Here is a 144,179-nt window from a genome sequence, read left to right as displayed (position 1 = left end):
TCCAGTGTACCACTTTAACGGAAGTTGCTCCCAGACTAATCTCCCAATTTCGCTTGGCATAATCACCAGGGCCAAGTCGGATACCAAGAATTTTAATCTCCTTGGGGAATCCTGATTGATTCTCAAACCTGAGGCCTCAGAATATGTACAGATATCAACTATCACGATCGTGACATCATCTGCATCAGGCACCACTTTCAATGGCTTTCCCGGGCTCAGTTGCACCCCTCTCACTGTGTCGCCTTCCACCCTCCTGATAAAGGGATCGATTGCAAACACGTAAAAGAGGGGGGTCAGGGGACAACACTGTCTGACTCCCGAGCTCACAGAGAAAGAAGGACCTACCCAACCATTCACAAGCTTGACCACCCACTCTGGGAGCCCATACCTGCCAAGTAGACACCAGAGGTATTTATGATTGACCCAATCAAAAGCCTTCGACTGGTCCAGTGTCAGCAAATACTTTCCCCACTTCTCAGCACGACACCGCTCAACGGCCTCCCGGACACCAAGGACAGCACTAAAGCTGCTACGACCCTTCACGGTGCAATGCTAAGAAGGAACAAGTACCAGGTCTGTAATCTGAATCAACCTGTTAAACAGCACTTTTGCCATAATATTGTGATCCACATTAAGAAGGACGATGGGGCACTAGTTCTCAATCTTGGATTGGTCCGATCCCTTGGACGACACTATAAGGGCAGATATCCTCATGGAAGGAGGGAGTAAACCCTCGCCCAGGCACTCATTGAACACTTCCATAAGGCGACGGGCCAAGATGTCGACCAAGGTCTTATAAAACTCGGTTGTCAGGCCATCTGGTCCTGGGGACTTCTTCATAGACAGACTGCATATAACAGTCTTGACCTTATCTACCATTATATCACCATCCAGGGTGTCAAGCGCAGCATACAGGTTATTCACACAAGGAGTTTCCTTCAGAAATTGCTCCATCTTCCCTCTGTCAAGTGATTTCTCAGAGAGGAGGCCAGAGTAGAAAGAGCCAATGATGCCAAGAATGCCCTCCCGAGACTCTTGAAAGACACTCCGCTTATCACACAGCCCTCTCACCTCCTTAGCATTGATCGAGTTCTTACAGCTCTGGTAGGGGTCTGGCGAGTGGTATTGACCATAATTCCTCTCCAGAACTAAGGAAGCATACCGATCATACTGACACTCCTTCAACCGAGCCTTCACCCGGGAGATCCCCCCAACGTCTGCCTCTTCAGAGATCAGGAAAGCAAGTTTCCGCCTCAAAGCTGAGTAGGTATTAATTTTTAAGTTTCTGTGACTTAGGAGGCGGTGGAAGAAGCTCCGAATTCGCTTCTTGCAAACCTCCCACCACTCTGACCTACTCCAACCTGCCTCCAAAAGTGATTCCTGGGTTTCAAAGAAGTCCATAAAGGACTGTCTAATCTCATCCTCCTTTAGGAGCTCAGGGCTCAGGCGCCACAGGCCCCTGCCTTTCTGAGGAATTTCTGAGGCTTTTAAGCTGACACACAGACAAACGTGATCGGAGAACTCCACAGGCCTCAACACAGGGGCCGAAGTCGCAGAGCCTTCCTTAACAAAAAACCTGTCTATCCTAGACCTACCCCTACCTCTAAAAATAGTGAAACCCGTGAGGTCTGGGGAATGGCGAATGTGCACATACACCAGAGCTGCCTGTCTAACCATGCTAACTAGAAAAAGGTAATCGTAGCCCAACGTTGAATTGGATCCTCCCGTGTCTTTGGGCCTAAAAATGGTGTTGAAAACACCTCCCAAAACAACCTGCCGGGCTGTAAAAAAGTAAGGCTTTATCTCTCTGAAAAGGCACTTCCTGTCCCACTTAGATTGCGGACTGGCATAGATGTTAATTAACCTGAGGTCGCACCCCTTCAGAGTGCCATTAAGGATCATACATCTACCTACTTCAAGTTCTATAACCCGCTGAATGGTTACCATGCCGGTAAAAAGTACCGCCACCCCACCGTACGGCTTGTACGCAAGAGAATAAAAGGAGGGACCCCGCCTCCACTCATGCTTGTCTTTGTGGAGGTCCAACAATCGACCTACCCTAGTCTCTTGCAAAAATAAAAAATCTACCTCAAGTGTGTCGAAAAAACTATAGGCCATGTAGCGAGCTCGTTCGGACATTATAGATTCCACATTAATGGTGGCAAATCTAGTGGAATGGGGAGCCATCATTATAGGTTATAGAAGTAGGCCCACTTAGTTCCACTTTAATTATTTTGGCTGTGTCCCACAGAGGAGACCAGCTCTTTCCTCGACTCCTTTGAAGGAGGCATTAAAACCTGAGTCCTCCCTCCAACACTATTTTTAGAAATGTCAACCACACCTGGCCCACCATCACACTGTGCCTTATAAGGGGGGATGGATTTAGCTATGACTACCTCTTCAGTGGAGCCCTTAAGGGGCTTTGGAACAGCAATTGTACCAAAGGAAATGCCTGAATGAGTACTAACCTCTGGAGTCTCTATGTCACTCACCGGAACCGCGGCCGTCCGCCATCCTGTCGCACTGGGCATGCGCAGGTCCCTTTAACAACTACACCTGACCACTAATGTGATTGATGGATCAATCACCCCTCCCTACTTAAGGCACCTGCAGCCTTAGGTAGTGGCCTGATCTTGAAGTCTCACTCCCAGTGAACTACTATAGGTGTGTGCAGTTTCCAAACTGCTTCCAGCTCTACTCCTGTGTGCAGTTTCCAAACTGCTTCCAGCTCTACTCCTGTGTGCAGTTTCCAAACTGCTTCCAGCTCTACTCCTGTGTGCAGTTTCCAAACTGCTTCCAGCTCTACTCCTGTGTGCAGTTTCCAAACTGCTTCCAACTCTACTCCTGTGTGCAGTTTCCAAACTGCTTCCAGCTCTACTCCTGTGTGCAGTTTCCAAACTGTTTCCAGCTCTACTCGTGCTTCAGCTTCCACGCTGTTCCCTGCTCAACTCAGCGGTGGTTCCCATACCGCTACAACGCTTCACTTCTCAGCTAATTCCGGATCTACACAACTGGGTATGCTCTACTGACTATTGACTATTGCCTATTGCTCGCATACCAGTTTTATCCATTGTTGTTTGCTGCACAGGGTACAAGTACCCATATAGACTGTGTTACTGCATTGCTTCATTTAGGACAAGCTTTCACTCAAGCTACGATATCTCCTCACGCTACTACTTAGCGTTATTGTGCATATCTGCTGTGACCAGCTTCTCCTCACTGCAAGGCATCTACTCCATACAGACTATTCATTGTGCCTTCCATCTCTGCCTCACAAGACATTGCTCTACTCGCGCTGTTTCCATTCATCCACAGTTTGCCTTTCAACTTCACTCTCCGGCACCTGGACAAGTCCTCATTCCTTCTCACAGCAGTGGTACAACTTGCTGCACGCAGACCACTGACTCTCCTATTACCTACCTACACCTGGACCAGACTCCTCACCATAGCGGTGGTACAACTTGCTGAACGCAGAACACCGAATACCCTGCTACCTACCTGCACCAGTACTATTCTTCCCATCACTACAGTGGTACAACTTGCTGTACGCAGACCACTGACTCCTCCTCTACCTACCATCACCTATCCACGTCCACTCCTCGTGTCTACATTATCTTCAGCCTCCAGTTTACTGCTCCAAGTCGCGAACTTTCCTCTAACCATAGCTGCAAGTCGCTGACTTCCTCAGACTATCTCTACGCTCCTGCTGTTGTGTCACTCCAATCATTCACCTGCCTGCTTTGAGGTGCGTGCCATAACCCCGCCTCTCTAGCAGAGTTCCATCTGTTGAAACTCGGGTAAGCAACTCCTAGTGCCCGTGACAGTAAGATCAGGCCATGACAGACCCAGGATTGGAACCAACAGTTAAGGAGATGATGCAGCATCTGGTCACTCGGGTAGAACAACAGGATGTTCGGCAGCAACATCTGTTCCAGTGTTTCCAGACTCTGGCCATCCGAGGAGTTCCTCTACAAAATGTTTCAGCGACTGTTGAATCTCCAGCGCCTTCTCCTTCCCCAGTGACATCCCAGGTGTCTACTGCTTCCACGCTACACCTGCCTACTCCCTCAAAATATGATGGAGATCCCAAGACGTGTAGAGGTTTTTTGAATCAGTGCTCTCTCCATTTCGAGCTTCAACCTCACCATTTTGCCACTCACCGTGCCAAGATTGCCTACCTCATTTCTCTGTTTTCCGGACAGGCTCTTGCGTTGGCCTCCCCTCTGTGGGAGAGAAATGACCCCCTATTGGAGGATAGTGCACTCTTCATTTCCACGTTCCGCAAAATTTTAGATGAACCTGGCCGCGTTGTCTCTGCGGCTTCCAGCATTCTCCGACTACGCCAAGGATCACACTCTGTGGCCCAGTACGTCATTCAGTTTCGGATACTCGCCTCTGAACTACAGTGGAACACCGAGGCCCTGATAGCTGCCTTCTGGCAGGGTCTGACGGATAAGATCAAAGACGCACTGACCACACAAGAGTAACCCTCCTCCTTGGACGATCTAATTTCCCTATGTCATAGGGTAGACATGAGATTCCGTGAGAGGGAGTCTGAAAGAACAAGCACCTCTAAGGGGTTCACTTGCCCATCACCTCAAGTTCGTCATCTTTCCCCTCCAGTGGAACCCATGGAGGTAGGACTTTCTAAGTTAACATCTAGAGAGAGGGATCGACGAATACAAAATAGACTCTGCATCTATTGTGCTGACCCTACTCACAGCCTGAACTCATGTCCTAAGAAGTCGGGAAATGCCAGGCCCTAACCAGTTCTGGAGAGGTAAGGTTAGGGTCCCTGGACTCCTCTCCATCTTCTATGGATTCCAAAGTGTGTGCATTTGATGTTACCATCTTCTCAGCCACCAAATCTTTTATCTCTCAAGCACTTTTGGATTCCGGCGCTGCCGGCAACTTTATCTCCAGTGCTCTTGTTAACCAGTGGTCCCTACCAGTTGCCCCGTTAAAAACCGCCATAGCGGTCACCGCTATAGACGGCTCTCGCATCATTAATGGACTTATCACCCACTGTACGACTCCTTTGACCCTTCAAATTGGAGCCTTACACCGAGAGAAAATCTCTTTGCTGGTCCTTCCTGCTACTACTAGTCCCATCGTTCTTGGCCTTCCATGGCTTCAGCTTCATTCACCACAAGTTGATTGGAGTACTCCCCAAGTCACATCCTGGGGCCCGGATTGTCATCATAGAAGCCTAACCCGAGTGGTACCACTCAAAATTAACAGATCATCTATAACACCTGGTCCTCCGGGCCTTCCTCCACAGTATGCCCCGTTCGCTGACGTGTTCGATAAGGCGCAATCTGAACGCCTGCCACCTCATCGGGCATGAGATTGTCCCATAGATTTACTACCTGGCAAAAACCCTCCTAGGTGCCGTGTATACCCTCTCTCGCTACCAGAGACACAGGCTATGTCAGAGTATATCAAGGACAACCTTCATCGCGGATTCATTCGACCTTCCAGCTCTCCCGCTGGAGCGGACTTCTTTTTCGTGAAAAAGAAAGATGGGACCTTAAGACCCTGCATTGATTATCGGGGGCTCAATGCCATAACCGTAAAAAATCGGTACCCGATTCCTCTTATCACCGAACTCTCTGATCGTATAAAAGGTGCTCGGATTTTTACCAAACTTGATCTCCGTGGCGCTTACAACCTAATCCGGATCAAGTCAGGCGATGAATGGAAGACAGCATTGAACACCAGGGATGGGCATTACGAATACCTAGTTATGCCTTTTGGACTGTGTAATGCCCCAGCTGTCTTCCAAGGATTCGTGAACGAGATCTTCCGGGACCTATTATACGTGTGCGTTGTAGTCTATCTGGACGACTTTTTAATCTTCTCTCAAGATCTTGTCTCCCACCATCAACATGTGGCAAAAGTTCTCTCCAGACTGCGGAAGAACCTCCTATTCTGCAAATTAGAAAAATGCTCCTTAGAATTATCCCAAATTCCATTCTTGGGATACATCGTGTCCGGAGTAGGTCTGGAGATGGACCCAGACAAAGTTAATGCCGTTCTTTTTTGGCCCCAGCCAACTACCCTCAGGGCTATACAACGCTTCCTGGGGTTTGCGAATTATTACAGACGTTTTATCCTGAAATTTTCATCTATTGCTTCTCCTATTGTGGCCCTGACCAAGAAGGGCGCCAATACTAAACACTGGTCCTCCGAGGCCCTTCACGCTTTCCAAAGCCTTAAAGAAGCATTTTCTACCGCCCCTGTTCTTCGGCAACCTTCCCTTCTTTCTCGAGGTGGACGCCTCCAATGTCGGACTAGGAGCTATTCTTTCCCAAAGATCTGAGCAACAGAAATTCCATCCTTGTGCCTTCTACTCCCGGGGTCTTCTACCCGCGGAAAAGAACTACACCATCGGTGACAAAGAACTGTTGGCAATAAAAGTCGCATTGGAGGAGTGGAGATATCTACTGGAGGGGGCTCATTATCCGGTAACCATATTCACCGACCACAAAAATCTCCTCTATTTACAAACAGCCCAAAGTCTAAACCCTCGACAGGCGAGGTGGTCACTTTTATTTTCTCGCTTCGAACTCATTATAACGTTCAAACCTGCTGCACAGAACAGGAAAGCAGATGCTTTATCCCGGGCATTTGCTCCTCCTTCTGACATCTTGGATTCTTCCGATCATCCTGTACTGGATCCCAAATGTGTGACTTTGGCCACTTCATCCACCAATGTGCTACCGTTTGGGAGAACTCTTGTTCCGCCATCTCTACGCAAGAGAATATTGTCATGGTACCATTCTTCACGCTTCTCTGGACATTCAGGTGAACGAAAGACTTTTGAGATCCTTTCCCGGAGTTATTGGTGGCCTTCTATCAGAAAGGATGTCAGAGAATTTGTGGCCGCTTGTGAGATCTGCTCTCAATTTAAGTCTTCCCGCAGAACACCAGCGGGATTGCTCCAACCACTACCTATCCCTACCAAACCTTGGACCCACATAAGTATGGACTTTGTCACCGAACTTCCTCTTAGCAAGAGATGTAATACCATCTGCGTAGTGGTGGATAGATTCTCCAAGATGGTTCACTTCGTCCCTCTCACCGGATTACCATCTTCTTCTACCTTGGATGACCATTTTATTAAAGAGATTTTTCGAATTCACGGCTGTCAGTCCGAGATTGTGTCCGATAGAGGAGTGCAGTTCATCTCCAGATTCTGGCGAGCCCTTTGTAAGAACTTGGGTATCCGACTGTCTCTATCATCGTCTTACCATCCCCAATCAAACGGCCGGACCGAAAGGGTCAATCAAGATCTCGAGACCTTCATAAGAATTTTTTCCTCAGCCAATCAAGATAATTGGGTAGATTTACTCCCGTGGGCTGAGTTTGCCCACAATAACATGTACCATGAGTCTTCAACAAAAACTCCTTTTTTTGTGGTTTACGGTCACCATCCATCTCTCCCAGAGTTTCCTGCCCTCCCTCCCACCCAAGTCCCAGCGGTGGAGAGACTTTGTCAAAACTTTAAAACCATCTGGACTCAGGTGAGATCATCCCTGAGGAAAGCATCAGCCAGATACAAATTCTTCGCAGATAAAAAGAGGCGAGCCATTCCACCACTCAAGCTTGGAGACCGTGTATGGCTTTCTACAAAAAACATCCGCTTGAAGGTTCCGTCCATGAAGTTTTCGCCACGCTTCATCGGACCATACAAGATCACTCAAGTCATAAATCCAGTATGCTTCAAGCTACTATTACCAAAGAACCTCCGGATCTCCAATGCCTTCTATGTCTCTCTGCTCAAACCTCTTGTTATCAATCGTTTTTCTGCTCCTCCTTCTGTACCTAAACCAGTACAGATTCATCAAGAAGAGGAGTTCGAGATCTCTCAGATCCTGAATGCTAAAATTTCGCGAGGAACTCTCCGATTCCTCGTTCATTGGAAGGGCTTCGGTCCAGAAGAACGCTCCTGGATTCGTGCTAAGGACCTCAACGCTCCAGCCCTGCTTAAAAAATTCTACCAAAAATTTCCGGGCAAACCCGGTTCCAAGTGTTCTGTGCCCACCTTTAAAAGGGGGGGTACTGTCACTCACCGGAGTGTGAGTGCCTCCACTCTGGTACCTGGTTCTCCATCTTTCCCGCTCACACCTGTGTGGAACCGCGGCCGTCCGCCATCCTGTCGCACTGGGCATGCGCAGGTCCCTTTAACAAGTACACCTGACCACTAATGTGATTGATGGATCAATCACCCCTCCCTACTTAAGGCACCTGCAGCCTTAGGTAGTGGCCTGATCTTGAAGTCTCACTCCCAGTGAACTACTATAGGTGTGTGCAGTTTCCAAACTGCTTCCAGCTCTACTCCTGTGTGCAGTTTCCAAACTGCTTCCAGCTCTACTCCTGTGTGCAGTTTGCAAACTGCTTCCAGCTCTACTCCTGTGTGCAGTTTCCAAACTGCTTCCAGCTCTACTCCTGTGTGCAGTTTCCAAACTGCTTCCAGCTCTGCTCCTGTGTGCAGTTTCCAAACTGCTTCCAGCTCTACTCCTGTGTGCAGTTTCCAAACTGCTTCCAGCTCTACTCGTGTGTACAGTTTCCAAACTGCCTCCAGCTCTACTCGTGCTTCAGCTTCCACGCTGCTCCCTGCTCAACTCAGCGGCGGTTTCCATACTGCTACAACGCTTCACTTCTCAGCTAATTCCGGATCTACACAACTGGGTATGCTCTACTGACTATTGACTATTGCCTATTGCTCGCATACCAGTTGTATCCATTGTTGTTTGCTGCACAGGGTACAAGTACCCATATAGACTGTGTTACTGCATTGCTTCATTTAGGACAAGCTTTCACTCAAGCTACGATATCTCCTCACGCTACTACTTAGCGTTATTGTGCATATCTGCTGTGACCAGCTTCTCCTCACTGCAAGGCATCTACTCCATACAGACTATTCATTGTGCCTTCCATCTCTGCCTCACAAGACATTGCTCTACTCGCGCTGTTTCCATACAGCCACAGTTTTCCTTTCAACTTCACTCTCCTGCACCTGGACAAGTCCTCATTCCTTCTCACAGCAGTGGTACAACTTGCTGCACGCAGAACACTGACTTCCCTGCTACCTACCCGCACCTGGACAAGTCCTCCTATCACAGCGGTGGTACAACTTGCTATACGCAGACCACTGACTCTCCTATTAGCTACCTACACCTGGACCAGACTACTCACCATAGCGGTGGTACAACTTGCTGAACGCAGACCACCGACTACCCTGCTACCTACCTGCACCAGTACTATTCTTCCCATCACTACAGTGGTACAACTTGCTGTACGCAGACCACTGACTCCTCCTCTACCTACCATCACCTATCCACGTCCACTCCTCGTGTCTACATTATCTTCAGCCTCCAGTTTACTGCTCCAAGTCGCTGACTTTCCTCTAACCATAGCTGCAAGTCGCTGACTTCCTCAGACTATCTCTACGCTCCTGCTGTTGTGTCGCTCCAATCATTCACCTGCCTGCTTTGAGGTGCGTGCCATAACCCCGCCTCTCTAGCAGAGTTCCATCTGGTGAAACTCGGGTAAGCAACTCCTAGTGCCCGTGACACTCTACATGAGTGGGTACTTCCCCTGGCATTATAGTGTTAAGGGTCAAGGGAACTGGAGCAACTCCAAGAACAGGATCCATCCTAGATGTCGAAGGGACCACTGAGTATTCTGGCTGCCTCTTCCCCCTACACTTCCCCTTGCTTCCTCCTACCACTAACCCAATCCCCACACCAACAGGGAGTTCCTCCACCTGTAACTGAGGGAGGGTTCCTAGGTAACTTCTTCACCTTCTTCCTCTGATATTTAGGCCTAAGTTTCAAATCACCTTCTATGTCCCTTACCACTTCTCCCTCTTCCTCCTCTTCACTGGAAATAACCAGAAACCGATTTACAACCACAATGTCCTCTGATTTGCTGGACACCTGCATTCCTCTTTCTCCATCTCCATTTCGGACTCTGAGAAGTGATTGGGAGCGGCATGTGCCTTATACTTAGATCTGCCTTGCACAGTCTCCTCCCTTATATGCTCCAGAGTACTCTCCATGCTTGTTGCAAGACTATGTCCTCTTCAACCACAGGGCTCACTACTGACGGGGTGTCACACTTCTGGTATTACAAACGAAACCCAATAGCCAGGTAGTTCTGTAGTAAACAGGATTTATTTTGATACAGAAATAAATCTTAAATGTCCAGCAAGCAAGTCCAAAGTATCAACAAGATAAATATCTTGTAGAGGTATCAAATAATTGTATTCCAAATCATAAGAAAGCAAGGTTCTGTGGAAGCATCTGGTTCAGACACAAACACAATACTCGAGCAAAGGCTGCATAACAGGAAGTGCTTTTTCTAGGCCCAAACAGGAAATGAGATCCAAGATGGAATCTTCCTGAGACAGTTTTGGCCATCTTGGATAAGGGTTATTGTAAGGACAAGTTCAAATCAGAGATCCAAGATGGAAACTTCACGAGGCAATCACGGCCATCTTGAATGAGGGCAAATCTAAGGGCAAGAACATACCATGGGGTCACAGTGGGAACTACAACTGAAGAAACTTTATTATGCTCCGCCAGTGGGCATCTGCTATATGGGTGGACATCTTTACCACAAAGGTTGCACTTAATTGCAGTACAATCCCTTGCGGTGTGCCCTAGCACCTGACACAGAGAACACTTCAATTACATACAATTATTGGTGCCGAAAAGATCCACACCGGTGGCATAAACGAGGCTGCCCGGGTAGAAACACTGGATCCTATCCCTATCCTATGTACGTTGCAGATGGAAGATGCAGAGTACGCCCCTCACTCTGCTGCAGCTGTACAGTCGTGGACCAGGCCACACCCCAGACATGGGGTACTTAAGGGTGTAAGTAGGTCTGCATAATGCCTAACAAAGGACAGATCTGCCACTGATAAAGACTCGTTACGTACTAGTATTGTCATCCTAACCTGCTCTTGTCTAGTAACTGCGTAGGCCCTATATCTTAGCCAGGGACTCTGCCCTTTAACAAAACCCCATATTTTCCAGAATGCCTGAAGACCCCCATAGGTGGAAAAACTAATGTCATACTCAGGGGAGCCTACCGGGTGTATGCAAGCAAACAGATCACTAGCTACAAAGCCCAGTGTAAAAAATTTATTAAGAAAAATCAGGCCTAGAGGGAGGGAGGGTCTCTTTACTTATCCATTTTAATTGAACAACATTTCGCTGTTTTGGTGGCACTCCTCCTAACACAGGCTGTGAAGTCATCACTCGCTTCCCTGTTAATACCCCAGCATATGACACAAGGGCTGACCTACCAACAGCACCTGAAGTCCCATGTGGAGGCTCTAAAGAAGTAACTGGAGGATCAGGGATCTCCCCACCCCCACCCCTAGGCATAGCAGAAGCCAAAACAGATTCAGCCACACTATTTGCAATATATTTTACACACTGAGCTCCACTGGGTAATTTTTCAATACTAACAGGCCCAAAGACTGATTGCACAGACACAGTACCAGCACTAGGTGAACTAGCAAATGCAGGTCTCTCACCACTTATCTCGGTGTATAAAGCACTTGTTGCCTCAGTCTCTGAACTCAGTTTATTTACACCTGCGGTAATACTGGCTGCTGCAGACATTAGTCCTCCAAGAAACTCACTCATTGCAATATCAACCTGAGCCTCATCCTGCTGCACAACACAATTAGCTGCTGACACAGATGCGACAGAGTCCACTACAGACTGCGCCATACTTCCGGTCGCACCAAAGCCGTCATCTTGGGTTTTGAATTTTACCACCGGACCACCAGGGAGAGGAGTGACTCCTGACTGAGGTACAACAGGGCCAACTACAGATCCTTCAGTGCTCCCAGCCGCCGCTGACAAACCACCATCTTGGACTTTAGGTGACTCTTTTACTTTATACACTGTAAGGCCCACTACAGACCCTATTGCACTCACGGCCACACTCTGCGATGTCACACCTTCTTCCAATGCCCTTATAGATGAATAAAGGGCATTTTCTCCTTCCATATTTTCCATCTCTGACACAGGGATATTAGCAGGCAGAGGGACTGAGGCAGATTGTGAGGTTGTATTAACAGAGACAGGATCCACACATTTTATAGCTTCACATGCAGACCCACAGTCAGCTGTATCATACCTTGGGACGGATCAGTAGTACAAGTATCAGCAGATGTTAATAGCTGATTACTCTCCCTCCGATTGCTGGTATGTTGCTGGCAAGATGCCATTCTCTTATGCAACTCCTCTAGGTGAGATTCTTTATACTTTAGGTCATCCGCCAATTCATCAAAAGCCCTCTGCATTTCCACTCTGTCACAGATAAACAACTTATTTTTTCTTTAGCTTCTTTTTAGCAATTCTCTGTTACAATCTAGCAACTGAGGTCTCTGCCCTTTGCACTTCTTGCTGCAGATCCTCTATTTCCACTCTGTCTCCCCAGGATAGATACTCTCTGGAGTCAGGCACTGACCGGGCATCCCCCAAGGCTTCAGCCTCCTGACCACCCTGACTGGATGAAACAGGCGCTTCCACCCCAGGATCCAGCCCATCCCCTGAACCACTCTCTCCCTCTTATGTGGTAAGTTGAAAACAGGGGATTACCTTTACTGCAGGTTTCTTTTCTTTCACAGGCTGCACTGAGCCAGGAGCTTTAACTTCAGCTTTATCCTGATCACAGTCTGTTGTTTTGTCACCCGGAGATGTTGAAGCCAGGGCCTTTCCTGCATTTTCACCAGCATTAGCACCACTCATCCTGGGAAGCTGATTATCAGGGATTCTGGATGAATCTGGGCCTAGGCCCAGAACAGGCCCAGTAGGCAGGGGACTTTCCTGGAATGCTGCCCGAGGAGGCTCCATCAAGGCTGGGTTAGGCAAAAAACTCAACCCTGCAGGCTTCTGGAAGTCAGAGCTGAAACAAACACCTCCTCTCTTCACAGCTGCTAATGTTTTTTTATTTAAAACTTGAAACATAACATTACATATGAAACAATAAAACCAATAAACTTTACTAAAGGTGGCACCAACCTATATTAAAAAAGACCAACTGAAAACAAAGGCTGATTTGCCTAACTTAACCGAAAGTCCAGAAGGGCTATTTGCCCAATTCATAAGTCCAGTAAATATAAAAGGATAAAATCACATAAAACAAGAAGGTGCCACCATACAAACAACAAACCCAACTCATATACATCACCGTATCCCACTAAGAAGCAAGTTGTAGGTGCATGTAAGCCATACTTGAAAAAATTTTCCACCACACAAAATCTAATGGGGTGAAAGGACAGCAAGAGAAGCCACTTAGTAAGGAGAGGCACCAGACTTTGACCCCCTAAGGAGGTCTCAGACTCCGCCACAGCCTGAGCCAGTTAGCATTGGACATCCGGCGACCCTCCATGCCCCTCAATTTCCACACCTCGTGAAGAATATCTTCCACCACTACCTCACAGGGAAGGACTTTCTGCCGGATGGTGACCTGACACCGTGCGTTCCACGTGAAATACCTGACCACTAAACTGACTAAAAAAAGTGTACAGAAATCAAAAGCCCTCCACCTTGCCTTGAATGCCCCGTAGACCCATTCAGGGTAACTAAGCCCCGAAAGGCAGGGGATCCCCAGTGACCTGGAGACTCTTTTATAAACCTTTACATTAAAGGGACACTCGAGCAAGAAATGGTCCATAGTCTCCTCCACCCCTAGACACTCCTCCCGTGGGCAACCACGATCATCAGCATTTCTGTGCTTGAGGTTCCCTCTTACATAAAGTCTCCCGTGAAAGGAGAGCCAGGCAATGTCCTGAAGCTTCAACGGGATTCTCCTCGAGTTAATCAAGGAAAGCCCCACTGAACTCACATCACCTGGGCAGTCTCTCAGTGACAGCGGAACCCAAAAGTGGGAGTGCAGGACTCTCTTCTCCAACTCCCTTCTAGAAGAGCTCCCAACTTCCCCCGCCCCTAAGCCCCAACGCCTTGTCACCTTCAATCCCAAGGAAACGTAGGTCGGGAGATACCCATGCCGGACCCGAAAACTCTTAACGGTGCCTCCCACATACCATGCACTGAGATCCACCCATACCCTGAAGCCTCCCACCCACTGAGGAGGGGTCTCAACTAGGAGACTACTAAGGTGCAACTTCAGAAAGGTTGACATAAAGAACAGCACAGGGTTAATCATACCCAGGCCCCCATCCTTCCTCAGTCGGTAGGTCACAGCCCGCTTGACCAGATTCAGCCTATTCCCCCAGAGTAACTGGAAGAAAACTGCATAAACCCTAGACCATAAAGACTCCGGCAAAAGGCACACATAGCTGATGTACAGGAATACCGGGATCAGGAAGGTCTTGATCAGGTCCACCCTTTCCCGGAGAGAGTGTTTCCACCTCTTCCAGCTCACTACCTTCCGGGAAGCTTCCTCCAGCCTTAACTCCCAATTTTGCTTGGCATAATCACCAGGGCCGAAATGAATCCCTAAAATTTTGATCTTCTCACTCGCCCGGGGAAGACTGTCTGGAAGGTTGAATTCACAACCCTCCTCCCCCATCCAGAAAACTTTACTCTTTTCCTGGTTTACTAATGAGCCACTGGCCTCAGAATACCCATGGACCAGAGTCGTTACCTCCTCAGCTTCCGCGGAACTCGACAAGACAACAGTAACATCATCAGCGTAGGCCACTACCTTCAAGGGGCACTCCGGACCCAACAGCACACCTCCCAACAAGCTACCACAAACCCTTCTGACGAAGGGATCTATGGCAAACACATACAGGAGGGGGCTCAGGGGAACACCTTGTCTTACTCCAGAGCTGACCTCAAAGGACTGACCCACCCAACCATTCACAAGAGGGAAGCTCTTGGCTTGTCTATAAATGGTACGGAGCCAATTCACCACCCGCACTGGAAGACCATACCACAGAAGTAGAGCCCAAAGGTACTCATGATTTACCCTATCAAAAGCCTTCGACTGATCTAAGGCTAAAAGGTACTTCCCCCACTTCTCCGCACGGCACCGCTCAAAGGCCTCCCGCACCGTCAGGACAGCACTGAAAGTGCTTCGGCCCTTCACAGTGCAGTGCTGAGAAGGAGAGAGCAACTGGCCGGAAACCTGCATCACTCTATTAAAAAGCACCTTCGCCAGAATCTTCCTGTCAGTATTGAGAAGAGCGATGGGGCGCCAGTTCTCAATACATGACTGATCTTTCCCCTTGGACAGTAAGATAAGGGCAGAGACCCTCATGGAGGGAGGCAATAAACCTCTGCCCAGGCTCTCATTAAAAACCTCCACAAGACGCGGAGCCAGGATGTCCCCAAAGATTTTAAAGAACTCAGATGTAAGACCATCTGGGCCTGGGGCTTTCTTGACAGATAAACCATCTATCGCCATCCTGACCGCGTCCACCGTTATTTCATCGCCCAAGGACTCAAGCAGGCCGCTAAAATCACCAAGGCCAGGAGTTTCCCTCAAAAACTGGTCCATCCTCTCTTTGTCAAGTGACTTCTCCGATAAGAGATCGGAATAGAAGGACCGCACAACACCAAGAATGCCCTCCTTCTCCTCCCTAAGGACACCCTCAGCATCGCGCAAGCCCCTCACCTCCTTAGCGTCTACCGAGTTCCTACAGCTCTGGAAAGGATCGGGCGAATGGTACCTCCCATAATCCCTCTCCAGAACCAAGGATGCATACCGGTCATACTGTATCTCTCTCATCTGAGCCTTCACCCGGGGGATCTCCCCACTATCCCCCTGGCCAGAGATCAAGAACCCAAGTTTTTTCCTCAGTGCCATGTAGGTGCTCTCTTTTAACAAGTTATTTCTGGCTACAAGGCCCCGAAAAAAGCTCCGGGTCCTTTTCTTCAGCATCTCCCACCATTCAGACCTACTCCAACCTGCCTCCAAAAGTGATTCCTGGGATTCAAAGAAGTCCCTAAAAGACTGTCTTATCAACTCCTCCTCTAGGAGCTTAGAGTTCAGGCGCCAAAGACCCCTACCCTTCCGAAGAGTCTCCGAAGCATTCAAGGACATAGATAGGTAAACGTGGTCGGAGAACTCTACCGGCCTCAGCTCTGGAGCCAAGGTTTTCGAGCACTCCTTAACAAAAAACCTATCTATCCTAGACCTACAACTACCTCTATAAAAAGTGAAACCCGTGTGGTCTGGAAAATGACGAATGTGTGCATCCACCAGACCAGCCTGTCTGACCATACTTACTAAAAAAAGGGAATCATAGCCCAGAGAAGTCCTTGAACCTCCCCTATCTTTTGTCCTAGTGACGGTGTTAAAATCACCACCAAAGACTATCTGCCTGGACTGTAAAAAGGTATGGCTTTATGGCGCTGAAGAGGCATTTCCGACCCCACTTTGTTTGGGGTCCATAAATATTAATCAGCCTTAAGTCATGCCCCCTCAGTTTGACATCTATCACCATGCACCTACCTACCTCAAGCTCAATGACTCGCTGGATGGTTATCATGCCGGCAAAAAGCACCGCCACCCCACCGTACGGCTCGGCCGCAAGAGACCAGTAGGAGGGCCCACGCCTCCACTCTCTTTTGGCTTTATGTAGGTCGGCTAGTTGACCTAATCTGGTCTCCTGCAAAAATAAAAAATCAGCCTCAACCGTGCTGAAAAAAATCAAAGGCCAGATAACGAGCTCGTTCGGAAAGAATAGATGCCACGTTATTAGTGGCAAATCTAATGGGCTGGGAAGCCATCCTTCAGAGCTTTAGACAGTAGTAACAACTCACTTCTTTTTTATTTTCCTCCCTGAATCCTCATCAGAGGAGCCAAACCTTTTATAACTAAGGCCTGCCTGCAGAGACTCCTCCCCCCTGAGGACAACTTCTTCCCCCAAGGGAGGGACTCCGCCTGACCCTAGCATCCTACCCGTTGACCCACCAGGATCACCGCCACCCAGGGGCCCTGCTCCCAACAACTTAACCGGATCATGAGGCAAACCAGAGGGTTTGCTATGGGGGACCTCAAGGGGTTTCTGATTAGGAGGTACAGGACACACGGGAGGATCCTGACTCTGAGGAACAAGGACCGGGTCACTCCCTGAAGACCGATCTCTCACCACCGGGGACTCTGACACCCCACTAGGGGGGCCGGCTTCTATGGGATGGCCAGGGGGGGGATCCTGTATCAAGGGGGGAACTAGGTCTTCTACGGAAGGAGGCCCAGATGGGGTTGTCACCTTATCCTTCAAATAGAGCCTAGCAGTTTTCCTGACACTGGTCTTTCTCATTATTTTTGCTATCTCCCCTAAAGGCAGGTCCCTTGACTTTTGTGATTTCCTATTTTGCCTGGTTACTTGGACTAAAGCACCTTCCCTATTCACCCTAATCTCCCCCTCCTCCATACTTTCTTCCTTGCTTGACAAGAACCGGAACCTGTTTGATAGAACTAACCCTTCCTTCCCCGTACCCTTCTTCTTGCTTTTGCTCTTTTGCCTGGACCATTCATTTGTCTGAACTTTGGCCATCGAAGGTACTGATAACTTAGTTACAAGGGGCGGGGGATTTGGCGGAGGAGCAGAACTTTCCATGGGTTCTGCTGGTTTCTCCACTGGTTCCACATTTTCTACCACCTCGACTGCCCTCACTATTTCTTCATCTGTAACCGCGGCGTTATGAGCCGCATGGGGGCACTTACTGAAGGGGTGGCCTATTGTGCCACATAAATTGCACCTGATTTGGTTGCATGTCCTGGTTTCGTGGCCCATGCCCCCACAATGCCCACACTTTTGTTGGGGACAGTTGGCACTGAGGTGGCGGAAGTCCCCACATCTGTGGCACATCCTCGGCTGGCCCGGGTAGAAACATTGGATCCTATCGCGACCAATGAAAGCCGTGGACGGCAAGTGTACTAGGCCAGCCTCCATGCATTTTAGATCTACTGTGGTGGACCATCCGCCACCCCAGACGCCATGACTTGGGTCTGGCACTTTGACCAGAGGCGAAACCATCTTTGCAAATCTCCCCACCCAAAACCCAAGGTCCGCTGCTGGTATAGACTCGTTTCTTACCAATATAGTAAGTTTAACTCGCTCCTGGCGAGTTATGGCGATAGCCTTATAATTAACCCATGGATCTCTTGACCTGCACCCACCCCACCTGCTCCAGAAAGTCTGCAGGCCCTGATATGACACGAAGCTTACATCATACTCCGCAGTGTTAACAGGGTGGATGCAGGCAAAGAGATCCGCTGGGACAAACTTAAATGACTCTAGGAAAACTTTTAAAAAATCTGGTCTGTTAGGGGGGTCTTTCCCCATATATTTTAGTTGTACAACGTTGCGACACCTGAAAGGCTGAGCCGCCATTGGGCCAGGCCCTATATTCTGGGTATTCATACTGGGCCTTAAACCTAAGTTAGATACTGCACCCGCATATGACATCAGCCCTGGGTGAATACTTGGCCCCGGGAGAGGACTCTTAGGACTTGTATTTGGCTCTGGTAGGGAATTTGGATCTACCTGGCCTGACCCCGGGAGAGAACTTGTACTTGGCCCCGGGAGAGGATCTTTTGACCTCATAATCGAGCCCTGGACAACAATATCTCCCTGTACCCTAAGACTGCTACCCCCCCACAAGTTTTGACGCGATGAAGGGCCTGCCTCTTCTGAGGCTGTCATACAGACTCCAGAACTGCTCACTAGTAAATCACCACCAACCAACATGTTAGGCATAGTCTTAGACGCACTTTCTATTAAAGCAGCCGCTTTCCTGGCTCTGTCTGTTATGCATAAGGGACCATATGTAGTATCAATGATTTTGGCCTGAGTTGGGCTGAGTTCACTCCTCAAATTACCCCCCCGCTCCTTATGCTCAATCGAAACCACCCTCTCATCTGTACACACCGAGACAGCATTTTTAACTACTCCAACCGTATCAGTAGCATTAGCATTATCGGTAACATTAACATTATCTGCGACATTAGCATTATCAGCAATATTAGCATTGTCAGTAACATTAATAGCTACGTTAGCATTATCAGTAACATCAACATTATCTGCGACATTAGCATTATCAGCAATTTTAGCATTGTCAGTAACATTGATAACTACGCCAGCATTGTCAATAATATTAGCATTATCAGTAACGCAAGCATTACCAGTGACATTAGCATTGTCAGTAATATTAGCATTATCAGCTACATTAGCACAATCAATAATATTAGCATTATCAGTAGCATTAGCATTGTTAGCAACGGATGTCCTGATCGGGATCGCTGGGTCAGGCCGACAGCGAGACTGCGCCACGGAGGACAGCACAGCTGCTGTGTCACAGGCTACCACCCTGGTACTCCCTGGATCAGACCCCGCCTCAGCTGCTGCCACATTACCGCTAGGTATTGCTTTTATTACATTAATCTTAACATTCTTTGAGTCCGAAGGGATCATGGAGCTTACCGATCTCTGGGCCGATTCGTCACTTCCGGTATCTTCCGGAAAAGCCGCGGGCGGCTGGGAATACAATACATTCCCCCTACAGAAGCCCGCACTGTACACCCACCGGGGACACCTTCGGTTCCTACCTGGCCCTTCACCGACCTTTACTCACCCTCCAACACACGGATCTCGCTGTAGAGACCACCATCTTCGGTTACCTCCTGCGACCCGGCCGCCATGTTTGGAGGCAGCGGCGCTGAGTCTTCTAGGAGCGTTGCCTGTTTAATCACTTTTAATTTAACCAGCAATTCTTCCTTTTCTTTCAGGGTTTCGGCTAGCTCTTCAATCTCCGTCGAGTACATCGCTCTGTCGCGGCTAAAAGCGCGATTCCTTTTCTTTCTCTTTTTAGTGATAAGTCTGTCAAGACCGCTGATTTCCAGTTCCAGCGTCTTGATCTGAGCACCAATCTCCATCTCATCTGGCTCACTGTCCTCCGAATCGGGCAGACACACTGTTGCCGGATCCACCGCCATATTAGGCCCGTCCTCCACCTCACCCGATCCCGACTCCTGTTGCATCACAGAGTCAGATGCCTGGATCTCCCGGGCCCCTCCAGACCCCATCCTGGGTCCCATATGGGAGGATCCTCCCCTAGCCTGTTGTATCAGCACAGGCTGCAGGGTTTCCAGGTCCACACGCGGCTGCATGTTCAACCCCGCTGACAGTTTCACCCCGGGCCCTAGTTGCCTCACTGGAGTCAGGGTACACATCTCCACCTCCTGCCCCCCCGTATTAGACTTCATACGGGATAGCTTAAGCCTGGTAAGTTCACTAGGCCCTGGGTGTACGTCCATCTCCTCCATCATACTTAGGGAAAACACATCCACAGATCCCGGGGAAACCCCTTCAGTTGGAGGGACCAGATCCGTGGCCCGGTTGATTTCAGGCCAGCTGGTAGTATTATTCTCCATACATAACTCCATAGGCCCAGAAGCCTGGGGGCTCTCCTCCACTCCTCCCCCAGGATCCTCCATCAAGGCTGGGTTAGGCAAAAAACTCAACCCTGCAGGCTTCTGGAAGTCAGAGCTGAAACAAACACCTCCTCTCTTCACAGCTGCTGGCACCAGACATGACGATATTAATCCCTCTACATAATCTGCTAAAGCCTATATTCAAGTGCATAGTGTTTTAAGTCACGGAAACAAAAATGTAAAAAAAAAGCTTTTACCTTTTTAAAGAAAAATACACAATTATAGGCGTTTTTTGGGCAATTCTTTTAGACCTGACCAAATGTAAAAATGTTGTGCTGACTCATCTGCATCGATAAAGATTTCCGTAATTGAAACGCTTCGGAACAGGGCGGTTACAAGGAAGATACATACACACACCGTAGTGTTTGGACCTATTCCCGATTTTAGAAGTGTGTGGATGTAATCAGCCAGCTACCCGATCAAGTGAGAGGGATCAGAGATTACTGCTACATGCTTGTATCCATCTTAAATGGGGTAAGGGTCCTACCTCATAGATGGTGTTTGTTTTTCTACGTGGGGAAAGAGATATAAGAATTTTTTTTGCTTATTTTATTTATTATTATTGGTTGTTATTAAACATCTTTTTTATTGGGATAATTCACCATTGTTTGTATTTGTTTTTTTCGGTATATGCTGCAAGGATTTATGCACCAGAAAGACGGATTACATCAAATAGGAGAAGTGCTTTATTGTGTCCTTAAGCATCCAAGGCGGTTTTGAGATTACCCTTTTGTAAGTTTGAAACCAAAGGGGACGTACTTCGCTCACGTGGTGTTTTCTATTATAAGGCCACACACATTGGTGTTCATCGGTTTTAAACAATTATTCACTTAATATGCATGTTACACTATGATGTGATTTTTGTGGTTTATTTTTAATGTATGGAAATCTGCGGAAGAGATTTGCTGAAATACCACATTTACTGAACTCATTGATCATTTGGAGAACGTGACTTTTTACCTTTTTAAGGTTCCAGCATTTGTGATCTCACAGGAGGACATTTTATCTTTCCGGGACATATGGAAATTATATTGTGATATAGCTTCATAGTGCTCTAATTGTATGATTTGGAAGTAGGTGGCGGAAACCCTTTCTAGGGAGTTTACCTTGGACGTCTGCGCTTGATTTGTGTGTCTTGAGGGTTGTTACTGCCGTTACGGATGATCCGGGCGTTCCGGTTCCAGAGCTTTTTGTTAGTTGATTCGTTGTTTCTGCCGTGGCGCAACCTGGGGTGGAAATAGAGAGGAGTGTGGGAGAGGGAGAAGCATGGGGGAGTGAGAGAAAACAGTATAAATGGTACAGACTTTATATGTTTTTAATTTGAGAGCAGTGTCTGCCCAGATTGTTGTCTTTTGAATCAAGGGGTGGGGTAGAGGCTTGATTGGGGGGCTATGTGTGATATATAGGTATTAGTATTCTATGTGTATTGGTGAGTATATAAATAGATGGGTGTTGGGTCTAAATGTGGTGTGTAGTAATAGAGGTGCGCTGATGTTTAAAATGCTCTGTTGCTCTTATAAAAGCAGTTTGTTTAAAATGGTATCCTTCCTTAACGCAGGGTCTGGGTGGCCTCAACGGTGGTGGGTGGTGAGATGCTGATGGCCGGGTGGTTCTCGAAGCTTTGGCCGAGCAGTCAGTGTAGCTGTGGTCGGGCGGCATCCTTCCACGGCACTTGGGACGCATATGCGTTCCAAATGCCGAACTTCCGGTTTTGAGGTGGAACGCACAGACGCCTTTGCGTTCCACTGCAGAGTGGATTTCTCTGTGTAACCGCTTCCTCGTTTAAGATATTCTGGCTCCTGGAGTGGTGTGTGTGATGTCCGGATGTTGGTCTTGCTGTTGGAGCTAGTTGAGTTCTTTTAGGCTCTTGTTTGCAGTGTATGCAACGCGCTTCATCCGTGGACTTCATCAGGGATATGGCTGATTTGTGAGTCTGCTGTTCTTCTTATTCCTGATTTTCTGTGCTTCATCCAATTGGAATGCGGGAGAGGAGGGGGAATAGGAAAGGGGCGGGGGAGATGGACATTTATTGGTATTCGGGTTATGTTTATATTTATGTTACATATGTGGAGAAAGGATATTTATTTGTGGAATATTTTTGTTAAGGGGGGGCTATGAGGGATATCTTATGAGTGGGGGGACCTGCTTGGGATTTTGCCAATTAGTTTAAGGTAATTTGTTGGTTAATGTGGTGATATTAAATCTCGTTTTGCCTGCTTGATATTTTTGTGCATGTTAGATTATGTTTCTGATGGTTGCTGATGGTGAAATTTTAGCCTGGTCTGAAAGGTTTATGTTATAGTAGCGTGTGTTAGCCAGTTGAGAGGGGAGTTACTGGTGTTGAAATACCTCTATTGTTGGAGAAGGGGATACGTTGGTATGATTTGCTAAACATAGAGCTATAAACAATCCTGCACGCAATAACCCCCAGGGCTATAAACCACTAACAGTAGCAAATAACGGTACTACCACCACAAACAATATACACTACATTAGAGCTATAATCAAAGCAAAAGAGCTATAACGTCAAAAACTGCAAAATAAGCTATGATCATATGCTAAATTCAATAGCATCTAAGTATATTGTCTGTACCGTTTATACTGTTTTCTTCCACTCCCCCACTCTTCTCCCTCTCCCACACCCCTCTCTATTTCCACCCCAGGTTGCGCCACGGCAAAAACAACTAATTGTATGATTATTTGCTAAAGTGGAAATTGATATTTTTTATATAATTTTTAGGTTGTAAGCACCATACCTGCTTACCATATTTTAGATTATCATCTGCATCACCACTGGGTGTCTTAGGAAAGCTAAGTTTTTACCTAGCAGCAGTTGCCAAAGGAACTGAGGTAGAAGACAATGTTGTGTCATGTATCACTTGAGCTGTCAAGCTGTCAGCTTGCTGACCAGTAGCTCATTGCATCTCTTGAAATCTGGGTCACTTGAAAAAGAAAGAGAAGACATAGCTCTTAAACCTAGGATCATGTACAGTTGCCAAAATGTAGTGATCTGATTTCAAATAGTTGATAACAAGAAGCCAATAAAGTACTTGGTCTACAAGTCCGACATACTTAGCGTAATTGCTTTGTTTTTGCTTTTGTTCTTGTCAGTGGCAATTGTCATGTCTGGGCCTAAGACCAAAAAAGTCAACTCTTATATGTGGAATTATTTTTACCCAATAATGAAAACAGTTGTCTAGCCATTTGTAGCCTTAGTAAAGCCACACCGACAACACCTTCCACATCAATATCCTCACTAGTGACCGTAGATAGTCCTGCTTCCAAGTTGATAAGGCTAGATGACTTCCCCCTGATCCAGTATTCCTCTAAACAATTCTTGAGCGTTAGTCCCACTGCTGCTGCTGGGGGTGGATCTTCAACCCAGAAGTAGACCAAGAAGAAGACTAATAGTAGGTTACAACAATTGACTGTTAAACAAATTTTTGCAAGAGGAAGCAAGTATGAAAGCTGTCACCCAGTCGTAAAGCGGATCACAGACACCATGGTGACTTTGCTAGCATTAGATCTGCGTCCAATATCCACAATTAAACCTCCTCCCCCTGCCCTCTCCCTGTAGGAGTCCCGCAGGGCTCTGTCCTCGGCCCTCTTCTCTTCTCGCTCTACACTTCCTCCCTTGATGCTCTCATCTCCTCCTTCGGTCTTCAATATCACCTGTATGCTGACGACATTCAACTCTACACCTCTTCTCCTGATCTTTCTTCTACCCTCCTCTCTCGTATATCTGACTGCCTCTCCGCCATCTCCTCCTGGATGTCCGAGCGTTTTCTCAAAATTAATATCTCTAAGACGGAACTCATTGTCTTTCCTCCGTCCAGACTCCCATCCCACCCATCTCTATTGTCGTCAACAACACCACCATCTCCTCTGTCACCCAACTCCGCTGCCTTGGTGTCACCCTCGACTCCTCTCTCTCTTTTGCCCCCCATATTCATGCCCTTGCCCAAGCCTGTCGTTTCCAACTACGCAACATCGCCCGCATCCATCCCTTTCTCTCTCAGGATGCCACTAAGACTATCATCCACGCGCTCATCATCTCCCGCCTGGATTACTGCAACCTCCTCCTCACCAGCCTCCCCCACTCCCATCTCTCCCCCCTCCGCTCTATACTCAATGCAGCCGCAAGACTCATCTCCCTCTCACGCCGCTCCTCCTCAGCCTCCCCTCTCTGCCTTGCCTTACACTGGCTCCCCTTCCCCTACAGAATCCTTTTCAAACTCCTCACCACCACTTACAAGGCTCTCTCCAACTCTACTGCCCCTTATATCTCTAGCCTCCTCTCCATTCACACTCCTGCCCGCTCCCTGGCTCGGCCAATGATCGACGCCTCTCCTCAACTCTTATCACCTCTTCCCACTCCAGAATCCAAGACTTTTCCCGCGCTGCCCCCCTTCACTGGAATGAACTCCCTCGTTCCATCCGTCTCTCTCCTACTCTGTGCTCCTTCAAACGTGCGCTGAAAACCCACCTCTTCCTCAAAGCATACCAACCATCCACATAACCCCGCCACTCACTCTCAACTCGCTCTCCCCCTTACCTTTCTGGCTCTCCCTGTGCCTGTTCTGTTCTCCCTCCCTTAGGATGTAAGCTCACTTGAGCAGGGCCCTCTTCCCTCATGTCTCCCTATCTGTTCTTCTGCTCCGTTTTTTGCATCAGCCTGCCTGGAGTTTCTGAAGTATTGGTATTTTTGTTTATTGTTTTGTACTGTTTCACCCTGTATAGTCGACTGTTTTGTACTGTGTACGGCGCCGTGGAAACCTTGTGGTGCCTAACAAATAAAGGATAATAAGAATAATAATAATGCAGCTGTTTTTCATCATCATCATCAACATTTATTTATATAGTGCCAGCAGGTTTTGTAGCGCTTTATAATTGGGAACAAACAGTAATAAAACAATACAAGGTAATACATATTGTAACAAAGGGAGGCATTTTTCTGACAAGAGGCAGATAAAGTATACAAACAGAATAAAACATTGGCTCAGTTATGCACCTAGGTGGAGATTAAACCAGGTAAAAACATATGTGTAGTTTGGAGTGTGTTAACTTACATGATTTAAAAGCTGCTTCCTCTCAACAAACAGACAGGGTGTGTCTTAGTCTAAACAGAGCCAGGGATGGGTGTTTCCTTTTAAAGGGAAGGTGGGTGTGTCACCTGCCCATCAAGCTAGGCCTGTGGGAGGAGTGTCAGGTATAAAACCCTGCTTGTTTCATTGTTCAGGGAGATCAATGCTGGGCTAGCTGGCTGATCTGGACAGAGAGCTGGACTATGTATAGTAAGCGTATAGGGTCTCAATAATTGCTGTGCAAGTATTCCATATCATAATATTATTACCATCCTGACAATAAAGAACCATAAAAAGGAAGAAGTTGTTCGCTGGTGCTTCACCAGTAGCGGGCTCTTGCCACAATATATATGCGTAGAGGTAAGAAGGCCCTGCTTGCAAGATTGATTTTAGTCAGTTAATTGAGTTCCTGTGTCCCCATTACCAAATTCCATCATGACACCATTTTGCTAGAAAAGCAATTCCTCACCTCTACCAGAAAGTTCCATAAAATGTAATTATTGGGCTACAAAATGACATTTTACCTTCTGTACACTTAACCACAGATATATGGAGAAGTGAAACTGGGCAAACTAATGATTATATGACTGTGATAGCCCACTGGGTTAGTGAATCGCCTTCAGCAGTTGGAACAGCAGCAGCATGTTCCCAACAATGACAGATTTTTCAGAGGCAGGCTACTCTCTGTGTCACCGGGTTCACTAAGAGACATACCGCTGACAACTTGAATTGGTAAGGGATGTCATTGCAATATGGCTTATTCTATTTGGACTGTCCTGAGGATATGTCATTTCTGATAATGCCAACAATATTGTGAGAGCATTACAGCTGGGTGAATTCCATCACATTCTCTCTTTTGTTCACACAAACAACCTGGTGATACACAGCTTTTTGAAAAATGACAGGGATGTGCAGGAGATCCTGTCTGTGTCCTGAAAAATTGTGGGACATTTTCGACATTTTGCAACAGCATGTAGGAAATTCCAGCAGCTGCAAGAACAATTTATTTTCCCTTGTCACCAACTGAAGCAAGAAGTGGTAACAAGGTGGAATTGTACACTTTATATGCTTGTGAGGATGGAGGAACAGCGAAAAGCCATCCAAGCTTACTCCACAAGCCATGACATTGAGAAAGGAGGGGGAATGTATTTTAGACCAGCACAGTGGAGAATATTTTCCGTGTTGTGCATGGTGCTGAAACGATTCGAAGTAGTCACCTGTGAAGTGAGTTCAGACACTGCTAGCTTGAGTCAAGTAATTCTCTTAATTAGACTTTTGGAAAAGCAGCTTGAGAAATTGAAAGAGGAGATGAAACAAAGCAATTACGCTAGGTATGTCAGACTTGTATATTAAGGACTTTATTTGCTTCATCAAGATCTAAGAGTTATAAACATCTTGAAATCGGATTACTACATTTTGCTGACTATGATTGATCCTAGGTTTAAGAGCTATGTGTTTTCTTTCTTTCCAACTGCCCCAGATCAAAAGAGATGCAATGAGTTCCTGGTGAGCAAGTTGACAGCTCAAGTAGTTTGTGACACAATGGCGTCCACTCTTTCAGTTTCTCAGGCTATGCTACTTCTGCTAGGAAAAAACGTAGCTTTTCCAAGAGACCCAGAGATGATGCAGATGAGTCAGCAGAACATTTTTTAAATCTGGTCTCGTCTAAAAGAATTGCTCCAAAATAGTGGCACATCTGCCGTAACTACACCTGATCCTACTATCAACATCCATAGAATGGTGCAGGATTATTTTAACAACAGCATAAAAATAGACACGTCAGACAGTCTGACAGGAAAAAAGGCAATTTGGAGACTCAAGTAAGCACAGCCGGGAACCTTGTCAGCGATCGGCATAGGAGGTTACTTCCTAAATATGAGGAAAAGATGTTGTTCATCAAAATGAACTATAAATTTCATGAGGAAGGCCTTTACCAGCAAATGCATCAGAGACTTCTGTTATGGTGGATTCCAGCGGGGATGAATTAGTATTGTGTGAGGATGATGTACACACTGATGAGGGCGAGGATGAGGGTGAGGATGATTAGAGTGCAGATTGCAGGTGATGGGATCTAGCTGAGAGAAGAACGCTAGCTGATGCTAGAATGCTTATTAATATTTTGGGTATAATGGCATGTTGGCAATTTTATGTTTTTTTACAGTAAAGTTTCACCTTTATTAGAGAAGGCTTTTTTCTTTAAAAAGGTAAAAGTTTTTTTTTTCTACATTTTTGCTTTTTATAGTTTTGTTACAGAGACTTCTGTAATGGTGGATTCCAACGGAGATGAATTAATATTGTGTGAGAATGATGAAGACAACAAGATCTTGCCACTGTAGAGTTTGATAACATTGTTAACTTAGCTGCTTTATGCACATTGTGGGTGGCCCAAACAAAGCAAGCACTTTGGCCACAAAAGTGGCACTCCTTGTCGCTGAAGTGCTTGGTTTGTTAAACTGTGTATGTCCTTTTAAAGAGCCAACATAAGTGTGGGTGGGAGGGCCCAAGGGCAATTCTATCTTGTACCACTTTTCTTTCCTGACACTGCTGTGTGGCACTGGCAAAGACGAAATGCATAAAAGGTTTGGAGGAGGAGTTCTGATTGTGAGGTCTGCTTCGAATTGCTGTATTATTTCTATTTTACATGCTTGCTAAGGATTTCTGGTACATGCAAACTTTGTATATGATTTTAACAATAAAATGGGGATAATGCACCATGGAGGTGCCCCGGTCTGATATTTTAGAGAACTTGATACATCCATGGAGATCGGGTTGAAAAGGGGAAGATGTGCGGCTCACAGGCTGCTAGTGCTATAAGGAATCCGTGGGAAGAGTTCACTAAAGATCACAGACATTGCTGAGTACCGTTTTTTAACATTGAAGGCACTACACCTACCCAGTGGACTGCTATGGTCATGTAATCTTTTGTTTTGCCAGTACTGCTTGTCCACATATCGGTCGGTAGTAGATAGTTGGAACAATGACATTTTCTAGGAACTGAAGTTAACTTTCTTTAACCTCTCGGTACAGCTGAGGAGTTGCTGTTCGAAATAAATGAATTTGAGATTGAATTTGGTAGAGTGGACACTTAATCTCAACTAATCTGCTAAAACCTGATGCATTGACAGTGGAAATTGTATACACATCCAATGCTAACATAGGTGTCATGGCTTTAGTAATCTGCTGTGCAACAGGATGCTGGTTACTACCTGCAAACACTTGCTTCACAGACAATTGTTTAAAAATATGCTTACTCTTCCTGGTCCCCTTCTGTATAGAAGATTCATCCCCAGAAGCAGAAACCATAGTGTGCAAGGATGCTTCTTGGGAATAATGAATTAGTTTAGGGGAATCAGTTTGCATGCTAATAATGAGGTTGATGATGAAGTTGTTCATGGTGAAGATTGCATGAAGTCTCTATCCATTTGGCTGCTAGCTGATGCTGGACTGCTTGTTACTCTAAATGATTTTCCATCTTTTGATAAATTAAATGAATGAACTCACTGCAGATAACATAACAGGGAGATTGTAAGCTTGCGCACAGGGCCTTTTTACCACTCTGTCAGTCTGTTTTACCCAGTTTTGTTTTATTACTGTGTTTGTTTCTAATTGTAAAGCTCGACAGAATATGGTGGCACTATATAAATAAATGATGATGGTGATGATGAAGGGAATAGGTGCTTTTCTTTGCTTATTGTGGCATCGCAAAGGCTACAGATACCTTGACAAATATTGTCCGGGTTTAGATAAAAATATTTCCAAATGCAAGAGGTGGAATATTTTGTCGTTTGTCCATGCACAATAATGCACTTATCATGGGCCAGAGGTGGTATCATTGGTGACTGACTTGCGTGGACACATTTATCATTCTCCTTATTATCTTGTTCAAGTACAACAGATTGTAACATTTTCATATCCACAATTATCCCCCTCATCCTATTACACATTAGCAATTTCCAAAGTAGCATCCTCAATCTCTTTACCTAAATCGTCATCATTACTACTTATCCTCACATTTTCAAAGATATTCTGTCATAACAGTTGAACATATGTATCATACCACCAAATATGCGGTTGACGACTAGACATTGATTTGGTTGAAATTCAGAAAGTCAACAACATTAGGTCGACAATTCAAATGTCGACAGTATTATTAGGTCTACAATTCAAATGTAGATAGTATTAAATGGTTAGGGATAGGAATAGGGTTATGGATACTATTGTCAACCTAAAAATACCATCTACATTTAAATTGCTGAAGAAATGATTTTGTTGATGTCAGGAGCCGCGGCGGCCTCGGGCACCGCCGTGACTCGCTTCCGACCGGGGCGTAACTTCCGGTTCCTCAGGCCCGACCGTTGCCTAGGCAACAGCCGGACGCTGAGTGCAGCAAGCAATGCGCCCCGGCAAGTGAGGCAGCCGGGCGCATGCGTTAAGATAGGATACTTACATTAATTAGCCCGTGATGTATTTCAGGGCTGAGCCCTGATTGGCCAAAGTTTGTATTGGCCTCCCTGCCGGTTATAGCGTCAGTTGCTGTCAGCTAGCCTGCTCCTCTGCCTTCTTGGTGATTAACCTCTGGATTTAACTACCCGTGTATGACCCCTGCCTGGACTTTGATCTTGCCTGTTTACCAGTGACCCTTGACAATTATTAAAGTAATTCTATCGTTTTCAAATAAGCATTGCCCAAGAGATTGTATTGTGTTTTTAAAGCACAAAGTGATTTATTTTAGCAGATGTAAATAGTTTAACAGTTCAATACATTATTATATTAAGATACAGTACAGTACAGCCAATACCAAAAGATACATACATACCGCTGCACTTTGCATGAGCTTCGCTGCGCTTCCACGGGTCCCAGTGCACAGTATATCTGCTTAGAATACTGTTGTCAGAACATGACTGAGACTGGTGGGGGTGCAGCTATGAGTATATATACACATTCAGTGTTATAGAGAACAATGCAAATGACGTGGCTTGCTTCCATAGGTCCAGACCTCGGGCAGGTCAAGGGTAATCAGGTCATAGGCTAGTTCAGACTAAGGAATCCAAAGGTGGGGGTCGTCTCTCCAGGGGATGTGCTCCAGTTATAATGAGTTCATTACCATTTCACATTCTGATGTCAATCTGGCAATTTATTCCCTAACATCAATAACTAGAGTATGCAATATGCGATCTCTTCGGCGATGGAACCGGACAGCTGCTGATGAATAGGGGATTAGTATAATATCAGACATGTCACATTTCCTATAACCTGAACCTTAAATAACACTAAATCATAATCATAATATATAAACTAATAATAAAACAAATACTGTCTGCTCATAAATCACTTTGGTATGTAATCTATAAATATATATGTGAAACTAAATATTATAGTGCGTGTGCGTGCATGCGCATTTTACCGTGCGATCGCACCAAGCCACGCATTACGTGGCGTACGGATCGCAATCGTACGGCAAAACAATATTAACCAATATACTTTTGTTCATCCAATTATACGACTTCGACAGTTCACCCTTTGATAGTATAATAAACTATCACCTTAAAGATGTTATATGCAGGATCTCAGTACCACGTTTCATTGCTATGTAATGCAAGTCCCCCTTGGTGTATGACCATGCTGTTTGTAACTCTAAACAAGTTATCATAAGAGAGAGTCTTAATCCTCAAAACGATTTCTTCTTTTACTATAGACTGTACACTTCTGGAGCTTGGAGATAACCTTTTATATTCCCATCAAGGGTGCAGTAAAACACGCAATACATTATTTGGAAAGGTACAGAGTACAATAGAACATGTATCAGTTATACAGAATACTCTACTACAGTTCTTCAAATTTAACAGGTTCATCTGTCCAACGCATGTCTTTAAGTTTAGAATACATTTAAACACTTCATGTTCATCAATAGCATCATCCTATGTCTATCAATAAATGCCGTTTACAATTTCCTTCAGTTTGCGTTAATATACACTCTCCTAATAATGTCATCAGTTCTTTTCATCAACACTTGTGGGCGGGCTATTGTCTGTTCGTTCTTCCCAGTCTCAAAATACTCAGATTTAACAGTGATCAGCTTGCAAAGCATTGGGAGACTTCAGACTAAGGGACCTGGGTGTTGTACTTTTCCCCTAGTGACCTCCCACCAATAATTCGGGTACCTCAGGAATACTTAGTGGAAAGAGAACTAGTCCTACTTGATATAATCACTGAGGCACGTGAGAGCACGCCCAGCACTTTGGTCTAAAACCTTACCCTCCCAAGAATGATAATCATTCTCAAGGATGCCTGCTCAAGTCCGAATATTACTGGACTGGCATCGCTGGGTGTACCTCTTTTTTTCTTTTACTATGGGGTCAACGTACTTACGAATGTAATGCTACTCAGACAATAGCCCCTCGCACTTTCTCCAAGCTCCAGGGTTTCCAAATTTTCCTTTACCCCTGAATTGAATAGAGTAATTGGCTAGACCGATTATGATACTAACTTCTCCTTCATCCCCAATACCTCATTATCATTACCTGAACCAGTCTCTGTCACCTGCCAATAATTAAAAGAATTGACCGTCCTGAGAAGAGAATGAAATGAGAGAACACAAAACAGGAAAAACTACAACATCATGATGGACAGCTGTCTTAGCCTTTGGCTCAGGTGCTACTAACTGCATTTGAGGCCTTCCAGAACACATTCATGAGTACCCTTGGACCCTTCTTTGAGTGTTGGCTCTTCTGCAGTGGGTGGAATGGGTACCAGTGTCTCTGCTACTTTTGGTGCTGGTAGCTTACACCTGGTACCTGTCTGTCAAATAACCTGAGCCTAAGAACTTACTGTTCCACAACTTACTCTCCTGGTCCAACATCCTGACAGTTAGTGTAACTTTTCAGGAAACAGTGTTTTCAACGTTCTCGGTTGCTGTCTCACTATTTACCTTCCCTCTCAAGGTCTAAACTAGCCTCTCAGTTACAAATTCATCCCAGAGGGGTCAAGAACATTTCAAAAGCCAACAGGTTAAGAGTCTGCCCAGGAGTGATCTTTTGGTAGCGGGGAAGGACTAGTAGCCGAAGCTATCAGTCACTTCAATCAAGTTCCAACTCTTATTCTATTCAATTCGTTCTACCGAGTACCGTTACTTTATGTTCACACGGGTTTGTGGCTAATCGAAAGCATGTAATTTGTTACCATTACTCATACGTTATACATTTATTATCAATAACAGGAATACCCCTATCACCTATTATAACTCTAGGGCTATCACCTTGGATAACAAAAGCTTTGAGTATGACATAGTAATACATTATTAGACACATTTCAATACACCTTTACCTAGACATATTTTATCGGTACACCAGTGTCTGTCACATAAAACCCTGCTGTCTATTTGACAGCTATGTTCGCCCTAGTGTGACAGCCATGTATGGTCGTGTGTGTAAGTGTGGACTTTACTAGCAGCTACTTCAGTTGGTAACTGTGTCACTGTATAAAGTCCTCGATGTAGTGTCCTACTCATGTGCTGGTGTTGCTATAAAAAGATTTCTCAGTCACCTCAACATCGCCCCCTAGACTAGAAAAAAATGCTGAAGATCAATGTATATCAATCTATTTTCCCTCTGCCAACTCACATGCCATTCTCAGTACCTCACATTCAGCTACTTGACTAAGTTAGAAAGACAAAGGGGTCTATTTCTATAACACTTTCTTCAAATATAACAGTACCCAGTACATGTCTAACAGTAAAAAATATAAAACACGAAAATTCTACATTTTCTAGGGTTTCACATTATGTCGTATCTTGTGGTAAAAATCCTACTCCAATGTTCTACACAGAGATACATATCTGTTTCTATACACATGAAAACAAAACCCCTGACTGTTTCTGTAACTCATGTCAATCTAGTGTGTGTATCTCTGAATTTGTCTTATAAAAAAAATAAAAATAAAATAAAAAAATATGTCTTAGCCCCATTGATGAGACTGTGTCTGTTTTTATCTCTACCAGAGCAGAGAGAGATAGAGAGAGAGAGAGAGAGAGAGACTAGCATAGATGTAAAAAAATGAGAAATAAGAAAGCAATGAATAATAGAAATACAAAGCTTTGAATACAAAGATTTGAATAAAAACATACATGCAGAAAGGGAGATTTTTCAGGAAAAATGACAGCTGGATTGGACTCTATGGAAAAATGGCTGAATTCATTCCCCTAATCCCCTTAGCTATTTGCTAAACTATGACCCCTCCCCATACTTGACTAGGGGGTCTTAAATCAACCGTGCAATCCAGTGTCATCCGTCATTTGTTCATTAAGAACTCTGTATCACATTATCTACATACCTTTTCAACGGACTTTCCTAACTTATGATAGAGAAATGAAATTTTTTTTTTTATTGACTCATATTTTCTCTGAAATGCATAAAACGATATTTTGGAGCAAAGTATGTACATACTTCATTTTTGGATAATGATTCTCAGCCAAACAAATTATCATGAGTCACTGCAGCCTAAAACAAAGATTGTTCCAATGATCCATTGTTAATTAGTCTTTCAAGAGTGATTTTTCTATTTCTCTATCCCACCCTTCTAAACACTAAGGGCTAGATTTACTAAGCTGCGGGTTTGAAAAAGTAAGGATGTTGCCTATAGCAACCAATCAGAGTCTAGCTGTCATTTTGCAGAAGGTACTAAATAAATGAAAGCTAGAATCTGATTGATTGCTATAGGCAACATCCCCACTTTTTCAAACCCGCAGGTTAGTTAATCTAGCCCTAAGTCTATACCCTTATCTGTGAGAAGGAAAAAAACAAGATAATTATCTTTAAACAACAAACGAAACAAACATTCTCATTCTTTACCATTGGACAGCGATTAGGAAAGCAAGCATGTGACAACATAAAATAAACAAGCAACATCAACAAAGTATACCTTTTAAATCAGTAACCTGTACATTAATACTTACCACAGTTTAATATTTACCACGCCTGATTGTAGGACTACAGGTCTGACCTGTACTCTAGAGTTGGCTATAGTTCTCCCCCAAAGTATTAGTTAATACAGGGTGTGCAATCAATTGTTTGGGAATCTCTGAGACTTCTGTATGCCTTCTTTGTGGGTGTCTATGTGATTTCCAACCCAGGTATCCCTTTTTCTCTCTACACAGTTCCTACTCATGTGTCCCTTCTTAAGGCAGTAAAAACACGTCCTTGTCATGTCTGCACAATCTTTTGCTAGGTGTCCTATTTTATTGCATTGAAAACACTTCCTCAACTCATGTTATTTCTTTTCCTTAACACAGGTGTTATTACACTGTGGTCGTGTGTGCAGTCCCTCTAATGCTGGGATACTTACCATCATTACCCTATCACTTAGTGTCTCTCTCTGTTTATTTATATTCTTATCATGTCCTATGGCTGACTCCCTGAGAACATTTACAGTGATTCCTTTCCAGTGTGGTATTTGAAGTTTGTACTCTGTTTTTCAAATTTTCCCTGAGGCCATCTATTAGAACTGAAACAGCAACCTCCCTGTAGTGTACATTATCCTTTATGTCTGATACCCCAGTATATTTGGCCATCGCTATCAGAGCCCTGCAAAAATAGTCTGTTGCATTTTCACTGTCCTTTTGTTTGATGGTAAAAATTTTACTCCAGTCCACTATCACTGGAAAATATATACCCAACTGCGTGATTATATGTCTAATATTGTCCTGATTATCATCCTCAGTTAAGGATTCATCCTCCTCCAACATACAATCCTTCATGAACTTTTGTATATCAGTATTGAGAGGAAGACAGGTCTTCAATAATACTCGCCAATCGTTATTAGTTGGCTCGTACACATTACCATAATATCTAATAAACTTCTGACATTTGGTCAAATCTTTCCTAGGATCAGGGAAATCAGACAAAATTGAAAATATTTCAGACCTAGTCCATGGATCATGCTCTGCTACATGTTTTAAGGGAACGTCACCATCACTGTCCGCTTTCCCATTGGGAACTGCTGTTGTGCAGACAGGATGTAAGTCTACCAAATCACTATGTTCTGAACTAGTTGCTGAAATTGCTGCTGCAGTACAATGGATATCTCCCACTGTGTTAACCTTTACATTATTCTCACCACTTTCAGCCGCTGCCCCTGCTGGTGGGATCGTTCCTTTTCTTTGTCCTGAAGCATTACTTTTAACATTACTTAAAACAACATATAAAGTTACTAGTTACAGTTTTTACATTTTTGTTATTGGCTGTACTTTCCGCCCCGACCGAATTTGTCAGGGACGTGCTTGCGCTCGGTTCTCCACGCTTTGCAACGCACACTTCCGGTGCGCTCATTTCCGCTGTGCGCGCACTTTGCACAACGCCTACTTCCGCTGAGCACGCGCTCCCTTGCCACGTGTACCCTTCTTGTTGCCACAATTTTAAACAGTCATCATGTTCAATTCTCGTTTTTTGTTGATTTAATCAACCGCACTTTATCTCTAACATTATTTAACACCTCTGAGTCAAGACTACCTATGTTTGGGAAAGGTTTCACACACTCCCGGGTCATATTGACCCATTTGTCGCAGTATGCCATTGCATACGCACGTATTTATTATATATAACATGCTTTGCCGACCCAACCAGCCATTCATTAGGCAGCACACAACTCTCCATGACTTCTTGGCCCTGGACGATTTCAACAGGTACGTCCCCTTAAAAATATCAATGCCTTTCCTAGTTTGAGTACTTTACCACTGTTAGCAACCGATATCAATCAAGAATATCAGTGGTTGCAGCGTATTTCCTCCCACATCTCCCAAGTCGCAATCACGGCTGCACTAAATCAACCATGCTGTCCGATCGCACCGCTTACGGATACTAACTATCAGTAAGCTTTGCGATTAATATTTGGGAATGCTGTGAAAACCTGTTATTTTCGCTTCGAGTATACCTGCCATGTATACTCTGTGGTGTCTCTTTATCACCTGCTCTTTCTTAGAACAGAACACCACTTTACACAAAGGCTTCTTTATATCCTGTTCACACCGAGAACAGAACTTTTGTTGTCAGGTCCTCTTTTTAACATGCCCCGTCAGACACATCTGAACCAAAGCGCTATCAATTTTCAACAGTTCCACGCTGCCCTCCCAATACTCAATCACGGCCTTATCATGCGGTCCAATCGCACCGCTCAATGAACTTTATGCGGACCACAGATAACACCGCAATGCTCTGTCCCTTCCAGCAAACAATACCCTTTATCAATAAACGTCATGATTAGTATTGGGCGCACGTGCAAAACAAAACCTATATTCCATTACCAGTATACTTTTGTCTTTATGTATAACATTCACATACACACACACAACCTTTCCAAACAACGGCACTATCTTTTCAGAGATTTTACCAAGTGATTTCACTATGCATAGATAACATACTGTTTATACACGTGGCAACAATACCGGATGTACACATGCTTAATGCAGGAAGTACACATACCTTATGCAATGCTATACCCTTTTAAAATGCAAAACGACAATAAAAAGAAACATTTTTCTTTCTTGTCCCTAGATTCTAGTTAGTGTTCCTTCAGACTATGCAACAACGGACATTCAGTTTTGCAACACAAAGTGAATCACAGATCTTAAACACATTGCATTCTTTCCCATATGAGACGCGTCCGTCAATCCACCCTTTGTTGAGGAACCGAAAATCGTAAGCGTTGCATACCTGCCGATAACATAACTTCCAATTCAGTGCCCCCAAATTAGTAAAGTAATTCTATCGTTTTCAAATAAGCATTGCCCAAGAGATTGTATTGTGTTTCTAACGCACAAAGTGATTTATTTTAGCATATGTAAATAGTTTAACAGTTCAATACATTATTATATTAAGATACAGTACAGTACAGCCATTACCAAAAGATACATACATACCGCTGCGCTTTGCATGAGCTTCGCTGTGCTTCCGCGGGTCCCAGTGGACAGTATATCTGCTTAGAATACTGTGGTCAGAACATGACTGAGACTGTTGGGGGTGCAACTATGATTATATATACACATTCAGTGTTACAGAGAACAATGCAAATGACGTAGCTTGCTTCCATAGGTCCAGACCTCGGGCGGTTCAAGGGTAATCAGGTCATAGGTTAGTTCAGACTAAGGAATTCAAAGGTGGGGGTCGTCTCTCCAGGGGATGTGCTCCAGTTATAATGAGTTCATTACCATTTCACATTCTGATGTCAATCTGGCAATTTATTCCCTAACATCAATAACTAGAGTATGCAATATGCGATCTCTTCGGCGATGGAACCGGACAGCTGCTGATGAATAGGGGATTAGTATGATATCAGACATGTCACATTTCCTATAACCTGAACCTTAAATAACACTAAATCATAATCATAATATATAAACTAATAATAAACCAAACAATATCACAATACAAGATATAAATATGGCGCTTGAAGCATATGCCAGTATACAGATTTTTGTCCAACATAAAAGTCTATATTCTTCTCAAAAGTACACTCCCCATGTACAGGTGGCTGCCAATCCTCCTTTCGCCAAGTGGTGTAGCATGGAAATACCTGTAGAAAAAAGATGGAGGAGGAGGCGCACAATAGTGTAGTACAATAATATAAATGGAATCATACACAAATCCAAAGTGGGACTTTAGCACAAGTGATGAGGAAACCAGAGACCATAATATATCACCCAAGTGCAGTTATACGGGTGTAAGTGTATCAAACATGAATACTTCACAGCATAGAATAAGGGTATACTAAGTAACAAGCCCTTCAGCATAAATTAAGGGTCACCCAATCCACATGTGTACGGGTGTATGCGTACCAGAAATAAAAACTTTTCCGCTTTCTGTAATAATGTTCCATAAACAGCACGATCAGGTCACATTCTCTTCATTGCTCAATCATAAGGCAAAAAAGTCCTCTGTGCATAAGCTAGATCAGTGTTCTTAAACCTGGTCCTCAGGATCCCTAACAGTGCATGTTTCCCAATAATAAACCAAATACTGTCTGCTCATAAATCACTTTGGTATGTAATCTATAAATATATATGTGAAACGAAATATTATAGTGCGTGTGCGTGCGTGCGCATTTTACCGTGCGATCGCACCAAGCCACGCAATGGTACGGCAAAACAATATTAACCAATATACTTTTGTTCATCCAATTATACGACTTCGACACCTTTCAGTCTGTAACTTGGATCTTGCTACCGTGCCTGTGACCCCGACCTTCGGTCTGTTTACTGGATCTGCTATCTGCTGCCGGCCCTTGACCCCTGCTTGGACTCCACTACGCTTACATGGGTTCTCCCCAGCCTGTACACACTTCATGACCCTCTGTCAGTCTGTGGCCCAGTCTGTCCCCACCACTAGGGGCTCCAGTGAACACCTGACTGGCAGAGCAGACTCCGGGTTGTGTTATATCGGCTGGAGGGGTTCCTAACAGTTGATATCATTATTGCCAACGCTTTCTATATTATGGTGTTGATCAAATAAATGTTGATCATGTAATTGTCTAACATATGTATCACACTCTTAACACATGGTTGTGACATTTTGGAAGGAAGCTGTCCTATAATTACAGTACTAGTGTCAGGATCTGCCTGCAGCCCTTTGCATTACATGCTGCTAGCATTGGCAGCTCCTGCCTCCTCTTTGGACTTGTGTTTCATGTATTATTTGCAGTGCCTCTGTTCACCAGAGATGATGCTATTGTGCCTTTCCTTTCATCACCAGGGGTTAACTTGTTGCACTAATTATCCCTTGCACCTGGGTGTCTACTTATACCTGTCACTGCCAGCATACCTTGCTGGTTATTGTTGTTGCTGTTGCTGTCCATGTTGCTGTGCTGTTCCCTGTTGTTCCCTGCTGTGCTCCTGGTTCACCTGTTCTGTGGGATTTCTTCATACTACCTTTTTATCTGCATCAGCCGTGTTCCTAGTATTTGCTTTCTGCATCTCCCTGCAATCCTCATTCCTATACCATCTGGTTTGTACCTTCCAGTAATAAAACATTGTGTGTTTCACCATATTCTGCGCTCCTCAGCTGTAAATTCTGCATTAAAACATTACAGCTAGAATCTGAGATGTCAGACTCACATATAGCACTCATGGACACCCTTAGACTCTGCTCAGGAATCTGTGAATGCCCTCCATTTGTTCTTCAGCCTCAATGTTCTTTTCATGCACCAATGTGGCTGTTTTGGAGTTGACAGACCTTGACAGAGAGAGAAAGTGGTGTACGTGAAGTAACAGAAGATGCATTACCATGTTGGGTACTCATTTTTGTAATGAGCATTTTATTATGTGTAATAGCAGTAGCAGGACCACTACTAGCAAAAGATGGGCATGGACTGAGCCTTTTCTTGCCACTGTATGTCATGTATGGATAGTTAGTTTTTTTTTTGTTTGTTTTAGACAAATCACCACTTTCATCAGTAACTTTTGCCTTACTACTTACATGAAGAGCTGATGCACAATTGGAGCTAGCGAGCTGTGGGCCGCGGTGCAGGGAGGCAGGGAGGAGGGAACCTCTATGGGCCCTGCTGCACTGTTCCTGCCGCACCAATGGTATTTCTGCCACTGAGCTGATGTTTTCTTTGATATTGACAAACGCTGCTTGGATTTGGAGTGCCCTTTCTTGCACTTTCATCCAACATAACCTTTATTACTCATAGAGGCTGAAAAAGTATTACTACTTACAGTACTAGTACTGTGATGCTTTTGATCTATAGACTGTTGGCAATCCATGATTGCCAACAGCAGTAAAACTACCTGAAGTTGGAGCTACTTGTAGCTGCTACCAGACCAAGTGAATGCCCAATGAGATAGGAAAAGAAGGGACTATTACCATGCAATGTACAATCATGCCCAAAAGATTTTGAGAATTACACAAATATTGGTTTTCACAAAGTTTGCTGCTTCAGTGTTGTTAGACCTTTTTGTGAGGTGTTGCTATTTTATACTGAATTAAAATTACAAGCATTACATAAGTGTCAAAGGCTTTTATTGACAATTACATTACGTTTATGCAAAGAGTCAATATTTTCAGTGTTGACCCATCTTATTGAAGACCTCTGCAATTCGCCCTGGCATGCTGTCAATCATCTTCTGGACCACATACTGACTAATGGCCGCCCATTCTTGCCTAAACAATGCTTGGAGTGAGGCTTGAGAATTGACCACTAGTTTTCAATGGGATTAAGGTCTGGGAAGTTACCTGGCCATGGATTTTTATGGACCCAAAATTTTAATGTTTTCTTCCCCAAGCCACTTAGTTATCACTTTTGCCTTATGGCAAGGTGCTCCATCAGTCTGGAGAAGGCATTGTTTGTCACCAAAGTGTTGTTAGATGGTTGGGAGAAGTTGCTCTTGGAGGATGATTTGGTACAATTCTTTATTCATTGCTGTGTTCTTAGGCAAAATTGTGAGTGAGCCCACTCCCTAGACTGTGAAGCAACCCCACACATGAATGGTCTCAGGATGCTTTACTGCTTAGCATTTACTGTTTACTATTTAGCATTTTTCCAGATCCCCCAAACAGTCTGAAAGGTGATTCATCAGAAAAAATGACTTTACCCCAGTCCCCAGCAGTCCAATCCCTGTACCTTTTGCAGTTTATCAGTCTGTCCCTGATGCTTTTCCTGGAGAGAAGTTGCTTCTTTGCTGGCCTTCTTGACACCAGGCCATCCTCCAAAAATCTTCACCTCACTGTGCATGCAGATGCAATCCAACCTGCCTGCTGCCAATCCTGAGTAAGCACTGCACTGGTGGTGCCCCAATCAGGCAGTTGAATCATCTTTAGGAGACGGTCCTAGTGCTTGCTGGACGTTCTTGGGCACCCCGTAGTCTTCTTTAGAACTATAGAACCTCTCTCCTTGAAGTTCCTGATGATTCGATAAATGGTTGATTTAGGTGCAATCTTACTAGCGGCAATATCCTTGCCTGTGAAGCCCTTTTTGTGCTAAGCATTGCTGACTGCACGTGTTTCCTTGCAGAGAACCATGGTTAACAGAGGAAGAACAATTATTAAAAGTACCACCCTCCTTTTAAAGCTTTCAGTCTGTTATTCTAACTCAATCAGCATGACAGAGTGATCTCCAGCCTTGTCCTCTCAACACTCTCACCTGTGTTAACGAGAGAATCACTGACCTGATGTCAGCTGGTCCTTGTGTGGCAGAGCTAAAATGAAGTGGAAATGTTGTTTTGGGGATAAAGTTCATTGTCATGGCAAAGAGGTACTTTGAAATTAATTGCAAACCATCTGATCACTCTTCGTGACATTCTGGAGTATATGCAAATTGCTATCATAAAAACTGAGGTAGCAGACTTTGTGAAAATTAATATTTGTGTCATTCTCAAAACTTTTGGCCATGACTGTAGACACTACTCCACAATATCATTCAAACTAATGCAATTTTTTCATTAAAGAAAATGTTTGTTTAATTTGGGTTGTGCTGTCAAAGACAGGACCCTGTCTTTTGGCTGCTTTCTATTACAAATGTCATACTACCCCTCACACAATTGTTTTCACAGTCAAACACTTGGATTTTAAAATCAACAAATTATTTTTGGGGGGTGTACTGTTTAAAATAAAATATAGGCAAGCTACTCTCTGTTTCGGTGGTTTCACTAAGAAGCATACCAGTGTCAATCTGTTGGAAAAACTCAGGAATGTCATAGCAAAATGGCTTACCCCGCTTAGACTCTTCATAGGTTTCCTCTTTGCCTATAATGGAGCGAACATAGCTTGTGCATTTTGAATGGGCGAATTTCATGTACCATGCTTTGCACACAAAATTTGGTTGTTTGGAATGTTTTTAAAATTAGAGATCAGTACAAGAGATGCTATCTGTGGCTCATATAATTTCTTGCATTTTTGCCATTTAGCTAATGCATGTAGATTGTTGCAGCAGCTACAAAAAAAATTACCTGCCATGCCCCCAACTGAAGCAAGAGGGTAGGTGGTCGCTAGACATTCATTTGGTAGACATTGAGAATTTTGATTAGTTTGACAATTCACAGGCTCGACAGTGTTATTAGGTTAACAATTCAAATGTTGACAGTATCATTAGGTCGATAATTCAAATGTAGACAGTATCATATGGTTAGTGTTAGGTTTAGAGATAGGGTTAGGAATAGGTTTAGGGATATTATTGTCAACCTAAAAAAAAAGTCTACATTTAAATTGTTGACCTAATAATACTGTTTACATTTCAATTGTCGACTTAACAATACTGTCTACATTTCAATTGTCAACCTAATAATACTGTTAATGTCATTATTATTGACTTTCCAACCCTGTCTACATTTTGTTGTCGACCATATAAATGTTGATCATGTAACTCCTGAACATAGGTAGCATGGGACAGCAAGTGGTTAGCACTTCTGCCTCACAGCGCTGGGGTCATGAGTTCAATTCCTGACCATGGCCTTATCTGTGTGGTGTTTGTATGTTCTCCCTGTGTTTGTATGGGTTTCCTCCGGGAGCTTCAGATTCCTCCCACACTCCAAAAACATACTAGTAGTTTAATTGGCTGCTTTCAAAATTTGACCTGTATGCTCCAATGGGTCAGGGACTGATATGAATGAGTTCTCTGTACAGTGCTGCGGAATCAGTGGCGCTATATAAATAAATGATGATGATGATATGTATCACACCCAGTAAGTGGTAGTACCAAAATGAAATTTCTCACTTTACAAGCGTCAGCGATTTTCTCAAACCATTTCAGTAGTGAGGGGGCTTACCCTGGGATATCTTCTTTTCTAAAATGACCATCCTATCAGTCATTGCCCTGCCTATATGTTATATAAGTGTCTATTACTTTATCAAACTGCCATCTTGTTTGATACTGCTGTGCCACAATGTTTCATAGGGATTGTATCTTTTATTAAACTGCCCTGTCACTAATTTTAGCCAGCCAGCTCGCTGCAATTTTGAAAGTTGTGTAGAGATCATTATAAAATAGACTGTTAATGATTGTAAACAAATGTGAATGCTATAAACACTAATGCACAAACAAAATGAGCTCAAAATCACATGACCTTACATGTTTTTCACAATTTTTAATGAAAGCCAGATTCAAAACCAAAACCAAAACACATGAGGATTTTTAGCCAAAACCAAAATACAAAGATGGTTTTAGAACCAAAACACGAGGGTATGCGCACATCTCTAGATAGGATCATATTCCTAGACATTCTCGGTCAGTGACCATACAGACATCATGCATTTATTTACTGAAGTCCAAATGTCAGTTTCTAACAGACGAGTTAACATTTTTGCAAGAGGTATAAAGGTGCTGTTTAGGTGTCACTGACTCACCAGTCACTACTCCACTGCCAAGTGAGTAAATGAAAATAGGCAGGACCCAAGTTACGATTGCAGAGGCTAGTAGTCAGAATTTGTTCTAGGGACTTTCTGACATATACTAGATCTGCAAATAAAATGTATAATGGGCACTGGTGGAGAGTCTGTTTTGGGGCATTTGTGAGTCAAGGACATTGTTGTACACACAATATAAGTTTTGCTTGCAGAACTTACACTACATTTACTTAATGTGTGCATCATTAATTATACAAAATCCTTGTTAATTGGAAATAATGTACCATTTCACAAATATTTTCTAGATTCACAGCAGTAACTAATATTACATGCCTCTTCCCTTAGCTTCCATTACTGAGCCACTCTTTATTGTAATATAATAATCCCTGGCACAACTCACATGTACGTCTTATTCATCCATATTTCTTAGACGTATGTGGGTTAAAATTTCTCAATCTATGTGCACTGAAATGAATGGGCCGCTTTTTCACTCATGTGCAAGAGGCCAAAATGTTTTCATAACTATTGGTGGTAATGTCCGAAGTTTCAACTGCTTTGTATGATCACTCTTTAAATCTTTGTTAGCTGTAAGAGTATTATGCTCTAAACAACGTATAGTCAGGGAGTATGAAATTTGCATTCCCAAGCTATTAAAACCTTTTCCAAGGTAGTAACACATTAAAAGAATAAATAAACTAAATGGGGTGTTAGGCTACAACCTCTTCAATGTGTCAGCACAGATATTGTAAGGGTCTGAAGTCTATTTGGAGGGGTGCAGCACCTTGCCACCATGAGAACATTCATTGGCTGGTTTGATAAAGCTGTCTCAGACAATGGTCTCAGAAATATCGTTATTGTACAGTGAGCTGTAGATATAGACATTTTTAAGGCTTCCATGAAAACATGACTGATTCTTTGAACAATTCCAGTAAGTTGTGAAGTCTTTATCACTGTCATGTATTCTCCAACAGTCACCCGTCTATTATAATCACTGCATTGTCTTCATCTTAATGTTATGTACAAAATGTTGTGTAATAGGACCTGCCCAACATTTTTATGCATGGTTCGAGACATTGAGTTGTTAATTGTTTAATTAACTCAGGGACCATACAGGTATAGGAGGATTTGCTTTCAATATGTTTTGCATCTCTTCTGTATCCCAGTGTTTCATTTATTTCAGTTGATAACTTTGCATGTTTTATTTTTTCTTTGCAATATGTTCTTTGGAATATGATATCATATTGTGGAGTTTGATCTCATTGTTTAACGCATTATACTATTGTCACATATAACAGTGAAATAGTTTGTCTTCGTTACACAGTTCCATCTAACGATAGTATCGGCATGTGTTTCTTCCTCCATAAGATGACAATACCCAAAGGCAGTAGCACCAAGAAAAACATTACTAGCGCAGTGAGCAAGATGAGAAATACAATAGCCCATGGTTCCAAAACAGCTGACACCATATTCTCTTGAGGTGGACAAACCTGTAAAAATAAATAACAGTATCACTATTATACTTTATTCAATCAATATAGCTCAATATTTGACACTGGATTTATTCTGTTTTTTTACCCATAAAGTATGTATAGTGGAAATCTGGTGCACTTCTTCAACTACATAATATACTTTATTAAGAAAAGGTGTAAATTAAGCTTGAGAATCAATTATTATCCAGCTGTAGTCACTTTTTGGGTGATACAGTTTAACAATAAACCAATGCAGCTACTTACTCATATTTGTTAAAACTTATTATAAACATGAAGAATAAAAAAACTTGAAAATAGTATATAGTCTTGCATAGTATATAATAAGATGTATCTATCAGGTTCAAAGGCGTATACAAGATAACATTGGTGTCATGTACTAGACTTGCTGAGATGGCTCCCAGCACACTTCTCTGGTAGTTCTTTGTGGCACCACCGCAGCAACCTCTCCAAAGCCATCCCCTTAGATGTGCATACCAATCTCATATAGATGTGATCACATGACCGTTCACGTCTCCTGCCCACCCCCAGTGTTTTTTTTGCCACTTTACTTATACATGTTCTGCGCTCTGTGATACTTAAGGGATATTTACATATACATAAAATTTGTCTAGTTTTTCTCCTTGCTGTATTTCCCTGACAGTTTGAGAGATTGTATCCATCTCCTGAACTCCTCCAGGAAATCTGCCTAATCATGTTGGGAACTTTATTCCGCTTCAGTGTTCTTGCCTAGATATCCAGTATTATATTGTTCTCTTTATTGCAGTGGTTCCTGTTCTAGCATGTGTTGCCAATCCTTTCACCCTCATACTCAGACTACGCTTAGAAATACGCCAGTGGCCGTGATCTGTGTGGCGCACATCACAAAGCAGATACCTCCTTGCGCGGATCCCTGGTGAACACTGGCTTCATATTAAATTCTGCGCCCTGGACATGGGAGTACCAACTTAAGCTAGTCACAGAATTCCTACTTCCAGTGTATAGCTGATAATTGGAACTTAACTGTAATGATTTTAAAGACACTGGGCCTGATTCATTAAGGAAAGTTAAGCAAATGTAAGCAAGTAGGACAAAACCATATTGCATTGGAGGGGGAGGTAAGTTTTATTTAAAAAAATGTGATGGCAGATTTATATTTGTGGTAGGACTTGTCCTAGATCAACTTTAAATTTCAGTGTACAAATAAGCTATCAAGTATTTGTGTGCTACATGAAAAAACACCCAGTATTTTTCTTATGTGCAAAATAATAAACTCATTTGCACCCCTTGCATTGCAGCATGGTTTTGTCCAGAAAATTTGAGCAAGAAAAGTTACTCAGTTTTTTTCTTAACTTTCCTTAATGAACCAGGCCCATTGTTTCCTGAATTCATGAACAACCACAATTCTGATTTTAAGCATAATTATTGAATTAGGACTGGGTTAGGACTGTGTATATAGGCAAGCATTTCCTCAGACTATTTCTGTTAATGAATGTAGAACATGTCTTGATTTAGTCGACCTTTCATGTGCCACAGTGTCATTCACTAAGGCCACTCATTTATTAAAACCTCTCCTGCCATCCACATTATTGCAATGATGAACTTAGCCAAGGCCATCATATTAATTACATATTGAGATACTGGCTTACTTAGGAATGTCCAAATATACATATCATAGTAGTGATATGAAGATTATCCACTCCTGTTTCAGAGATGCATACACCCACAGCTAACCAAAATGTTTGAACTTCAGGGCAATCCTACAATAAATGCGAAAAGGAACCCAATATTTTTCCACATATAGTTACAACTGTTTCTTCTTTCCATTTTCTTTAATCAGAGGGGTCATAAATACACTTTGTGCAGTATGTACAATTTTTTTTGCTAAATCTAACAGAGGATATAACTATTTTAGCACAGCCCAACTTAAAGCCACATTCCTCATCCGTTAGCTATTCAATGTCCTACCATTTTTGTCTCAAGCACAATATGAGGGAGAACATTTCATTCTCACATCAAGAAAGTTTGATTTTATCTGTCAGTTTATTTCCCTGCAGCATAAACTCTGTTTACTCTGACTGCTGTACTACTTGCTCAGTCACTACCTCCCCCTGCAACAGCTGTTTCAGTCTTCTATCTAATAATAATTCAGAAATAGAATAGAAAGGGGACAGACCACGCTTCCCATATATTAGATGCAGCCTCTAGGTAATAGTGATAAGGGGAGGGATCCTACCCCTAATAGAAGTATACAAAAAGGCTGGAATTACCTGGCGCAAAGATGACAGAGTGTAGGTTCAGTGCAAAAAACATTTATTAATGTAACATGTAGGGAAAAGAACTAATGCTAAAAATGTTAATAAGTATGTCCAGAGTGAAGAGCACACAAAATAGCAGAAGGGAAACCAAAAAACAAGAAGAAATACAAAACAAAAACAAAAACAAAAAAGAGAGTCCAATACAAAGTCCAATACAAATGTCCAGAAATCGCAGAAAACATAAGTCCAAAATACAAAAAGAGGGAAGGGAAAAAGGAGGCAAAGAAAAAAAATCACTCACTGTTGGTGAAAATCCTGGTTCCAGGCAGAAAAACGTAGGGTCCGAGTGCGGTAGTGTGGGGGAGGAGAAGGAGTACGTCTACTCCGTCCTCTGAAAACAACTTGATGTAACAGATGCAGACAGGTACCTGTGCCGGGTCTTCTACGTCCTAGTGGTGTTCGCGCATGCACCCCACTTTCCAGAGTCCGATGTGCGGCAGGAACAGCGGGAGAAAGTCAAAAGGTAGAATAAAATGTAAGGAGTGGCAGTGTGGGAGTAGACAAGTAACCAACGTGTTTCTCCCAAAGATGGGCTTCCTCAGGGATATCAATGGGGTCAAACCTTAGCTATAGTGAAACTTATAGCAAAGGCGGTCAGTCTTAGGTCCAATCAGAGCTTGTTTAGAAGGTCATGTCTTGATTGACCAATTGGAGAGCTCAAATCACCATAGGCAGCTCTATCAAAGGCTCAAGTAAAAAACACAAGAGGTGTAGGAATCATATTGTTGCCTTGTCTTCTTTGTAGACTTGGCCGCAGGCCGACAGAGGGTCGAGAAACTTATACTGGCTTAACTTCAAATTCATCCTCTCCTCTTTCTGCTCTGCCCTGTCCCTCGCTAAACAATCCTTCTTTAAGTCCCTTATCTCTTCTCAGTCCTCTAATCCCCGCCGCCTCTTTGCCACATTCAACTCACTCCTCTCCCCCCCTCCCACTGTCCAACCTTCCCTCTCTGCTTCTGACTTCGCCTCCTTTTTTCTCTTCCAAAATTTAAGCCATCAGACAGAACATCTCCTCCTCCCACTGCTCTCCCGCCCCCCTCTCCACTTCACCTCCCGCCATTAACCAGCTGTGGTCCTCCTTCATCCCCACTTCAGGTGAAGAAGTTCGATCCCCTATTCTTTCCTCTCCACCCTCTACCTGTCCTCTTGATCCCATCCCCTCCCACCTTCTTCGCTCTCTCTCTCCCACTGCCTGCTCCTACCTCGCTCACCTCTTCAACCTATCACTCTTCTCTGGCGTTGTCCCATCCTCATTCAAACACGCTCTTTTCTCCCCTATCCTCAAGGAACCCAATCTTGACCCCACCTCTCTTACTAACTACCGCCCTATCTCTCTTCTCCCATATGCCTCCAAATTACTTGAGCGGATTGTCTGCAGCCGCCTCACCAAACACCTCTCTGACAACTCCCTCCTTGACCCTCTCCAATTCAGCTACCACCCCCTCCACTCCACCGAAACAGCCCTGGCTAAAGTTACTAATGATCTCCTATCAGCCAAATCCAAGGGTCACTACTCCATACTCATCCTCCTCGACCTCTCCACGGCCTTCGACACCGTGGACCACCCCCTCCTGTTGCAAACTCTACTCTCTCTCGGCCTCTCTGGCTCTGTCCATGCCTGGTTCACCTCCTACCTTGCTAACCACTCCTTCTCTGTATTCACGTCTGGTTCTTCCTCCACCCCCACCCCTCTCCCTGTTGGAGTCCCTCAGGGCTCTGTTCTTGGCCCTTTACTCTTTTTGCTCTATACCTCCTCCCTTGGAGCTCTCATCTCTTCATTCGGTCTTCAGTATCACCTATATGCTAATGATATTAAACTCTACATCTCTTCTCCTGATCTTTCCTCCTCCATCCTCTCTCGTGTAACTGACTGCCTCTCAGCCATCTCATCCTGGATGTCTTCACGCTTTCTTAAAATTAACATCTCCAAAACTGAACTCATTGTCTTTCCCCCACCCAGACTCCCTTCCCATCATGACCTCTCTATAATCGTTAACAACTCCACTATCTCCTCTGTCACCCAACTCCGCTGCCTAGGAGTCACTCTTGACTCCTCTCTCTCTTTTGCCCCCCACATTCAATCCCTTACCCAAGCCTGTCGCTTTCAACTCCGTAACATTGCCCACATCCGTCCCTTCCTCTCTCAAGATGCCACCAAAACTGTCATCCATGCTCTCATCATTTCCCGCCTCGACTACTGCAACCTCCTCCTTACTGGCCTCCCCTGCTCCCACCTCGCCCCCCTCCGCTCTATACTTAATGCGGCTGCGAGACTCATCTTCCTCTCACGCCGCTCCTCCTCTGCCTACCCTCTCTGTCTTGCCTTACACTGGCTCCCCTTCCCCTACAGAATCCTTTTCAAACTCCTCACCACCACTTACAAGGCTCTTTCCCAGTCTACTGCCCCTTATATTTCTAACCTCCTCTCCATTCACACTCCCGCCCGCTCCCTGCGCTCGGCCAATGATCGCCACCTCTCCTCCACTCTGATCACCTCTTCCCACTCTAGAATACAAGACTTCTCCCGAGCTGCCCCCCTTCACTGGAACGACCTCCCTCGCTCCATCCGTCTCTCACTCAATCTGTGCTCCTTCAAGCAGGCACTAAAAACTCACCTGTTCCTTAAGGCCTACCAACCATCCACTTAACCTCTCACCTCTTCTGTTTCTCCCCTGGCTCCTCTTCTCTCCCCTTTGCTTCACTGGCTCCCTCTTGTGCCTGATTTTGTTTGCCCTCCCTTAGGATGTAAGCTCGTATGAGCAGGGCCCCTCTCCCCTCCTGTCTCCACACCTGTTCTTCCGCTCCGTCTTTACAGTATTTGCCTGCCTGGAGTTTCTGAAGTTCTGGTACTTTGTGTTTATTGTTCTGTATTGTTATACCCTGTATAGTGTACTGTTTGTGCCGTGTACGGCGCTGCGGAAACCTTGTGGCGCCTAACAAATAAACTATAATAATAATAATAATAATAATAATAATAATAATAGAGCCATTTTATAAAAGTCCAAATATAGTACAGGTAAACTACGGGTAAAAGACCTATAAGAAACCTGTAGAAAATAATTATCAATATATATATATATATATATATATATATATATATATAGCACTAGAAGGAGGCTTAAATTATAGGTGTATGGGAGAGTATGAATAAAGATGGGGTCTACCTAATAAATTCTAAAGGGAATGAAAATAAAGTGCCTAAAGAAAGGTGTTTAAGTCAAAATCAACATTGAGACCATTAGGAGTCAAAGTTTTAAGGTAGTAGATCCATTTAGTTTCTTCTTGGGAGATGAGTTTAATATAATCCCCTCCCCGCCATGGTTTCTTTATATTATGGATCCCAATAAATTTCAGTTTAGAGGGTCATGTTGATGGCATTGAAGAAAATGATCAGGGACATTATGTGAAGTCATTTGGTCCCTAATATTCCTCTGATGTTCTTGGATCCTAGTGCTCAATTTTGTAATCGTCCTCCCGACATATTGTTTTTCCGCAGGGACATTCCAACAAGTAGATGATCGCAGGACATTTTTTCTTTAATGTCATATCTGACACCCTTGGTATTTGACTTGAAATCAGTCACAGGCTTAGTGTCTCTATGTCCATAGGTCTTACAGGCCGCACATCGATTGCAATAGTAAAAGTCATGTTTATTCGCATTGAGCCAGGTATTTTTGGTGTCCTTTCTCTCCGGAGGGATTGTGCTTTTTACTAGTTGATTCCTCAAGTTTCCCACTTTCTTGTAAATGAAGCTGGGTCTCGGGGGAAGGATACTTTTAAGGGTATCGTCGCCTAGAAGAACCCCCCAGTGTTTCTTTATGATTTTTTCAATCTTAAAAGCATTTGCACTATACTTAGTGATGAACGGAATTTTTTCTATGATCATTCCTTTGTTTTTCCTTTGTTTTTGTTTTGTACTTTTGTATTTTTTCTTGTTTTTTGGTTTCCCATCTGCTGTTTTGTGTGCTCTTCACTCTGGACATACTTATTAACATTTTTAGCATTAGTTCTTTTCCCTATTGGGTCTGTGAACTACCTTTTTGACCTTTTTTCTGCTGGTTCCAACTAAAGTTGGATCTCATGTTACATTAATAAATGTTTTTTGCACTGAACCTACACTCTGTCATCTTTGCGCCAGATAATTCCAGCCTTTCTATCTAATAATTGCATTTTCAAGGCTACTGAAGCCTTTGCCTGCCATCACAAGTATAAAGCATTGAAACTGAGTTTGAATTGGATTTGGACCAGACATTGGCCCACTCCCATTTCATGACTCTGCAAAATCTCAATTACCATATTTATTAAACACTTCTACCCACTCCACCAGATGGCTCCCCACATCATCACTCCATACTACATGTCCAAGTCTAGTCCCTCTATCCACTGTCACTCACCCCTCCACCACATATCACCTTGTTTCTCCTGGACACACACCTTCACCTGCCCTGCACACTATGGAATGAAAGATCTGTCTGCAATATCTCACTCCCATTCATGACCTTTTCCTCTCCCATTCCTTTGGCTTCCTGGCCCTTACTGAAATATGGATCTCCCCCTCTAATATTGCTTCCCCTGCTGCACTCTCCCATGTGGATCTCTCCTTCTCCCACATTCCCCTACCTGGAGACCGCTAAGGAGGTGGTGTAGGTATCCCACTGTCTCCCAGCTACACCTTCAGTGTTATCACTCCTGAACCCTACCTCATCGTCTGCTGCTATGAAGTTCACTCCATCCGCCTCTTCTCCCCTCTCCACCTTCATGGTGCTGTCATCTGTCATCCACCTGGCGCTTCCTCACAATTTTGTGATAACTTTGCTGCATGGCTTTCCCATTTCCGATCTTCCCACTACTATTATCGGTGTTTTTAACATCCCTACTGACTCTCCTATTACTACCGCTGCCTCCAAACTCCTAACTCTCACTTCCTCCTATGGCCTCTCCCAATGGACAACTTCTACCACCCACCTTGACAACTTCTACCACTCCCTGGACCTAGTTTTCTCCCATCTCTGTGACATCTCCAACTTCTCCAATTCTGTCTTCCTCCTCTCTGACCACAATCTCTTGTCCTTTCCCCCTTTTTTACCTCTTGAACCCCCCTCCCACCCAAAGTCACCTGCATAAGCGTCTCTTCAACAGCATTGTCTCCATCATCTTTGTGTCCTCCCTCAAACCCCTCCTCACTACCATTTCTTCCCTATTGGTCCCCAACACTGCTGTCTTTCTTTATAACTACAAACTCTGTTGTCCTTGATAATGCAGCACCAGCCACCCCACTTCATGTCTGCCAACGTAAACCCAACCCTGGCACTCCCCTTTTTTTTGTCTCCTCTGAACGCCCCAATGGAAGAAATCATGCTCCCTTGCTGACTTCATCCACTTTAAATTCATCCTTTCCTCCTACTATTCAGCACTCTTTTTTGCCAAACATACATACTTCACATACCTCATCTCCTCTCTGTCCAATAAACCTGACACCTCTTTGCTACATTAATTCTATACTGTGTGCTCCCCTAACTCCATCTACCTCATCCATCACTGCTCTTGACTTACACCTACTTCAAAGATAAAATTGACTATCCACAATGATATCTGTTCTCGACAGACTCGCCTCCCCTCACCTGTCCTCTTTATAACTCACTCTGCCACCCTTGGCTCCTACCCTCCTTTAATTGTGCCTGAGATCCTCTCTCTTCTCTCCTATTCTTCTTCTACAACCTATCCTCTTTTCCCAGTCTCCTCCATTTTAATTTGCTTCCTCTATTCCAATACCTGTTGTCACTCTGCTCACTTCTTTAACCTCTCTCTCTCCATTGATATCTTCCCCTTTTCCTTCAAGCATGCTCTCCTCTCCCCTATTCTCAAGAAATCCTCCCTTGACCCATCCGCTCCTATAACTATCACCACATATCTCTGCTTCTAAAATTGTCTTCAATTGTCTGACCCACTTTCTCTCTTCCCACTCTCTTCTTGACCCTCTCCGGTCTGACTTCGTTTACTTCACTCATCTGAAACCGCCCTCACTAAAGTAACAAACGACTTACTCTCAATTAGGTCTAAAGGGCACTTCTCCCTTCTCGTACTCCTCAAACTCTCTGCTCCTTTGACACTGTTGATCATGCTTCTCTCCTCTCTACCCTTCACTCCCTAGGTCTTCATGAAATATCTCTCTCCTTGTTTGCCTTGTTCCTCTCTGGCTACTCTTTTAGTGTCTCTGCTTCTGACCCCCCCTTTTCCTCTTCCTCTTTCTATTGAAATCCCCCAAGTCTCTGTCCTTGGCTCTCTGCTCTTCTCTCTCTACACCCCCTCTGTCGGTGAACTTATTAAATAATTTGGCCTCCAATACCTATCTCTATCTCTATGCTGATGACATGCAAATCTATTGTTCATCCCCTGACTTCTGTCCCACCTTTCTAACCCAAGTATCTAGCTGTCTCTTGGCTGTAGCTACCTGGATGCCACAGCGCTTCTTCAAACTCAAAATCTCCAAATCCGAGCTCATAATCTTTCCTCCTCAAAATATCTCCTTCTTGGTTGACAACATAACTCTCTCTCCTGTCACCCAAGCCCACTGCCATGAGAATCACCCATGACTCTGCCCTCAACTTTACCACTCATATCCAGTCCTTAACCAAATCCTGCCACCTCCACCTCCATAACATCACGCAAATTTAATGCCTTTCTCTCTCAGGATGCATCCAAAATTCTCGTCTATTTACTCATAATTTTTTGTCTCAACTATTACCTGGTTTGTGTTCTCGCAGCAATAAATACTTTTATGTTTTCATTTTACTTCTGGCTTCATGCTGTCATTCAATTAATTAATAAAATGTAAGTTTTATTTTCGATGTATTTCCTGCTGAAACTATTGTAAAAGGAGTATTGACAACCAACTTCTTTCTTCTCTTTATTGCTTGTATTAAGTTTAAGGTTGCACCCCCAAAATATATAAAGATCATTATATATATTATAATGGCATATAATTATACTGATATATCTTGATAGGGGTTTTCAACTCCAAGCTATTTTTGTGCAACGTTTTCTTCTCTCTCTTTTTTGAATTTCATGCTGTCATTGCAAGAATCTAGTTTTGGAACAGAATAGCAACAAAATGAACACCTAATATTAGTGGTGGTGGCTAAATCCTGTCTGGTCTGGGTAAAATATCTGAGCTATATTTTTATTTAGCCAAAGCACCGGACTTTAGCTAATATTTTGATGTGTGTAGTTAATAGTGAAATAGGGCATTATGATTCTGGATGAAGTATTTCACAATTTTTGGAATGACAATAATCAATGCTTAGACATAGAGGAGGGAAGTGTTTCATTGGCCAATAAGGTGTCAACATTTTCAAGCTTTTGAGTTTGGAAATATAAAGGATTTGAACTTGTTCTATAATTTTAATCTAATCCCATCTAAAGATGGTGCTTTGTTGCTGGTGAAAAAAGTGACTACTCTGCCTATTTAAGTGTAATAGGGGTATCTAGGTATTCCATAGACTTTGAGGATAACATGTGAAGATTTATTTGCCACATAGTCCATTAAGTGTTGATGCTAGCAACTCACCCTGGTATTATAAAAATGTTTACAATAATTGTAAAATACTTAAGAGATGAGGGGGGCAATTTTATTACTCAAAAAACGCTTGTTGCCTCATACTTTTTACATTGTATTTCAAGCAGCACTCTTAGGGGGGGTATTCAATTGACGGCGGGATCGCCGAAAATCCCCGCGCTTGAAAATATCACCTTTAATGCAGTAATATCTCACTGGATTTCAGCTCGCAGCTCCTGAAATCCAGCGAGTAAATTACCGTATTAACGGTTTTCCCGCGCAGGATTACTGTAATAATGGTAATATTTTTCGAGCGCGGGATTTTTGGCGATCCCGCCGTCAATTGAATACCGCCCTTAGTGTTGTCATATTTATATATAAGTTGTAGTGCTGCTTTTAAATGTTGCCATTATTTTTTGTGACAAGGCTTGACTGCAAAGCAAAGGATAAATGTGCAGCAATTAAAAATGGTATTGTATCGTGCTAGTGAAATGCCAGCATGATGCCAATGGGACGATGTTGCCTGTTGTAAAGAGTAAATATAATTTGTACAACAAATGTATAATAATCTGATCATCAAATAAAGAATCGACAGCTCCATGCAGCAGCAGTGTACCTCTCACAGGTATTCTGTTGAGTGTTAACTTAGAGAGAAAAAGAGAACATCAATAAGGACTGTATAACAAGCCATAATCATCCCACACACTGTCATGCGGGTTTTTCTTGACAAGGAGTACCATTACATCACCAGCTGACGTGAAACCCACAGTCGGGTTTAAATAAACGTTTTTAATAAGTGAAATCAGGATTTAATTATTCCTCAGATGCTGCAATTACTTTTTCGCAATATCTCCTTTTTATCACATTGATGCACCATGAGACAATCCTATCAATTACATTCTGAATTAATTGGACTAATAAAAACAGTAATACAACTATATATCCTGATCCCTGAAGTATATTGTGCACATAATTGCCTATACTAAATTATACTAAATTGTAGTGCAAGTTACATTTCAGTTCAGCATTTGAGTTCAGATACTCTACATAGCAGCCATTACACCACATAATTAACAAGCTATTAATTTAGATTATACTAATATTCTCATCCATTCAATTACCTATGATTAACACCAACTATGTGGGACTTTTCACCAGTCCATTATATAAACACTATGGTATATCAAACATATTATATTGAGGGCTGGGAATTGAATTGAACTGCATTATCACATTGTTTGTCTGCACATAGTAGGAAGTGTAAATGTCAAGTCCCTTGCACAATAGCTCTAATAAGCTCTATTGGCAGCTTTGTGTGACTGGAAATCAGTGTCTGCAATGCCTGTTGTGTGTGAATGCCAAGTATAATAGACTTACACACACAGCACCTGTGTGATGCAACCTTAAATGGGCCACTTGATGTTTAATCCTAAAAACAATATAAACAGTATTTTTTTTTCTTGAATGTCATCAGCTTAGATACATAAGATGCACACTGACATATTTTGTGTTAAGTCTGTCTGACAGATGACCTGCATCAATGAACAATTTGTTCTTTTCGTATGTTTACCTTTGTTATTTAAAAATCATAGTGAAAAATCAAGCAATAGCATATAGACAGAAAAGCCTGATACTGTTGAATTGATGTAAACCAGTATGTATTGCACAGTTTTAACCTCTATGATATAGAGATTTTAAATTAATTACATTTTAATATTTTGAGGTTTAGCTTAAAAGAAAATTATAGACATGGCTAAAGCTTATAACATGACCAATTTGTTTTGGCTGAAAATGTAGAGTTTCGTTTTCAGTATGATATAATTATTTTTACAATATCATGGACATTAGGTAGGAAAAGTAGATCACTGTTAGTGAGTTATTAATAAAAAAACACCTGTTCAGACTCTAGTTAGAAAATCTGGAACAAGGGTAATGAGGGGTTAGAAAACAATTACTTTAAATGTTTATACTGCATGTAGAAACAATGTGCTTACTGACAGTTGACACAAAGACATTTACTAATATAAAATGAGTTCAAATAGATTTCAAACACATCTAAACTATTTACTCAACATATTTATTAATTTTCATAGAAATATATTTTTTCTTGTGTATGAAGTACCAAGTTTGGCATTATACCATATCTCCCAATTTAGGACAGTCCCGATTCTAGAAGACTGTTCTAACAGCCAGAACTTTTTCCTGATTGACGGTAATTTTGGGAGGTGTGAATAATATATAGAAATCAGGATATGCAATGTCAAAAATGGGGCATGAACATGTCAGGATTAGGGTGTGGTACATCACATTGGGGTATGCTCTCTTTTGGTGTGGCTACAGCTTCATAATTGTTAGGTTGCAATCAGCTCTCCTCCCCTCTTCCCCTGTATAGAGGCAACAATGGAAATTTACTATAGTGCCATTTTGTCAAACGGATTATATTATATTATTATGTTTGCTGAAGATTCTAGGATAGTGATATATCTATCAAAAATGTAGATGCCTTATTTTATTCTTGTGCGAATGTTTTCAAATTATTTGAGACATTTTTAATGTAGTCATGTGTGAACATTACCATTGCTTGTCCATTTTAAAATGTTATGTGTGTGTTGTATAGTGCCTAGGTGCTAGCCTTTTTGTGATGTCTGATTCTGAGGTGGTCTATCGCTATAGCCTACACGGTGATGTGTGCATATTAGGTATTATTTTCAATCACATCATTATTTACAAGTGACCCTTTGCTGGCCTAAATATATTGGTATATATTGTAGTTGTAAATGGTAGGTCTAGCAGGTTGCAAAATATCATCATTCTTTGCATTATGGTGTGCTTATCAACTAATTGTCAAGTATTGTAGCATTACAAAAGCGCCATATCATGTTAACATTTCTCCCTAATTGTTTGCATTCTTAGTTACTTATTCTTTTTTTTTTTCTTGTTAGTGTTTTTAGGAGACAACACCTATCCTTTCTGTCTTTGGCTCCTTACTCCCATTTAAAATTCCCACACGGAACAAGAATTTACATACAATTCGGCACATATGGAGTAGACTTTTAGACTTTTAAAAGTCAGATTCCGCTGCCTTGACATTGTATGCAACATAATTTCTCTGTGTGTTACTCCATGACATCACTATCAGGAGTGGGGTTCCATGGGTAGAAGAGCAGATGTTGCTGACCAGGTGGTGGATAGTACTCCAGATTTTACCAAGACTATTCTGGGTATAAAGAATAGGTGATTTTTTCATTCTTTACATGTAAGTGCCTTTTGGTATTTGCTTCAAATGTAATACTTAAAGTCAACGGACAAAAATAAGTTTTCAAATTTGTGTATTTTGTGCAAACAGAAAACAACAAAAAGTGACAAACCAAACCACACATTGAAATCTACTGAAATCTATTCTGATGTTTTGGCCATGCTTACACCTAGGGCCAAACATTTTTTGGGGTGGGTCACTTAGTTTTGTGGAGGAGCATGTGCTGCAACCGAAGGTGGAGGGGTAGCACAGGGCAATTGCACTTGGTCATGGTGGGGGCGTTATTGGATGAACCTCCATTGACACCAATGTGTTCGGTTGATGTGAATGCAAGTGTATGGAGGAAGCAGTGTGTTAAGACTCTGTCATTATATTGTATTTAACCTGCAGTATCTCTGTATTACCAGAGGAGCTGCTGTTGTACTCAGACCACTCTCCTAAATTGCAGGAGTTAATTTCATTAACATCTAGATGCTAGTCATCTGTGGCTGGCCTTTAAGAGACTGCCTTTCCCTGCAACCATAACAGTTCATAGATTGTCCTTGCTGCTGCTGTTTGTCTGCAAACCCTGTGAATATTCTGCTTCAGACTGATACTCAGTTTTTAGCTCTGCCTGTGACCTGACCACTCCTGCTTGCTGCCTGATCTTATTGCTTGTTACCCCAACTACATATATCGCTGGCTGGACTGACAATTTTTGCCTGGTGTTTGACTCCGCCTATCATTTGTGTTACCACTTCCCATCCTTGGGTTCATGGTGCCCGCTATCTGCTCCATTGGACTCACCTATGTTAGCTGTGTTCCACCATCCAGATTTAGAGCTCAATCTTACTTCTGCACAATTCCTTGTACTGTGCTGCTCTCCAGCTCTATCTTCACACAGGCCACAACTGGCATTACATCCATCCTCAACTCTACACTGTAAGCTTCCCAGTTTACCTGGTTCTCCGTGCTATCTGTGCCTGCAGATCATCTCACCTGCCTGGAAGCAAGAGTCCTCAGCTCCACTGCTTTATCTGGCCATCCTGCCATCCTGTACCAGGACTTAACATGTTACCCTATCTTGCAGTTTACCCTTTATACCATGGAACCTGCAGCCTTTATGGATTAAATCTTGCCATTCACTGCATCTATGCCTCATTGTATTATCAGAGTATACCTGCTATTTCCTCTCTTTAACCCTGCAATTCCTATAAACTGAGTTACTGTTTAATATTGTCTGTAACAATTGGCTTCCGTGTAGCTCTGCCTTAATAAAGACACATTGCCTTGCTTTGTGTTCGCACTAGGAACTGTAAAACAGGGTTGCAAGCATTCCTGAGCACAAATTAAAATGCTAGTCATTGATATGAATGAGTTTCATTCCCATACCTATTAACCTTAAAAAAAATCTACTAGAAGCATGTATTTTGTTGCGGCAGTGGATATGTGGTCTAACACATATGCTGTACAATCAATAGTATGTCACTGTTTCTCATGCCAGTTGTTAACTGAACTGATGTAAAAGGGAATACTTATATATTTTAATCTTTCCATTTACAGAGTTTATATTTTCTAAATCTTGCTTATACATTTAACTCACCGAATAAATATAATCCTCTTGTAATATGTGGCCTAATGTGGGTTTCTAATTTTGACGTGTGGTTTGGTGGATTTTTATGCAGACATTATAATATTACACAAATTAAACTAATTGACTCATTAAGTGATTTGTTATTAACATATACAGTACACATTCACTATGATCAAACTAATCCTGTAATTATATTTACTTGTGAAAGCAGAATATAAAATGTGAATTCTGATTTTGTGTTTTACAAAAAATATTGAACTATTGCATAAAAAAAGGACCTTGCTCTTATTTGCCTTCTTTTGCATCCCAGCCACCCTAACTATGTTCCAAGTTATATTGTAATCTCTTCCTGCTTTCCCCACTAATTTTCAAATTGAAATAACTTTGGTTAAATGAATTAGTAGGGTCAAACATGCCTCTAACTCTAATAATAATAACAATAATAATAAATGGTGTAGTGTATTTAAAATGCAGAAGAGAATCAATACATCCTGATTATACACATTTAATTTCTGAGAATCTGTAAAACTGGCCCATGTGCATGGCCTTCTCGGACATCAATTTGACTAAAGTGTTCACAGACTTGCAGAAGGGAGCTTTTTACAGCTCGATTCTGCCAATCCCTGACATTAAGAGCAGAAAGTGCAGCAGATAGATGTATGCAAAAATGCATAAGGCTAATCTGGAAATAACCAAGGTGGTATGTAGTATGAAGCATGAAGTCAAGAATGTGCACGACGATGGTGGATGCTTCTTAGCTGAGCTCCTCCATCACAGAGCAAAAACACCTCTATTTGCAGGGACTCCCCGACTCCAAACTGCTAAGAAAATAGTGGGATAGCTTCAGCAACTAAGTGGGCTCCCTATGGCAGCACACCTTGTGCTTTAGGCCCCGATATTCTATTCTACAAGGAGGCCACTTACTGGTGACTAAGTCACTAATACCTTTCTCTGCTCAGAGCTAAACTAGAAAATGCCTGCCATCTAGTGGTTACACCTCAGAGACATCACTCTTTGCATTCCCAAACGCAGCTCTGCTGCCATTTAGTGGGCGTTTGTTATTACCACAAGCTATGTATTCTGCAAACATCATCATCATTTAATTATATAGTGCCAACATATTCCGTAGCGCTTTACAATTGGGGACAAACATAGTAAATTAATAAACAAACTGGGTAAAACAGATAAAGAGGTGAGAAGGCCCTGCTCGCAAGCTTACAATCTATTGGACAATGGGAGTTTGACACATGAGGTTAAGTCTACATTTGCAGTCAGCCCAGCCAGACTGCAAAGGTAAAAGTGACTCATAAGCTAAATGATCCTGTCACACAACAATGTTGGTCAAGGGGTAGTTGTATAACATGTGGTAATAGGGTAATGTAGTGAGGTTAAGAGGGTGGTTGGGGAATATTATAAGCTTGTCTGAAGAGGTGGGTTTTCAGAGAACGCTTGATAGCTTGTAGACTAGAGGAGAGTCTTATTGTGCGAGGGAGAGAATTCCATAGATTGGGTGCAGCCCGGAAAAAGTCTTGTAATCAGGAATGGGAGGATGTAATGAGTGTGGATGAGAGAAACAAATCTTGTGCAGAACGGAGTTGCCGAGTTGGGAGATATTTTGTGACAAGAGAGGAGATGTATGTTGGTGCAGCTTTGTTGATGGCCTTGTAGGTTATATATAAAGGAAAGAAAGGGTAATGGGGAAAAGGGAAAGACCTGTAAGGAGGGAATTGCAATAGTCAATGTGGGAGATAATAAGTGCATGAATTAAGTTTTTTGCAGTGTCTTGTGTGAGATATGTGGGAATTCTGGAAATGTTTTTTAGATGTATGTAACATGATTTAGATATAAAGCCAATGTGGGGAACAAAGGATAGGTGTGCGTCAAGGATTACACCTAGGCAGCAAGCTTGTGGGGTGGGATTTATGGTCATGTTATCAACAGAGATAGAAATGTCAGGTATGCTCTTGTTGGTGGGTGGGAATATTATTACCTCTGTTTTAGAAAGATTAAGTTGAGTTGGCAAGATGACATCCAAGATGAAATGGCAGAAAGACAGTCAGTTACACGGGACAACACAGATGGCAAGAGATCAGGAGAGGATAGATAAATTTGGCTATCATCCGAATAGAGATGATACTGAAATCCAAAGGAACTTATTAGATTTTCAAGAGAAGCGGTATAGATAAAGAACAGCAGAGGACCTAGCACTGAGCCTTGCGCTACTCCAACTGATAAAGTGTAACAACCTGCCTCCTGGACTTTTGGACTCTATTATTTGTATTGCTATTTTATGTTCCAGCAGTACCTCTTTTCACCAGAGGTGCTGCTATTGTGCATTATTCCTGTGCTTTAGGAGTTAACCTGTATGTTCACTAATTATCTCATGCACCTGGGTGTGTCTCATTCCCCTTATATATACCTGTTCCTCCCAGCAGTCATTGCTGGTTATTGTTGTCCCATCATGTGATGTCCTTTCCTGTTGTCCTAATCCTGATGTCATTTCCTGTTGTCCTTACCTGATTGTTTCTGGACATTCATGCTACTTGCTGCATCAGCTGGAACCTGGTATTTATCACTGCACCTTATTACCTGTTATTATCACCTCTCTGCAAATAAACAAAGAGTGTTTTCACCGAATTCATGACTCCTAGCTGTACTTCTGTTTGAGAACCGTGACAGTATAACCAGCCCAAAAAACAGCTTTGGAGTCAGGTGAAAGTTTTGTTTTATTCTGGGACTTCTTTTGCTGCAATCAAGTTTTCAGTTGTCTTTTGCAACATGTCTGTTTTACCAATCATGGAATTACCCCTGCTACAAACCTTACAAATGGACATTATATTGTTACGCTCCCAGCTGGCCAAATTTTCCACTTTGCTTTTGGACCCACTCAGGAGACTATCAGAGACGGTTTCACTGAAATCTAATGCTGTTGATTTGACCCAGCCAACTCTGTCTGCTGCTGAATCCGTGCCGCCAACACCTTGCAATAATACCATGTCAAATTTGCATTTAACTAACAACTGCAGTTTAACTAATGCCCGGTTCACAAGTGGGCCACGCCCCCATCTGACCGAAGTGGAGCGACAGCGCAGAGTAACCAACAAACTGTGTCTCTACTGTGCCAGCAATGCACATTTCTTGCAGGACTGTCCTGTCCGTAGACCACGTCAGCTTACTGAACCATCTCCTGTTGTTTCCTCTCGGCACTCCAAATCTGTTTATGCTCCAGCATTCCTGTTCTCTGCGAAGAGACCCAATCTGCCAGCTCCAGCCGCCTGTCCTGAGGCACCCATTTCCTCTGTCTCCTGTGCCGAGGTGCCAGCCTCTGTCTCCTGTGCCGAGGTGCCAGCCTCAGTCTCCTGTGCCGAGGTGCCAGCCTCAGTCTCCTGTGCCGAGGTGCCAGCCTCAGTCTCCTGTGCCGAGGTGCCAGCCTCAGTCTCCTGTGCCAAGGTGCCAGCCTCTGTCTCCTGTGCCGAGGTGCCAGCCTCTGTCTCCTGTGCCGAGGTGCCAGCCTCTGCCTCCAGCTCTGAGGTCACATCATCTGCCTCCAGCTCTGAGGTCACATCATCTGCCTCCAGCTCTGAGGTCACATCATCTGCCTCCAGCTCTGAGGTCACATCATCTGCCTCCAGCTCTGAGGTCACATCATCTGCCTCCAGCTCTGAGGTCACATCATCTGCCTCCAGCTCTGAGGTCACATCATCTGCCTCCAGCTTGGAGCCTGCTGCCACTGTGTCCGGTTCCGAGTCTCCTGCCACTGTGTCCGGTTCCGAGTCTCCTGCCACTGTGTCCGGTTCCGAGTCTCCTGCCACTGTGTCCAGTTTTGAGTCTTCAGCCGCTGTCTCTGTTCCTGAGCTCCAGTCTGCTCCAGAGGGGGCGCTGCCCTTCCAGTCTTCTCCAGAGGGGGCGCTGCCCTTCCAGTCTTCTCCAGAGGGGGCGCTGCCCTTCCAGTCTTCTCCAGAGGGGGCGCTGCCCTTCCAGTCTTCTCCAGAGGGGGCGCTGCCCTTCCAGTCCTCTCCAGAGGGGGCGCTGCCCTTCCAGTCTTCTCCAGAGGGGGCGCTGCCCTTCCAGTCTTCTCCAGAGGGGGCGCTGCCCTTCCAGTCTTCTCCAGAGGGGGCGCTGCCCTTCCAGTCTTCTCCAGAGGGGGCGCTGCCCTTCCAGTCTGCTCCAGAGGGGGCGCTGCCCTTCCAGTCTTCTCCAGAGGGGGCGCTGCCCTTCCAGTCTTCTCCAGAGGGGGCGCTGCCCTTCCAGTCTTCTCCAGAGGGGGCGCTGCCCTTCCAGTCTGCTCCAGAGGGGGCGCTGCCCATCCAGTCTGCTCCAGAGGGGGCGCTGCCCTTCCAGTCGGCTCCAGAGGGGGCGCTGCCCTTCCAGTCTTCTCCAGAGGGGGCGCTGCCCTTCCAGTCTTCTCCAGAGGGGGCGCTGCCCTTCCAGTCTGCTCCAGAGGGGGCGCTGCCCTTCCAGTCTGCTCCAGAGGGGGCGCTGCCCTTCCAGTCTTCTCCAGAGGGGGCGCTGCCCTTCCAGTCTTCTCCAGAGGGGGCGCTGCCCTTCCAGTCTGCTCCAGAGGGGGCGCTGCCCTTCCAGTCTGCTCCAGAGGGGACGCTGCCCTTCCAGTCGGCTCCAGAGGGGGCGCTGCCCTTCCAGTCGGCTCCAGAGGGGGGCGCTGCCCTTCCAGTTGGCTCCAGAGGGGGCGCTGCCCTTCCAGTTGGCTCCAGAGGGGGCGCTGCCCTTAAAGACTTCTCCAGAGGGGGTCCTGTCCCTCCAGTCTGCTCCAGAAGAGTTGCCAGTCCATGCGGTCCAGCCCGAGTTGCCAGTCCATGCGGTCCAGCCCGAGTTGCCAGTCCATGCGGTCCAGCCCGAGTTGCCAGTCCATGCGGTCCAGCCCGAGTTGCCAGTCCATGCGGTCCAGCCCGAGTTGCCAGTCCATGCGGTCCAGCCCGAGTTGCCAGTCCATGCGGTCCAGCCCGAGTTGCCAGTTCATGCGGTCCAGCCCGAGTTGCCAGTTCATGCGGTCCAGCCCGAGTTGCCAGTCCATGCGGTCCAGCCCGAGTTACCACTTGGTGCTGTCTGCCCTCAGGCTTCTCAAAGTGCTGTCTGCCCTCAGGCTTCTCAAAGTGCTGTCTGCCCTCAGGCTTCTCAAAGTGCTGTCTGCCCTCAGGCTTCTCAAAGTGCTGTCTGCCCTCAGGCTTCTCAAAGTGCTGTCTGCCCTCAGGCTTCTCAAAGTGCTGTCTGCCCTCAGGCTTCTCAAAGTGCTATCAAGTCTGCCGCCCAGTCCGGGCCAGCTCCCAAGCCTGCCACCAAGTCCGGGCCTGCTGCTAAGCCGGCTGCCCATTCTGGGTCTCCTGTCAAGTCTGCCGCCCAGTCCGGGCCTGCTCCCAAGTCTGCCGCCCAGTCCGGGCCTGCTCCCAAGTCTGCCGCCCAGTCCGGGCCTGCTCCCAAGTCTGCCGCCCAGTCCGGGCCTGCTCCCAAGTCTGCCGCCCAGTCCGGGCCTGCTCCCAAGTCTGCCGCCCAGTCCGGGCCTGCTCCCAAGTCTGCCGCCCAGTCCGGGCCTGCTGCCAAGCCTGCTGCCCAGTCCGGGCCTGCCACCAAGTCTGAACTACCACCTACCTTCAATGGGGATATACAGCAATTTAATGCTCTGATTAAATTTTTTATATCCTATTTACCATCAGTACCTGACCTCCTAGATAGCCAACAGAAGCAAGTATATTACCTGTTGTCCAATTTTACAGGGAAAGCTCTGGAATGGGCCAGCCCCTTTGTTGAGACCAGAGATCCCATCCTTTCCGATTTACAACTTTTTTGTGAGGCAGTGTGCAAAGAATTTGTTCCAGCACTTGTCAGTTTTACTCCTTACATGTCTGTTGTGCCAACTTCGTTGTCTCCAGTTGCCCAACCATGAGGCTACCTGCATGTTCTATTCAGTTTGAGCAATCCTGTGTCCCTAAAAAGAAAGCAAAGAAATGTAAAAAGAAGAGAGGTGAGACTTCGGGATTCCCGCATTCCTTGGACATGGTTTCCGTACCTTCTCTGTCCATGGATGAGGATTTCTCCACCACATGCCCGATAGTGGACTATGACTCGGACACTTTCAAACACTTTTGGTGATATGGGCGTCTGGAATCCGCCCTTTAGGGAGGGGGTACTGTAACAACCTGCCTCCTGGACTTTTGGACTCTATTATTTGTATTGCTATTTTATGTTCCAGCAGTACCTCTTTTCACCAGAGGTGCTGCTATTGTGCATTATTCCTGTGCTTTAGGAGTTAACCTGTATGTTCACTAATTATCTCATGCACCTGGGTGTGTCTCATTCCCCTTATATATACCTGTTCCTCCCAGCAGTCATTGCTGGTTATTGTTGTCCCATCATGTGATGTCCTTTCCTGTTGTCCTAATCCTGATGTCATTTCCTGTTGTCCTTACCTGATTGTTTCTGGACATTCATGCTACTTGCTGCATCAGCTGGAACCTGGTATTTATCACTGCACCTTATTACCTGTTATTATCACCTCTCTGCAAATAAACAAAGAGTGTTTTCACCGAATTCATGACTCCTAGCTGTACTTCTGTTTGAGAACCGTGACATAAAGGAAGCGGAGCAGAGGTGGCCCCAGAGAAATTAACAGTGAAAGAGCAATTATAAAGGTAGGATGAGAACCAGGATAGAACAGTGTCTTGAAGCCCTAGGGATTGTAGCGTTTGTATGAGAAGAGAGTAGTCAACGAACGAGAGATCCAGGAGAATTAGGAGAGAGTAATGGCGTTTCATTTTACCAGTGATCAGATCATTGACAACCTTAGTCAACGCAGTCTCTGTGGAATGTTGAGAATGAAAGCCAAACTGAAAAGGATCCAAAAGGTTGTTTGCGGAAAGGAAGCATGTGAGGTGAGTGTAGGCAAGTCTCTCTAGAAGCTTGGAGGGGCACGGCAGCTGAGAGATGGGACGGTAATTTGAGAGAGAGTTTGGGTCGGAATTTTGTTTTTTAGAATAGGAGTAATCACTGCATGCTTGTATAGTGACGGAAAGATGCCAGTAGAGAGCGAGAGATTACAGATTTTAGTTAGAGGTGATATGAGCACAGGAGACAGGGATCTACCAATTTGCGAGGGAATAGGGTCAAGAGGACAGGAGGTAGAGTAGGAGGATAAGAAGAGCGTAGAAATGTCCTCTTCATTTGTGGGATCAAATGAAGAGAGGGTGTCAGAGGTTGGTGGGAAGGAATTGAGCCAATTGCTTGTCAAGGAAGAGGATACCAATTCTAGTCTGATCTTATCAATCTTGTCCTTGAAATAGGAAGCAAGATCCTGGGCACTGATAGTAGATGGAGGGTTTGGGGTGGGAGGATTGAGAAGAGCTTTACATGTCTTAAAAAGGCTTTTGGGGTTGGAAGCCTGAGCATAGATGAGAGATTGGAAGTATGTTTGTTTTGTAGTGTCCAGAGCATTTCGATAGGAGCGGTAGATAGAAGTATATATGAAGAAGTCATTAGAGGTGCGAGTTTTACACCAGTGACGTTCTGCTTTACGGGAAAGTTTTTGAAGATTTCGCATTGCTGTAGTGTGCCACGGCTGACATAGAAGTCGACGTGTAGTATGTAGTGTCGCTGGAGCCACTTGATCAATGGCTGTTGCTAAGGTTTGGTAAAAATGAGGTACTTTCATCTCAGGGGAGGAGAATGTAGAGATAGGAGAGAAAAGGTGTTGGAGAGAGGTGGAAAATTGTTGAATATTAATAGAATTAAGATTTCTACGGGTATGAGGAGACTTGGTAGAGTTAGACAGTAGAGAGGTTAGAGCAGTGGGGGTGAGCATGTAGCTGATAAGGTGATGATCCGAGAGGGGGAAGAGTGTGTTAAGAAAGTTAGAAAGTGAGCATAGTCTAGAGCAGTGGTTCCCAAACTTTTGCAGTTCGCGGCACCCTTAGAGTCTCCATATTTTTTTCAAGGCACCCCTCCAAAATAATTACTGATCAGTCCCGTTTTATCAGTAGTCAAAAAAAAGTAATAAGTATTTAGGTCAGGACAGAAATACTTATTTAGTTGTATGCAAAAATAATACACATAAATCCAAGGGAAAAGAATATTTTTATATATATTTTTTTCAATTATATTTCTGTCAAAGAATAATTTACAGCTACCTCACACTTTGCCCCTGCATCCACACACTCTGTGTCCCCTCTGCATTCACACAGTCTGTGCCCTCTCTGCATCCACACACACTTTGTGCCCCCCTCTGCATCCGCGCTGTGCCCCCTCTGCATCTGCGCTCTGCCCCCTCGCTGTGCCACCTTTGCATCCGTGCTGTGCCCCTCTGCATACGCGCTCTGCCCCCTCGCTGTGCCCCCTCTCTGTGCCCCCTCTGCATCCGCGCTGTGCCCCCTCTGCATCTGCGCGCTGCCCCCTCGCTGTGCCCCCTCTGCATTCGCGCTGTGCCCCCTTTGCATCCGCGCTGTGCCCCTTTGCATCCGCGCTGTGCCCCCTCTGCATTTGCGCTGTGCCCTATCTGTGTCCCGTCGTGGACAGGAGGAAGAAAAAAAAAGAGAAACTTGCCAATCCTGCAGCGCCCGGGACCCAGCATCCTTTCTCCTGCCGCTTCTCAGTGAATATGTTGGCCATGATGACGTCACATTCAGTGAGAAGCGAGGAGGGAGGAGGATGCTGGGTCCCAGGCACCGCTGCATTGGTAAGTAGTTTTTTTTTTTTTCCTTCTTTTTCTTCTTCCTGTCCACGGCACCCCTGTGACAGCGCCACGGCACCCCTGGGAGCCGTGGCGCAGTTTGGGAACCTAGGGTCTAGAGAAAACAAGATCAAGGCAATGGCCATCCTGATGAGTAGATGATTCAATCCACTGCAAGAGGTCAAGTGAGGAGGTTGGAAAGAGTAGTTTGGAAGCAGCTTTGGGGATGTTGAAATCACCCAGGATGAGGGTGTGGATGACTGAAGATAAGAAGTGAGAGAGCCATGCAGAGAAACCCTCAATAAATTGTTGGTGTGCTCCAGGGGGACGATAGATCACCGCAACACGCATAGAGAATGGATTAAAAATCCTAACAGCATGTACTTCAAAAGATGTGAACGTGAGTGATGGGACATCTGTTAGAACTGTGAATGTGCACTGTGAGGAGAGAAGTAGTCCAACCCCACCCCCTTGTCTGCCTTCAGGTCTAGAGGTGTGGGTGAGTTGGAGGCCACCATGTGAAAGTGCTGCAGGTGAGGCAGTGTCTGATTGCATGAGCCATGTTTCAGTTATTGCCAGAAGGTTAAGGTTTTTTGAGAGGAAGAGATCATGAATGGAGGTAAATTTGTTACAAACAGAGCGTGCATTCCAAAGGGCACATTTAAAGGACTTTGGAAAAGAGAAGAGGCAGGTAATGTGTTTGAGGTTTGCTATAGAGTGGTAGTGTTCTGATGTATGTGTGTGTGTTAAGTGTGGGGGACCAGGATTAGGTGATATATCACCGGCTAATAGAACAAAAAGTAAACCCAATAAAACAGTGGAGGGAGAAGAAGGGAAAACCATCCTTAAAAGCACACTAAATCCTTCAGCCTACAAGAACCCTGGGTCCATACTGTTGTGATCTCTCACGCACTGCCTGGGACCTGATGAGCCCCGTCTAAACTCTTCACCTACTATTGTGCAGTTTTCCATTTGTCCTTTCAACCCCACTAATTCCTCCTCCTCCCTTACTTATTTTTGCTATGTACTCTCAAGTCTTTTTTACATTCGTACTACCATGTCTCAGAAGAATAATAAACCCTCTAACAGCTCCACCACTAACTTCTTGGATGGCAAAAGTAAAGCATCACTGCCACAAGCTGACCTTTCAGAGACTTCACCGTCATCCCCTTCTAAAGTGCCTGATATAGATCCTCAGATCCAAGCTGTCATGTTGAATCTTGTTAAAGGAGTAAAGAGACATTCAAACAGGAACTCTCAAAGGCTGTCGAGGATTTTAAAGCTGAGATAGTTTATTTGGTGACTTGCACCGACACACTCGAAGCTAAAAACGGATGATCTTTGCCATTCTCGATCTACCTTTGACAAGGAGTTTATACGAGGAAGTTGAGAGCTTGAAAGAAAAGCCGACAGACGCCGAAAACCACTCCTAGCGTAACAACATCCGTGTCTAAAATGTGCTCAGGGATGTCTCCCTCTCTCAGATACAACCTTTCCTCAAAGGCCTCTTCATGCAAGTGCTCCCAGACCTTACAGACTTGGACCGTGCTCTTCAAGCTTTCAGAGCTAGGCCATCACCCGACCACCCACCATGGGACGTCATTGTCCTCCTCCACTACTACAACAAGAGGATCTTATCGTTCACAAGGAACACCTCATCAATCTCTTACAAGAACATGGACTTACAATTATTTCAAGGCATGGCCCCCTCAACTATACAAAAACATAGAACTCTCCAGCCTAACACTAGGATTCTTCACCAGCATAACGTTTGCTACCGCTGGGGCTTTACTTTTCTCCTTCAAATTCTTGCTGCTAATGCTACTCATCACGGCAAAACCTTGGACCAAGGACAGAGCATCCTGGCCAAGCTAGACATCCTCCCTGATTCTGCTCAACTACAACATGGCTCACCAAACCATGGACACACAGTCCCCCCTGCTCCCAAGTGGTCCAGAGTCTCCCGGAGTTGAGCTCATGACACATCCCTTACCTGAATCACCCAATGACCCCACACAGCTTTGTCCGTACTTTTATTGAAATGGACACTCCTTCTACAACTGTCTTGAACTTACAAAGATAGACCTTCTGGTCGCTGTTTACAATTTGTACATGTACTTTTAACAATCTACTTGTTCTTTGTTATCACATTTTAGTTTTAAATACTACTAAATAAGGCTGGCCACTTCCTAGCCCAAGGCATAGACCCATTCCCCCCCTATTTTTCTTCCCTCTTTCCCCATGTTTTTTTCCCCTTTCTCCTCCATTCTCCTTTTCCCACTTCCCCTTCACTCCCTTTTCCCCCTCTGACCTTCTTTTAATCCCCTTCTCCCAACTCACACCCTCTCGTCTCCCACCCCCCTCTCCTTGTCCAGCCCCCCCTCCTTCTTACTGCACTTCCCTCTTTGTATCTGGATAACCTTATATTGTTTTTTTGTGTCTCTATTCTTATAGAATAGAGGGTGACAAGGTCCAATGTCACCATACCACCACCCATGCTCCCTATATGAATATTGTTCTGTTTTATTATGTTTACTTGTATTAAACCTGGAGCGCTTCTGGATCCCTCCGTTAAAGAGTACTCGCCCAATGGGGCCTCTTCTTTCCTCTCTTCTTCTCATTTCTCTTTCTCTCTTTCTCTTGTGGCTCCTTCCCCCTCCTCCTCCTTCCCACTCCCCTTTCTTCACCTCCATGAGCACACTTTGCCAGATTAAACCTCATTCTAATTGTAGCACCTGGACTTCCCATTTGCCTGCGACCACTCCACCTCAAACACTATGGCTTTGAAATTCCTCTCTGTCAACGTGAATGGCCTCAATTTCCCATGCAAGTGGACCATAATCTTGGGAATCTACAGAAGGGAACGGATGAACGTAGTCTTTTTTCAAGAGACTTATCTCACAGGTACCCAAACACAGCTTCAGGGTAATCAATTCTTTCAGATTTTCTTTGCCTCAGCAAACTCATAATAAAGTTCCATTCCAACCTTCCTCATCCTACTCAGACCCAGAAGGTCGCTTTCTTCTAGTCATGGGCACCCTCCACTCCTCTCCGGTCACATTGGCCTCAATATATGCTCCAAATCAAGGTCAGGGTCTGTTTTTCTCTACACTGTTCGACACATTGAGCGAAGGGCACAGGGTCAAAATATAATAGTGGGTGATTTCAGCGTGGTATTAGACCCACAACTTGACAAATCCTCCCCCCCTCTCAAAACATGACAACACCACTATCAAGCGAGGCCTCCGCCTTGTCTGACTTGTTAAAATAGCACTCCCTACACAACACTTGGCGCCTCAAAACTTTCACTGCACGGGATTACACCCACTATTTGGCAATGACCAGATATACTCCCGCATCAACGTGATACATGTCTCCCAATCATTATTGCCCATGACCATAAACACATGCATCACCCCGTTTTCATGTACTGACCATGCGGGAGTATACGTTCTTCTTGATTTCCTACATCAGTATCTACACCCTTTCAGGTGATGTCTAGATGATTCCCTCCTACTAAACACTTCTACCTTTTATGAGATTAAGATGGCCATCTCTGATTATTTTCAAGAAAATGCTTTGCAGGAGATTGCTTCAGGTATCATCTGGGAAGCCTACAAAGCCACTATTAGTGGCTGGCTTTTCAGCGCTGCTTCACAAGCTAAACGCCAGGCAGCCATAAGGATCTTCTCCTTGGAGCAGCGCCTTCCTCCCTTCTAGCCCAACACAAGCAACCCCCTGACCCAGCCCTACTATCATGAATAAATTCCCTGAAGGGACAACTTAACACTTTTTTGTCTTGCTGAGCAGCTTTCCTCCTGCAGAAACTTTAGCAATGCTTTTGCGATAAGGCAAACAAGGATGACTCCTTATTAGCCTGAAAACTCAGCCAGAAGTGTGCCCGAGGCCTCATTGACAAACTCCATATAAAATCCATTGACTCTGTGACATACGACCCCTTAGACATTGTCAATGGATTCAGAGACATTTATGCCTCTTTATATAACATTTCTGACTCCCCTTCATGGGGGACATATTGTCATATACTCTGGAGATGTATTTTAGCCAATACCCCCCTCCCACACAACTCCCAATCCCAGCTCTCATGCTTGAATGCGGATATTTCTGACAACAAGGTATCTGTGGCAATAAAATCTCTCAAACCCTCTTTGGCCCCTGACCCAGATGGATTCACTGCGCAGTACTATAAGAATTGTGCAGCAGACCTTGCCCCACACCTAACATCCTATAACAATCAAATTTTCGAGGGGACATCCTTTGACCCACAACTCTCACTAACATTTCCGTCATTCCTAAATTCCTCTGGCTTCCAAGAGCACGTCGCCCTAAAAAGGCCCTGAACCACTCCACGGTCTCCCACTCTCTGTCTATTTGGGACTCGGCCTCCCGACTCAACATTTTCTTCCCTCACCCCTCCCCCGGTAATCCTTCTCTTGAATTCACCAGATTTTCCCCCTGGATTGCTCTCCTTCTCTTTCTCCCTTTGGCATATCCGAAGGATCCAGTTCTTGAATGACATAATTTATAATGCACTATTCTCCCAGTTTGATGACATAAAAGTGAAAACTGGCTTACCCACTCAATGCTTCTATCAATACCTACAAATTCGCAATCTCCACTCTTTCGTTAAATCCCGCTTCACTTCCTGGCCACTTACCACCATTGAGTCACTGTGCCTGCGCCGGGCATCTAAGCCGGGTATTATTTCCACTATTTACTCTGAACTGATCTCCTCTATTGCACCTTCCCACAGGGCCTGATCAACCAATAGGCTGATCAGGCTGCAGCCTGGGGCGCTGGGACCTGGGGGACTGGGTGCAACGCCGGCAGCATTTAAGATTTTTTTTTTACATTTTTGTTTTCACTATTATGTGGACACAGAGGCGCCCCTCTCCCCTCCACCACACTGACCCTCCCTCCTCCTGTCTCCTCCTACCCACTCCTTCCCACTCCTCTCCTCCCCATTCCTCTCCTCCCCTCTCCTCCCTCCTCGCTGGCTGTGGTGCATGATGTCATCATCACATATCCGACTGTGTCAGTGAGGAGCTGCAGTGAGAGGAGCTGACTGCCGGTGGAAGAGAAGAAGATAGGTAAGTAGACTTGTGTTTCTCTTTCATCCATCTGGGGGACACTGCTAACCATGGGGTTGAGTAGGGTAGGGAGGAGTTTGGCACCTAAATAGTTAACTTTTTTAGCTGCTGACAGACCATCCCCCCGCCAACTCCCAACAGAACTCAGTTTGAAGTAGGTGCCCAAGGAGTATGGGCTGAAGTTGAAGAGCTGCACAGTGAACAGGGTTCACTGTAATTAGGCTTTTTCTTTTCTTTATAGAGTTTTTTTCTGTTGACTAGCACACGACTGGCTCTGTAATACAGAGCAGACTCGTGAACAGAGAAGCAGCTGTCAGCAGGGGAGCCGCGGCTCCCGCTGACAGTTTTTTCACATGGAGCAGTGAGACTTCTCACAGTGTGATAAGTGGCTACACAAACTGCTCTCACACTGCTAGCAGGGTCAGGCGCTGCCACAGGCAAAGAGCGCCGGTACTCTTGCTGTTTCCCAGGGCCATGACAAGGAGTGGAGCGTACCAAGTCCCCTCCTCAGTTAAAAGAGGAGGGGGAACTTGGGGTAATGGGCGTGCTTTTCAGGGGACAGAGTAGCAGATATCACACGATTCCACTTACTGGAGAAGTGGAAATCACTGATATTCTGTGCAGGAAATGCTGAGGGAGCACATGGTAGATTCCTTCTAGCGCCAAAATACAAAGGGAGGAAAGGACACAGCAGCCATTCGGAGGAAATGCAGCTGCTGACACACATCTCCCTGCTAAGTATCATTTATTCTCTCTATATATGCTGGATAGAGAAGTATAAGTATTGTGGGCACATATACTGGGTAGAGGTTAATGTTAAAGAGATTATAGCTCTCCCTTCTGAAAAATATCTTGTGTGTTTGTGCCTATTCTGTCTGTACGTGACTTTATTTTTTTGCTTATGATGGCTGATAAAAGTAAAGCAACACGTGCCAAATATATTGTCTATTCCAAATGTAATGCTAAATTAGCTAGTGAGCATTGGGACCCAGGTGCTCTGGGCTGATTGCAGCCATTCTGGAAAATCTGCTGCAGCTGACAGCCTTCTCTTGGCTAAGTATATTTTATACTCTCTATATAGTGGATTCTACTGATAGGGAAGTATAGATTCTGACCACATTTTGAGGGAAGAGCATAATATTTATAAGAGATTATTGCTCTCTCATGAACAGAAATACTATCTTTTGACTTGTTCATAGATTGATTAGTGTTTTCTGTGTAAATATCTTCTGTATATATACCTGTATTGTGCTGTGTGGTAGCTTTATTTTCTACTAAGAATGTGAGAAAAGTAAGGCAACAAGTGTTTTTCCCTGTTCCAAATTTTAGGCCAAATTAGCTGGTGAGCATCAGGATCTGTGCTGATTGCAGCCAATCTGGAAGGTCTGCAGCTACTTGCGGCCTGCCCTTGGCTAAGTATGTTTTATACTCTCTATAGGAGATAGGGAGGTATAAGATTGTGAGCACATTTTGGGGGGAATAGCATAATATTTATAATAAATTATTGCTCTCTCATTGACAGAAATACTATCTTTTTGACCTGTTCATACATTAGTTAGTATTTTCTGTGTAATTATCTGGTGTGTACGTGTCTGTTTTTGCTCTGTGGTTGTTTTATTTTCTACTAAAAATGTCTGAGAAAAGTAGACAGCAGCTCCATTTCGGGAGCGCTGTCCTATACAGCAGCCGCGGCGCTGTCAAAGAAGCGTCCACGGCGGTGCTGTATACAATACAGCACCGCCGCGGACGCTTCTTTGACAGCGCCGCGGCTGCTGTATAGGACAGTGCCGCTATGGTGGGCACTAAGTTAGCGCAGGGGGGGTTTTTGGAGACTCAGAAATTCCCCCTGCGTGTGCCACTGGGGTCCAAATGTAATGCTAAATAGCGGGTGAACATTAGGACCCAGGGGCGCTCTGTACTAATTGCGCCGTGGCGTCAGTTGTGGTGCAATGTGAAGACAGCTCCATTCAGGTTGCAATCCTCCTGAGTGGGTACTGTTTTGGACACAAGGGTTTGGACCCTGGTCAAACTATTATCTAACCCATTGGAGGGTTCCAGTGGTAGCTGAGGTGTGACCTTCTGCCTCTGAAAATGGTAGCCTTTGTTAGTTAGGCATGTCTACAAAGAGAACAAGTCTTTTACCCTCGGTAGTAGGACAATCTTTCTCTATCGGGTATATTCCCCTGCGGGAAGCCTGAAGGGTTTGCAGTGATAGTAGGCCAGGAATTCAGAAATGGCAGGTTTATATTGGTTAAACCAGTGACTAAAGAACCCGAAACATTTACCTAAAAATAAGAGACATAGATCAGCAAATTTGCTGTTTCTATTATCTGACTCAGAGGGATCCTCTGAGAAAGAAGGTGAATGGTTAGACGACTGTGATTCCTCATTAGTAGGATCATAGGAGGGTTCTAGGTAGTAGTACGTCAGACCTTGGGATTTGTGAACTAGGTCTGGACTGGTCTCTTTTTTAACAAGGTTGCAAGAGAGGCAATTCATATTCCCTCACTCAGCAAAGTTGAGAGAGATTGCAGCGGCTTCTTGGAAACATCCAGACATAGGGTTTGCTATGTAAAAAAAAAATTATTTTTTTTGACCATCATTTTTATCGACCTGGGTTGCCAGGAAGATGGAAGCATGGGCTGGCCACTTGGCATCTGCTTTGCAGGATTCTGAGCTTTTTTCCTTGGCTATACACCTGAGGGAAGACACGGGTTAGGTGTATTAAGCAGACCATAATTCAGCATCCATTCTTCTTCTATTTCAGCTACAACTGTAGCGACAAGAAGAACATTATGGTTAAGATATGGATGCGGATGTGGAATCTGAGAGATTGTCAGTATCCCTTCCTTACGCTAGTGGAGTTAATACTCCAAGATCTAGGATTCCGAGGCTTGGTTCCTTCAGGCAGCCCTTTTGGGGGGGCATGTCTGGCAGAGGTCAGCCGTTTAGATCAAAATCTTCTGGAGGTAGGAGATAGTCTTCGGGGAAGATCAGCCTCATCCTCCTCTTCTGGGCGTTCCTCCTCCCAGCTTCCGGATAGACCGGCAGCATGATGCTCTCCCTCTTCTGTTGGAGGTAGGGGTGGGTGGGGATATGTTTGCTGCTGTCCACAGATCAGTGGACAGAGTCATCAGGGGTTACAAGAGGTTCCATGATAGATGTGGTGGGGCCAGCGCCTCACAGGTTTTTTTTGGAAACCAGTTTTGCCCCGTCTCCCACTCAAAAGACAGGCAATGCTCCACTGTGGATATTCTCTACTTTTCACAGAGAATTATTGTAAAGATTCTCGAAGAGCAAAAGAAGCTGGGGTTTTACTCCAACCTCTTTTTTGGTCCAGGAGCAGGATGGCTCGTTCAGGCCAGGATTGAAAATCAAGCAATTAAATCTCCTATAGCACCAAGGGTGTTTACAGAGATAAGGGCGGTAATGGCGGCCTTTTGCCAGAAGTGTGCAAGTAGTACCCTATCTGGACGTTGGTTATTAAAGCTGCATCTGCAATTTACCGTTCTGGTTCAGGAGAGACATGACGACTGAACCGCCGAAGTCACAGTTGATACCTTTTCAAAAGGAGGTTATTCCTGGAGCTAATTATGCACATGGTGTGTCAGAAGGTTTTTCTTCCAGAGGACAAGATCCTCTGGAAGAGGGGATAAACAGGATTCTGTCCTGTAGGAGGCCGTAGGTCCTTCTGTGTATGAGGAAACATGGTAGCGTCTTTTGAAACTCTCCCTTATGACAGGATCCACTCTCTGTGTTTTCAAGGGGGGTCCCATCTGAAGCTAGATCGTCAGATGGTGTTATCTCTGGAGACGAGACAGTCTCTCAGATGTTGTTGAGTCACAACAGGAAGGTTACAAAATTTAGTGCAAGACCAGAAGCGGTCTGATAATGGCACTGTATGTGTTCACAATGCCAGGGGACTTCAGGTTAGGTTACCTGTTTCCTTCTATATCAATGATTCCCATGGTCCTTTGGAGAATCAAGCAGGGAGATCGGTCAGTCATTCTCGTGGCGCCAGCTTGGACATTAAGAGTCTGGTGTCCAGAGGTTCTTCTTATGACATTGGACCTGGGTATTCCGTTACCCCTTTGGAAACTTCTGCTGATTCAGGGACCTTTCTTGCATCAGATTCTAGCCCAATTGAATTTAACAGCATGGCTTTTGAAGCCATTCTGTGGAAATCCAGAGGGTTTTCTTCCAGGGTAATTGATACCCTTATCTAGGCTAGAAAGCCGATTCGGCTCAAATTATCGCCGTATTTGGCGTTTATACATACATGGTGTAGGAATAAGACCTGCAGTTCAGAGTCTTTTTATCTTGTTTTTATACAAGATGGTTTGGATGTTAAGACTTTCTTACAGGGAGTGCTTCATATACAACCTCTCTATGTTCCACCAACAAATCTTTGATTGTGATCTTTGTGTAGTCCTTTATATGCTGCAGGAGCTTCAGTACATACCGTTACAGTCAGCAGAGTTACGGTTTTTTAACTTGAAAGGTGGTTTTCCTTCTTGCTATTGCCTCAGCTCGAAGGGTATCTGAGCTGGGGGCTTTGTCATGAACCTTATCTGGTTTTTCAGGATGATAGAGCAGTCCTAGGGGACAATTCATCATTCTTCCTAAGGTGGTGTCTGGTTTTAATGTAAACCAGGAATTGGTGGTTCCTGTGTTCACAGAGGATCCTCAGGGATCTGGAACAGGGAACATGAAATTTTGGATGTGGTCAAGGCTCTACGAATTTATGTCAAAAGAAATGCAATGATTCGTAGGACAGGTTCCTTATTTATCTTGTTCGATTATTTTGGACGTGGATGATCAGCGTCTAAACAATCTATTGCTAGGTGGCTTACTCTGACTATAAAGCAAGCTTATGTTAGTACTAACCATCCAGTACCAGAGTGTATTGTTGCCTATTCTACCCGTTCTGTGGGGACGTCCTGGGTTTCACTGAATCGGACCTCAGCGGACCAGCTATGCATAGCAGTTACCGGGTCCTCGGTCCATATTTTCACAAGATTTTACCAATTCAATTTCTTGCGTCTATGGACGCCTCATTTGGCCGTAGTACTCTACGTGCTGGGAGATCAGAGCGGTCCCACCCTTCAAGGGGGCTGCTTTAGTAAGTCCCCATGGTTAGCAGTGTCCCCCAGATGGATGAAAGAGAAAAGAAGATTTATACTTACGATAAATCGGTTTCTCTGATTCCATCTGGGGGACACTGCGTTCCCTACCTTCTGCTTGCTTCTATGTGTTCTTGGTTGATTGCCTATTTTATTGGGGCTTTTTTAATCAAACTGAGTTCTGTTGGGAGTTGGCAGGGGGATGGTCTGTCAGCAGCTAAAAAAAAAAAGTTAACTATTTAGGTGCCAAACTCAACCCCATGGTTAGCAGTGTCCCCCAGATGGAATCAGACAAACCAATATATCGTAAGTGCAAATCCTCTTTTTTGAAGGGGACAGAGTGTGTGTACAGAAAGGGGGACAGAGTGTGTGTGCAGAAAGGCAGAAAGGGGGACAGAGTGTGTTCTGGGGGTTCATGAATTAGCTGTTTGTGGGGGGGTATGATTTCTGTATTGTGTGGCATTCATGAGGATGCACTCTAAAGAGCCTAAGCATTGAGGGTTTGTAATCCTGAATTTTCCTTTAATTATTTGGGGGGCGGGTGTGTTACGGGAGTGTTAGCCTAGAGCGGCCAGAACCATTAATCAGGCCCTGCCTTTCTGTGTCCCTTATGACGTAGCAGGGGAACGAGACCTGGGAGAACCTCTCAATGATGGTCTAAAATTCGTGACAATGCCGCTTGTACCTCAATTTGTGTACAAATAAAAGAAAATGCCTATAAGCTTCTATATAGCTGGTGCTATGTCCCTACCCGTCTCCATAAGATATTGCCTGATTCCTCGGACAGATGTTGGCGTTCATACTTTGGCGCAGTCACTTTTCTACATATATGGTGGTCTTGTACGAAACTACCTCCGTTCTGGTATGAGATTAAGTCCCTGATGAAATCCATAATTCAAATCTTTCTTCCCTTTGAACCCAAATTCTTTCTTGTCTTCCTTGGATTCCTTTCAGCAACTAAACATCAAAACAAATTGGTTCGCCACATCCTCTCTGCCGCCACATGCCTCCGACTGGAAGCAAGTCTTTCCCTCCCCTATCTCCACTGTGGTCTCCAGGATTTGATAGGTTAACCGAATGGAATTTATGACCAGTATTATAAGCCTTAATGCCCCCACCCTTGTGTATCAAACCATTGTCTTATAGATTGTAAGCTTGCGAGCAGGGCCCTCTTACCTCTCTGTATGTATTACCCAGTATTGTTTTATTACTGTTTGTTCTCAAATGTAAAGTGCTACAGAATCTGCTGGTGCTATATAAATAAATGTTGATGATAATAGTGACCCCTCAACATCATTACATTAAGAATCCTCTACACTTGGCTTTAACTACACTGAAATGCACGGTGGAGAATGCACTCATCTGACTTCCTCCCTTGCTGATTTTGCTGCCTGCACACTTGGAGTGGAGTGCACATTTCAGGATGTTTGCAACCTGCCTTTGACTGTCTTGCCACGGCTGTAAATAGGGGTTTGGGGATAAGGGCGATAGCACAGGGCGCAATGCTGAAGGGGGGAGAGGTTTATCCATACTGTAGGTTCATTTGGTTAAAATTGTGGGTTAGGGGGCCAACATTTTTGTTTCTCCTCCCAGACTTTAAAATTTGAAGTTACAGCTCTATGTCTTGCTGCACCTAGCTTTAGAAGTGGAGAAGGCAGCAGACAGCCATCAGGAGCAAACCTACTCCATATGACAAGGAACTGAGCCAGTCAGGTATCTGGGGTGGGAAAATAGAACCAGAATCCTTTTTGGTTTTAAACCCTGAGCGTGAGCACATATCACGATGCCCTGGTTACAACGCTGCAGTATGTTCCAAACAGCAGGTTTCCATTCATAAAACCATTCTCATCCTCTTTTTGCAGAAGACAAGATGAACATTTGATTCAAAGAGATAAAAACTGAGAAGGATACATCAGTTTCTTCCTACTCTCTCCTGACTTCCTCTAATGCATCCTTGGAGGTTGCTGAGCCCATGCATCTAGGAGCTTACCGTCTTTCCTCTGAAGAACTCTCTAGACGACGCACCTTGGGTCTTTGTATGTACTGTGACAATAAGGGCCACCTGCTCCGCACTTGTCCTAACAAGCCGGGAAACGGCCAAGCCTAGACGATGGAGAAGAGCTGCGCCTAGGTCTTCAAATAATCTCTTCAAATACTTCTGTCTTGCTCCCTGTACACTTAGTTTTTGGTCTTCAATCCACCAACGTCTCCGCGTTTCTTGACAGTGGTGCAGCCGGCAATTTTCTGGATCTCCTGTGTTACAGATTCTCTGTATTCCTTCCATTAAGTTGGATTCAAGCATCACCGTCTGCGGATTGGATAGTAACCCCCTAATTGGGGCAGAATTCTCGGCAAAACTCCTCCTATTCAGTTGTCAGTGGGTGCCCTCCATACTGAGATGCTTCCATTCTTCTTGATCTCGTGTCCCTCCGCTCCTTTAATTCTCGGACATCTATGGCTTGATTGGAAGAAAGGGGAGATCATTTGTTGAAGTCTTGAGTGTTCATCTACATGTTTGTTTATAAACAACAAATTGACAGAATTTAATCATGGGGACAAAAGATATAAAGTTAGAGGTTTGATTAATTGTACTACTCCCTTGTTATATATATTTTGAAATGTAGTTGTGACTTAATTTATGTGGGTAGAACCAAAAGAGCCCTTAAAGTAAGATTTATGGAACATCGAAAGAAACATTCTGAATCGTAAGAGCAATCATAGTGTTTCACGTCATTTTGATTTAGTGCATAATGGTAAAGATGAAGGTCTCACGGTCTGTGGAATTGAACACATTACACAGACCGCAAGAGGACCGATTCAAACAGTTATGTACACAAGAGGTTTTCTGGATACATCAGCTGAATGCCCTAAGTCCTGTAGGATTAAATGAAGCTTTAAAATTGAATGAGGTTCTGTTATAATATTAATCTATAATCACCTAGTCTCCAAGTATTGACAGGTTAACGTATTATACTTGTATATAACTGTGGATCCTTATACACTATTGGTGGTCACTATTTTGGACTTACCATTGTAATAATTTAAACACACCTGAGGGTGAATCCACATTCTATATGTTATCTGTATAGACATATTTTATTTTATATTAATCAGATAATTCTCATTGTCAGTGTGAGAGTAATTAAGTTTTTCTTATATTATGTAAAAATAAAAAATAAAAAATGTATAAAAAATAATAAATAATTAAAAAATATATAGGAAGTTTTTGATCTGTGTTTCCCATGTAGTCTTATTCTGAACCAGACGGTTAATTATTTAAATTCCAATTTAAGGGCTTATTTTATATGCTTGGATTTATATGACAGTTTATGTGTATATATGGGTGTGCATGTACGCACATTTATTTGTGTGTTTGCGTGCACACTTGCATATGCATATATAATTTTATATATTTTTATAATTTATTCATTACTTGTGTGTATTTTTATGCTTATACATTTAGTGGTTATATTGTTAGCATATAGATAAAAGGTTTTTGTCTTTTTATATCTTTTTATATTTATGGGTTGTATCTACATATATATATATATATATATATATATATATATATATATATATATATATATATATATATATATATATATGTTTTCTAAAAGAAGAAGTGCTATATATAAATACAACTGACAGTGCCGCTAATATGAATAAGATTACAAATCTATCGAATTGTGTAGTCAGAATGCGTTACCTAGATTGATTCTAGGAGAAATTTGGATCACCAGTTGACTGATTAATTAATCAGATGGTATTTAAGAACGACTCATAGAAAAACCACTCAGTACCTCTGATGAAATCACCAATTGGTGATGAAACGCGTCAGTTCACGTGACTAGCAGTATTGATCCATTCATTTGCAAAGTGGAGATTGAGTGGTGCACTGCTAACTCTAAGAAACTCAGTCCTTTTATATAGCACCTTGGAGGTGTCATTTAACAAACAATCATTGATTCTCCTCTGGACCTCCATTTCCCTTAAGAAGACGTCCGTTATTGAGATATCTGTGCGTGGTTTATCCGTGGGTGAATTATATGCTGAACGGAATAAGATTAATCCGGGGAATCTTCACGATACGGTATCGTATTGCATGTTTGCTAATTACCGGATGAAGTATTATACTATCTCCCTGTTTAGAGATTTATCTGCTTTCTCCAGGATATGTACTATCTGGTTTATTCAATCGAAGCTTGAATGTTTCTATCCATTTGTTTACATTACTGATATATCGCATTACCGGAATGTGCAGAAATTGATCCGTTTTCTCCACGAGATTCACTCTTTGGTTCATCTAATTGAGACTTGATTGTTTCTATCAACAATACCGGAACAGTGACAAACCATCTCTATGCACAGAGAAACACCAGTTTGAACATACGGGTTTGATTGAGCAATACATTCAGCTCATTCAGACACCCCGCAGATTCAATGATTGTATGAGGACTTACAAATCTTACAGTTACACCTGCTTCACAGAATTTAAGGTGTTTGCGTTACAACTAGCTCTCACTTGAGCATTTGAGACATTATCTATCTCCAGTCTCTCAAGGGGTTTTATATTGGCCATAATCTGTTTATTTATTTACTGCCTTTGAGACTACTACTGAACGCCGACGCCTGCTCATTTGAGTTATTATTATATATGTTTTTTACTGTGATCAGCTGGTCATTTTAGGGATATTGTGTTATTTACATGTTATGCACATGAAAAATTAAATCGCATTTTAAATATCAATCCAAGCTTTTTGTTATTGATGAACTATTTCCATATCACACTCAGCGCTGTTTTATGCTATTTATTATCTACTTGCTTGACTTTGCCTCTCCGAGATCTGCAGCCTGATTTGGAACCCATTCCAGCATCATATCAAGAATTACGTGATGTATTTTCTAAGAAGAAGGAAGATTCTCTCCCTTCTCATCGGGAGTATGACTGCGCAATTGACCTTATCCCTGGCTCTAAGTTGCTTTAAGGACATTTGTATTCCCTCTCTATTCCCGAAACCCAAGCAGTGGAGCAATATGTGAAGGAGAATCTCCATAAAGAATTTATTCGTCCTTCCAAGTCTCCGGTGGAGTCGGATGCTTCTTCGTAGCTAAAAAAGATGGTAGCTTGAGGCCCTGCACTGACTATCATTCTGAACAAAATCACGGTCAAAGACCCATATCCGCTTCCCTTGATTTCTGTACTCTTCGAACAACTCAAATCAGACACTATCTTTTCTAAAATCGACATCGGGGGTGCCTATAACTTGGTGCGGATAAGTAAAGGAGATGAATGGAAGACAGCTTTTAATACCCACTCTGGGCATTATGAGTATTTAGTTATGCCATTCGGCCTCTGCAATGCTTCGGCAGTGTTTCAGGATCTCATCAATTATGTCCTGATGGAATTCCTAGGCAAGATGGTTGTGGTTTATCTGGATGACATTTTAATTTATTCACAGTCTCTGGCTCAGCACTTTCAGCATGTTCAAGAGGTACTGCAGAAACTGCACCAGCATTAGCCGTATGCAAAACCTGAGAAATGTGAGTTTGAGGTTTCCAATGTGACCTTCCTGGAATATATAATCCCCTCCCCAGGATTTTCTATCGATCCTGACAAAGTCCAAACAGTTCTGGATTGGGTGCTCCCCACAAATTTGAAAATCGTCCAGAGGTTTAAACGTTTATTTTCAACCTTAGTAGCACCCATTACTGCTCTCACTCGTAAAGGTGCTGACACTACTAATTGGTATTGTGACTGGATCACTGATAAATAACTTTTGGTATAAATTTATTTAAAGAAAATAGCACAGGGCGCTTATTTATATAATTGCAAATGTACTTATGTTTGATATTGTATTCCACTTTTTTAGTAGGAAATGTATTGACCAGGAAAGGGATTTGCGTTTGTTTGTAACCTTGTTAGAGGGAATTCATTCATGTCTGAGGTATATGTTTGGTATCTGATAAGCAATTGTAAGTCTGTTGTGTAGTCTAGAGGATGTCCTCATTAAGGCTAATTAAGTCTATTCAATGTGAGTGACCAACACTTGAATGCACAACAGGGGGCCTTTACCTGAATGCAGCTCCTGTTAGACAGGCAAGGACTCTAAACAATGGAGACAGAACATCTGAAGAAATCAGAGTGAAGTGGAATTTAAATTGTGTTAGATGCAAAACTAGATTACATCCTGAGATCTGATGGGATCAAGCTGATATGGAAGTTCAATTGTTAGATGCAAAATTAGATTACATCCTGAGATCTGAGGGAATATTGTAGATGGGTTGGAGCCAGATAGGTCCAAGGGGCTGACTTACTCCTGTTAGGAGTTATGTCAGAATTGTATAAAAGGTGAACTGTTTGAGCATGTAATGAATTCTTCTAAATTCAACATCTGACCTGATCACTGGTACCTCTAACAAGTGAGAGCAAATAAACATATTGCTTCAAAGACCTGCTTGAAAACATCTTCAATATTGCTGTATTCCTGTGACCTGTAGGTTAGACCTAAAATCAAATCCGGCTGTTTTGAGGTTTGGACCCAAGCTTTCCGGTACCACCGCTCTGCCTGATACCCATACAGCCCTGGTCAGTGTGATAGGCCAGGGGGGCATCCATCCACAACTTCCCTGATCCATAGTAAGAGGACAGGAGTACCAGACCAGGTACACCAGCAACGAGATACGCTAGCAGCGTCAGTTACCCATTAGGAACCCGGTTCTGTATGCCGGTATAGGAGCCCAGTGGTGGCAGCAGGCCCCTCCCACTGTGGCAGGAGGGGTGTATTCGGAATAACAAAAGGGGACTGTGGCAAAGTAAGCCCAACCGGATCCCAGCAACAACAGACAGGGTGGCATAGGCGGTCCATCCTGTCACAGGTATCTAGCCGCATTGGCGAGTTTCTCAGCTCTAAAAAATGCTTTCACCTCTGCACCAGTACTTAAACATCCAAACACAGAACTTACTTTTATTGTGGAAGTAGATGCCTCGGACGTAGGAGCCAGAAATTGCACACCTGTGCATATCTCTCCTGCAGATTCTCACCTGCTGAGATCAACTATGTTGTGGGTAATCGTGAGCTACTGGCCATCAAATGGGCCTTTGAAGAGTGGCGGCTCTAGATGGATGGGGCTGCATGAAAATCGGGGAAAACATTTGCGTGGGGTCCTCCCAATTTTCACTTAACCAGCACTAGGCAAACTAGCCGTGGTAGTTGGCACTATAGCAGGTGGACACATGGCAGGGGCCCCCTGTCACAATCCGCCTGGCAGCTCCTACCTTTTGGACTCTATTATTTGTATTTTTTCTTTTTATGTGTTTGCAGCAGTACCTCTGATGTCCAGAGGTGCTGCTATTGTGCATTTCTTGTGCTTTAGGGGTTAACCTTTTATGTTCACTAATTATCCCATGCACCTGGGTGTGGTCTCATTTTCCTTATTTATACCTGTCACTCCCAGCACACATTTGCTGGTTATTGATGTAATATCCTGTTGTTGCACCCTGTGGATTCTTCCTCCTGCCTTGCTCCTCTGGTTACATGCTGCTTGGAATCTGTTCATACCTCCTGCTTCCCTGCATTAGCTGTGAATGGTATGAATGGTTTCTGAACATTCATATTTCTTCCTGCATCAGCTTGCACCTGGTATTTACTACTACTCTTGATTACCTGCTATTTATACTTTTCTGCAAATAAACAGAGTGTTTTCACCATATTCGTGGCTCCTAGCTGTACTCCTGTATGTAACTGTGACACCCCCTGCCATAATGACAACCAACCCAAGGCTGTTCAGTGCTGGGCTGGATTCCCTAGGGAGTGGGATCCGCTGAAAAAAAACAAGCGAGCTCAACCTCTAAGGACAACCAGCCCAGTGCTGAAAGCACTAGGGCTCTTCCTACCCCCGTGGGCTGTGGGTAGTAGGGTCATAAAGGCGATATTAATGTAAAAAAAACAAATAGACGCCATATATTTTTTTGGAGCTACAAATTCCAGCCAGCCAGGGTGCTATAAACAGTGTGGGCATGCTGATACTTGAATAACTACAAGCACCAGCATACCCATGGCAGCCAGGGCATGTTGGCACTTGGAGAACCACAAGTGCCACCAGGCCCTGACACCCACGGTTGACAAAAGCCCCCTTGTTGCTTCAAGTCTCCTTTTCTTCTTGGCCAGGAGGGCCCCCTTGTTGCTTGAAGTCTTCTTATCTTTAGCCAGAAGGGCCCCATATTTGTAATATTCAATCCAGAATATGCTTGTTTAAAAAAAAAAAAAATGATGAGAAACGCCGCAAACAGCTTCTATGGTGTAGAAGCCTACTTATAGTATTAGGGGTTTCCCATGACAGGTGGACTTTTTGCCCAAGCAGGGACTTTGGATTTACAAATTATTTTGGGACATTTCAAGCCGGACTTTTGGATACACAATTTATTGCGACATTTACATGCTGGACTATTGTAATTACAAATTTATTTTGGACTTGGTTAAGCCGGACTTTGGATACAAATTTTCTTTTGGACTTGGTTTACACTCATGATTGTATTAAAAGCTGCTGACAACAGATGAAAACATCAGTGGTGAGTATATTGGGGTTTTATTATTTTTATTAAAAGTATGTGGTTTTAATGAGGGTGTTGTGGTTTTTTAAACATTTTCTTTTGTGGAACTACAGGTCCCAGCCAGCCGTGGGTGTCAGGGCCTGTTGGTACTTGTGGTTCTCCAAGTGCCAACATGCCCTGGCTGCTATGGGTATTCTGGTGCTTGTAGTTATACAAGTATCAGCATGCCCACACTGTTTATGGCACCCTGGCTGGCTGGGACTTGTGGTTCCACAAAACAAAATGGCACCTGTTTGTTTTTTACACTGTTATAGTGCCACCCACCCCGGCTGGTTTGCCTAGTGCTGGTTAAGTGAAAATCGTGGGGACCCCACACAAATTTCTACCCAGATTTTCACATAACCAGCAGCAGGCTGACAGCGCTACGGTTAAAATTGGCTGGGTGGGGTGACCCCATGCTTTTTTTTTTTTTCCACTTTTATCTATTTTTAACAGTTTTGACAGCTGCCGGACCTCTGGCTCTATAGGCAGGGACAGTGTAACAATGATGTGTTTATTGAACATGCTGCTAGGATGCAGCGTGTTGTCTCTGGCATGTTTTATAGCAAACTCAGAAGAGTTTGCTTAATTGCAGCTTCATACATTTGAGACTTGTATAGCTAGAGTGGCAAACAGTCTGGAGTTTGATCTCTATCGATTTTGGAAATAGCGCTTTTGGCAGAAACACATCTCTGGCGATTTTACATGAAATCTCCGGTTCATACATGTGCAAGTGTCAACTATCCCAAGAAAATCTGTGATTTTGCAAAATTGCACCTTGATACATTTACCCCTTAGACTTAAAATGTCTCCATCTCTAAAAATTCCAAACACCTTCCTCTGCTCTCTCTGTTGTCACTTCAAGTAAGTGTAATTGGCACAGGTCACACAGACCATGGGCAGTCTCTATTGATGGAGACCGTGAATTCATTGTGGAAAAAATCCTCAACTCCAGGAGAATTCAAGGGCAAATTCAGTTTCTAGTACTTTGGAAGGGCTATAGCCCGAAAGAACGATCTTGGGTTCCGCGGGAAGGGGGGGGGCTCAATGCTGACACACTTATTGAAGAGTTCTTTAGAAGATTTTCTGGGAAACCTGGATGTACTCTCACGAGCCAATGCAGGCTGCCGCGGCTTGCTTCCGGCTGCCTCTGGGGTTCCAGCCATCACCATGACAACCGGGATGTTACTTCCTCCCACACATCCCGGCTGTCACCAAGGCAACAGCCGGGCCGCTGCTCTCCTTCACCGCCGCAGCCCGGCTAAACCGACAGCTGAACACGTGCGCACTGGTTAATTAACAGCCTTATGGTCTGATTAGTACATATGTGTTCCTCTATTTTGATTGGCCCATCTGTGTATAAAAGGCATGGAGGGCTTAACCTCCCTGCTGGTTATAGTTCTCAGTTCCTGTTTACTAACTTGCTCCTGTGCCTTGTACCTGTTCTCTGTATTGTATTGCTTGTGTATGACCCGTGGCTTTGTTTACTGGACTTTGATTCCTTGCCTGTTTCCCTGACCTCTGCTTCTTTCTGGACCTTCCTTGTTTGCTGCAAGCCCTGACATCTTGCCTGTTTCGGACAACGGAACCTGTTTCAGACCTTATACCTCGGCCTGCTTTCTGACCAAGCTTTGGTTGCTATCACCCGCTACTCTGCGCTGCGGTTCATTCATAAACTTGTACTACTCTGAGTGTAAGACCTGGGGGCATCTGAGTACCTGTGAGCTAACAAGCTCTATGAGAAAGGCGGCTGCTATAGGTGAAGACCTCTCCATCTTGTTCTGCAAGTTCATGATATTAACCGCTAGACTTAACAGTCATATATGAATTCAACAGAAAATAACAATCAGTCATTAGATATACTACATAATCATCACACCTCCCCCTAAACCTAGGGCACGGAAACCTGTGACCTGTCACTATCTCTTCTGCCCATTTACCACTTCTGGCCCTTGGTGCGAGGGGCCATCTGCGTTTACATGTTCTGCACCCTTCCGGTGCTGCATGGTGAAGTTATATTGCTGAAAAATTAAACTCCATTTTAAAAGCTTACCATTATCCCCAGAAACTCTATTTAGCCAGCTTAGAGGATTATGGTCTGTAATAATGGTGAAATCCCGTCCATACATGTAGGGCTGTAGCTTTTGACGTGCCCATATGATGGCTAAGCACTCTAGTTCAATGGTTTACGCCACCTCCCGGGGGAGTAGTAGTCTACTTAGGAAAATGATAGGGTGCTCCTTCCCCTGCCCTGTCACCTGGCTAATGACAGCTACATGTCAATAGTTAGACGCGCCGGTCTGTACTATAAATCTCCGTTTTAAATCTGAGGCCTGTAGCACAAGAGACTGGGCCAGAGCAGATTTCAGAGCTGTAAATGCATTCTCACAATCCTCTGTCCAATTGACCACCAGTGATAACTTCTATTTTGCTAAGTCATGAAAGCCCGCAGATATGTAGTGGATCCCTTGCGACTGCCAGGTGATATCGCTCATTCAGGGGCATGTAGTCTAATGGGAAGGTGGTGTTCGCCAGGGAACCCCGCAAGGAGGTATGGACATAGATGCCCCTAACCCGCAGGTCGCGGTCCCCTGGATGAGTGCAGGGCAGAGTAGTAGGCGGAGCCAGACACAGAGGAGAGATGCCGGCAGCTCAGGGGGGAAGTGGATGAGAAGAACTATGGCTGTCTCGATGATTGGAAAATAGAGCAACAGCAGGTGATTCACTGGTACAGCGGCAGTTCAATGGAGATAATGGAGAGGTGGAACTGTAGCAGACTCGTAGATGGTAACTCAGAGCAACAGCAGGTGAGTCACTGGTACAGCGGCAGTTCAATGGAGATTATGGTGAGGTAGAACTATAGCTGATCCTTAGATGGTAACTCAGAGCAACAGCAAGTGAGTCACTGGTACAGCGGCAGTTCAATGGAGATAATGGAGAGATGAAACTTTAGCTGATCCGAAGACGGCAACTCAGAGCAACAGCAAGTGAGTCTCTGGTACAGCGGCCATTCAATGGAGATAATGGAGAGGTGGAACTATAGCTGATCCGAAGATGGCAACTCAGAGCAACAGCAGGTGAGTCACTGGTACAGCGGCCGTTCAATGGAGATAATGGAGAGGTGGAACTATAGCTGATCCGAAGATGGCAACTCAGAGCAACAGCAGGTGAGTCACTGGTACAGGGGCCGTTCAATGGAGATAATGGAGAGGTGGAACTATAGCTGATCCGAAGATGGCAACTCAGAGCAACAGCAGGTGTGTCACTGGTACAGCGGCCATTCAATGGAGATAATGGAGAGGTGGAACTATAGCTGATCCGAAGATGGCAACTCAGAGCAACAGCAGGTGTGTCACTGGTACAGCGGCCGTTCAATGGAGATAATGGAGAGGTGGAATTATAGCTGATCCAATCCGTAGATGGTAGCTCAGAACAACAGCATGAGGTTAGACATGAACTGGGTACCTTGATCAGTTAACATTTCTTTTGGGAACCTCACCCTTGAGAAAATAGTTATAAGAGCATCTGCTACTTTGAGAGAATGGACGAAAGAGTTACTGCTTCTGGGTACCTAGAAGCATAATTCACTACAGTCAGAATGTACTCTTTCCCTGAGCTACTGGGAATGGCTAGAGGACCCACAATATCCACAGCACCCCCTTCAAAGGGTTCTGATAAGATATGGCAGGGAAATGAGAGAGGCCCTCCCCACATCACCAGATTTCCCAACAACCTGGCACACATGGCATGAGCGGCAGTACTTGGCTATGTCAGATAGCATGCACTCTAGTAAAAATGATGTACCAAATGAACCATAGTTCTGGCAACACCCAAATGTCCTGCTAAGGGTATCTCATGGGCTACTTTCAGCAACCCTTCCCTGTAGGTTTAAGGTACAACTAGTTGCCTATCAGCAATTACATATGGATGCATACTTGTGACATTTTTCTCTCTGTATAAAAGGCCATTTTCCCCAAAAAATTCTGTCTTCCTTACTTTCCAAACAGGCCTGACTGACCCTCCCCCTCACTGCTGATAGACTGGGATCAGTGTTTTGTTCAGTTTTAAAAGTGTCACTCCTGAGCTTGTCAGTATTGCCCACAGTAGGAGATCGCTCATTCAAATCACTGCCTGAATCTGCAGCTTCTACAGTGAGGGAGGAGTGTGGAGGGATTAGCTTCTAGTGAACTTCCCTCCGACTTTCAGGGTTTAATGCACAGCTCCTCTGTGCCGCTCTCTGGGTCACTACTGCTAAGACATTGGATACATTTTCACACTTTGGGTCACCTTCAGAACTGGGCACATGTAAATCGATCTGACTACCTAAAACATTAGCAGACATGGTATCACATTTAGGCACAATCTCACACATTTTGCCCTGATCAAATTCACAACCTAGGGGATTTAACGTGTTAGTCCCTCCAACAAGAGTATTACCATCAAACACATTGACACATGAGCCCTCCTTCTGCATCACAGGTACCTGCAAATCTGCATGAGAATTTTCAGCAGCACATGAAATTTCATTACATATTTTTGCACTTATTTTATGCTGGTCAGCAAAGTTGCCCTGGGAAAGATTAAGGTTAGTTAGTTTGCATCAGTGCATTAGAAATTACATCACTTTTATTTATATAAGCAGCGTGTATCATTCCCAAATCAGTCCCGAACAGTACCGTACACTGGCTAGGGGTACTGCAGAATGTAGGCTCCCACTGCTCGCACAGCAATAGTCTTCACCGGAATATTGATCTCAGGGCTCACTAGAGCTGGATATACAAGAGTCAGGTCTGCGCCAGAGTCTAATAACCCAAATGTGACTTGGTGTTTTACCTTAACTGCTTGCAGATTGTCTCTGGGGCGCTCATAGGGTCCTCCTGCACATAGGACGGTCGGCACTGGCTTTCCTGCCAAGCCCCCCACAGGAGGAGGAGTTTTCTTCTTTATTTTAGCAATTGACACTGATGTGCCCCACTTCATCACATGTAAAACACCTGCTGCCAGTTGCAAAAACAGGTTTTCCCTCCGCCCCCCAAAAGGTGCAGCAACAGCTGGTTTGATTGACGGGGAACTCAGGGGTGGTTCTCCAGGTTGCCTCTCTTTACATGTAGGTTGCCCTGGTGCTCCCCCACTCTTCTTCATCACAAGAGCCCTGGTAACTGTGTACTTGTCAGCCTGGCTAGCAGCCGCTTGCGCTGTCTTAGGGTCACGATCCACAACCCAGTACCTTACCTCTTCTGGGCACTGTGTGAGGAACTGCTCCTGGAGAATAAGATCCTTTAAATTTTCATAGTCCAGTACCTGCAATCCCTCAATCCATTGATGCATCATGGATGATAATTGTGCTAACAGTCCGGCATAGGTATCAGAGGGACTGCGCCTAGAGTCTCGGAACTCCCGCCTGTAAGCCTCAGGAGTTATGTTGAAACTAAGAAACAAGGCTTTCTTAATTGCGACATCATCGCAGTCCAGTTCCTGTGGAAGGTCTACAAAAGCTTGCAAAGCTTTCCCTCTCAGTCCAGGGGGTAAATGTATCAAGCTGAGAGTTTTCCGGCAGGTTTGAAAAGTGGAGATGTTGCCTATAGCAACCAATCAGATTCTAGCTTTCATTTTGTAGAATGTACTAAATAAATGATAGATAGAATCTGATTGGTTTTTCAAACCCGCCGGAAAACTCTCAGCTTGATACATTTACCCCCAGGGGTTAAACAGCTGGCCCATTTACTGGGGTCCAGTTCAAACTGTCGGCAAGTCCTTTCAAATCCCCTCAGGAATGTATCAAGGTCGCCGTCCTTTTCCAACACAGTGAATTGGTCGTGCCTGGTATTTTTCCTACCCGGACCTCGGTCCGCTGACTGGTTGTTGAGCCTAGTTAGTTCCTGCTGGTGTTTGCGTTCAGCTTGACACTCTGCAGCAGCAGCCTCCCTGTCTGCAGCAACACGGTGCTCGGCAGCCTCCCTGTCTGCACGGCGCTCAGCAGCCTCCCCGTCTACAATCATACTAATATAAATCATACTTGCCAACTTATGACAGTCGGTGTCCGGGAGCTGCCGGGAAGGTTGGTGTGCAGGGGGCAGGGCTCAGAATATCATGTCACTTTGGCCCCTCTCCTGTTGTAAAATGATGCGTCATTACATCACGTGGGCAAAAGCCGCGATTTTCAGGGAATCGCTGCATTTTGGATTTAATTCTGCCCACTTCACTAGGAAGTGGTCAGATGCAGGAGGCTGCCATACTCTCCCAGGAGTCTGGGAGACCCACCTAGAATCCGGCAGTCTCCCGGACATTCCGGGTGAGTTGGCAAGTATGATATAAATTGTCATACATGAAGTCAACAGAAAATAACAATCAGTCATTAGATATACTACATAATCATCACATATTGCATAGCGCCCTTCCCCTACTCTCATCTGTAAATTTAGAACAGACAGCATGTATGGAGGAAGGTGGTTTGCAGGCTGTGCTCCTAAAATAGAGTGCAGAGATTGACTACAGAATTAGACAGGTTGAAATAGGGAATTTTACATAGTAAAATTGCTGTGATTATTTTTAATGCAGATGATTCCTGAAGCGATCGGTCAACTAGAAAATTTTGCTGATCACTTGAGTGTCAGAACATCAAGATAGAGCACTATATATATATATATATATATATATATTATATATATATATATATATATGTACATACAATGGTACTATAGATATTATACAGACATCATTCTGAACTAGTATTTCTATTTTGTGGCATGTCATTCTGGCCAAGTATTTCTTTCTTTCTTTACAGTTCTATTTAGTGGAGAATAGCAAGGTGCTGTTGCTGTATGACTCTGAGCAGCACACCCCGGAAAATAATTAGATTTACTTTATTTATAATCCAAAGTTTTTCTAATGAAAGAAGCAATTTTATAAGGGTCAGTCTTAGTCACCTCATTATAAGGAGGCAAAATTCAGGGTTTGTCTGTGAGCAGCATCCACCAATAAACATCTTATTTTACTTTTCTCTTTCCTAGTCAAACTAATTTTAAATTTGGTGAGGGGCAGCAAAACCGTAATGAGGGTGGTGTGAGCGGTGTCGTCGCCCAGGGCGCAAGCCCAAGGGGGCACAGCAGCCGTCCGCTACCTGCCCCAGAGCATTGCACCTTTAACCTCTCCGCTGCTGGACAAGTTATCTTGAGACAATCATACAAATTAGCTGGATGCAGCAGCCACGCGCAGTAATAAAAGGCTGGATTGATTCTTCAGTCATTTAGTTTCACAGTGGAACGCATTTGCGTTCCAAATGCCGAACTTCCTGTCAGTGGAACGCACATGCGTTTCACTGTAAAACTAAAAGACTGAAGAATCCAGCCTTTTATTACTGCGAGTGGCTGCTGCATCCAGCTAATCTGTATGATTGTCTCAATATAGCTTGTCCAGCAGTGGAAAGGTTAAAGGTACAATGCTCTGGGGCAGTCGGCTTCTGATACCATGCTGCCTCTTCACCTTGAGGAGCATGCCACCGTGTCCTGTGAATGTCACCCTCTCTCGTATGTATATGGAATGATACATACTCCTTTTTAGTATTAATACATACTCCTTTTTTTAGTATTTTTGTATTGAAAAGCACATTTTGATCTTTTGTTTTGGACTTACATCTAACTCTAGCTAAGGACCAATGTATTTATTTATATGTATTATATGTATGCTATACAGTTCAAACTCAGGTGATAATTGTTTGTTCTATACATGCAAGCCTGTTTATATTATAATATAATTCAGTAACATAATAAATCTAGGCTGTACACTGTCAACCTGCTTGTATTTCACAACTAAATGTAAACATTGACATACTTCCTTACAGGGAAACAATGAACTTCATTGTATGTGTAACAGAATTCTTTCAGTAAAGTGCTAGCCACACCCCCACATTAGGTTAGCCACATCCACTTGGCAAATGTCACTACCATTTAGATGGGGAACGCCGGTGCCCTCTCTCGCCCAGGGCACTAAAATGTCTATTTACGGCACTGAGGGGCAGTGTCAGTGACCTCTTTATTAAGTGTGTAAAAAACAGGTTTTTGACTGTGAGTAACAGTGTAGCAGCCCCCCCCACCCAAAAAAACCCCCTAAAATCTAAAGTGTTTTCACTTTTTGTACTATAGGGCCAATAGGGCTGCAATGTGATAGTGGAGTGACCTCCACAGAAGACTGCTGCAGGTCCTTGCACAATTAGGACAGACATTTCCGAGCATAAGATCACTATTACAAATAAATACATATCATTATAGTTTTATCTGTAGTTACATCCCAGTGTAGAAGAGAAAGTATTATATACAAGTTAACCCGTGCATGATACTCATGCATTCTAGTCAAATCAAGCTACTTAAGGTGTTAAAAAGGTTCTTGTCATGCATTTGGGCCATAGCCCAGGCCTCCTCAGGGGAAAAGCGTTACTTCCCGACGTAAGCGCCCTTTTTTAACGTGGTTTTGTCCACATGTCACCACCTCATCATTTTTCTCCATCACCTTATCCTTCATTTTCATCGCCACATCTATCCAGATGTCTATCCAGACACAGGGATCTCTCTCAGCGGTCCTGAATATCACACTCCTCTCACTCTGTCACCCCCGGCAACCACCAACCACTCCCCACTGTCACCACCGGCAACCACCAACCACTCCCACCTGTCACTTCTCCTTCAAGAAATATATATATTTTTTTTAAAATCTTTATAAACACTTTTAACAATTAACAAATTAAATTAACAAATTAAAAACATCTTAGTATACCAAATTTCAGCCCTTTCTGAATTTTTTTTTCCACACACACTAAGAATTTAGTAGGTCAGTGTATAACTCCGCCCAGCAGGTGGCGCTGCAGTTTGGTTTTATTTTTTCCACACACACACACACAGACAGACAGACTAACACACGCCACTAGACATTTATATATTAGATAGTAGTGTGGCTTATGAGCAGAGCCGGATTTAGACCTCATAGGGCCCTAGGCAGGATACTGTTTTTGGGCCCCCTCCCTGAAACAATCCATAGCACTATATTTTTGCAGCCTACCATATATCCCTATAGTTACGCAGAAGTGAAAGCATGTGCCGCCGCATGTCTACCATATACCCTTATAGTTAAGTAGATATGAAAGCATGTGCCGCCGCCAAAGAAGGTGAGGGTGTGGCTTGCATCTTTGGGGGCGTACCTAACATGTGAAAAGAGCAAGGCCACCCTGCTGCAGAAAAAGGCACCCCTAAATAATTACCAAGCAGTCCTGTTTTTTTAAGTAGTTGGGTCAAAACAACATAATAAATATTGAAGTCAGGGCAGAAATACTTACTTAAGGTGTTTGCAAAAATAATACGCATAAATCCAAGTATGTGCTCTTGTCACTTTTGTCCCTCTATCATCACACTGTGCCCCTTCATTGTCACTTTTGCCCCTTCACAATATCACATGTGCCCTTTCACCATCACCTCTGTGCCCATCACCATCACCACCACTGTGCCAATCACCATCACCACCTCTGTGCCCATTACCACCTCTGTGCCCTTCACCATCACCACTTCTGTGCCAATCACCATCACCACCTCTGTGCCTCTTCACCATCACCACCTCTGTGCCCATCACCACCTCTGTGCCTCTTCACCATCACCACCTCTGTGCCCTTCACCATCACCACCTCTGTGCCCTTTACCATCACCACCTCTGTGCCAATCACCATCACCACCTCTGTGCCAATCACCATCACCACCTCTGTGCCAATCACCATCACCAATTCTGTGCCCCTTCACCATCACCACCTCTGTGCCCTTCACCATCACCACCTCTGTGCCCTTCACCATCACCACCTCTGTGCCCTTCACCACCTCTGTGCCAATTACCATCACCAATTCTGTGCCCCTTCACCATCACCACCTCTGTGCCAATCACCATCACCACCTCTGTGCCCTTCACCATCACCACCTCTGTGCCCATCACCACTTCTGTGCCAATCACCATCACCACTTCTGTGCCAATCACCATCTCTGTGCCCTTCACCATCACCACCTCTGTGCCCATAACCATCACCACCTCTGTGCCCTTCACCATCACCACTTCTGTGCCAATCACCATCAGCACTTCTGTGCCAATCACCATCTCTGTGCCCTTCACCACCTCTGTGCCCATCACCATCACCACTTCTGTGCCCCTTCACCATCACCACTTCTGTCCCTTGTTTTACTTACCTTTCTATTGCGCGCTGCTCCTCCTTGGTCAGTCCAGATGTAAAAAAAAAAAAAAAGAAAGAGTCACGTGATCGCTCGTCGGGTCCCGGCAGCCTCTCCTCCTCTCTCTCTATCACTGAGACACTGAGAGGAGAAGAGGCTGCCGGGACCCGACTCGCGGCACCCGACCCCCCCTCCCCCGACTCGCGGCACCCCCCCCCCCCCGCACGAGTCGCGGGGGGGGGGGGGGGTGCCGCGAGTCGGGGGAGGGGCCGAATATTTTTTTTTTTCATTTTTTTTTAAATTGATCCTGTCCCCCCCAGCTGGGCCCTCCGAGAGCCGCTAGGCCCTAGGCAGGTGCCTAGGTTGCCTAGCGGTAAATCCGGCCCTGCTTATGAGACCCTTCATACTACAAAGTACAAGACATCACATTAAATAGTGATGTGTCAGTTTAATGTTTGCATGTGTAATTACATTCAATACAATGCATATACAAGTAGAATAGAAGTGTTTGTAATAGATTGTGCAATAGTGGAGTAATGCTCCATGTGTAATGTTTGTTTGTAACCATGTAATCATAGGTCAATTGGTATAAGAAAAGCATATTTCAAAACATACTAAATATATACTAAACATACTAAAACTAATTTTCTTTGGAAAAAAAAAATCTATGTATTTATCTAGGAGAGAGCTTATATTTAATCTAGTAATAATGTGTGACATATTTCTTCAAATAGAATGCCAACATCGCTGCCACCAACAGGAGGCGGGGAAGGAGGCTAGTCAGGAGGCCAGGGAGGAGACAGTCAAGGAGTCCAAGTGAGCAGCGGGGAGCCCATCCCATGCCCTGAGGAAGAATGTAAGTATCTTGATTTAATAATATAGTGCTATATTTTAGTGTGTTGTATCTGTAGAGAAGTATAGGTTTCACAAACAAATAATTTGCTAATTCTGTACTTGCCAAGGCGTAGGCAAATCCTGCTATTATACAGGTATATGACTTAATGGGTCTAATAATTGTTTGCCCTTAAGTAAAGAAACCTCCACAATACATCTGCATGTGCCTCTGGCTTGTACTGTTTCCCCTCCCTTTCAATCTCCTGATCGGCAAATCGCTGCCAAAACCAGTGATCAACATTTAACGCTATTATTTTGTGCAACCTGTTTAAGGAGTTTGAGTAAACTGATTATAACTAAAGTTTATTTGGAAAAAAATGTGCTGCCTTCAAACTGGATGATTAGTTTTAAAGTTTAAATCTAGCTTGTATTTGAAAATTGGCTATAAACACTGAAAGCGAACAAAAGGAATTGACCATTTTCAGTGCATGTAGTGGGCTGGTATATGGTGTTATACCATACCGCCACTTTTCCTAAAGTTGTAAAAATGTCAAATTCCATCCACTTGCATTCCCATTACATTTTCCATACTGACACTTCTAAATTTCTATACAACCACTTCTAATTTTCCACTTCGATCACTGCCAATTTTACTCAATAATCAAATTGGTGATTAAATACTCCAGAATTCATCCCATGCTTTTGCTACTACGCAATATATTAGTTTTTTTTACCTATCTCCGATCGATTAAAACAAAAACCTAAAACAGTTTTTGTAGTTTGGGAAACAAATATTGTTTAATGAGACATTTGACATTGTTCTTCCAAGACAACATATGAAAATTATATTAAATCTAAATTAAATCATACTTCCCAACATTGTTAATATTCATATGATTAGTATGACACAATTTACATGGATTTCAGCTATAGACACATACACACATCAGTAAACTTTTGGTAATTAATATGGGGGAATCTCCCCCAACTGTAAATTCTAAAGATATTTTAAGTATTGTCATCAAAACTCACTAGTTATATGTGATGACATCTGAACCCATCACTTACACAGATATCTTAGCATCACTTGTGTATTAGATTAAAATAAGGCAAAACTTACTCTAAAAGTCACAACTTTAACCATGCACTAAAATCCACAATAATTGCTGCTAACATACTTATATTCTATTTGGAATAGGCATAAAATAGAAAAATATATTAACAGTCTAAGGGACATATTTATGTAGCACTGTATAATATGAAAGATAGTATTCAATCCATATCGCATTGATAAGGATTGAACTATCTTTCATATTTATTAAAAAACTTTAGCTGGGAGAGCAGTTATGATAAACTGCTGTCCCTGTGAAGTTTATCACATACCTTTACACTGGCTGATCACTGCAAAAAAACTTTCGAAGACAGCAGTTTCCTCTGAACACCTAGGGCCTGAGTCATTAAGGCAAAAAAAAGGAGTAAATGTTCTATGGGACAAACCATGTTATTATGCAAGGGGTGCAAATCAGTTTATTATTTTGCACATAAGTTAAATACTGGCTGTTTTTTCATCTAGCACACAAATACTTAATAGCTTTATTTGTACACTGAAATTTCAAGTTGATCTAGGACATGCCCTACCCTAATTATAAATCTGTCCCCACATTTTACATTTACCTTTCCCCCCAATGCAACATCATTTTGCCCAGATACAAAGTTACTCCTTTTTTATGTTTTACTCTCCTTAATGACTCAGGCCCCTAGTGCGCATGTGCCGACCTGAAATATCGGCCATGCGCACAAAGACTGCACTGACCGAGGACTGACTAACGTGACAGGGAGGGATCACATGATTCCTCCACACATGCGCTGTGCAGCTCTGCTCTTCAGAGATTTCGAAAGTGTATATTTTTCGGAACTTGTCGAATTAAGGAACAGTCCCATACTCTTTTATGGAGACTTCAAAGAAAACAAATAGAAATGCATTAAATTGCTTCATAAATAGGCCCCTAAAAGAGTCAGGGTGATGCTTTATGAAAAAAGATAATCTCTGCCTTTCTCAAAGAATCAATTCACAGTCAGACATTTCTACTAAAACAGTAAAATTCAACCTGGAATTATAAGAGAGGAAATATTGTATATTACTATTTTAATATATTTTTAGTATAAATAAAGACACATATAATGAATGTATACACCTTACTTTAAGCTCTATTTGGCAGGAAACTTCCAGTGTTTCATAAAATATAAAAAATATATTTTTTGTGTAATTAAACATACCTATTGTTTCCTCCAGAAGACAGGTGAGAAAGAAAAATAACCCTTCTGTTGATTAGGAGAAACCTCTTCTTTGAACAGGTAACATCTAGAGTGGAACAGATTTGGAATGAGGATGTGCGCACATATATTATGTCAACAGTACACAGCTAATTCTGTTTAAATTTCGTCACACAGGGTGTACACTGAAAGGATTATTTAACCATGCAGACTATTTTTTTAGGTAACCTCTATAGTACATTAGGTTATTAGAAAAGTGAATGGATGTTTTTCAATACAATTGCACAATAGCTAGATAATTACCTTTCAAATGAAATATTACAATACCTTCACTTGAAAGAAAGTTGGCTGTATATCAGTAATAAATATGTTCTAGGATGCATTAAAGAAACGTGAAGTGCTCTTTTTCTAAGAAAAATTGTATAAGAAGGTACATCTAGAGGTTTTCTCTTTTGTACAGCAATGTTGTTTATTCTTGTATACTGTGTATGGATTTAGAAAAGGTTAGGCCACTTTGTTATATCGTGTCAGTGGCGTATGACCATATTTCCAACATGATACAAGTCAAGCTAAACATACACTTGTCAGCCACAACATTAAAACAACTGCCAAGTGAAGTGAATAACATTGATTATCTCATTACAATGGCACCTGTCAAGGAGTGGGATATATTAGGCAGTAAGTGAACAGTCAGTTCTTGAAGTTGATGTGTTGGAAGCAGGAAAAATGGGCAAGCGTAAGGATCTGAGCGGCTTTGAAAAGCATCAAATTGTAATGGTTAGTCAACTTAGTCAGAACATCTCCAAAACGGCAGGTCTTGTGGGATGTTCCCGGTATGCAGTAGTTAGTAATTACCAAAAGTGGTCCAACAAAAGACAACCATTGAACAGGTGACATTATGGGTTCTCAAGACTCATTGATGCGCGTGGGGAGAATAGGCTAGCCCACCTGGTCCAATCCCACAGAAGAGCTACCGTGGCACAAATTGCTTAAAAAGTTAGTTCTGGCTATGATAGAAAGGTTAAAGGAAAAGACCAGAATTGAAAATATGAGAAGGCACTACAGTCCAAGCAGAACAAAAATATTTTTTTTTTGGTTATCTTAAAAACTTTGGCTTTATTATTATTTCCTAAAATATGTCTTATAAAATATAACTATCCCTAAACAGTTAAGCATGAACCCTGGTCCATAGTGGTGAAATATTATTAAAGATATAGACAACAAGTGTGTATAGAGAAAGAAAATGTGTGCATTAACATACTCTTGTTAACCCCTAGGTAGGGCCAGCTTGAATGGTCTGTAAGTGGAATGGTATCCTTAATTAGCAGTTATATTGTATTTGGATTGTAGTGCCTTCTCATATTTTCATTTCTGGTCTTTTCTTTTTTCCTTTCAATGCTTAAAAGTTGAAAGAGCACCCCCTCACCTACATGAATAACATGAATAGTATTAAAGGGATGAGGATAGTCTTAACCTTGTGCGGATTTCTTTCTGCTTTTGTATGATAGAAAACTACCAGAATATACAGTGCATCGCAGCGTGCTGTGTATGTGGTTGCATATCCGCGGACTGGTCAGAGTGCCCATGCTGACTCCTGTCGCCGAAAGCGCCTACAATGGGCAAATGAGAACTGGAGCATGGAGCAATGGAAGAAGGTGACCTGGTCTGATGAATGATGTTTTGTTTTACATCATGTGGATGGCCGGGTGCATGTGCATCGTTTACCTGGGGAAGACAGTGCACCAGGATACACTATGGGAAGTGGGCAGGCTGTGGGGCGGCAGTGTGATTCTCTGGGAAATGTTCTGCTGGGAAGCTACACTGGTTTTTTTTTTAATTACAATTATTTTAATATTTTTTAGTCAATTAAAGGTTCCTATAGAATGTAAGATGCAGAAATTAGCCATATTTAAATCAGATAAAGCATACAGTTGTACAGATTCCGCTGTCTAACAAATGTTTGGAATTTGAACGCAAGATCAAAATCATTTTAGTAACCGAGTCTAGACTTTGGATAATGTAAGGTAGGTTATGATCTAGAATATGTTAGAGCAATTATGTATCGAAATTAGGACTAGTCTAGAAATAAATTTAGGTAAATGGGTAAATCCATCCTTAGACCCTAAATGTAATGTTATCTTAAACAATCACCAACATTATTAATTTATTAATGACTGTGTATTTAATGGTTTATTGCTACTCTGTTATATTTTGCTTGCTGCTAGAACCTATATATTAAGTGGAATACAACTTGGGAGAGGTATGTGGAAGTAATAATTAGCAAAAGTCTATATTACCAATTACACAGCCTATATGAATGAACTAATGACCTTGAATTTTATGTGTCTGTGCTTTTAAGAGAATGGACAAACACATATTGCACAATACAGATAAAAACACATTATATAACGGATAAGGAACACATGACCATTTTTATTTCAAGAATAAGGTCCAATGTAAGTGCCGTAAGTTTGGAGGGTCTGGTATTTGCAATGATAAGTTACATTTTCTATAAAAGAATAAGTTAACTAAAGATACATTGTCAATTGGAATTTGAGACCCTGGGCATATGTCTGCTTTGTCCAGTAAGGGCTGTATCTATGTATCATATCTTTTAACAAAGCATAAAAATATTGTATTTTGAAAACCTGCTCATCTCAATTATTACAGAGAAGATTAGATAAATCTTACTCAGGTGACATGAAAAGGATACCCTGTGTCAGACTACTGCTGTAAGAGCTAATAAAATCCTAGGATGCATAAAACTCAGCCCCGGAGCCACCATTAGGCAGCTGCCTTTGGAACCGGGCTCTGGAGCGCAACTGAGGTTGGCTACTAAAATCAAGAATGTCCCTGAATGAGACATACTTATTCCATGTAATGCTGGTGGCAAACGCTAAGTTTAATTATATTATCTTTCACAGCTGCCGGTCACTCCACTGCTGGTTAACTGTGATCAGGCCACTGTGGAAGTCAAATAATTATTTGATGTCTGCTAAATTAGTTAATATTGGTCTACCGTGCGATTGCAATCAACACCACATGTGTACTGAAGCAATCGCACACTTACATTCACACTCTCACTTGTAAATAGCACACACTTTCTAAAAGTTCCATTTCACACTTGATTTAATAAATTAAATAAAGGTTACTTATATACAGGTTCACTAAAATGTAAATAGTTTGATGTCATATTAAAGCATTTTTCACCAGCAGTAACCCAGTTTAGTCAGAGTAGCGATCGTATCTAGCGATCACTAGTTATTAGATTAATACTCAAAAGCACTATTCTTATGGGTTAATTTAATCTGGTTCTTCGGCAGGAAGACTCGTAGGCAACAGTTGGAGTGAGTTGCCCCCTCCTTTGGAAGAAGATCAAATGAACTGACCTATGACCAACAGTCTACTGGAACATCGTTAACCCTGGACCAATGAAGACCTCTTTTAGTGTCATTTGTGTATATTTTGTGACATCATCAGTAGATTTTTCTAAACTTAACAATATAAACGTAGCTCTGATTCAGGAACAGATTCTCTCTTTGCCAACAGACATCGAGGGGTAAATGTATTATGGTCCGGTATTTTCAACTCGCCAGAAATCGGCGAGTTTACAGCTAAAATTTAAAGCGGCGCTGGCTTGTAAAGGCAAACTTGCCTTTTTAGAAGGGCTGTTCCTGGATCCAGGACTGCATAGCATATATATTGGTTATACTTTATATTATTATTGTGTTCTGGTAAAGTTTGCAAATTAATCGCATCGGACAATATTTATTTGGTAGTGACAATATGGACATTACACCACTAACTGTGAAGTCAGACTGAGCTCTGACAGTTTCTTTTTCAGCAAGCAATGGCACAGCGATGCGCCCCTCCCACCCAAACATTCCCTGCCTCCGGAAGAGTTCGAGTAGCTGAGGAGCAATCACTCTGGAGTAAAGCCAAGTAAGGTAATACAGCAGGACTCCCACCAGGTCATAAACGTGAACTGAAAAATGTATTATTAACAGTCATGTCAGCCAAAAGTCAGAAAAACAAAGACAAAAAGTACAATAAAATAACACAATTTATATTATTTGATAGCAAACCATAGCCTCTCTGTGTAATTCGTGTGTAATCCAGGGATTTTCTAACAGAGGGGTTTCCAATTTATTACCAAAATAATAAAGTAGCTTGGACTATGTATATTTGTCTCTAACCTCCCACTCCGACATTCCCCACCTCCGCTGGAGAGATCAGCAATAGCAGTAGCCAAACTCTACTAGCAGCACACTGCAGTCATCACTGTGTAAATATAGTTACAGGTAAGATAGAGAAGTGAGGCAACATTCTCAGTTTATTATGCATTTACATTGAAATGAATAAGAAGGAGGTTGGTGCAAAATGTCAGGGACTATCTGAAACCTCTGAATATCAATAATTATTCAGTGATGGCTATGCAGACCAAATCTCATCAAATGATACATTTTCTCTCTCCTGCCACTAGGTGTATCTTATTTTGATCTCACACCTTTGTTGGGATACCTCAATCACAATCTGGAATCCAGCTACACACACTCTTTGTGAAATGATAAACAACAATATTGTCTGTTATTGTTTTATGCTGAAGATAATTGTCGCCAGTTATGTCAATTTTTTGTGGCACACATATACATATTAATATATTGCCCATGTCCACTAAAACACATCCGTATCTAGATTTTTGCCTATCTTGCATTGTCTGTTTGAACCCACCTCTCCATAGCACTGCACAGATACAGGAAAATCACTGAGCCAAAGTCTACTGAATTAAGACTTTTGCTAAAAGGGATGGCATTTCTTAAACTATCTTCAGACACTCAGGTAGAGGACAAAAAGATTCCTGTGCAGAAACTGCAATATAAATTCATTACAGATCACAGCAACTCACCTAAATTGTTGTGCATTGTCAAACTGCATATTGGGAAAGAGCACAGCACACAAATGCCCCTAAGCTAAATTGACTTGGAGATGGTGAAAGAACAGTGTGACTAATTGGACTACCTTTCAGTAATTTCCAATACGTCACTTAAAATTACCATTGTACCAGAATAATGTAATTATACCTACAATTACATATGTTTATAGTTTATTATCTAGTGTAGTTAGACAGTATTTGATTTACACAAGTCATGAGGTGTAATTATCAAATTGCAAAGATTGTTGACTTATAAATAAAACAGTAAACCCTAATTATCCAACAGAAAAAGATGGGTAATATCAGGTGCACAACGTACAGTCTATAAAAAGGTTTCCTATTTATTTTTAAATATTGTATTTCAAATTAGTTAGATTTTTAGTCACTTATGTGAATGTGATAAATGGGTATTTGAACTAGTGTATATCAGTTCTACAATCTCAGCTTTTATTGTCACTATAATGCATTCTCTCTCAAAGAGGGTGGTACTGTCTGTATATACAGAAAATAGCTAACAAAATTGTGTTACAGAACTAAAAACGATGTGCTGAGTGTGCATCAAACAACCAGATAAACAAAGGTGCTCTTATCAAAACGTTAATATAAAAGTTACATCAAACATATAACATATACTGAAGTTTTTATAAGATAATAAAACTACATCAAGTGAGTATCATCCATATAAGAAATATCCATAAGTCCGAAACACCTCAAGTATATATAGTGAATAGATGTAATGAGCACATGATATGAACATGTAAGTATAATGGTGTAAAGGCAAACTTGCCTTTACAAGCCATCGCCGCTTTAAATTTTAGCTGCAAAGTTGCCGATTTCCAGCGACTTGAAAAAAATCTGCGTATAATACATTTACCCCTAGATCTCTATGCAGCTACAGGGAAAATATCAGGTTAACGAACAAACTAACTAGTAATATATCTGGTGTAGAACAAACAATCCAATAATCGTGAAAGGCGGCAAACAGAATTGTTGTGGTCACAAACCATGGCAGACACAGAACAGTCAGAACACGCAGGGTCAAACAACTAGCAGACCTCAAACTGATAAAGAGCACCATGCTTAAGTGAGCAAATGATATAACAGGCAATGAGTCAATGGTGCCTTTCAAACCAGCACTGACCAATCCTCACAGTGGAATAATTTGCTCTCTCCACACTGATAATAATGTCATGAAGTCAGACTACCAAGGCAACCAAGCTAAACAGTTTAAACAACCTAACATGCATTAAAACAGTCTGCTATTGTTTCTACCATAGCCTCTGTTCCCAATTCAGACAATAAGGAACAAAAGAGTGTGGCTAGTACAGTATTAGAGTAATCCTAATAACAATTTAGTAAGTACTAACCATACCGCACCAGAATAGTCCTATAATCCCTAGATGATGGATTATGGTGATTATTAATATTGGTTTATCATATCATACAGCATCCTAGGGAATGGTGCACCCACACAAAATATCAAGTCTAAAGATTAACAAAGGGCACAGTTTGTGTGTTCAGGGCACTCAAAGGATAATAAAGTGATTTTAAAACATATCCATGTTTTATTGGTATACATTAAAATAATAACACATAATATCATATTTAGAGTAGTGAAGTATTAAAACTTGTTTATGAAATGAATAACCAAAAATAATAACTGTTAAGACTGGCAGAATACTGCCAGAACGTGCCGTCTCTCCTTCAAATAAGTATAGGTCTATCAGAAATGGTTTATATAGTAACACCGTATAGTCAACTCTACCTCCACAATATAATATCAATAGAATTGATCTTCAGAGATAGGTGTAGGAAATAAGGGTGCTTAAAAAATGCCATACATTAGATTAAATCACGAATCCGATAGTAATACACTGATACATGTCTAATATTTCAGATATTGTTCAGTGTATGTGTCATTCTAGCAAGGAGCTCTATAAATAACTTTCTTTAACATGAATGAAATTTGTTATAACTTGGTATAAAACCAAGAAGAACTTAATCTCAAATAACTTATATATGATGTATCAGGGTCAAGTACTATAATCCTACAAAGATAGGAGTAGGCACGGCTGCAGCCGATAAGCGAGATTACCGTGACTCGCTATTAACAGAGAGCAGTTATATATTCAGCAAATTCTCTGATAGTGTATCATTGTCTAGAGGGGATTTCCCCTCTGACTGTTATAAAGCGGAGGTTATGTTACAGAGTATCTTGGCACCGCTATATAAGCATGCATCAAGTAATATAGTTCAGTAGTCCCTGTATATGTGTTTTATAATCACAGTGCCAAACATTATGTGCCTGTATTAAAAAGAGTAGGTACAGCTGTAACTAATAAATAAGGCTAACGTAACATGCCTCTGAATAGTATACAGTTGTATATCGGAAAGGGATTCTACGATGTTTAACACTATCTGCTAATGATTTTCCTTCTGACTGTTATATAACATAGATCAGACTCAGCCTATAAATTATTTATACAATATCTGGGTGCTTAAGCACATTATTATCTGGGTGCTTTGAAATCTTGCCATGTCAAGATTTACACATCTTATAGGCAGGGTTGTACATAAATGTGAGAAATAGTTCAACTTTTCACTTTATGTGAATATTGATCAATGTGCCCCTATATTACTTGATGCATGCTTATATAGCGGTGCCAAGATACTCTGTAACATAACCTGCAGATGGCACAAATATATGAAACATGGTAGATGTTAAAATATCTCTAGCGGTAGTGTTGAAAATTAGTGGCTGAATATTGTGTTATATCTGGAACCCTATTTTGTGGCAGGATATTGTGATATTTCTGGGACCCTATTGTTCAATATGGGTGCTAAGCAAACGCTAGAGAAGGCCAAGGTACTGCCTAAGGAAGGTCCTATTGGTTCAGCAAGATTTCTCATGTATAAGAAATATGGTGCATACGCAACTGCGTATTGCGACACGTGGGTCAAGATGACCAAAGGTTGTGATAGGCCTTTCCCAACAATAGGGAGTTTTAAAGCAGAGGTACTAAATACTGTAAAAGATAAAGTATGGTTGATTACCTCAACAAAAGTGAGGAATAAACATAATGATTGTTTAAAATTGTGGCAAATGGAAGGTAACACGTGGCAGAGCAGCGAATGCAAAGCGGAAGTAAGAGTGGCTAAAAGCGCGCGCACAACGGAAGTAACCATCGAGAAGCGTGGCGAACTCAGCGCAAGCACAACCCCGCCACCTTATGTGGCGGGAGGGGTAAGTACAGCCGTTGTTAAAACTGAAAATAGAAAAATTGCTAAGTTGTATCCCGTTTTAAGCCAGTTTAAATCAAGTGTATCTGAAAATGAAGATGAACCCACTGTGATTTCGGCCATTGCCCATGCCGTTAGTGTACTAGAGGCTCAGCGCAAGTATGAGAAAATGGCTGAGATAGGTGAGAGTAGCGTGATCACTAGGAGTGAAAGCGTTCTAAATCTAGAACCAGCAAATCCTGTAGTGTCCCCTGAAGTCAGTGTACCAGAGGGTGCGTTTCCAGTCCGCACAATATCAGTTCCCAATGGGAAACCGGATAAGGATGGTCTAGTTCCTTTAAGAAATGTTGCAATGCATTGTCCCTGGACTAGATCAGAATTACGCTCCATTATGACTGAATTCCCAGATCCTAGAAAGGAGTTAGCTTAATGTCAGAAATTTGTTAAAGACTTAGGAAATGCCCACGAACCAACCAATAAGGATTGGCGTTTAGTGTTGAGGGCATGTCTTTCTCCCAATACTAACATACAAAAATTTATTGAAGATTGTTTGTTGGAGGAAGATGACACCTTGACTGATGAGATTAACCAAAAGAATATAGAAAGAATTGTCAAACACTTAGCCATATATTTTCCAGTAGTGGTAAATTGGAGTAAGATTTTCAACATAAAACAAAAAGACAGTGAAACTGCAGCGGATTATTTTGGTAGAGCTCTTGCATCAATGACACAGTTTACGGGGATATCAGATATAAGGGAGAACCCACATCATAGGGAAGTAGCGGTAACAGTACTGATGGATGGTTTAAAGGAAAATCTAAAAACAAGAGTACAAACCTCAACCCCTGGTTGGAGAGGCAACACAGTAGATTCTCTTAGAGAAGTTGCTGTAGAACATGACAAAAATATCTTTAGGAAAAGGGAAGAAAAGAGTGACAAGTTGATGACGGTGAGTATACAGGCATTAGGGGAAATGCATACACGACCACCAGCATATAACCCACATAACGGGAAACGCAGAATGTTGAGATGTTACAATTGCAAAGAAGAAGGACATATGAGAAAAGATTGTACAAAGGGAAGGAATAATCCTAATGAAGGGTCACATAGATATCCTCCAAGGAGGGATTCACATAGACTAGAAGACTCACATTTACCCGCGCTTATTACAGCAGCAAATGCTGCGCGGGAAATCAATAGTCAGCGCTAGGGGTCAGGTCATACCTGTAGTCTACAGCCAGTGAGGTTAACTAAGAGTCAGAAAGAAGAACCAAAAATGATAGTTGACATAGCTGGTAGGAAACAAACTTTTCTTGTAGATACAGGGGCGGCCCGATCTGTGATAACCTCTCCTTTCAATCTACAGGTGACCAGTAAAACTATTCCAGCTATGGGGGTAACGGGAAAAGTGTTACATTATCCTCTAACTAAACCTGCTGAAGTTACTATTGGGCCTCTGCATACTAAGCATTCGTTTCTCTTGGCTGCAGCGGCTCCTACTAACTTGCTAGGGAGAGACTTGTTATGTAAAATGGGATGTGTCATATACTGTACTTCTGATGGTGTGTTCTTAGATATACCGGAGAAGGTCGCACATGAGGTACAGGATATATTGGACACCCCTCAAAGGTTAATGTTACACTCTCCTGTTATAGAACAAAGTCCATCTCAAGTAAAGGGGATGTTGCTGGAAATACCAGGTTTCCTATGGACCAGAGATGGACAGGACACTGGACTGATAGCAAACGTAGCCCCTCTCATAGTCAATCTAAAAAGTGGTAGGATAGCTCCAAAAATCCCACAGTATCCATTAAAACCGGAGGTGGAACTAGGGGTATATCCTGTTATTGAGAGGCTGTAGCAACAAGGGATTTTAATTCGTACAGCCAGTACAGCAAATAGTCCCATTTTCCCTTTGAAGAAGAATGGGGTGAGGGGCTATAGATTAGTCCAGGACTTAAGGGGAATTAACAAAGTTGTTGAGAGCCAATTCCCCGTAGTGCCAAATCCAGCTGTCCTCCTCATGCAGATTCCACCGTCTGCCAGTCATTTTACTGTCATTGATCTATGTTCTGCTTTCTTCTCAGTCCCTCTTCACCCTGACTGCCAATACCTTTTTGCATTCTCCTACAGGGGAGTGCAATACACATGGACCAGACTACCCCAGGGGTTCATTGACAGCCCCAGTATTTTCTCCCAAGCCTTACATGACTGTTTGCAATCCTTTCAACCCCACAATGGGTCTGTTCTAATTCAATATGTGGACGATTTGTTGCTGTGCTCTGATTCTTTTATGTCATGTTTACATGATACTAAATTGTTGTTGCTTCATCTTTCACAAACAGGGCACAAGGTGGCAAAGGATAAATTACAGCCATGTCAGACTAAGGTCAAATACTTAGGACACTGCCTCACTAAGGGGCTAAGACACCTGACAACTGACAGAATTGAGGCCATACAACACATGACTCTGCCGCAGAGCCAAAAGCAGATTCGTACTTTCCTGGGGATGTGTGGATACTGTAGATCCTGGATCCCAGTTTTTTCTATTCTGGCATTACCATTGCAGGAGCTAGTCTCTTCCTCAAAACCAGAACGTGTTGTACACACAGAAGAGTCAGAGCAAGCGTTCTTTAATCTTAAAGATAGTCTGACGAGAGCACCTGCATTGGGAATACCTGATTATGAAAAGCCTTTTCAGCTATTTTGTACAGAAGCTGATGGTTGTGCAGCAGGTGTCCTCGCACAGAAACATGGTGACGCTAGCAGAACAGTAGCATACTACAGTGCACAATTAGACAATGTGGCAAGATCACTCCCAACATGTCTCAGAAGTGTAGCAGCAACGGCTCTTCTGGTGAGTAAGAGCGAGGACGTAGTATTAGGACATAATTCAACTATCTATACACCCCATGCTGTATCAGCTCTGTTAAATTCAGCCCAAACCAGACATGTTTCTTCAGCTAGATTCACAAAGTGGGAACTAGCCCTGATGGCACCCTCAAACATCACCATCAAACGATGTAGCACCTTAAATCCAGCTACATACCTTCCGTATGTGTCTCTAGAGACACAAAGGGTGGGAGGTGAGGAGACCCTGGTTGATGATGAGAAAGGCAAGAATACTGACACGCATGACTGTATGGAATACCTGAATCAGACCTTTACTGCAAGGGCCGACATACGTGACACCCCCTTAGAAAATGTAGATTTTACGTTTTATACAGACGGAAGTTGCCATAGAGAGACAGAGACAGGAGAGCTATGTACTGGTTACGCTGTTGTAGACGATCAGGATGTGGTAGAAGCTGAACCCCTTGGTCCACCTCACTCAGCCCAGGTGGCGGAACTAGTAGCACTAAGGAGAGCGTGTGAATTGGCAGAGGGTAAATCAGCCAATATATATACCGACTCTAGGTACGCCTTCGGGGTAGTGCACGATTTTGGGGCCCTTTGGCGTCTTAGAAACTTTACGACAGCAACAGGTACACCAGTGGCACACTCACAACACATAAAAGGACTTCTGACAGCGATACAGTTACCCAGAACAGTAGCCGTCATAAAGTGCAAAGCCCATACCTTTGAAGAAGACCCAGTGTCATTGGGCAACAACAGGGCAGACGAAGCTGCTAAATGGGCAGCAGGGCAACCTATGACTGTATCGACCGAGACTATGATGGTTTTTCAGACATTAGACACGCAGAAATTAATTGAATTGCAAGATTTGTGTTCCCTGCAGGAAAAGGCGGTCTGGAAGGTGAAGGCATGTGGTCAAGAGTCCTCAGGACTCTGGAGGGATGGACAAGGTAAGCCTGTAGCTCCCCGAACATACTATCCAAGCCTGGCTGAAGCAGCACACGGCCTGACTCACCTGGGTAAAGAAGGTATAAGCAAACTGGTGAGAGCATACTGGTGTGCTCCCGAATTTTCCTCTCAGGCTGGTAAGAAAGCAATGTCATGTCTTACTTGTTTGAGGAAAAATGTTGGGAAAACTATTCCAACTGAGCCATCCCACATGCCTCCTACAGACGGACCTTTCCAGGTAATACAAATTGACTATATCCAATTACCACCGTGCAGGAATTTAAAGTATGTGTTAGTGTGTATTGATGTGTTTTCCGGTTGGGTAGAAGCATATCCGGCAGCCACTAATACTGCTGTGTTCACTGCAAAGAAAATAGTACAAGACTTTGTGTGTAGGTTCGGTATCCCTAGAATCATTGAAAGTGATGGGGGTACCCATTTTACTGGTGATATCTTCAAAAATATGTGTAAACTCATGGGAATCAGTAGCAGACTTCACACCCCTTACCGACCACAAGCCAGTGGTAAGGTGGAGAGAGTAAACGGTACTATAAAGAACAAGCTGGGTAAGATAATGGCTGAAACTGGGTTGGCATGGCCTGAGGCTTTGCCGTTGGTCCTCCATAGCATTCGAACCACTCCTAGACCTCCTCTTAATCTGTCCCCCTTTAAGATACTGTTCGGACGACAGCCTCATTTCATCGTGAGTCCACAAGACGACTTGAAGTGTAATAATGAAGTGACTGTACAATATCTTATATGAATGAGTAGACAGCTAAAACAACAACAACAAAAACTAAAAATGCTGTCACCTGGTATGCCAGAGACGAACTGTCATGATGTTGAACCTGGAAAATATGTTATGATCCGCAATTTCTTACGTTCAGGTTGTTTAACAGACCGTTGGGAAGGCCCGTACCAAGTGCTGCTGACCAGTACTACATCACTGAAGGTTGCAGAGAGAGACACTTGGGTCCATTCCACCCACTGCAGGAGAGTCCATAATCCGGAGAAAGTGCAAGATAAAACTAAGACCGACGACATAGAGCTGTCACTTGTGAGCCTGTTCCGGGAGACCTAAAGCCTGCAGTCGAGACATCTGAACCAGAGACGTTGCCTCAGAACTATCTTTCCAGCAATGGAGTGGCGGTTTTTGTTTTTCTTTTGTTCCAGGATTTTCCTTGTTTTTACTCTTTCTAGGACATTCTATTTTTGTGAAGGAGGATGGAGGATGGAGGAGAGTTCTGGGAGTGATACTGATGAAACGAAAGCCGAAGAAAAGTTAATAGGATACTCAGAGCAGCCCATTATCAAACTTGGTCCAGGGGTTATGAAAAGGTCTGCTAGCTCAGGAACTCGGAGGCAGTGTGAGGGGCTATTGTCTGATGAGTATTGTATCTGCAAGTTCTGCGACTCCCTAGTTGAAGAGTGATGCATCCAACGATGCCAGTCCCCCAGTACTCTGAATATAGGCGGGCATCCTTTGGAGGATTATCACTCCCTGGTGGGTAAGGTGCTAAACCAAACCGAGTGTTGGGTGTGCTCTCATGTGCCGCAAGGGCAATATAATATAGGACTAGTGGCATTCTCTCTAAACATATCCGAAGTACTCGAATTGAGGGGTGGGAGGCCCATAGACGGGAGGTACAATAACACTAGGTCCCCTAGTCTGACGCTTCGACAATACTCCAAAGGCAGATCTTTGCTGTGCCTAAACATATCTCATGCAAAGCGCCTGGAGAATTGGGAGGCTGACCTATCTGATCAGACAATGGCTCGCCACACTCATTTTAGAGGGAGACTAACAAGGTCACTACTAGGCAGGAATGTTGATGGAGGTCACAAATTAGGGCGTATAACCAAACATAAGAAGGTATCCATTGGAAAAGTCTCTACAGATAAATGTAAAAATGTCATTAATTAAATGACAAGTGTCTAGAACAAATGGAGACACTGGGCATGGGTAGTTTTATCAAAACTCTGTCTGATATAATTCATGGGCATACTGCTCCTTATGTTCTCCCTGATGATGTGTATTTTGTTTGTGGGAGGAAAGCTTATTCCTGGGTGACTCCGAGTTCCAAGGGCTTGTGTTTCTTAGCTAAACTGGTTCCTGAAATTATGACTATTACTCATGAAGAAATGGTTGATATTCACAAGACTACATCACCACCATACATACACACACAGTATGAACACCGTGGCAAGAGAAATATGATTCCTGGTGAGGAACCCATAGCTACAAAATTGATTAGTGAAACTGCTGGTTTCCAAGTTATGGTTGCTCTAGATCTCACCAGGACCGCTCGGGGAACATTAAACTTTAAATATATCCAAGACCTAGCTAAATTAATAGATAATATCACGAGATGTACGATGACACTTTCAGGTATACTGGAAGGGAGCTACAAGCGTACAAGAAGGAGTTGGTGCAACATAGACTGGTACTAAATTATCTCACCTCTATTACTGGTGGGTACTGTGTGACACTGGCCACCCAGTTCGGTGTCAAATGTTGCACGTACATTACTAATAATACGGATGACCCTAAAGAGGTTATAGACCGGAAGATGGATGAAATTTTACAGCTGAAATGGGAATTTCGAAAGAGCCATAATTCTTCGTTATATGAGGTCGGGGAAAAGGTGGCGGGTTGGTTCTCGTGGTTGAACCCTGTGAAATGGTTCTCCGGTCTGGGGGAGTGGGTACAGGAAATGGTTGCTAGTATAGGTAAGCTCCTTCTCCTTATACTGGGTGTCATCTTAGCAATTGGTTTAGTTGTCAAATGAGTTCCTACTGTGTTGAAGTGTGGAAAACGGTCTCATAGGAGTAACACTGAGAAAGAGACTGAAAGGGTGGTACCAGATACCGAGATCTTGGTCTGTGGAGAAGTATTGTATAATCCTGAACTTGAAACGGTGATTGGGTGATAGTTTATTACACTATCAAAGGGTGGAGCTGTTGAAGTCAGCAAATTGGATAAAGTCATTTCAATTAAAATCTAGCAAACTTGATTGTCTTTGTCTGAAAATATGCGTCTGGTACGCATCGACGTACAAGGGCACGCTACGGCGTGAAAGGGCGAACGCATCCACTACACGTGGCAGCAACAGTAATTGGTCTTTTACCATACATTCACACAAACACGCATACTTATAAAATAGTACACATTAATGGTAGTTGCAACACATAGTCAGTTATGTCGAAATATAGTAGTATTTATATGTTATATCAGAGTTACATGCATATTAGTGAAATACACAGAACGGGTTGAAGGAATAACATCATGAGTGGTATCATAATGAACATTGTTACATATCTTACTGTTTGGTTCACTCTGCGAGGGAATCGCAGAGTGCATACGCAAGTTATGAATGATAGGGAATTATGATTTACTTAAGACTAAGGAATCTTGGCGGGAAGAGCAGAGCATACCCCCTGCAGAGATGACCCCCTCCTTTGGATTCCTTAGGATGAACCAGCCAATGATTGACAACCCCTTGGACATTCCTGAGACCTGGACCAATAGATGCAAGCTATACCATCTTCATCGTATTACTGTATTTGATTGTGTATATAAGCAGCAGCTTGTGATCCAGATTGCATACATCTTGTCCCCAGACTTCAGGATTGAATGACTGCACTGGATCCAGAGCGCCTGCGATAAGTAACGGCTGTATTTACTATTACTTCGCTTGAGCATATTATTCTACTTATTGCGAATAAATCTCTGTGCTTTGGAATCACAAATCGAGGTTCGACAATTGTTATTGGTTAGCGACAATACGCACATAACACCATCTTAGAATCCAGTCCCAAGATTCCAAGTTTATTTAACAATCAGCGATCTGGGACAGTGTGAAAATCCTTACTAAAAGCTAGATCTACGTCCCCTTCCCCCTTGAACTATTACTTTATTCACCATGTAAAAAAATTCAATAAGATTTTTTTGACATGATTAACCCCAGTAAATTTATTCTGTTTGGGATCCTATAAGATTTTAGATAATCTACATATTTCATTTTAGAGTGTTTCCATGAATTTCCCTACTACTGATGTAAGACTCACTGGTTGGCATTTGGTTGCCTCTTCCTTGCGTTAACTTTTGTGCAGTTGGACTGTAGTTGATCTTTTCCAGTCCTCTGGAATTACTCCTGTAGCTAGTGACTGGTTTAATAATTATGTTAATGGTGTTACCAGCACCCTTTTAAGTTCTTTTAGTATCCTTCGATGTATCCTGTCTGGCCCCTTTGATCTATCCATTTTCAGTTTTGAGAACTCTGTTCCTTCTCCTCTGTAAATGTACTTTTATCTATCTAATTTTTATGAGTATACTTTCAATGTAACTGTGGTACCTTCCCCTCTCTTTCTGTAGTAAACACTGAGCAAAAATAAGCTTCTAGCATTTGCACACATAATTGTATAGGGCATATTAATTAGCTTCCAAGATCACGACTATGGGCAGCCAAGCACATAAAGTTAAATTACGGTACTGCCACATCCAGCGGCGGGCTAGGCCGTCAGAAATAAGTCTGGTTCGGGCCGGTGTTGTCTTTATTTATATGTGGCTGGCCCCTCCTCCGGGACCAGACACCTTACATTACTGGCAGAGGATCCTCCCACCCTCCCTGCAGCCTATCAGTAATTGAGCCGATATCACATGGGACGCGCACCACGTAACAGGTGCCGTCCCATGTGTGAAATGAAGAGACAGCGGTAGCACGTGTGGATGGAACAAGGTAAGTGTGGGGGGATGTTAAAATAGTGTGTTATATTGCATGTAAATATATGTGTGTGTGGGGACGCAGTATGTAAATATAGTGTGCATTTGGGCGCAATATGTAAATATAGTGTATGTGTGGGGGCGCAGTATGTAAATATAGTGTGTGCCTCTCAGGGGGGGCAGTATGTATATACAGAGCCGTAAATAGGGTGGTGCGGGCGGTGCCGTCGCCCAGGGCGCAAGCCCAAGGGGGCGCAGCAGCCGCCCACTACCTAGCCCTATCTTCTGCCTGTGCATGTGCGTTCCACCAACAGGAAGTTTGGCATTTGGAATGCAAGTTTGCATTCCACTGTGGAAAGTTAATCTCTCTCTCTCATCACTTCCGTGTGTATTAGTCCCTTTCAGAAGCTGAATGGAATGCTGCAGTCACGCCAGATCCAGGAGGTAATCACCAGTGACACCGAGTATGTGATAGTCATTTTTGCCAACTGGTTCTTAATGGATCACAGATGTTTGTGAGAAACACAATCTATTACGCTGATGTTAATGAGGTCCTGGGGTGCAGGATGTCCAGCCAGAGACTTCTTACCAGCGAGACTGGGACAGGCTCAGTAACACAATTAACCCTTCTCCATATACAAATATGTTTTTATAAAGATATTTTTGTTAGTGTAAGGCACTAATGTAAAATGAGGTAGAGAAAATAGGAAAGGGGGAGATTGTTAACTATGAAATATGTACTTATAACATAAGATCTCTGCACCTTGTTGTCAATTCTCTCTCTCTCTTTTAACATACAAGAAAATATTTGGTACCAGCATGGACACAGTCAGAACATATTTTAATAGCTCAGCAAGTGTGCTGCATATTGAAATCCTTCTTGCCCACACTGAATAGAAGCCATTTTCTAGCACTCAATGTTAGGTTTAATAGAGACTTTAAGGGGGGAGGGGTACACTGTAAATAAGTTGTTGAGATACTTTGCTAATCAAATAGTAAACATATTTACATAGCTAAAGCCTGAGATTACTTCATCTTATCCATAAGAAGCATTTGTTAATCTTCACTGTTGCACATGGAATATATAGGAACATTTTTCTCCAAGCATTCTTACAAGGTACAAAATGATTGTTGATGAAGGTCGGTTTGCCCTTCCATACAGTCATCAATACAGTTAATTTATTTGAATCCCACCACAATATATATATATATATATATATATATATATATATATATATATATATATATATATTCATATTCATGCATTTGCAAATATGTGTAACAGAATTCTTTCAGTAAAGTACTAGCCACACCCCTACATTAGGTTGGCCACACCCACTTGTCAAATGCCACTCCCACCTAGATAGGGGGCGCCGGTGCCCTGTCTCGCCCAGGGCACTAAAATGTCTAGTTATGGCACTTTGTATATATATAGTGTTGAAGTCGTATAATTGGATGAACAAAAGTATATTGGTTTAATATTGGTTTGCCGTGCGTATTGTGAAGCGTACGCCACGTGTTATGTGGCGTGATACGATCGCACGGTAAAATACGCACGCACACACTCGCATTACAACAGTTAGTTATTTATATAATTTCATATTGGTTCTGTTACACTGTAATTCAGGAGCAGATAGTATTCGGTTTATTATTAGTCTATATATATACATATAGATATATATATATATATATATATATATATATATATATATATATATATAGTGATTATATGTACAGTGCAGTGTTATTAAAGGTTTAGGTTATAGGAAAGGTGTCATGCCTGATATCATATTGAAGCCCTAATCATCAGCAGCTGTCCAGTGCAGTCAGCGAAGAGATCGCACATTGCATACTTTAGTTATTGATATTAGAGAGTAAACCTTTGTATGATACTGGCTATGAGAGGAGCAGACCCCCTGGAGAGAAGACCCCCACCTTTGGATTCCTTAGATTGAATCAACCTATTACCTGTTTGGCCTGGACCCACCCAACGTCTGGACCTATAGAAACAATCTACGTCATCTCTATTGTTCAAATGTAACACTGTACTGTATATAATATAGCTGCGCTTCCTTTGGCTCTCAGTCCACTCTGACCACAGTTATCTAACAGATACACTGTTCCATTGGGACCCATGGAAGCGCAGCGATTGCAGCGGTATGTATGTATGTAACTTTTGGTATTGGCTGTGCTGTACTGTACTTTATTATGATATAATAATGTATTGAATTGTTGACTATTTACATCTGCTAAAAATAAATAACTTTGTGCTTTGGAAACACATACAATTGATTGGGCAATGCTTATTTTAAAACGATAGAATTACTTTAATAATTTCGGGGCTCGTGAGTTAGGAGTTACGTTACCGGCAGGTATGCAACGCTTACGATATTCGGTTCCTCAACAAAGGGTGGATTGACGGACGCGTCGCATTAAGCAGGAAAGAACGTAATGTATTTAAGACCTGTGGTTCACTGTGTGTTGCAAAACCGAATGTCCGTTGTTGCATAGACTAAAGGAACGCTAATTAGAATCTAGGGACAAGAAAGAAAAATGTTTCTTTTTATTGTCGTTTTATGTTTTAAAGTGTATTGCATTGCTGAGCGTATGTGTATTTCCCGCTGTGCGTACGCGAACTTCCGGTAGATTTTCCACGTGGTTGAACAATCGTTTTGATAGTTATTATATGCATACTGTAAGCACTTGGTAAAGTCTCTGAAAAGATAGTGCCATTGTTTGGGAAAGTTATTTTCTGTACAGAAAACAAAGGTTATGTGTGTGTATGTGAATAAATACATAAAGGCAAAAATATACTGGTAACTATAGGCATCTATAGGTTTTTGCACGAGCGCCCAATACTAATCACGACATTCACTGATAAAGGGTATTGTTTGCTGGAAGGGACAGAGCATTGCGGTGTTATCTGTGGTCCGCATAATGAATCATTGAGCTGTGCAAATCGACCGCATGGCAAGGCCGTGATTGAATATTGGGAGGGCAGTGTGGTACTATTTAAAATTCATAGCGCTGTAGTTCAGATGTGTCTGACGGGGCATGTTAAAAAAAGGTAACCTGCCAACAAAGGTTGTGTTCTAGGGCTGAGCAGGATATAAAGAAACCTTTGTGTGAGTGGTGTTCTGTTCTAATAAGAGCAGGTGATAAAGAGACACCACAGAGTATGCATGGCATACTCGAAGCGAAAATAACAGGTTTTCGCGGCATTCCCAAATATTAATCGCAAAGCTTACTGATAGTTAGTATCTGTAAGCCGTGCGATAGGACAGCATGGTTGATTTAGTGCAGCCGTGATTGCGACTTGGGAGATGTGGGAGGAAATACGCTGCAACCACTGATATTCTTGATTGATATCGGGTGCTAACAGTGGTAAAGTACTCAAACTAGGAAGGGCATTGATATCTTTAAGGGGACGTGCCTGTTGAAAATGTCCATGAATAAAAAAAAAATCTCTAGTAAGTTCTGTTTGAAAGGAGAACAGGTAAAAAGTATTTTTGTGTAGCGTTGAGAAATAGGTTGTTTTCACGATGGATACGAAGCAAACGATAGAGATAGTTCATGCTGTGCTGCCTAATGAATGGCCGGTTGGTTTGGCAAAATATGTTATGTATAATAAATACGGTGCGTATGCTACGGCATATTGCGACAAATGGGTCAAGATGACCCGGGAGTGTGTGAAACCTTTCCCAAACATAGGTACTCTTGACTCGGAGGTGTTAAATAATGTTAGAGTTAAAGTGCGGTTGATTAAATCAACAAAAACGAGAATTGAACATGATGACTGTTTAAAATTGTGGCAAATGGAAGGTAACACATGGCAGAGCAGCGAACACACAGCGGAAGTAAGTGTAGCGAAAAAAAACGCGTGTTCAGCGGAAGTAAGCGTACCGGAAACAAGCATTCCGGAAGTGTGCGTTGCTAAGCGTGGCGAACTGAGCGCAAACACGCCCCCGACAAATTCGGTGGGGGCGGGAAGTGCAGTCAATACCAAAAATGTAAAAACTGTAACTAGTAACTTGTATGTTGTTTTAAGTAATGTTAAAAGTAATGTTTCAGGACAAAGAAAAGGAACGGTCCCACCAGCAGGGGCAGCGGCTGAAAGTGGTGAGAATAATGAAAAGGTTAACACAGGGGGAGACATCCATTGTACTGCAGCAGCAATTTCAGCAACTAGTTTTAGTGATTTGGTAAACTTGCATCCTGTCTGCACAGCAGCAGTTCCCAATGTGAAAGTGGACAGTGATAGTGATGTTCCCTTGAAACATGTAGCAAAGCATGATCCATGCACTAGGTCTGAAACATTTTCAATTTTGTCTGATTTCCCTGATCCTAGGAAAGATTTGACCAAATGTCAGCAGTTTATTAGATATTATGGTAATGTGTACGAGCCAACTAATAACGATTGGCAAGTATTATTGAAGACCTGTCTTTCTCTTAATACTGATATACAAAAGTTCATTAAGGATTGTATGTTGGAGGAGGATGAATCCTTAACCGAGGATGATAATCAGGACAATATTAGACATATAATCACACAGTTGGCCATATATTTTCCAGTGATAGTGGACTGGAGTAAAATTTTTACTATCCAGCAAAAAGATAGTGAAAATGCAACAGACTATTTTTGCAGAGCTCTGATAGCAATGGGCAAATATACTGGGGTACCCGACATAAAAGATAATGTACGCTACAGAGAGGTTGCTGTTAAAGTTCTAATGGATGGCCTCAGGGAAAACTTGAAAAGAAGGGTGCAAACTTCATTAATAAACTGGAGAGGAATCACTGTAAGTGCTCTCAGGGAGTCAGGTATAGGACATGATAAAAGTATAAATGAACAGAAAGAGACACTAAGTGATAGGGTAATGATGGTAAGTATCCCAGCACTAGAGGGACTGCACACACGACCACCAGCATACAACCCACATAACAGGAAACCCAGAATAGTGAGATGTTACAATTGCAGAGAAGAAGGACACATTAGGAGAGATTGTAAAAAGGAAGTGAAACAACATGAGTTGAGGAAGTGTTTTCGATGCAATAAAATAGGACACCTAGCAGAACATTGTGCAGACATGACAGGGACGTGCTTCTACTACCGTAAGAAGGGACACATGAGTAGGAACTGTGTAGAGAGAAGAATGGATACCTGGCTTGGAAATGACATAGACATCCACAAAGGAGGCGTACACTTCTCTCAGAGGTTCCCCTACAATTGATTGCACACTCTGTAACAACTAATATTTTGGGGGAGAAATATAGCCGACTCTAGAGTTAATCTGTGGTAAGTATTAAGGTGCAAAGTGTAGAAAGAAACTTATTTAAACGGTAATCTTTGTTGATTTTGTTTGTTTGTTTTATGTTGTCACATGTTTGATTTCCTAAATCGCTGGCCGATGGAAAAGAATGGAAATGTTTGGTTTGTTTGTTGTTTAAAGATAACTATCTTGTCTTTTCTTCACAGATAAAGGCAGACAAAAGAAGTATAGACTATTGTTTAAAAGGGGTGAGATAGAGAAATAGAAGAATTACTCTTGAAAGACTAATTAACAATAGACAAATGGAACACTCTTTGTTAGGTTGCAGTGTCTCATGATAATTTGTTTGGCTGAGAATCATTATCCAACCATGAAGTATATACATACTTTGCTCCAAAATATCGTTTTATGTATTTCAGAGAAAATATGAGTCAATAAGAGTAAATTTTTACATTTCTCTATTATAAGTTAGGAAAGTCCGTTGAAAAGGTATGTAGTCGATGTTATACCGAGTTCTTAATGAACAAATGACGGACGACACTGGATTGCACTATTAAGAACCCCTAGTCAAGTATGGGGAGGGGTCATAGTTAGCAAATAGCTAAGGGGAGCAGTGGAATGAATACAGCCATTTCCCCATACAGTCAGAGTGAAATCCAGCTGTCATTTTGTTGTAAAAATCTCACTTTCTACATGTATGTTTGTATTCAAATCTTTGTATTCCCATCATTCATTGCTTTCCTATTTCCCATTCTTTACACAAACGCTAGTATCTCTCTCTCTCTCTCTCTCCCTCTCTCCCTCTCTCTCTCTCTCTCTCTACCTCTCTCTCTCCCTCTCTACTTCTCTCTTTCTCTCTCTACCTCTCTCTCTTCCTCTCTACCTCTCTCTCTCTCTCCCTCTCTCTCTCTCCCACTCTCTCTCTCTCTGCTCTGGTGGAGATAAAATCAGACACAGTCTCAACAATAGGGCTAAAACATATTTTTTTATTTTTTTTACATAAGACAAATTCAGAGATACACACTCTAGATTGACATGAGTTACAGAAACAGTCAGGGGTTTTGTTTTCATGTGTATAGAAACTGCTGATTTTAAGTAGAAAGGTTCTGTTGTGGAAATATGATTCATGTTTTATAGAATGCATATCTGTTTCGTTTTTTTTGTTTTTGTTTTGTTTCCTGCCTTCTGTACAAAAATGTGCCTTTATATGGATGCACAAAGGGTGGGGATTACAGGAGGACAGAAGAATTCTAGAGGTTTAGCATACAGATATGCATCTCTGTATAGAACATTGGAGTAGGATTTGTGCCACAAGATACAACATAATGTGGAACCCTAGAAAATGTAGAATTTTCATGTTTTATATTTTTTCACTGTTAGACAGGCATGTACTGGATACTGTTATATTTGAAGAAAGTGTTATAGAAATAGACCCCTTTGCCTTTACCACTTAGTCAAGTAGCTGAATGTGAGGTACTGAGAATGACATGTGAGTTGGCAGAGGGAAAATCGATTGATATACATTGGTCTTCAGCATTTTTCTAGTCAAGGGGGCGATGTTGAGGTGACTGAGAAATCGTTTTATAGCAATACCAGCACATGATTAGGACACTACATAGAGGACTTTATACAGTGACACAGTTAACAACTAAAGTAGCTGCTAGTAAGGTCCACACTTACACACACGACCATACATGGCTGTCACACCAGGGCGAACATAGCTGTCAAATAGACAGCAGGGTTTTATGTGACAGTTAACAAATCTATGTTTTGTTTTGTTCTTCGTAGTATTGTTTTAAGTTTTAAAATAGGAACACACACACACATGCACGCATACACATATTGGTTAATATATGAAGATTTGTGTTACCTGAGGGATAAACTGTCTGGAAGGTGAAGAGATGTGGTGAGGAGTCTGGTGGACTCTGGAGAGATGGACAAGGTAGACCAATAGAGCCATCCCATATCCCTCCTGCTGATGGGTTTTCCTCCAGTTAAAACAAATACACGTCATCCAATTACCACCATGCAGGATCCTCAAGTATACACTGGTGTACCAATTAAATATGTCTGGGTAAAGGTGTATTGAAATGTGTCTAATGTATTACTGTATCATACTCAAAGCTTTTGTTATTCAATGTGATAGTCCTAGAGTTATAATAGATGATAGGGGTATTCATGTTATTGATAATAGAGGTTTAATGTATGAGTAGTGGTAACAAATCACATACTTTCAGTTAGCCATAAACCAGTGTGAACATAAAGTAGTGGTACTCGGTAGAACGAATTGAATAGATTGAGAGTTGGAACTTGATTGAAGTGACTGATAGCTTCGGCCACTAGTCCTTTCCCGCTACCAAAAGATAACTCCTGGGCAGACTCCTAACCTGTCAGTTTTTGAAATGTTCTTGACCCCTCGTGAGATGAGATTGTAACTGGGAGGCTAGGTTAGATCTTGAGAGAAGGTAAATAGTGAGACAGCAACCAAGAACGTCCAAAGCACTGTTTCCTGAAAGGTCACACTAACCAATCAGGATGTTGGATCGGGAGAGTAAGTTGTGGAGCAGAAATTTCTTAAGCTTAGGTTATTTGACAGACAGGTACCAGGTGTAGGCTACCAGCATCATGGCTTCAAGGGTAGCAGAGACACACTGGTGCCCATTCCACCCACTGCAGAGGGGCCAACACTCAGAGAAGGGTCCAAGGGCACTCATGAGTCTGTACTGGAAGGCCTCAAATGCAGTTAGTAGCACCTTAGCCAAAGGCTAAGACTGTTGTCCAGCATGAAGTTGTAGTTTTTTCTGTGTTGTGTTCTCTCATTTCATTCTCTTCTCAGGGCGGTTAATTCTTTTGATTACTAGCAGGTGACAGAGACTGGTTCAGGTAATGATAAGGAGGTATTGGGGAGGAAGAAGTTAGTGGCATAATCAGTCCAGCCAATTACTCTATTCAATTCAGGGGTAAAGGAAAATTTAGAAACCTTGGAGCTTGGAGAAAGTGCGAGGGGCTATTGTCTGAGTAGTATTACGTCCGTAAGTACGGCGACCCCATGGTTAGAAAAGAGACACACCCAGCGATGCCAGTCCAGTAATATTCGGACTTGAGCAGGCATCCTTGAGAATGATTATCATTCTTGGGAGGGTAGGGTTTTAGACCAAACAAAGTGCTGGGCGTGCTCACACTTGCCTCAGTGATTATATCAAGTAGGATTTGTTCTCTTTCCACTAAATATTCTTGAGGTACCCGAACTATGGGTGGGAGGTCACTAGGGGAAAAAGTAGGACACCTAGGTCCCTTAGTCTGAAGTCTCCCAATGCTTTGCAAACTGATCACTGTTCAATCTGAGTACTGGGAGACTGGGAAGAACGAACAGACAATAGCCCGCCCATAAGTGTTGATGAAAAGAACTGATGACATTATTAGAAGTGTGTATATTTACGCAAGCTGAAGGAGATTGCATATGACATTATTGATAGACATAAGATGATGCTATTGATGAACATGAAGTGTTTAAATGTATTCTGAGCTTAAAGACATGCGTTGGACAGAAGAACCTGTTAAACTTGAAGAACTGTAGTAGAGAATTCTGTATAGCGGATACATGTTCTACTGTACCTTGTACCTTTCCAAATAATGTATTAAGTGTTTTATTGCACCCTTGAAGGGCATACGAAAGGTTATCTCCGAGCTCCAGAAGTGTACGGTTTATAGTAAAAGAAGAAATCGTTTAGAGGATTGAGATTCTCTCTTACGATAACTTGTTTAGATCTACAAACAGCGTGGTCATACACCAAGGGGGATTTGTATTACATAACAATGAAACGTGGTACTGAGATCCTGCATATAACATCTTTAAGGTGATAGTTTATTATACTATCAAAGGGTGGGCTGTTGAAGTCGTATAATTGGATGAACGAAATTATATTGGTTTAATATTGGTTTGCCGTGCGAATTGTGAAGCGTACGCCACATGTTACGTGGCGTGATACGATCGCACGGTAAAATACGCACGCACACACTCGCATTACAACAGTTAGTTATTTATATAATTTCATATTGGTTCTGTTACACTGTAATTCAGGAGCAGATAGTATTCGGTTTATTATTAGTCTATATATATACATATATATATATATATATATAGTGATTATATGTACAGTGTAGTGTTATTAAAGGTTTAGGTTATAGGAAAGGTGTCATGCCTGATATCATATTGAAGCCCTAATCATCAGCAGCTGTCCGGTGTAGTCAGCGAAGAGATCGTACATTGCATACTTTAGTTATTGATATTAGAGAGTAAACCTTTGTATGATACTGGCTATGAGAGGAGCAGACCCCCTGGAGAGAAGACCCCCACCTTTGGATTCCTTAGATTTAATCAACCTATTACCTGTCTGGCCTGGACCCACCCAACGTCTGGACCTATAGAAACAATCTACGTCATCTCTATTGTTCAAATGTAACACTGTACTGTATATAATATAGCTGCGCTTCCTTTGGCTTTCAGTCTACTCTGACCACAGTTATCTAACAGATACACTGTTCCATTGGGACCCATGAAAGCGCAGCGATTGCAGCGGTATGTATGTATGTAACTTTTGGTATTGGCTGTGCTGTACTGTACTTTATTATGACATAATAATGTATTGAATTGTTGACTATTTACATCTGCTAAAAATAAATAACTTTGTGCTTTGGAAACACATACAATTGATTGGGCAATGCTTATTTTAAAATGATAGACTTACTTTAATAATAGTGTGTGTGCTTGAGAGGGCAGTATGTAAATATAGTGTGTGTGTTTGAGGGGGCAGTATGTAAATATAGTTTGTGTATTTGAGGGGGGCAGTATGTTAATATAGTGTGAGAGGTAGGCTATTTAATGATGGTGTGCTGGTGGGGGCTAATTATAATTATTTTTAATATAAACTATTTCATGGGTGCAATTTTATTTGTGGGGTGAAAGTGGGGCAATTTAATTTATTGGTGGGGCTATTTAATTTAATAGTGAGCTGATGGGACCTTTAATGTTGGGGTGGTTTGAAGCTATTAATTAAATATTGGGCTGAGTTTTGGGAGGAGGTCTATTTATTAAATGTGAATGTGAATTATTTAATGCTGGGCATGGTTGTGGGAAATGGTTATATTTATTAAATGTAAATGCTATTTAATTTATTGCTGTTTCTAGTAAGGTAAATAGGTTTATATGTTAAATTGGAATACTATTATTCTAATGTTAGGGCTGGAGGAAGGCCTATTGATTTAACGTTGGGGTTGATTGGCATTTTCTAAATGTGCCCATTTTTTTTTCCAAATTGGGCCCCCAACATTCCAGGATCCAGACAAGCCGCAACTAAAAAAACAAGCAGCCACAGGTGGTGAAAGTGACAAGAACAGGTAGTAGAGAGCAGGACAGTCTGCCAACTGTTCTGATTCTAGTGGGACAATACCGATTTTTGGTGATTTTTCTGCCCAGTCTAAGAGGCACGCCAAGACTGTGTACTCTTTATATACACACTGCATTCTTTATATACTACACTATAGTGTTAGCTGTCCTTCTTGGGCTTGCCACACCCCCTCTAGTAGTTTGGTTTCACCCCCTCTGGTGGGTCTCTACCACTGTATTCCCCCTGTGGGCTCTTCATGCCCAAGTTCGACAATGCAAAAGAGGGTAGGATTGTGCTAGGGGGATAGATGAGAGGAACAGGGGAGAAGATGGTGCAGGGGGGTAGTTGAAAGAGACAGATGAGAAAATAGCGCAGGCAGGGCTAGATGAGAGGAACAAGGGAGAAGGTGGCGCAGGGAGGTAGATGAGAGGGACAGGTGAGAAGATAGCACAGGGGGAGTAGTTGAGAGGGACAGGGGAGATGGTGGCACAGGAGGGTAGATTAGAGGGACAGGGGAGAAGGTGGTGCAGGGGGGTAGATGAGAGGTACAGGTGAGAATACATAATAATTATTAATTTAATGATGGAGCTGATTGGAGGGAAATATGTCTATTTATTAAATGTGTTTGCTATTAATTTAATTTAATGTCAGGGCTGGTTGGAGGGCAATAGATCTATTTAGCAAATGTGAATATTATTAGTTTGATATTGGGACTGGAGCGAGTCCTAATTATAAAATGTGGGTGCTATTGATTTAATGCCAGGGCTGGTTGGAGTTTTCTAAATCTTATGTACCCATTTTTTTTTCAAATAGGGCCTTTCAGCATCAAGTCAAGCAGCATCTGAGCTAAAGACACCCAGGGCCGCCATCAGGGCCTGGGGCTCACCAGGGGGCCCAGGGGCAGGGCCTCCTGTCTGGCCCGGGCCCTCACTGCCCACATTTCTTTTTTCTTTTTCTCAAACTTTTCTTTTTTTTGCGTTCACGCGCAGGGGGGGTAGGGGGGAGCAGTGGGGAGGAGGGGGGAGGAGGGGGGAGGGGGGGGCCCGCTGATGCTGGTGTTCAGTAGTTCGTTTGTGGGGGGAGCAGGGTAGTGGCGAAAAAAAATCCAGATACTCACCTGATCGCAGCACCGCCGTCCCTCCTTCTTCCTCTCTGCACTATTTACACTGAATGTCAGGCGTGACATCATCAAGTCACGCCTGACACTCAGTGAGGAACTGTGCAGAGAGGAACAAGACAGAAGCAGGAAGACAGAAGAAAAGAGAAAAGAAGAGTGGGAAAAAAGCTAATACAAAGGTAAGTAAGGGAGAAAGTCACACCATGAGGAAAAAGTAGGGGAGAGAGGCACAGACACCATGAGGAAAAAGTAGGGAAGAGAGGCACAGACACCATGAGGAAAAAGTAGGGGAGAGAGGCACAGACAGTTTGAGGAAAAAGTAGGGGAGAGAGGCACAGACAGTTTGAGGAAAAAGTAGGGGAGATGGGCACAGACAGTATGAGGAAAAAGGGGGGTGAGAGGCACAGACAGTATGAAGAAAAATGGGGTGAGAGGCACAGACAGTATTACGAAAAATGGGGGGAGAGGCACAGACACCATGAGGAAAAAGTAGGGGAGAGAGGCACAGACAGTTTGAGGAAAAAGGGGGGTGAGAGGCACAGACAGTATGAGGAAAAAGGGGGGTGAGTGGCACAGACAGTATGAAGAAAAATGGGGTGAGAGGCACAGACAGTATGAAGAAAAATGGGGGCAGAGGCACAGACAGTATTACGAAAAAGGGGGGTGAGAGGCACAGACAGTATGAGGAAAAAGGGGGGTGAAAGGCACAGACACTATGAGGAAAAAGTGGGGGGAGAAGCACAGTATTAGAAAAAGGGGGTGAGAGGCACAGACAGTATGAGAAAAAAGGGGGGTGAGAGGCACAGACAGTAAGAGGAAAAAGGGGAGTGAGAGGCACAGACAGTATGAAGAAAAATGGGGGGAGAGGCACAGACAGTATGAAGAAAAATGGGGGGAGAGGCACAGACACTATAAGGAAAAAGGGGGTGAGAGGCACAGACAGTATGAGGAAAAAGGGGGGTGAGAGGCACAGACACTATGAGGAAAAAGGGGGTTGAGAGGCACAGACAGTATTAGGAAAAAGTGGGGGAAAAGAAATACAGTATGAGGATAAAGGGGGGGGCAGCAGAAAGTCACCGAGTGATGGAGAGGGGGGCAGGAAGGCACAGTGTGATAATGGGGGGCCAGGTGAAGGGGGAAAAGCAGCATGGAGGGTGCAGTGTGATCATAAGGGGGCAAAACATGGTGATGAAGGGTCACAGTAATGTGTGTGTGATGGTACAGGGGGCTTGTGGCAATGTAGTGTGAGGTAGGTGGTGGCTAATTAATGGGTGCAAGTTTGTTTGTGGGGTAATGGTTGGGCAATTTTATAGTGCAGACTATTACTTTAAGATGGGGTAGTTTGGTGGCTACTGAATGTGGGGGAGAATGAGGTCCCTCTATTAAATGTGACTATGAATTATTTAATGTCAGTGATAGGTATATTTCTGAAATGTAAATACTATTAATTTATTGCTGGGGCTGTTTGTAGGGAGTGAAATAGGTTTATTTATTAAATGTGAATACTGTTATTTTAATGTTGGGGTTGGAGAAAGGCCTAATTATTAATCGTGGGTGCTAATGATTTAACGCCGGGGCTGGCTGTAATTTTCTAAATGTACCCATTTTTATTTTTTTTCAAATAGGGCCCCCAACATTCCAGGATCCAGACAAGCTGCAACTAAAGACACCTGCAGCCACAGGTGGGGAAAGTGAGAATAACAGATAGGAGAGAGCAGGAGAGTCTGTGAAATGTTGTGATTCTAGTAGAGACAAAGCCAATATTTGGTGTGTGTGTGTGTGTGTGTGTGTGTATATATATATATATATATATATTAGGGGCCCCCTTAACTTACCTGAACTTAACTGATTAAGGGGGGGTGTTGTTCATCAGGGGGCCCTGCCTGCTTCATTTGTACTGGGCCCCACGATTTCTGATGGCGGCCCTTAAGACACCAGCAGACACAAGTGGTGAAAGTGACAAGAACAGGTAGGAGAGAGCAGGACAGTCTGCCAACTGTCCTGAATCTGGTGGGACAGTGCTGAATTTAGGTGACTGTCTTGCTTATTCAGGATTTGGTCCGACTACAAGGACTGTTGGGAGATATGTCCCGCTTCACACTGTGATGCTCGTGAAGGCAGAGCTGCGTGCAGTACAGTAGTGCACACAGTTTTGCCTGTGTTTTTGTTTAAAATGATAACCATGTTACATCATAGGGCCCTCCCCTGTCTAAAGTACCCTGGGACCCTCAGAGCCTTAATCCAGCTCTGGGCCAGGGTGTCAGATTCCCATGTAGTGTTCTGCTCCTCCTCCCAGTAGCACCCTTCATATTATTTGTTTTAGGCTAACTCTAAAACAAATAATATCCTGATTAGTATATATGGCGAAGCAGAAACAAGGCTTTTTGCATTCTGATAAATCAGCCCCTGTGTTCAGTACTGTAATAGAACATTATTATATAATCTATTGCTATAATATGATTTATAACTCATTATAATCAGCCAGTTATGTAAAAAAAGTGCTGTAGGGAGAATGAATATATAAAATAAATTGTAATATAAAGTGAGGGTTTTATTGTTGCATTATTTGCTTTAATTTTTTAGATTTATCATTTATAATAATAAAGTATCGCTGACTTAAGCAACCCTAAAATAGCTTCTTTTTTTATTGATAAATATATATTGTACCGAAGACCACCCTTTAAGGATGGGCCGCTACCTATGGGCAAGTGCAATATGCTTGCCTCCCGGGCTAAAGTGTGCCAGCCAGCCACAGGTCAAATCGCAGATTTTCCTTTGCAAACCCTATGGGGTGCTAAGGGAAATCTGTGGTGTAGCGCTATTGGGAAGAAGGCGGACGCGAGCTCGGAAGCTAATTTAATATGCCCCTAAGAGTTTTGTTTGTGCATCTCCTGTTCTTAATTATGTTCATCTCTCTATATTTATTTTCTTTTGATCTGCATTGTCTTCTGCTGCTGTGGATATGTTTCTATTCTATTAGCCAGCAGAAATAACACCTCTTGTTTGGGGGAGCAGATTGCTTTATTCCTATTTAATTGCCTGTCCCCCTTTGCTAGTTAAAATAGTTTGTTATGAAGCATTCAAACTGCTCACTTAGGGCCTGAGTCCTTAAGGAGAGTAAATCATAACAAAGGGGTAACTTTGCAAACGGGCAAAACCATGTTGCATTGGAGGGGGAGGTAAATTTAAAATGCGGGGACAGATTTATAGTTGGGGTAGGGCCTGTCGTAGATCAACATTGAATTTCAGTGTAAAAATAAACCTATCAAGTATTTGTGTGCTACATGGAAAAACAGCCAGTATCTTCTTTATGTGCAAAATAATAAACTAATTTGCACCCCGTGCATTGTAACATAGTTGTTCCCAGAAAACATTGACGCCCTTAGTATTCTGGTTCACCATAAACATGAGTGCAGGCCGTTACTTTTGTATTAGCTCCTATATTGAAAGATGGCATGGCTATGGTCTATTAATCCAAATCTCTCCTCATAACACCATTTGTTTAGCCACACGTTGGAGTCTATACATCAAGCTAAAAGTTACTACAGTTTCCGCATCTTTTAGGTATGTAAGCTATTCATCACATGACTAACGAGGAGATATCGCACAAATCGCCTCCATTGAGTCAAATAGCGTGCAGCATCGCAGTCCCATGACAAGCAAATGGGACTGCAATCTGCAAGCTATGCATAAAGGTCTGAAGTGAAAGATTTGTCAGAATTTTGGCTCTGTAGCTAACGCCGTCCTCAGATGGCGTTAGCATTATAAAGAAGGGTATTACTTTTGTCGAAGTCAGCAAATTGGATAAAGTCATTTCAATTAAAGTCAAGCTAACTTGGTTGTCTTTGTCTGAAAAGATGCGTACGCATCCACTACACGTGGCAGCAACAGTAATTGGTCTTTTACCATACATTCGCACAAACACGCATACTTATAAAATAGTACACATTAATGGTAGTTGCAACACATAGTCAGTTATGTCGAAATATAGTAGTATTTATATGTTATATTAGAGTTACATGCATATTAGTGAAATACACGGAACAGGTTGAAGGAATCATATCATGAGTGGTATCATAATAAACCTCTTTACATTTCCTACTGTTTGGTTCACTCTGCGAAGGAATCGCAGAGTGCATACACAAGTTATGAATGATAGGGAATTATGAACTACTTAAGACTAAGGAATCTTGGCGGGAAGAGCCGAGCATACCCCCTGGAGAGGAGACCCCCTCCTTTGGATTCCTTAGGATGAACTAGCCAATGATTGACAACCCCTTGGACCTTCCTGAGACCTGGACCAATAGATGCAAGCTATACCATCTTCATTGTGTTACTTTATTTCTGTGTGTATATAAGCAGCAGCTTCACATCTAGTGTTCAGACATCTTGTCCCCAGACTTCAGGATTGAATGACTGCACACTGGATCCAGAGCGCCTGCGATAAGTAATGGCTGTATTTATTATCACTTCGCTTGAGCATATTATTCTACTTGTGCGTTGGAAACAAATAGAGGTTCGACAATCGTTATTGGTTAGCGACAATACGCACATAACAATTTGGGGGCTCGTGAGCTTTGGAGGTTTCGTTGCCGATGATACACAAGACCAACGGATTTCGGTTCCTCAACAAAGGGTAGAGACGCGTCATAAACGGGTAGGAACGCAATGTGTTCAAAACCTGAATTTTACTCTGTGTTGTGAAACCGAATATCCGTTTTGCATTGTCTAGGGCACGCTAACTAGAACCTAGGGACAAAAGAGAAAATTGTTTCTTTTTACTGTCATTGTGCGTTTTAACTGTATTGCATTGCTTAGCGTATGTGTATTTCCTGCTGTGCGTACGCGAACTTCCGGTAGATTTGCCACGTGGTTAAACAATCGTCTTGATAGTTATTATATGTGCATAGTATAATTACTTGTGAAAGCCTCTGAGACATTATTACTGTTGTTGGGAACTTTTGATTTTCTGCGCAGAAAAGGTGTATAGTGTGTGATTTTATAACGTAGATACACTGTTTATTATTCATTGTGCTCAGTTGCTGTCTGACGAGGCGGATTGCCCAACTGAAGGACTGTATACAGGGCAGGTATACCGAATGCAAAAACCGGGTTTTCGCAAAGCGCTACCAATAGATCGCAAGGTTTACTAATATATATTATTGGTAGGCAGTGCGATCTAACCGCACCGTTAGTGCAAATTGGTGAAGCAGCTAAGAGGAATTATACTGGAAAGGCAGGTTGATTTTATCAACTTGTGCTCCCAGCGATAATAAACTCAACAGGAATTTGAGATAGCCGGGCTATCGAGGAACTATTTCTGTGTTAGGGATTCTGGTTCGGAACAAGAGAAAGCGAGTGGACGCGACTATTGGAAATACGTTCACAAGAGCATTAGAGATCTAGCGGTGATTGTAGCAACAGGTTTGAAATTGTTGGCCGGAAGGAACAGAGCATTGCGGTGTGTCTGTGTTCCGTGTAGAGTGGTGTTGTTCAACATGGGTGCTAAGCATACGTTAGAGATGGTCAGTGGACTGCCTAAGGAAGGTCCTATTGGTTCAGCGAGGTTTCTCATGTGTAAGAAATATGGTGCATACGCAACTGTGTATTGTGACGCATGGGTCACCTTATGTGGCGGGAGCAGTAAGTACAGCCGTTGTTAAAACTGAAAAAAGAACAATTGCTAAGTTGTATCCTGTTTTAAGCCAGTTTAAAACAAGTGTATCAGAAAATGAAGATGAACCCACTGTGATTTCGGCCATTGCCCATGCTGTTAGTGTACTAGAGGCTCAGCGCAAGTATGAGAAAATGGCTGAGATAGGTGAGAGTAGCGTGATCACTAGGAGTGAAAGCGTTCTAAATCTTGAACCAGCAAATCCTGTAGTGTCCCCTGAAGTCAGTGAACCAGAGGGTGCGTACCCAGTCCGCACAATATCAGTTCCCAATGGGAAACCAGATAAGGATGGTGTAGTTCCTTTAAGAAATGTTACAATGCATTGTCCCTGGACTAGATCAGAATTACGTTCCATTATGACTGAATTCTCCGATCCCAGAAAAGAGTTGGCAAAGTGTCAGAAATTTGTTAAAGACTTAGGAAATGCCCACGAACCAACCAATAAGGATTGGCGTGTAGTGTTGAGGGCGTGTCTTCCTCCCAATACTGACATACAAAAATTTATTAAAGATTGTTTGTTGGAGGAAGATGACACCTTGACTGATGAGATTAACGAAAAAAAATATAGAACAAAATGTCAAACACTTAGGCATCTATTTTCCAGTAGTAGTAAATTGGAGTAAGATTTTCACCATAAAACAAAAGGATAGTGAAACAGCCTCAGATTACTTTACTAAAGCTATAGCAGCGATAACACGGTTTACTGGGATATCCAACATAGGGGAGGACCCACATCATAGGGAAGTAGCTGTAGGTGTATTAATGGATGGCCTTAGAGAAAATTTAAAAACCAGAGTACAAACCACATTACCTAATTGGAGAGGCATCACAGTAGATTCTCTCAGGGAGTCTGCTGTGGAGCATGACAAAAACCTTTTTAGGAAGAAGGAAGAGAAAAGTGATAGGTTAATGACGGTGAGTATACAGGCTCTAGAGGGGATGCATACACGACCACCAGCATACAACCCATATAACAAGAAACCTAAAGTAATCAGATGTTTCAGGTGTAACGAAGAAGGCCATTTTGCAAGAAATGATAACAAAGCGAGACAGGATACACATATGGATAGGGAATCACATAGGTATCCTCCATGGAGAAACACACATAGCCAAGAGAACACACAGTTACCTGCGCATGTTATAGCAGCAAATGTTGTGCGGGAAAGCAATAGTCAGTGCTAGGGGTCATGTCATACCTGTAGTCTACAGCCAGTGAGGTTAACTGAGAGTCAGAGTGAAGAACAAACAATGATAGTTGACATAGCTGGTAGGAAAGAAACTTTTCTTGTAGATACAGGGGCGGCCCAATCTGTGATAACCTCTCCTTTCAATCTACAAGTGACCAGTAAAACAATTCCAGCCATCGGGGTAACGGGAAAAGTGTTGCATTATCCACTAACTAAACCAGCTGAGGTTACTATCGGGCCCCTGCATACCAAGCATTCGTTTCTCTTGGCTGCGGTGGCTCCTACTAACTTGCTAGGGAGAGACTTGTTATGTAAAATGGGATGTGTCATATATTGTACTTCTGATGGTGTGTTCTTAGATATACCGGAGAAGGTCGCACATGAGGTACAGGTTATATTGGACACCCCTCAAAGCTTAATGTTACACTCTCCTGTTATAGAACAAAGTCCATCTCAAGTAAAGGGGATGTTGCTGGAAATACCAGGTTCACTATGGACCAGACATGGACAGGACACTGGACTGATGGCAAACGTAGCCCCTGTCATGGTGAATCTAAAAAGTGGTAGGATAGCTCCAAAAATCCCACAGTATCCATTAAAACCGGAGGTGGAACTAGGGGTATATCCTGTTATTGAGAGGCTGTTACAACAAGGGATTTTAATTCGTACAGCCAGTACAGCAAATAGTCCCATTTTCCCTGTGAAGAAGAATGGGGGGAGGGGCTATAGATTAGTCCAGGACTTAAGGGGATTTAATAAAGTTGTTGAGAGCCAATTCCCCGTAGTGCCGAATCCAGCTGTCATCCTTATGGAGATTCCACCGTCTGCCAGTCATTTTACTGTCATTGATCTATGTTCTGCTGTCTTCTCAGTCCCTCTTCACCCTGACTGCCAATACCTTTTTGCATTCTCCTACAGGCGAGTGCAATACACATGGACCAGATTACCCTAGGGGTTCATTGACAGCTTCAGTATTTTCTCCCAAGCCTTACATGACTGTTTGCAATCCTTTCAACCCCACAATGGGTCTGTTCTAATCCAATATGTGGATGATTTATTGCTGTGCTCTGATTCTTTTATGTCATGTTTACATGATACTAAATTGTTGTTGCTTCATCTTTCACAAACAGGGCACAAGATGGCAAAGGATAAATTACAGCCATGTCAGACTAAGGTCAAATACCTAGGACACTGCCTCACTAAGGGGCTAAGACACCTGACAACTGACAGGATTGAGGCCATACAACACATGACTCTGCCGCAGAGCCAAAAGCAGATTTGTACTTTCCTGGGGATGTGTGGATACTGTAGATCCTGGATCCCAGTTTTTTCTATTCTGGCATTACCATTGCAGGAGCTAGTCTCTTCCTCAAAACCAGAACGTGTTGTACACACAGAAGAGTCAGAGCAAGCGTTCTTTAATCTTAAAGATAATCTGACTAGAGCACCTGCATTGGGAATACCTGATTATGAAAAGCCTTTTCAGCTATTTTGTTCAAAAGCTGATGGTTGTGCAGCAGGTGTCCTCGCACAGAAACATGGTGACGCTAGCAGAACAGTAGCATACTACAGTGCACAATTAGACAATGTGGCAAGATCACTCCCAACATGTCTCAGAAGTGTAGCAGCAACGGCTCTTCTGGTAAGTAAGAGCGAGGACGTAGTATTAGGACATAATTCAACTATCTATACACACCATGCTGTATTAGCTCTGTTAAATTCAGCCCAAACCAGATATGTTTCTTCAGCTAGATTCACAAAGTGGGAACTAGCCCTGATGGCACCCTCAAACATCACCATCAAATGATGTATCACCTTAAATCCAGCTACATACCTTCCGTATATGTCTCTAGAGACACAAAGGGTGGGAGGTGAGGAGACCCTGGTTGATGATGAGTTAGGCAAGAATACTGACACGCATGACTGTATGGAACACCTGAATCAGACCTTTACTGCAAGGCCCGACATACGTGACACCCCCTTAGAAAATGTAGATTTTATGTTTTATACAGACGGGAGTTGTCATAGACAGACAGAGACGGGAGAGCTATGTACTGGTTACGCTGTTGTAGACGATCAGGATGTGGTAGAAGCTGAACCCCTTGGTCCACCTCACTCAGCCCAGGTGGCGGAACTAGTAGCACTAAGGAGAGCGTGTGAATTGGCAGAGGGTAAATTAGCCAATATATATACCGACTCTAGGTACGCCTTTGGGGTAGTGCATGATTTTGGGGCCCTTTGGTGTTTTAGAAACTTTACGACAGCAGCAGGTACACCAGTGGCACACTCACAACACATAAAAGGACTTCTGACAGCGATACAGTTACCCAGAACAGTAGCCGTCATAAAGTGCAAAGCCCATACCTTTGAAGAAGACCCAGTGTCATTGGGCAACAACAGGGCAGACGAAGCTGCTAAATGGGCAGCAGGGCAACCTATGACTGTATCGAGACTATGATGGTTTTTCAGACATTAGACATGCAGAAATTAATTGAAATGCAAGATTTGTGTTCCCTGCAGGAAAATGCGGTCTGGAAGGCGAAGGGATGTGGTCAAGAGTCCTCAGGACTCTGGAGGGATGGACAAGGTAAGCCTGTAGCTCCCCGAACATACTATCCAAGCCTGGCTGAAGCAGCACACGGTCTGACTCACCTGGGTAAAGAAGATATGTGCAAACTGGTGAGAGCATACTGGTGTGCTCCTGGATTTTCCTCTCAGGCTGGTAAGAAAGCAATGTTATGTCTTACTTGTTTGAGGAAAAATGTTAGGAAAACTATTCCAACCGAGCCATCCCACATCCCTCCTACAGACGGACCTTTTCAGGTAATACAAATTGACTATATCCAATTACCACCGTGCAGGAATCTAAAGTATGTGTTAGTGTGTATTGATGTGTTTTCCGGTTGGGTAGAAGCATATCCGGCAGCCACTAATACTGCTGTGTTCACTGCAAAGAAAATTGTACAAGACTTTGTGTGTAGGTTCGGTATCCCTAGAATCATTGAAAGTGATAGGGATACCCATTTTACTGGTGACATCTTCCAAAATATGTGTAAACTCATGGGAATCAGTAGCAGACTTCACACCCCTTACCGACCACAAGCCAGTGGTAAGGTGGAGAGAGTAAACGGTACTATAAAGAACAAGCTTGGTAAGATAATGGCTGAAACTGGGTTGGCATGGCCTGAGGCCTTGCCATTGGTGCTCCATAGCATTCGGACCACTCCTAGACCTCCTCTTAATCTTTCCCCCTTTGAGATACTGTTCGGACGACAGCCTCATTTGATCGTGAGTTCACAAGACGACTTGAAGTGTAATAATGAAGTGACTGTACAATATCTTATATGAATGAGTAGACAGCTAAAACAACAACAACAAAAACTAAAAATGCTGTCACCTGGTATGCCAGAAACGAACTGTCATGATGTTGAACCTGGAGACTATGTTATGATCCGCAATTTCTTACGTTCAGGTTGTTTAACAGACCATTGGGAAGGCCCGTACCAAGTGCTGCTGACCAGTACTACATCACTGAAGGTTGCAGAGAGAGACACTTGGGTCCATTCCACCCACTGCAGGAGAGTCCACAATCAGGAGAAAGTGCAAAAAAAAAACGAAGACATAGATCTGTCACTTGTGAGTCTGTTCCAGGAGACCTAAAGCCTGCAGTCGAGACACCTGAACCAGAGACGTTGCCCCAGAACTATCTTTCCAGCGATGGAGTGGCGGTTTTTGTTTCTCTTTTTTTCCAGGATTTTCCTTGTTTTTACTCTTTCTAGGACATTCTATTTTTGTGAAGGAGGATGGAGGACGGAGGAAGGTTCTAGGAGCGATACGGATGAGATGGAGGCAGAAGAAAAGTTAATAGGATACACAGAGCAGCCCATTATCAAACTTGGTCCAGGGGTTATGAAAAGGTCTGCTAGCTCAGGAACTCGGAGGCAGTGTGAGGGGCTATTGTCTGATGAGTATTGTATCTGCAAGTTCTGCGACTCCCTAGTTGAAGAGAGATGCATCCAACGATGCCAGTCCCCCAGTACTCTGAATATAGGCGGGCATCCTTTGGAGGATTATCACTCCCTGGTGGGTAAGGTGCTAAACCAAACCGAGTGTTGGGTGTGCTCTCATGTGCCGCAAGGGCAATATAATATAGGACTAGTGGCATTCTCTCTAAACATATCCGAAGTACTCGAATTGAGGGGTGGGAGGCCCATAGACGGGAGGTACAATAACACTAGGTCCCCTAGTCTGACGCTTCGACAATACTCCAAAGGCAGATCTTTGCTGTGCCTAAACATATCTCATGCAAAGCGCCTGGAGAATTGGGAGGCTGACCTATCTGATCAGACAATGGCTCGCCACACTCATTTCAGAGGGAGACTCACAAGGTCACTACTAGGCAGGAATGTTGATGGAAGTCACAAATTAGGGCGTATAACCAAACATAAGAAGGTATTCATTGGAAAAGTCTCTACAGATAAATGTAAAAATGTCATTAATGCCGACACGTGTCTAGAGCAAATGGAGACACTGGGCATGGGTAGTTTTATCAAAACTTTCTGTGATATAATTCATGGGCATACTGTTCCTTATGTTCTCCCTGATGATGTGTATTTTGTTTGTGGAAGGAAAGCTTATTCCTGGGTGACTCCGTGTTCCAAGGGCTTGTGTTTCTTAGCTAAACTGGTTCCTGAAATCATGACCATTACTCATGAAGAAATGGTTGGTATTCACAAGACTACATCACCACCATACATACAGACACAGTATGAACACCGTGTCAAGAGAAATATGATTCCTGGTGAGGAACCCATAGCTACAAAATTGATTAGTGAAACTGCTGGTTTCCAAGTTATGGTTGCTCTAGATCTCACCAGGACCGCTCGGGGAACATTAAACTTTAAATATATCCAAGACCTAGCTAAATTAATAGATAATATCACTGAGATGTATGATGACACTTTCAGGTTTACTGGAAGGGAGCTACAAGCGTACAAGAAGGAGTTGGTGCATCATAGACTTGTACTAAATTATCTCACCTCTATTACTGGTGGGTACTGTGTAACACTGGCCACCCAGTTCGGTGTCAAATGTTGCACGTACATCACTAATAATACAGATGACCCTAAAGAGGTTATAGACCGGAAGATGGATGAAATTTTGCAGCTGAAATGGGAATTTCGAAAGAGCCATAATTCTTCGTTATGTGAGGTCGGGGAAAAGGTGGCGGGTTGGTTCTAGTGGTTGAACCCTGTGAAATGGTTCTCCGGTCTGGGGGAGTGGGTACAGGAAATGGTTGCTAGTATAGGTAAGCTCCTTCTCCTTATACTGGGTGTCATCTTAGCAATTGGTTTAGTTGTCAAATGTGTTCCTACTGTGTTGAAATGTGGAAAAGGGTCTCATAGGAGTAACACTGAGAAAGAGACTGAAAGGGTGGTACCAGATACCGAGATCATGGTCTGTGAAGAAGTATTGTATAATCCTGAACTTGAAACGGTGATTGGGTGATAGTTTATTACACTATCAAAGGGTGGAGCTGTCGAAGTCAGCAAATTGGATAAAGTCATTTCAATTAAAGTCGAGCTAACTTGGTTCTCTTTGTCTGAAAACATGTATACGGTACGTGACATCAACAGTAATTGGTCTTTTACCATACATTCGCACAAACACGCTTACTTATAAAATAGTACACATTAATGGTAGTTGCAACACATAGTCAGTTATGTCTAAATATAGTAGTATTTATATGTTATATTAGAGTTACATGCATATTAGTGAAATACACGGAACAGGTTGAAGGAATCATAGCATGAGTGGTATCATAATAAACCTCTTTATATTTCCTACTGTTTGGTTCACTCTGCGAAGGAATCGCAGAGTGCATACACATGTTATGAATGATAGGGAATTATGAACTACTTAAGACTAAGTAATCTTGGCGGGAAGAGCCGAGCATACCCCCTGGAGAGGTGACCCCCTCCTTTGGATTCCTTAGGATGAACTAGCCAATGATTGACAACCCCTTGGACCTTCCTGAGACCTGGACCAATAGATGCAAGCTATACCATCTTCATTGTGTTACTGTATTTCTGTGTGTATATAAGCAGCAGCTTCACATCTAGTGTTCAGACATCTTGTCCCCAGACTTCAGGATTGAATGACTGCACACTGGATCCAGAGCGCCTGCGATAAGTAACGGCTGTATTTATTATCACTTCGCTTGAGCATATTATTCTACTTGTTGCGAATAAATCTTTGTGCGTTGGAAACACAAATCGAGGTTCGACAATCGTTATTGGTTAGCGACAATACGCACATAACACCTTTCATGTGTCCTCGCTGCAGGAGCCCTCTAATGTCAGCAGCTAAACTCTTCCTCTCCTTCCTGTTTATTCATGTGCAGTAAGCAAAGTGCAGGTAATGAAATTAGAGTGAAGGAAAAGTATATCAATTTAGTAATTAAATATAATCATTAAAATAGCAGTAGCATAAGTAACATTGGTACATGTGATGGTCAGGCCCGGCGCTCCCATTAGGCAAGGCGCCGGGCTCTGGAGGGCGCCTGAAGGGCGCCATAGAATGGTAAATGACTTTAAAACTGTGCGGCAACCACTGACCATACCAGTCACGGCCGCCGCACAGCATTCAGATGCTCGGGGAGAGGGAAAGAGGCTATTGCTCACCACCGCCACCTCTCTGCTCCGTCTCCTCCCCTCCACTCACTAGTGTCAGTGAGTGGAGGGGAGGAATTGGAGCAGAGAGGCGGCGGTGATTTTGTAAAAATGCCTAAGGCACCATGGACCCTAGTACCGGCCCTGGTGATGGTAATATAATATTCATTATATATGTATGATTATATGAAAATGTACCAAAAAGTTGGTGCATTCCTTACTTTTCCTTCCCCTCTTTTCATTAATATTTAATAGGGCAATTTAGGTACTAAATTGCACTACACTTCACACACACACTATACTTACAAACCTATTGATATATACATATGTATATATGCAGTTGTGAAGGTGTGTGTGAGTATGTATATATATCTACTATATAAATGCCTAGTGGCATGTGTGAAAAAAAAAAACCAAGCTGCAGCGCCACCTGCTGGGCAGAGTTATACACTGACCTATATATTTCTTGAAGGAGAAGTGACAGTTGGGAGTGGTTGGTGGTTGCCGGGGGTGACAGTGGGGAGTTTTTAACACCTTAAGTAGCTTGATTTGATTAGAATGCATGAGTATCATGCACGGGTTAACTGACCTACTAAATTCTTAGTGTGTGTGGAAAGAAAACCTCAAAAAGTGCTGAAATTTGGTATATTGACATTATTGACGAGTTGAGGGGTCAAACTCATTTTCGTGAGGTAATTTTACCTCATGAACACACATGTGTACAGTGGCGGATCCAGGGGGGTGCGATCGGGGCAATCGCCCCCCCCTAGCAGGCGTTTGCTGCGGACGGCTGCACAGTATGTGCAGGTCCGTTTGGCAGTAACAGTGTGCTGCCCGGCTGCTCTGATTGTGTTTTAAACACAATCAGAGCAGCCGGGCAGCACACTGTCCCTGCCTGTCACTGCCGAGCGGACCTGCACATACTGTGCAGCCCCCGGCAGCCTCAGAAGTCGGAAAGGGGCGGGGCCTAAATCGCCCCACCCTAACATCACCCTGGGGAACAAACATTTTCTAGATCCGCCCCTGCATGTGTAGCGGCGTGTGTTAGTGTGTGTGTGTCTGTGGAAAAAACTATTTTCTCAGAAAGGGCTCATCCGAATGACCTGAAATTTGGTATACTGACACTATTTGACAAAAAAATTAGAATAGTGAAGTCAGTTAACTTCCATCATACCCCCTTCCCCTCGTGGGAGGGGTAGTAAAGGCTAAATTTACGAGTTGAGGGCTCAAAATCATTTTCGTGAGGTAATTTTACCTCATGAATACACATGTGTAGTATATTACTGTGCTACCCGCCTTCCTAACAACTTGGCAAACACCTACTATTACTACTCACGCCTTCCTAACAAGTCGC

General features: G+C 43.1%; 1 long non-coding RNA gene across 1 annotated transcript; it reads right to left on the bottom strand.

Annotated features, from left to right (window-relative positions):
• Nucleotides 1–43,575: 43,575 nt before the first annotated feature.
• Nucleotides 43,576–100,948, bottom strand: LOC142160348 (uncharacterized). The gene is made up of 2 exons (XR_012693170.1): nucleotides 100,823–100,948; nucleotides 43,576–45,336 (listed from the first exon to the last, which is right to left on the bottom strand). It is a non-coding gene; the product is annotated as an uncharacterized LOC142160348 (long non-coding RNA).
• Nucleotides 100,949–144,179: the final 43,231 nt, after the last annotated feature.

The sequence above is a fragment of the Mixophyes fleayi genome, chromosome 6, assembly GCF_038048845.1.
Source record: "Mixophyes fleayi isolate aMixFle1 chromosome 6, aMixFle1.hap1, whole genome shotgun sequence".
Taxonomy (NCBI): domain Eukaryota; kingdom Metazoa; phylum Chordata; class Amphibia; order Anura; family Limnodynastidae; genus Mixophyes; species Mixophyes fleayi.
The sequence above is the reverse complement of the archived record's forward strand: the minus strand, read 5'-3'. Positions and strand labels throughout refer to the sequence as shown.